This window comes from Cryptomeria japonica, chromosome 2, assembly GCF_030272615.1.
Source record: "Cryptomeria japonica chromosome 2, Sugi_1.0, whole genome shotgun sequence".
NCBI lineage: Eukaryota > Viridiplantae > Streptophyta > Pinopsida > Cupressales > Cupressaceae > Cryptomeria > Cryptomeria japonica.
In genome coordinates, this window is record NC_081406.1 from 205319033 (window position 1) to 205432196 (window position 113164).

At 35.6% G+C, this 113164-nt stretch overlaps 1 protein-coding gene across 1 annotated transcript; it reads right to left on the minus strand.

Annotated features, from left to right (window-relative positions):
* Positions 1–1588: 1588 nt before the first annotated feature.
* LOC131044345 (uncharacterized) lies at positions 1589–100817 on the minus strand. The gene is made up of 7 exons (XM_059216521.1): positions 100776–100817; positions 100533–100632; positions 3495–3572; positions 2982–3080; positions 2652–2844; positions 2039–2448; positions 1589–1944 (listed from the first exon to the last, which is right to left on the minus strand). Exons 3-7 carry the CDS (start codon positions 3543–3545, stop codon positions 1720–1722), a joined length of 978 nt encoding a protein of 325 aa, XP_059072504.1. The 5' UTR covers positions 3546–3572; positions 100533–100632; positions 100776–100817; the 3' UTR covers positions 1589–1719.
* Positions 100818–113164: the final 12347 nt, after the last annotated feature.

Here is a 113164-nt window from a genome sequence, read left to right on the forward strand (position 1 = left end):
AGCCCTGATGATTAACATCAAGGTACCAATCACCTTGCTAAACATAAAATAATGCAAATAGTCCATCATAATCAATATCACAATCTTGGATCACCTTAGGAAACTCAAACAACACAAACACAACCTTTGGATTGACGAAAGATCAAACTGAAAGTCAAGAATCTGACTCGGATAAAGACACACTCAGACCTGTGAAGCCAGGTGGAGTCGATGTTTGGTACCTACAAACCTGTCATCACCAAAACATGTATGACAACATGTACAATAATGTATATCATAAATGATCAAACAAGTGAAGAGAATCACAACATCGTATCATGCTCGCAATGAGTGATATGACATTGTCTCTATCATGAATACAATAGTAAATAGTCACAACAATCATAGCATCAACTCATCCAATATAATCATAAAGTGTGGTTAGCATCAACAAGATATTATAAACAATATATAATGATTGCATGAAAATTACCAAATGTAAGTTCAGCCATCATAATAATCTAGAAAGTATCAAGTGTCAATATAGAAATGTCTATCATCATCAATAAGCATCCAAACATAGATAGAGTCATAAGTATAAATCAAAACATCATCAAAGAGTCTAGGTAAGTCTATTGACGCATAAACAAAGGTGAAACGAGGAGGGGCACTACAACCATCTTGGTGCATATTTCATTGCATCTAAATAACTTTTTCCTAGGGTTGTAGTATTTGATGTGAATTTATCTTAATTTTGAATTTAAGCTTTTGGCTTTCAAAATATGTGTAAGAGGTGAAAATAATTCTAAAAATGTATACAAATCAATCAAAATTTAGTTGGGAGACTAGAAATCAAGGATAATTTCCTAAATCAACCCTATAGGCGTGGTCAAGAAAATGAGTGAAAAACATAAGGTGGAGATCACAATGTGGTTCATTTATGCCCTTTCAATTACCAATCAAAACTGATCTAATTCTTTCATGATTGGCCAAGTAGTTTTTATTTTCCTATTAGATTATTATTCAACCATCCCTTAACATCTATGATTTTACCATTAAAAATTTCAACCTCTAAATTGATTTCCACTCTATTGATAGAGGTCAAAGTTCCACTATCTATAATTTTTTAGTGTAGATAACATAAGATAATAATTTATTCTAACCTCTAGAGGGATGAACTTCACAATATTTTCTAATAAAAGCGAGAGATCTCTAGTAAAAGATCTAAATTCTTAAAAAATATTATCTTGTTCTAATCCCTTCCTTTTATTTGTAGTCAATTGTATTGCTACACTATGTTACCATCAAATTTACTACTTGTATAATATGCATTGCCATTTAAATTGTGAATTTGAATTGTTGTATGACTATAAATTATCATTCATCTAAATACACACATGTTCATAGAATTAAATTTAAAATAGCATTATAAAATAAAACTATATTTGAAATATTCTATATGATCACCTTATACCTCTCACAACCAATTAGAGTAATACATGTTAAATATATCATTTTTTTCAACAAAAATACAATATATAATGGATATGTACAAGCTTTCTATAAGATAGTTAAAACATATACATCTCTTTTTAATAAGAATTATTTATTAAAATATCTCTTTTACATAAATGATTTATCATAAAAGTATTAGTTGGCTTTTTAAAAAACCAAAATACATTTAGTAAACAAATCAAATAATTGTATGGATTTTAAATTTATTAAAAAACATTGCATATTTTATGTTTGAGAGTAACCTCTAGACCATGTTGGTATTGAGTATATCAAAATTCCAAAAATAAATGCTGGAAATAAAGACAATAATATATATACATAAGCCCTCCAGGAGTGATTGCTTTGATGCATGGCTCGAACTTCTACTACAAATGCAGAGACAGTACTCATGCACCCTAGAAAACCAAGTTGAAGGGATTCTATCACAATTTTTCCTGTACGATCCTTAACCTGTAATGAGGAAATACAATTTTAATTTACTAATATAAAAAATATGAAAATTATAAATTAGTGTAGGAAATAAATCTAAAAAATAATTTTGTACCACTTGGTGAATTGTTGATAATGCAGCCATAACAATGCTTGTCATGAGATTCGTAAGCAATGTTCCTATTGGCAGCCATTTTAAGTGTTTTTTTGCTCCAATTCCTTGTCCATTGAGGCGTGCCATATACCATCTTGCCCATACTCCAAATGGTCCAACCATACAAGCCATCCACAATTTTGCCTTATGTTGGGATGTAAAATTAAACACTAATAAAACAAGGCTTCCTCCCCATAATATTGCAAAGATGAACATAAACAAGATAAAACCATATAAACCACATTGATAGTGTTCACTAGATGGCATCCATGTCAAGGCAAGTTGTTTCTTCTTTATTTGAATATGAGCATACGTAATTAGCTTTGTAGATTCAATCCCTAGTTCAAGTGACATTTGGGCCAATTCCATACCTGTCATTTTCTAAACAAATTTTAATATATGACTAATTTAATCACTAATTTTTTTATGTTTGAAAAAAAAAACATTAGAAATCATAAGAGATGTATATATAGTGATGGAACAATACAAGACCTATAAAGTTACTTCTTAGTGATGATGAAAAAGTTTCTTCAAATCTATTTGAGGTAAAGCTTGTATTATTTCTACATCTTACCTAAAAGAAGACCAAAAATTCCAGTTATCCAATGTCCTTTAGTTGCTAGGTTTACCATTGCTTGGATCCAAGATGTAAATGTAGTAATGCTTCCCATCAATCCCGATGATAGTCCAATGGCCAATGCTTCAGAGAAAATAGAAATATTTCTTTTGAATGCAACTCCAACCCATCCCATGAAAAAGCTTCCAACCTTAGGACAAAAAAATAATGATCAATTAAAAGATTATCAATAATTATTAACCTTTAGCAAGTCTTAACAAAACCATCTACAAAACATAAGTTAATTATACAGTTTTAAAGGACGTAGAAAAAAAAGAAATCATTTACCATATTTGAAGGAAGATCAATATAAAGAGCAGTATTTTTATTTGTCACATTCGCTACATTTGGTCCAAATAATATTTGTAATCCATACCTTATAAGGACCTACACACAAAGATATTTCAATGTTTCAATAGAAAATTTAAAAATTTTAGTAAAAAGTAATTTTTAATCATATAATTTAATATCTTATATTAAAATAATTAAAATATTTGATTGTTGCATCTTGGATAGAGTTAAATAGATGTGAAAAGATTATTTATCATATATAGTTATCCACCTAGATTAAAGTTACATTAGCACATTCTTATTAAGTGGTGTTGTATAAGGCTATTGTAGATTACTATCAAGTCAACCATTACTCAACTATTAATAAACATTTGTAACATAGACTATTCTGTATTCCCCTTGTTATTGGTAGAATTTACATGAGAAATATACAAGAACATTATATGTGGTCACTAAAGAAAATGATCTTATTTGTTATATTGAAAATTTTAGATATGGATAAAATCTTACTCCAATAATTCCAAACACTCCAAGATAAGAAAGGATCATTATATATTCCATGACATGTGAACATTTCTTTCGATTAACCTGCCATTAATAAATTTAGAATTTGTTAGTAGTGCATATAAAGTATTTAAAAAAAAGACAAACTTTCCAATATTTGAAGTAAATAACCTATATAAATAGGTACTTTTACTTATAAACTCCAATAATAACCTTATTTATCTTCACCTATTATAACAGGTCAAATTTAAACACAAATAAATGTTGAACATGAGGAATTTATGGACATATAAAGAGGACCATTTTCAATATTTTAAACGTTCCTAATGAAAATTATTGTATATTTTATAGCTATCTTTTGAGAATACTATTAGTGTTTTATAGAAAAAACATTGTGCATAAATATTGTTATTTAATGCATAATCTCTCTGATCAATGGGTTTGGCTTTATTTACAAATATCATTATAATACACTAGTATCATTATAATATGCTAGTTTATAAGAAGGTTTAAACATAATATGATAGTAAATCTTGAAAAGGAAAATATTGAGAATGTCTTAGCTACACATGTAATGACCATCTTGCGCTATCTAATGATATATGGATATAAGTAGAAAACAAATGAACCTCAGAATTGAAACTCAAAACATGTTTTTAATAATTTGTTTTTTGATCGATAAAACTCAGCTTGAAGGGACTGCACCCTTGTATTATATTCAAAAGAATTTACAAAGTGAGATTTTGAATGACTTAAACCACACACACTAAGCTTTGACTTCTAGGCTTAAAAGTGTTAAACACTAAGAGCTGACTAATATTCTCTAGACTTAGTATGTTGCTTAGTGTGTGTGATTTAACACTAACCGTGGGATTTTGTCCATATCAACTTATCAAGATACTAAAATTTGGTACCTCATGCCACCTAATACAACTTACTATGCCACCTTTTGGCTGCTTACCCCTATCTTACTGATTACTTCTATCCACAAAATATATATACTTTATGCATTGCAGTGTATCTACAATTATCTTCTAAATATTCAAAAAGAACAAAAAAAAAAACCATCTGACCAAACCCAATTCACTTGATGCCAGCACCCAGGGCTCCACCCCCTATCCTCTCAACCCTGCACCTCTTACTTGACTTCCAAGGGCAATCCAACCCACATTCATTGTGGTCGACTACCACAAGGTCATCTATGCCATCATTTGCTTCAAGCTCCTCCTCCATCATTTGAAGATCTCCCACATCTGTATCCTCTAGTTCTCTTCTTTGATGAACACTTTCAACCACCACATCCCTCTGTTAGCATCATACCTAGAATGTGTTGGAAATTAACACTCATCTGGTGAATTTTGGTGCATGGATAACAGTTTAAGGTTGTCATTGATGGCACCTCTTCATGAGAATCCTATCCGGTAATCATGAATTTTGATATCCGGAAGTTATTATGGTCTGGTAACCAGTAATCTTGCTCCGGTATTTAGGTTGAGCAGAGTAGTTTTGATCCGGAAGCTTTTCGGTGATTGCGGTGGTGAGATTTGCATATGGAGTGATAAGGCCAACTTATAGAAGTCATTTTGACATCATTTGATGGATCCGCATACATTTTGGTGATCTGATTCAAGCCGACTCATGATTACACGTTACATCAACAGGCTGACTTGATAAATGTTTATTTTGTGATTGCGGATAGATAAGACTGATGCAGAAGATTTTTTTGGTGTGTGATATGAAGTAATATGAGTGAGTAGTGATCAAGAATTCCTTTTGGCCCAGTTTCACATGCACATTCTTGATCTGGTAGCTGACTGAGACAAAAAATAGAGTAGGGTTGCAAAAGAGATACGGTCAAAGTTTTGCATTTAACCGAAACTCATTAAGGCATTGTTAGATGCTATTATGGAGTTCATTCATTGTAATTGATCATTGTAATTGATTTGTAAGGCAGTGAGCCTTCCGGGGTTGTAGCCCTTATTGTAATTGAGTTGTAAGCTCTAGGCAGTGTACCTGAATGCTTGTGCATTCCCCTTCATGTAATATTGTTTTGCTATTGGCCATAGTAGAATAATATTGTAGGTTCAAATCCCACTATGCTTTTTCCCATTTGGGTTTCCACGTAAAAATCCTAGTGTTATGATTTTGTGGTTGATTGTTTTGTGTTTCTGCATTTTAGTTTCATTCTTATGCTTCCGGTGGATTAAGGTTAAGTCAAAAAAATTAATAATTAGTAGAAAACTGATTCACCCCCCCTTTCAGTGTTCCTTGATTCCAACAATTGGTATCAGAGCCTAGTTCCTCTAAGGAATCTTAACCGCTTGAGGAAGGTCCAAGAAATTGAATCAATGGACTCTGGTTTTCAGAGACAACTTTGTGTGGCACTTGAGGATCTTGATGTAGCAAGAAATGAGATCAGTTCCTTGAAGAGAAACCTGAATGTAGCTGAAGATTTCATTAATGATTTGAAAGATCAAGTCAACACTTCAAGAGACAAGAGGAAGGTGTTGATGGACAAGATGAAGGAAAAAGAAGATCAATGCATGGAAAATCAAGACAAAACTTATGAATGTGATAAGCTTGCTAGAGAGAATGTTGCCTTGAAGAATGAGATGCAATCTATTGCGATGAAGATAACTAAAGAGATTGAAGATCGGAAGAAGAATGGAGAGAAATTGACTCAATCATTGAAGGACATAGCAGATGAATGCTTCAGGCTTACCTATGAGAATGATCAATTGAAGCTTGAGTTAACACAATCAAGGAATAATGGTCAAGAAATTGAGAGAGATTATTTCCCTAAGAGATGAACTTGCTATTGCAAATGAATACAAAGACAAATTCAATGCTAGCTCAACAAGACTTGATGAGATGTTGGAAAGTTAGAGACATGGGAAAGGTATGACAAGACTTGGATTTGAGAAGGGATAATCCTCTGGATCTGGACAAAGAAATGCAAAGACAAATCATAAAAAGAGAAAGAATCCTCTGGTAAGACAACCTAATGCTCATAAATTCAATGGTAGATGCTTTACTTGCAATAAATTTGGTCATATAGCGAATCAATGCAGAAGGGGGATGATTAATGGAATGAATAATATGAACAATGGTGCTACCTTTAGGATCAGTGTTTCATATGCAATAATTCTAGTCGCAGTAATGAATAATTTTCAAAACAAGAGATGTTATTCTTGTGGGATGTTTGGACATATCTCTAACCAATGCAGAATGAGACCAAATCAGATGAACTTCAGACCTATGCAGAGAAATGTTGTTTGTCGTGCATGCAACAAATTTGGTCACACTCCAAAATTTTGCAAAAGCAAAAATGTGAACAAGAGTGCTCCGGTAGACAAGAACAAATTTAATGATAAAGGCAAGGCAAAGGTAGAGGATATCAAAGACAAGCATGCGAAGATGTGGGTTAGAAAAGATGAATCCAAGGTGGACAATGCATCTGCACTTGAATCTGGTGTAGGATCTTCATCCGGTAACTAAGGCATTTGGCCTTAGGGGGTTGATTGCAAATGCTTGGAGATGATTATCTAGATCTCTAGATCATCTGGTGAGTTGATTGATGTTGGACAGGGCATCCAGTTGAACCCTTATCAGTGCATTTATGTCAACTTGAAATCGGGTTTTGCGAGGTTAAAAAAGGCAAATGTGAATTATTTCTCACATTGAGAGCGAAGAGATTGTTGAGAAATATGAGAACACTATCCGCTTCATGGTAGACAAAGACCAATGTCACATGGAAGTTGTGGAGCCCAGGATAGTCTGGATTTCGCAGATGGGTTATGAGGTGGATGGTTAGACCCTTGAAGTTTATGTTCAACACCTTATGAGAAAACCGGTGGATCCGAATGAACCAAGCTTTGGCACCTATAAGGAGAAAGATATGGAATTGCACAAGAAGTTCACCAATCCTGCAAGAAAGAGAAAAGTATCTAAAATGGCTGAAGAAATGGCTGTGCAGATGGGATTCACCAAAGAGGCAGTGAAGCAAGCAAGGGAGAAGCATGCTCAAATGGAAGCTAAGAAGACCAAGGCTAAACTAGTTCCCTCCAAAGAAAAACCAAAGGAGACCAAGTCTGCCCCTACTCCGGCAATACCATCAACAAGATAGAGCTCATCTAGAAAGGGAGTTTTGAAGAAAAAGGAGAAACCCAAACGAACCTATGTTGTTGTATCTCCGATGGCATCTGAGACTAAATCAGATGAAGAAATAGGGAAGGCCAAAAGGAAAGGAGAATTTGTAAGGGTGGTGAGGAAACCACAATCCGGTGGTGTAGAGAAGAGTAAGACAGCTAAGTCAGAACCTACCCTTACTGGAAGGCCCAAGACTGGAAGGAAGCTCAGAACTCAACTTGATGATGATCTTGAAACCGGTAATTTGCAAGGTAAGTATACATTTGTTCCTCCAATGACAGTAGATCAATTGATTGATGAGATAATTGTAGATGGAAATTTGAAGAACATTGGAGCATACTATGAAAATCCAGTTGAGGAAGATCAAAGAAAAGTTGAGGAAGTTGTTGTTTTGTACTTAAAAAACTTTAGTAAAACCTTGATTGAACTGGAGCGTAGCATCCCTAAGGATCTGTATAATATTATTGATGCGAGGAGGTTGACAACTAGTAAAATAGAGAGAGAGAGAGAGAGAGAGAGAGAGAGAGAGAGAGAGAGAGAGAGAGAGAGAATTGATCAATGTCTACACCTGTATCTCCTAAGATGAAGCCAAAAGGCTCATTGAGGAAGAAAATAAAAAGGAATTCAGAAGCAGGACTAGGGTAAACAGATTAATGATTGGTAGGGTTGAAGAAGTAAGAAAAGAAATTGAAGAAATCTGGAGAAGTATCATAATGAACAACCCTTTATATAGTGTCGCAATTCAAACTTCCCATTCGGAAGTAAAGGAAGGTGTCTTCGGCGATCAGAAGGATGAAACTCAGACAGAGGGACATCTAGAAGATCAAGGGCATGTAACCCTTGATGCTGAGATCAATGCAAATCCTTCGGTGGTAGAGAATATTGAAGAAGTCCCTGAGATTCCAAAGGATGGCACTGCACAAGGTGGTAACACTGGTGCATGGGATAAAGGGAATGATGTTGAGGAAAAGGAACCCAAGAAGACAGAGGTGCAGGGTGCAGAGATAGATAAAGGGAAGAAAGTTGTTGATGCTCTAACAATTGACACTCCTCCAGTCAAAGGGACAAGGACCCTACCTCAAATCTCAATCAATCTTGATGACCCCCTTGATATTGGACAAATGTCACCAACTGAGAAACTGATGCTTGCAGTAGTAGTACAATCTCAGATCAGTCAAGATCGGTCAAATCAGAAAATGAAGACAAAAAGCTTATTCGATGTTTGTTGATGTTTTGCAAAAAATAGTGTCGGATACAACACTAGATCCTAACTCTAACCCCTTTGGAAAACTATTTTAGTTGATAAGTAATATAAACACCGATTCTGAATCCTTGGAGAAGACCACCACCAAGCGGGTACTGGACAGATTTAAAGAGGTTGGTATCCAAACATTCTGGAAAATGATAAGAGGATGAAAGAGCAAGATTGAATAAAGGTTTGCAGACTATCTCTGAAGCACTAACATAAGGTGGTAATATATATAAGTATTGTCTGATTTTGCCAAAGTTCACAGTAGACATAGACAAGCAAATAAGTATTTTCCAGGGTAAGTTAGCTGGTGTTTCATAGTCTTTTGATTCTAATGTTGCCCTAACCAGCAATATAGAAGAGTAGGTAATGGCTCTCAATGATCAGATCTCAAGCCTAAATGCAGAGAAGGATAGAATTTTGAGAAGATTTGGTGAACTTCAAAATCTAATTGCTCCTCTGATGGACACCATGTTCAGAAATAAGGTAGATTGTATGAAGGCTATGGCACAACCTATTCCATCTGAATTGAAGGATGTGGAGATTCATGCCTATGTTTTCAGTGCATTCATTACAGTTTTGGACAACTTGAACAATGGATGGGATACTTACCTAGGATTTTTGAAGACTATTTTTGCTTACATCTTTAAGTATGTGTAAAGTGTCCGCTAGATACCCTTGTACATAAATTTTAGGACAACACCCCTACTTTGGCATTGTTGTCAAAGGGGGAGAGTGGAGTGAAAAATGTACATACAATGTTATATGTTTTTGAGGTCTTGATCTAAGGGGGAACCTTAAAGATTATTTTGATCCGATGTATAGGTTTCAACACTTAGTCATTTTTCACGAGTGTTGCCATCAATGCCAAAGGGGGAGATTGTTGGCAATTGACACTCATCCGGTGAAATTTGGTGCATGGATAATAGTTTAGGGTTGTCATTGATGGAAACTCTTCATGAGAATCCTATCCGGTAATCAATAATTTTGATATCCGGAAGTTATTATGATCTAGTAACCAGTAATCTGGCTTTGGTAATTCAAGTTGAGCAGAGCAGTTTTGGTCTGGAAGCTTTCTGGTGATTGCGGTGGTGAGATTTGTGTATGGAGTGATAAGGCTGACTTATAGAAGTCATTTTGACATCATTTGATGGATCTGCATACGTTTTGGTGATCTAATTCAAGCTGACTCATGATTACACGTTACATAAATAGGGCGAATAAATAAATGTTTATTTTGTGATTGCGGATATATAAGACCAATGCAGAAGATCTTTTTGGTGTGTGATATGAAGTAATATGAGCGAGTAGTGATTGAAAATTTCTTTTGGCACAGTTTCACATGCGCATTCTTGATCAGGTAGCTGACTTAGACAGAAAACAGAGCAAGGTTGCAGAAGAGATACAGTCAGATTTTTGCATTTAATTGAAACTCATCCAGGCATTGTTAGATGCTACTATGGAGTTCATTCATTGTAATTCATCACTCTAATTGATTTGTAAGGCAGTGAGCCTTCTGGGGTTGTAGCCCTTATTGTAATTGAGTTGTAATCTCTAGGCAGTGTGCGTGAATGATTGTGCATTCCCCTTCAAGTAATATTGTTTTGCTACTGGCCATAGTAGAATAACATTATGGGTTCAAATCCCACCGTGGTTTTTCCCATTTGGGTTTCCAGGTACAAATCTTGTTGTTATGATTTTGTGGTTGATTGTTTTGTGTTTCTGCATTTCAGTTTCATGCTTATGCTTATGGTGGATTAAGGTTAAGTCAGAAAATTTAATAACTGGTAGAACATTGATTCACCCCCCCTCTCAATGTTCCTTGATTCCAACAGAATGCACTTGAGGAACTATACACCTTTCATCATTTTGGCGGTAAATATGGTCATCTCTATTGTATCCATTGCAAAAATGAGTGGGAGTCATTTAATAGCACAACCACCCCTTTGAACCATTTAGTAGTCCCTTGGCAAAGGGATACCCCACCAAATTCCACATTGTTGAGACCATCTTCCATTTATATGAGAATTTTTTTTTCAAATTATCTTGTTACAAAGAGCCATGACCATCTCCTTCTACTTGTTGGTGTTAAGAACAAATGCCAAAAACACAGCCAAAATATTAAAGTTAACTTTGTATCAATGGTTCGATTTTAGGAAGTGTTCTAAAATAATTTTAATCGTGTGGACTACCAACCCATAGCTTGTCTTAAAAAACCTTAGCATTCTTTGTTTTGTTACCTTACCTAATAATGTCATCTATTGCTTGTGTTACACCAACCTTATTGGAGTGTCCATCATGTCTTTTTCACTAGTTAATTCTTTGTGTTGTGGCAATTGCATGGAATGACTTAAATAACACACACTAAGATTACACTTCTAGGCTTTGAAGTGTTAAACACTCAAGGTCGATTGACATTTTTAGGTTTAATATGTTGCTTAAGGTATGTGATCACACTAAGAATACACTTCTAGGCTTAAAAGTGTTAAACACTCAGAGTTGACTAACATTCTCTAGGCTTAATATGTTGCTTATTGTGTGACATTTAAGGATGACCCAATTGCACATGAAGATAGAAATAGTTGGGCATATTCAATCCACATGCTTCTATATTGAACCACTCATCACTCCCTTTATCAAGACATAAATGCTTCTATCCTTTCACAACTCAATCAAAAAAATTCATGATTTTCATATCATCCTTTGATATTCGTCCTATGTCACTTGCTCTCCAAACAAACCTCAACATTACCTTGAAATCATTAAGATTTTATCACTCACACAACACCCACCTCCGCCACTTTCTTGGCTAACTCACCGGCCATACCATTCACTTTCTTATAAACATGGCTAATTTTTGACTTATCGAACTCCTCTAGCAACTTGCAAATAGGAAGCAACCATTTCCCTAATCACCAGCATGGTGTGGAACCTTTTCTTATAGCATTAATTGAGGATCGAATCACCCTCTAAATGAATTCTATTCACCTTCTACTCTTGAGCACATTGTAGAGCAATGGGAGCCACCTATAATTCAGCCTTATTGTTCATCCCCTTTCCTAGATGCTTATATTTTGGCATAATGATCTTTCCTTGATAATCCTTGAGCACAATTATTTTTCTATAAAAATAAAATTATTATAGAAATAATTTAAATACTATAATCATGTTCAATAAATGTAAAATATTGAAAATTAAGAACATAGGAAAGGTGTCACTATTCTATTCCCTTTAATTGTATTTTTTTAATATTTTTAAAATGAAAAAGAGAATATGACTAAATATTTAAATCTTTAGAACCAACATTGTAGAAAAGAGAGGAGTTTTAGAATTCATATGATATTCAAACTTGTAAATCATTTTACATGATTAAGTTATTTAAAAATAATTCCTCTCATACTTTAAAATATTTTTCTGGTTTATCATTTTCTTTCTTACTCATTTTCTTAATTTAGCGACTTTACATATTATTTTACTACATATTCTTTTATATTTATTCACTAATTTTATGAGTTTATATATATTTATTTTATACATTTTTTGTTAATTTTATGATAATTTTTGAACTGTTTGATGTGGATCAACAATTGAATGCCCTTAATGAGTGTCAATTGTTGCAGCTATAAAACACTATATTTCATTGAAAACCCCTTGTAAATTAGCTCCCAATATAAAAAGAAAATTAAAAAGAAAAAGAAGCAACTCTTGTAGACAAAAATATCATCATTTTATTGAAATGAACCACCATTAATGCACCTACAACTTGCAACAAGCTACGTGAAACAAGAAACTAGAAATGTTCTTCAAACAAAACAATGTCCTTTATGTAAATATACTTGCAAGAAAACTCAATGCAACTTTCAGCAATTTACTATCGAATTAGATCCTCATAACCAACATTAAGTATTGTTTTTTTAATATCTTTCATTTAGGTGTCATAAATATCCTTCTCACATTCTCATTTTTTTCTTCTACAAATCACCAATTCCAGCTCTCTCTTATTTTCCTTTTCCTCGGCATTGAATATTGCCTTCTCAAAAATGTTTCCTTTTTTTCCTAAAAGTTACCACCATCTAGGCCACACCTCTTGAGTGATAGGCATGATCTTGTATCTCCTCCCAAAAATTCGACCACCACTCCACTCTTGCAACTTCTAGGTGTCTAGGATAGAGTCTAGCTAGAATAGGGGCATTGAGGAATTCAAAATAGAGCACATGAAACATTTATTTTCCCACTAACTTCCCTAGGTGTTGGGTTTTATCCTCTTCATTTTGGTGAAGAAAAAATCATTAAATATGATATTTTTTAATATTGCCTTCAAATTGTTCAAACCAATAAATCTTTTAAGCTTAAAAATTTAATTTTAACTTTTTGGATATGTGCAAAGAGTGCCTAAAGCCATTCATAAAAGTGTACAAAAAAATTATTGAGCGACAAATTTTTGGTATTTAATTAGAATAAGTGAACATCTTTCAATTGATTTGGAAACATGAATATCAATAGTTCCCACTTTCATTCATAGTAATACAAGTGGATCAAAATTTATTTACTAGAAATAACATACTAAAAATCAAGTCAAAATCCTAGAAAGGTCATTTTGAACAATAGGTGCTTCCACTCTTCCACTCTTCAAATTTTCAACTTTTTGCAACCTAGATACTCATGCATCAAACACCTTGGGCAAGAAGAAATGTTTCATGAGATGAACTCTAAACATTTGAGAACTCATGCTTTTTATTCATCCATCTTTCTTTCTTATCCTCTAGCTTTGTCTTCTTCTTCACCTTACTCCACACATTTCTATCTCTTCATCTTTCCTCTCTTTTTACCTCTAATGCAATTCAATCTGTCATAGTCAAACTGTCATCAATATACTTCTTCCCGCACCATCTCATCATCTTCAACTTCTATATACAAATCAACACAGCCAAATTCATGAAAATCAAGAGTCTCTATCTTCTTTTCCTTACTTGTTGTACTTCACTCTCTTCTTCCTCCATTATCTCCTCTTTCTCTATTGCTATAACATCATTTTGAAGCTCCTCATATCCTTCCACTTTAACCATTCCATTTTTATGTTGAATAAAAGAAAAATCACAAAAATCAAGTTTAACCTTTTCATTTTATGTCATCACTTTTGATCCATATGTTGTTGATGCAAGTCATTCATGTTCAACTTCTACAAAATACATTAGCATGTCATCTTCTTCATCTTTCTCCTCTGACCCTTCACCCTTTTTATTTGTCATATTTTCCATGTACCCTTCTTCAAACTATTGGCCCAAATTTTTAAGTATTTGCATGCCCTTAATACAACCAAACTTTGTGACAACTTGACTATTCTTCATATCTATAACTTCACCATTATCTACTATAGCAATAGCACACTTTTCATTCACTTTCACATCGACAATTCCACTAATATCATTTGCATGTAATTTAACATTAAATTCACTTCTAAAATTATTAAAAAAATAACCTATTGTCTATGTAGTATCTTGCTTCCTTGTTGCTAACCCAACCTTCTCTTTACGAAAAATTGATCTATTTGCTTTTACATAATCTCTTTTCACATTTTATTTTAGCCATTTCAATTTCTTTACTCTATTCCATCAATACCACATCCAATCTAACCTTGATCTTTTTTTAATTTTTCAATAAGAAGTTTGGAAACCTCTTGTCTTGCCATTCTTCTCAAGGTAAATCCTTACAATTCTTCTAATGACCCATCTCATTCTCTTCTTTGAAGACATCTTTAGAGACTCACCAATCCCTCTACAATTACAAGTCCTCCTTGCAACAACCTCTCTAACTTCAAGGTATCAACCCTTTGTAGTTACAAGGCTACATTTCACACCTATAACAAAACTCACACTTAGCAATTATCCTCTACCCAACAAGATGTAGTCTCAAAGACCCCTCTACCCACTTTCAACTATAGAGGAAGTTTTCACACCTTCTACGTAGCTTTATCTTTGTTGGAGGATAAACCTCAAATTTGAAACTCTTATTCTCACACACATTCCACCATCAAACTTGCCCTAATAGCATTTGTTGTAGATCAACAATCGAGTTCCCTTAACGGGGGTCAATTGTTGCAGCTATAAAGCAATATTTTATTTTAAAACCCCTTGTAAATTAACTCCCAATAAAAAAAGGACATTAAAAAAGAGAATAAGCAACTCTTGCAGGTAAAAATCTCACCATTTTATTGAAATGAACCACCATTAATGCAACTACAACCTGCAAAGCTATAGGCAACAAGAAACTACAAATTGTTTCTTCAAACAAAAAAATGTGCTTTATGCAGCTACACTTACAGGACACTCAATGCAATTTTGAGCAATTTTCTATCGAACTAGCTCCTCACAACCAACATCAACCACTATTTTCTCTAATATCTTTGTACTTGGGTGCCACAAATCTCCTTATTATATTGTGTAGCATCTAAAATTGTACACCCTTATTCGTATGTCCAATTTCACACTCTTCTAGCACCTATTTTAGTATTATCCCTTTCGTCTATGCATTATAGGACCTTTATTGTAATTAATTAATATTTAATTCAATATTATGGGTGTTATTCCAATTTATTACATCATCACACTAACATTTGGGCCCTTAATTCTAGGTGTGCCCTTTATTTCTTCAATATCCTAATTTATCCCTTAATACTACCCCAATTCCAACTTCCAAGACACATCCCACACATATATACATTATGGTTTGAGCCATTGAGTTGGAATTAGCATTAGAACCTTGCTATCTCACGTTCCTTGAAAGACAGAAAAAAGTTGTCGCGACCAGGGCACCCTACCATCTCGGTCCTGTTATTTTTTCCCAAAATTTTGGGGTGATAATAAGATGATCCTACCCTATCCAAATCTAGCTCTGTCCAAAGATATATCAAATCTAAGTCGGCCTAAAGGTGATTTCAATTATGAAATCCCTACATAAGGCATCCCTCTCTGTTCATTTTGATTATCTTATCTTATGTTAACATTATCATCCAATTCAAGAGCAATTCTTGTTCCTAAAGAGTAGATTTGATTGTAGAAGCAACAAATTACATCAAGGCCTCTGTTCATTTTGGTAATCTTATCTTATGCTAACATTATCATCCAATTCAAGAGCAATTCTTCTTCCTCAAGACTAGATTTGATTGAAGAAGCAACAAATTACATCAAGGCATCTTCAAAATTATTTTTCGATTACGATTTCATGATGGATTTTATGTGGTTTATCATGTTATTGAATCAACACATGGAGGACTTATCCTAAGAGCATTGCATCACGTATTGAAGGTACAATCATCTACATTCAAGCATTTCAATTCGAAGTCTTTCCTCTACCCTCAAAAGGCACACTTTCAATTCCATTTCTATTTCAATTAGGGTTAATTCCAAACCCGAGGTTTGACATAAGGCAAACCCCTCTCCACAACACCATTTCCCTTCTTTTGGTGTGTAGGAGACAGATTCGAGATCTATGAAAGAAGAAATGGATAGAGGAGACAAAGACAAATTGAACTAGCTTTTGCGGAAGTTTCGAAGACCAGGGTGTTGTTGAGGGACTAGGGTGCTCATGGCCCGTGAATTGTTCGGGATATTTCACTAGTGGATCCAGTGTGTCTTGCCATTCTTAGAAAGACCCAACTTGCCTATGTTTGCATTTATAGGATCAAGGCACCCTACCATCCTGGTCCCAACAATTTCACCCAAATTTTCAAGTGCAGGTTCTGATCTTTTTCTACTTTCCAGATCTCAATTTATAGCTCTGCATGAAATTTGGAACATTTTGTTATTGTTGTTTTGTTTCAGTTTCTCATTGTTTGTCCTAGATCTAGCATTGCAATTCAAACCTAATCCAAACACAATTTCAACTCAAACAAAAGGGAACCGAATTCAATTAGTATTCAACCCTCTTCTAAATAGAATTGGGGTTGAATCTATTGACATCAATTTCTTTTTTATGTAATGTGTGAGAAATAGGTGAGTTTCCTAGTCTACATAGCTAAACTTGTGAAACTGTAATTTTCCATCTATTACATATTTTCATTTCTTTCTTTTTCAAATCACCAACTTTAACTCTTTCTTTTCTTCCTCATCCTAGGCATTAAAGATTTCCTTCCCAAAATGTTTCCTTTTTGTTGAAAGTCACCACCATTTAGGCATTGAAATCACCTAGGCCACACCTCTTGAGTAGTAGGTAAGATCTTGTAACTCCTCCCAAAAATTACAAATTTCAACACCACTATACTTTTATGACTTCTTGGTGCATGGGATAGAGTGTAGCCCAATATAAGGCATTAAGGAATTTAAAATAGAGCGCATGAAGCATTTATTTGCCCCGCTAACTTCCTTGGAACATTTTGTTTTATCCCCTTCGTTTTGGTGGAAAAAAATATGAAATGTGATATTTTAAAATATTGCCTTCAAAGTATTCAAATCAATAGCTTGTTGGATATGTGCAAAGAGTGTTTGAAGTCATTCACCAAAGTGCACAATTTTTTTTAACATAACACTTTTTGGTGTTTAATTGGAATATGTAAACATCTTCCAATTGCTCTAAAAACTTGGAACATCAGGAGTTTCCACCTTCATCTATAGAAATACAAATGGGTCAAAATTTATCTATTAACAACAATAGACTAAAAATCAAGCCAAAATCCTAGAAAAGTCATTTTTGAATACTAGATGCTTCAACATCCTTTTCAACAACTTTTAAAATTTTCAACTTTTTACAATCCAGATTCTCCCCCATCATTGGTTTACATAGATAAATAGTTTTGTTATATATTAATTTATTTATAATCAATTTAATTAAATATTTTCTTACACTAACACCTAATAACATAAGATAAGTCTAATGTATGATATACACAAATAATGAAAGAAAAATGGGTAACACTAATACTAGTCTAACATAAAATAGCAAAAAAAAAAAGGTGCGCTCAAAGGTGTAGATAAGTCTAAGCTCAAAGAAAATTCCTTGAAGTCAAAGGGGGTTTTAAATTTTCTAAGCTTGTTTATAATCTATTTATGATCAAATTCCATATGGATCACAAAAATGAACATGAAATGGATTGAAATGACAAAACAAATATATAATTAATTCAAACACTCTAGAAATTAAAAAAAAAACATATAAATGCAATGATATACACTTTGTTTATAAGATGGAATCCCAAAACTGACTATTGCAATCTACCAAAATATAAGAAATATTGGGGTTTGAAAAATTCAATTACTATAGAGCGTATAGAGCGTAATAAGGTGTGAATCCCAAAATTGACTTGCAATTCACCAAACTCTAATGAGACTCATTTATAGTTTGTTCTAACTTTTAATTTTCATGTCTTTAAGACTATTAAACCATATTATTTAACATTATTTTGAAAATGGTTGTTACCTTCTCACTATTGTATTTTTAAATATATCATAACATATTATTTTATAGATAAGTTTTAGGTAGGCAAAAAAAAATTACAAGATATATGATAAAGCCTTATGGGAATATATTACTTTATTATTTTATGATAAACATTTATATAATGAAATTTAAAATATGAAACAATTAAAGTGATTCAGAGAGGAGAGGGAGAGAGAGGAGACGAAGGAGAGCGGGATGAATGGTTTATTTTATGTTTTTGTTTAATTATTTAATTTATCTTTTTGAATTGAGTAATATCTCAATTGTGTTTATCAATTTAGCCTTGTTGTAATGGGATTACTAATAGTTATGTATAAGAGGTATTTCAATACATAAATAATTGTAAGTGTAACTTGGTTTGATAAGGTTGAAAATTATATAGACTAATTTGAAGTTAATATGAATGATAAGGAACCAATATTCTAATTCATGGATTAACAAAATAATTGACATTCTATTATACACAATGGTGAGTCGTGATGATGTTGGAAACTTGATGTCTATTGTCATTTATGTCAAACTTGTTAGGTGTTGTCTTTGATGACACAATTTGTTTTGTCTATGATTGTGTGTTGAGGTAAGAGAAGTAAAGAGGAAGTTGTGCGAATGCAGTATATGGTCTGGAAATGAGTGTTCAGGTGTGGTTATCTTGTTTGGCGGTGATGTTAAGTGAGTATGAGGTGTTTCTAGAAGGTTACAGTAGTGGAAGTTACAATATGCAGGAAAGAGTATTTAATATCCTTATGGAAGAACGCTTTGTGTTCCTCGAGTTCTTGATGATGATGTTCTATCTGTGGCCAACCTAATTGAGGTTTTCAATGAAAAACCTTATATAATTGGACATGCAAAAGTGTGAATTGGGGTGTGGATTGTTGTGAATGATATGCAAGCAACATAAGTGTGAATTTTAGTTTGTGATGAGCTTTGATGACCATATTAGTGTGACGATGTTTTGAGACAATAAATAAAGTGAGGTTTGTTTGCCATGATATTGTTCGCTTGACACAATGGTTCAAGGACAATTTCATGATCAAAAGATCTTGTTCATTTCAATTCATTATTTCCATGTACCTGCCAAAAGAAATTGAGTTCTTTTGGTAGTTTGTGCAGTCTTTGTATCTTGCCCTGAGATTGTGCATCTCAATAATACAAGTCCCTTATATCTTTTCCTAAGGTTGTGTAGCTTAGTCTTGCAAGTCCAATTAGGTGCAGTGAATTTCCTTGGCCTTAAGCCTAAAACATTATAATGAATTATCCATATTGTGACTAATATTCTCACAATTGGTTTTTCCTTCTTGGGTTTTCCACATAAATTTGGTGTTCTTGTGTGTATTGTGCTTTATGGTTTCATGTTTCATAATCACAAAAGTAATTTAATTGTGATTTGAATTTTAAAGAATTATAAATAAATTGTTTTTAAGGTCTAGACTAATTTAGCCCCGTCTCTTAGTCTTGTGGTGTGTTCAACAATTGGTATCATAGCGATGTTTCTATAATATGAGCTTAACCACTTAAGGAAGGTCTAGTATGGTGCAGGATGTCTATTCCAAGGCACCAAGGTTTGATGGCACACATTATTCTTCTTGGAAGTAGTGGATGGAATATCATTTGAATTCTCTACCACATGGAATATGAGACATTAACAAGTTTGACTATACTGCTCTAAATGGTGGTCCTACTACTCCGAATGAGATCAAAGATCATGAAAAAAGTGCCAAGGAAAGAAACATACTTGTTAGTAGTCTGAGTGACTTAGAGTTTCTAAAAATCAATGGATGCAAAAGTGCAAAGAAAATCTGGGACAAGTTGAGCAACATTTATGAAAAATGAGAAGACCAAGCAAGTCAAAATGTAGAATCTAAAGTATGGATTTGAAACACTGAGGATGTCTGAAGATGATAACATTGAAAGTTACTTGCATTGAGTGAATGGGATAGTAAATGCAATCAAAGGTATTCGTGAAAAAATAGAAGAATGTGAAGTTGTGATAAAAGTAATGAGAACATTGCCCAATTTCTATAAACCTAGATGTATGCCATTAAAGAAAGTCATGATATGGATAAATACACATTGGATCAGTTCTATGGATCGCTCTTTGCCTTTGAGATTTCAAAGCTTAATGATTAGTGCAGTGAGAAGAAAGAAGCAACATTCCAAGTTACCACAAAGATTGAAGATGTGTAGGGTCCCTCCTCAGTTTATCTTTTGATCTATGTGTCAATAACAATTATTTAGACATATTGATGATTCTCTGAAGATTGCTTATGAGTCTATTCATATCGTAGATGCTATTTTATGATGTTTAGATTGTGATCGTGACTATTTACATTGCAGATACTCATCATGATGTTAGGCATTATTGGATAATATGATATTCCAATGACTTATGTGGATATATGCTATTTTGGTTTATATGGATGATGGTACTAGCTCTATTGATCATGTGATTTGATGAAAATAGGTGTTGACGGATCTTATATGTGTTCATATGCTTGATGGATTTTACATGCCTTATTATATTGATGAATTATACTAATCATGCACTTGATGATGTTTTGATGTACTGACCATATTTAATGATTATCTATGATGGGTTGATATTATGGTGTGTTTGATCGTTGTATGGATGTCTTCAGGATAGAGACGATGTCACATCACTCATTGTGAGCGGGATGTGTCGTTGCAATTCTCTAACCCTTGTCTATATATATATATATATATATATATATATATATATATATATGCAAATGTTGTATCGTTGCTTTGTGGAAGCAGGATTTGCAGGTACCAGACACCGACTCCACTTGGCTCCACATGTCTGAGCATGTCTTTAAATCCCAATGGCATGTGGTTCGGAGTTGACACAAGTTTCCCCTCACATAATCTAGGTCTAAGTTGTTCACTGTGAGTCGTCAACGTCTTGGCATAAGTCGCCATGTTAGTTAGTAAGCTTGGTTTCTTCTGTGTGGTGAGTATGTTAGTATTGGTTGGTTAATTCTATTATGTCGAGATTGATTATTTGATTATTGATGCGAGATTAAATAGTTAATAATGTTTATTTTAATTATTTTGATTAATAGCAATTCAATTATTTGATTATCTAATGTTTAATTTAATTTATTGGATTATTAGTCTTTTGGGTATTTAATCACTTGATATTTAATGTTTATTTATTTTAATGACGATTTAATATTTATTTAATATTTATTGTTTAGCCTATGTTGTGGTTTTATATTTATTTGATATTTGTGATTTGACCTTTATTGGTATTTAATTGTTTATTTATTTATTTAATCATCTATGGTTTAATATTTTTTTGGTATTTAATGTTTATTTGATTCTTTAATTCATTTATGAGCCTTTGGTTTATTTAATTTAATTCCCCCAATTGATTTATTTAATTGTGTCTCATGTTTTATTTATTAGTTTGACTTTTATGTTTAGTGGAATGTATAAATACACTTTAAAATAAAATAATAAAATATTCCCACCTAGTTGTAAAAACATGATTTATATTTATCTTACCTACCCTCTTCTCTCATTGGTTGAATTCGAAAAGGGAGGTAAAATTATACTATATGGTGGAGTTGGTAAAATATATTATAGAATCAAATATTATGATTGGCCCATGTAGAGGCTACGGTTTTAGTTATTGTTTGGCTTTTTATTTTCATTCCTGTGATGTGTTTCGGGTTGGCTCCTTCTTTGTAAAAACATTTCTCTGCAAGATTTTTCCTTTGGTTTGGCTTGGATTGTTGCTGGAGCTTGTTGATTTGGCTTTTGGATTGGGGAGCTCTTCTTCAGCTTCTTCCCATCATATAGTTTGCAGGTTGGTGATGTTTTCTCCTTTTTCTATTTTGTTTTACAACTTTTTGTATGCACCGTATCTGCAGATTGTATGTGTGAGCTTGGGGAAGATAAATTTATAGTTTTGTATAGTTTGGGAAGAAATGTGTTAATGCATAAATTTATATGATATTTTTACTCTATAGTTGTGGTGAAATATTTATATTTCTGGGTTGTCTGTAAATGTCGTTCATGGCTCCGAGAATGCTCATTCTCTGTCGTCTTCCTTCCTTGATTCGATTTGTTTTGTTTGAGGGTGAATTTTTTTTTTCCTCATTTTGAGTATGAAGATTTGGTGTGTGCATTCTGGGATTTTTGAGAGTTTGTATTTGTTCTTCTGGTATTTTCTAAGTATTATGTCATGAAAGAAGTTTTGGATTAAATCTTGGTTTACAAATGTTTATTATTTATTCTGTTTGTGCCCATTTAATCTATTGTTTTGGGTGACTATGTATATATTTTTCGAAGCTTTATGTTTAAATTTTGATTTTTAATCTTTGTCAAAATTTCTGTTTTTTCTGTATATATTTATGTAAAAGTGCTAATTATGTATATGTGTTGTCCTTCATTGTATTTGCGTTGTCCTTAAGTGTATTTGCGTTGTCTTTTGTTACATTCGCATTGTCCTTCAGCATATTTGTGTCGCCTTTAACTGAGCAGGCACTAAATTGTAATGTAAGCACTAAACTGCAATTTTAAAACGCTAAACCGTAATGTGAAAGCATTGTACTGCGTGGTGTATGCGTTGTTTTGTCCTGTAAGAGTATTTTTATCGTTTTTGCTCTATCTGTCTTTCTTTTTGAATTTGATCTTGTACCAGAGGCTTTTTGGACAATTTGTAGACATTTTCCAGTATTGGCATTTATCTTATTTGAGAGTTTTATGTGATTTTTGCATCTTGGTAAGTGGATACGCCTTACTTATGTGTTCTTGAGATTACTCCTTTCATGTTGATGAGCCATGATTGTGAGGGTTGTTATATTGATTTTGGACGAGCAAGTTGATACGCCTTGCTGCTATTTTTATGTCTTGTTGATGAAGATTTGATTGCCTTATTATGGCTTGATGTTTATTCTGAGTATGAGGCTCAAGGTTGCTTACTTGTTAATATGGCTTTTTGGATGTTCAAGCTTATGAGTATGTTTATGACTGCATAATGATGATTTTGGTTTTAGATTTGTATTTGATTTAGATCCTCCTACTTTTCTATTGTTGTTTTGGAGCATGTTAGGGGGAGTGGGCTTTCATGTGATGATTGGAGTCACAAGAGATAGGCGGTTAAGTTGATAACCCTTCTGTCTAAACTGTTAGGGTACATGAGGTTTTTCCTATTGTTAAACAAGTGATAACTTTAATAATAAATTAGATGGGCTGGGTAGCTAGGGCTCACCTAACAAGATAATGAATTGTTTTGAGCCTCATGACTTGATCCTAGGGAGGATGTTTTAGGATAACCATGAGAAGATCATGAAGACGGTAAGTCAAATCTCCCTTGATTCTCTCATGGGTAGAAATAGCTCCACATGTCTATTGGGGTTATGCCTTGAAGAGTCGTGTTGGCAATATTATGGGGAGGATAGCATGGGATGACACTCCACTCCTACATGTGTCCTTGCTTGAGATGTATTGATGCCTTGTTGATTTGTGCACCTCTGGGAGTTTTGTATTTGTGCCTTCTTGTGTTTGGTGTTTGCTTGAGTGTCCTTGCAATGTTTAGTCTCTTTGGTTTTGAGTGTCAGCCTAGATGTAGAGTGTGTGTTGGGACCTTGTGTCGTCTCCTAGCACGGGGGGTGGTTCCTTTGGTTCCACATGGTCAGGTGGTTGGTGCTTTTAAACCATTGAGATATTCCTATCTTTGGATTCTTCTTGCGTGGATGAGGATATGCTTCTTGAGATAGCTCATGGATAATAATTGTAACAAGAATGTAAATGATGACATGATTTATGTAATGAAATTATCATGTAATGGTTGTAAAAGAAATCGTGTTGTTGAGAAATGATTATTTTGTTCTAGTTATAGTGATAGCTTTTGGTTATAGCATATGGACCTTGAGTTGCATTGTAACATGTTTATATATTAAATGAAAAGGATGCATGAGATGTGAATAAGTAATTTGGTTTGGAATAAAATTATGCAATTTGTATTCTTGATGAGCCATGTTAAAAGGAAATTGTGCAAATGTTATGATAATGGTAATAGCCTAGAAATGATGTCTTTAATTAATGCTTTAAGTAGAAGAAATGCTATGCCTTGGTAGGATGTATGAGTAGGAGTAATAATGGAAGATGTCTTAGGACATGTTTATGATTTGTGATTTAAGAATTTGAACTTATAGTATCATACCTCGTAGTTAGTAATCTAATGGTAGGGTTGAAATCTTATAATGCTCGGGTTGTAATTGAACGTTCCTTATGAAAATATTGTATGGATGTTCTTAATGAACGAATTACTAATCTTATTAATGGAAATTACTGATAAGTTTATGGGCACACAATAAATTTAGTGCGTGTCTATCAAGGATTGGATTATAGTATATGTTAAGGTTTAAGATTATAACTCCATTTGGTGGATGCTATTAGTTGTTATGAATATTAGGATTATCGTATTTTAAGTTGTGTTGAGTTGAACTCGTGTAGTTACTTAATTTGTAATAAGATGTTGTGGGTTAATTGATATAGTGTAGGAGATTTTATGAGTATTAAATGAGCTATGGATTAAATGTTTAGGAAGACTTTGTGATTGCTGCATTATGTACTTTAGGAATCATTATTAAGTGATGGACATTCTAGGAGCATAGAATCATAAATGAGTATGTAGAAGCTAATTGTGAATGGAAAAATTATGTTAACGTTAATGTAAGGGTTAATCGTAGTATGTGAATGAGGATCATAATAGTCAAGAATTGGTTAAGGGTACAGGAACATTTGGACTTGGTGTATAAAATTAACCTAAGGAAAAAGGGGAAATGGCTATGCATTGAAAGATAGAATCTCATATTATATGAATGGTTAAGTAGGCTGCATATCATGAGTGTTAGGAATTGCTAAGTTGCACCTATGCTTGAATAATGATTAAGATTATTAGGTATTGTTCTGGAAGAAAGTGAATGTTTATTTCTTATGTAAGTAGATTTAGTAATGGCGTTGAGATACCCTAGGGAGTTAGTAGTAATGATCTATTATATTCCGCTTGCATAGTTGATTAATAGTTTAAGTGAATTATTCTATGTTCGTATCTTTTATATGTTGATGTGTGCTCACTACATTGCTTAACTGATTGTTATATGTTGTATTGATAAAAAGAATTAAATTAATGTGTATTTAGCTATATTTATCTAGGGTAATTTGGCGGGCATTACAAGATGACTCTGAAACAAGAAATGACATGGATGAAGTTGAAGAAAACTTTGTGATAAGACTAAACAAAGGATCCAAAAAATACAAAGGTAAGATGCCCTTAAAATGTATTAATTGTGGAAGAATTGGTTATTATGCTTCTAGATGTACTTTTAGGGATGATAACCATATGAAATCAGATGACGATGACAAGAAAAAAGATAATTGTAGGAGAGATGACAGAAACAAAAGACTAGACGATAGGATAAGTCAAAAAAAAAGTTTATGTTCAATGGAGAACTATTCCTCTAAAGATGAAGATGGTGATGACTCAAATGAAGAATCATTATTTTTAGCCATAGAAGAAAAAAGACAGTGAAAGGTTTGGTACTCTGCATGATGAGAATAATAGTGAAATGACTATGAAGAATACATTGCATGCAAAAGTGAAACCTAAATCTTCCTAGATAACTGATTCTGGATCCTCAAATCATATGACAAGAGACAAAAGGAAGTTCATAGACTTTGAAAAATATGATGTTGGATCAATGAAGTTTGTTGGTGAGGAGGTTGTACCTATTTTTGGTAAAGTAACCATATCCATTGATCATAAACATAAGATAGATGATATTTATTATGTTACAGGTTTGAGACATAATATTTTGAGTGTGAGTCACATGTGCAATAAAGGCTACAAGCTTATATTTCATGGGTTCAGATGTGAGATCCAAAAAGGAGGTTCAAGAAGATTAGCTGCAGAAGACATACTTGAACAAATGGCAATGTCTACTATGTGAAGTAAAACAAAGGAAGTAGTTGTTTTCTATCCTTCTCATAGAGAAATGAATGTTGGTTATAGCACAAAAGGTTGGGACATGTTAACCTTAACAACATGGTGAATATCAGTTCCAATCATGTTGTGAGATATTTACCAGAGACTATAAAGATTTCTAATTCAATGTGCTAAAATAAAGTGTTTGAGATCTGATAGAGGAGGAGTTACATCAAATGAATTTGATAGATTTTTTGAAGAACATGGTATTATAAGGCAATTATCTACATCTAGGACTCCTCAGTAGAATGATGTGGTTGAAAGAAAGAATAGGACTATTGTAGAGATGTCTCGAACTATGTTGAAAGATGCCAACTTGCCTAATATATATCAGAAATATGTTGTGCATACTACTGTATATATTCTAAACAGGGTACAAATAAGAGTGGATCTCATAAAAACACCTTATGAGCTATGGCATGGAAGATCACCTACTACCAAGTATTTCATGATATTTGAAAGAAAGTGCTACATAAGAAGAGATAAAGAAGACTTGAGAAAGTTTGATGCAAGATCAAATGAAGGAATATTCTTGGGATAATCTACAGAGAGCAATGTATACTAGTGTTAAAATTAAAGGCTAAAGAAGATTGTAGAAAGTATGAATGTAAGAGTAAGTGAAGAATGGAATCATGTTGCACCTAACTCTGAGGTTGAGATAGAGGATGCTCCTGTTGCTACAAAAGAGAAGAAAGTTCCAAAAGACAAAGAAGATAAAAATGCAGAAAAAAAGGAATATGAACAAGCACCTAATAAACATGTGAAGTATGTGCGAAAGAACCATTCAAAAGATCAGATCATTGGAGACAAAGAGAAAGAAGTTTAGAGAAGAAGAAGACTCGCTAAGACTATTGAACAAGAAAAATTATATTTCTCGTCTCAAGCGCAACCAAAAACTTTTGCAAAAGCTAGCAAAGATGAAGGTTGGATGAAAGAAATGGTCTTTTGAGGAATTGAATACAAATAGAAAAGAATCGAACATGATAATTGGTACTTAGATCGGTGGACAAGAATATAGGAACAAAGTGGGTGTTTTGGAATAAGATGAATAAAGATGGAGAAGTAAAAACGAATAAGGAAAGACTAGTTTGTAAAGGTTATTCACAAGTTGAAGGTATAGATATTGAGGAGACTTTTGCTTTGGTAGCTAAGACGGAACCTATAAAGATATTTCTTGCATTTGTTGCATATAAGAACTTTAAGGTATATCAGATGGATGTTAAGTCAACATTCTTGAATGGATAACTCAAATAAGAAGTGTACATTGAACAACTAGATGGGTTTAAGTTGTCAAAAGATCCAAATATGGGACCTATAGACTCAAGAAGGACTTTATGGACTCAAGCAACCTCTGAGAGTTTAGTACACAAGGTTGGATAAGTATTTGTTGCAACAAAACTTTAACAAAAGTACAATAGATACAAATCTTTATTTAAAAGTTGAAGGTGATAAACTGTTAATAGTCCATGTGTATGTTGATGATATCATCTTTGAAGGAGATGATGGTGTTTGTAGGAGATTCGTAGAAGAAATGCAAAAACAATTCGAGATGTCAATGATTGGTGAGTTATCATTTTTTCTTGGTCTTCAAGTGACATGGTTAGACGATCGTATTTTCATTTGTCAAACCAAGTATATCAAGTATATGTTGAAGAAGTTTGGTATGGGGAATTGTAAACTAGTTGGAACTCCTATGACTATTGGTTGCAAGTTAAGGATGATGAATCTCTAGAAGTTGAGAAAAACTAATATAGGTCCATGTTTGGAGGATTGTTGTATTTGACTACTTCAAGACCAAAAATTATGTAGTGAGAAGGATGTTCAAACATTTGAAAGAGACTCTAGATTTTGGTTTGTGGTACAAGAAGAATGATGATTTCACTTTGAAAGATACATAAATGTTGATTGGGCTAGATGTACTGATGAAAGAAGTACAAGTGCTAGTACATTTTTCTTGGGAGACAGATTGGTCACTTGGTTGAGAAAAAAGTAGGATTCAATGTAATTATATACTACAGAGGCAGAATATATTGTAGCAACATCTTGTTGCACTCAATTCATGTGGACAAAGAAAACTCTCTGAGATATCAAGGTGATGTATGAAGCGGCAATTCCTATTATGTGTGGCAATACAAGTGCAATTAATATTTTAAAGAATCACGTAATGCATTCAAGGACTAAACACATTTCTATCATCATTTTTTAAGTGAGAAGGTTGTAGAGAAGGAAGTCAAATTGGAATATGTACCTCCAAAGGATTAGATTGCCAACATCTTTACCAAGGAACTAGCCAAGGATAATTTTGAGTATCTCTAGTAGAAATTAAGGGTAATTTCCCTTCCTTCAAACTAGATGCATAGAAATGGTGCATCTTTCTATGGGGAGATTCAAAGTTTATCTTTTGTCTCATGAATTGATGTGGTGGCTCCTCTTAGGGGGACCAATGAAGGTTACATTTTCCTAGTTGCAGAAGAGAGATATCCCTATCAAATGGAGTGTTGCGGTTATCAACACTATACTCAGAAGGGAGAGAGAGATTTACTCTTGTGGCGAGAGTTACAAAGGTCAGCTATTGTTTGTAGTTTTGTGGCCTATGTCCTTAATATCACAGGGGGAGAAAGTTCATAGAATGAGTTTATTGTTGGTAGGTGGTACAAGTGTTTCCATCAATGACAAAGTGGGAGATTGTTGACAACTTGAGGTGTGTTGTCATTGATGTCAAACTTCTCTGGTGTTGTCGTTGATGACACAGACTATGTTGTTTTTGATTGTGTGTTGAGGTAGTAGAAGCAAAGAGGAAGTTGTGCAGATGCAATATATGCTCTAGAAATGAGTGTTCATATGTTGTTATGTTGACTAATGGTGATGTTAGGTGAGTATAAGGTGTTTTTTTAAAGCTACAATAATGGAAATAACAATATGTAGGAAAGAGTATTTAATGTCCTTATGGAAGAATATTTTGCATCCATCTGGTTCTTAATGATGATGGCTTGTGGTTTTGGATATAATGTCTATGTTTTATGGATGTTCCACTATGATGTTTTTAGGTCTTCAGTTGCTCAAACTATGAGCTTGATTGTGACAGGTTGTTGACAGTGAGGTTGTCTCTCAAGCTTTAGTCTAGAGAATGCTTTGTATTGATTCAATTAGTGTGCCTTGGAGGATATGTTCATATGGTTGGTGTTGTGTTCTAATTCATACTTCTAGTGTTGGTTTGATTGGCAAGTGAAGCTATGTTGTTCTATGTTTGGAAGTATCAGTTGTGTTGGTCTCTGGTTGACTCAATTGATTTATCTTATTTGGATCATACTCTTTTAGTCCAAATATGCAACTATGGTTCATGGTTTGGTTCGTTGGACGCACTTTCTCCTTGGGCATTGATTCGAGTTGCACAGTGATCACCGTAGCTTGCAGTACATTTTCACGCTGCCAAATTTGAATGCTAGGTAGCATCATTGGATGTAGTTCTTATGTGAGTACGATTTTGAGGTGAGATACATCCAGGGTAAGTAGAATGTGGTAGTAGATGCCTTGAGTCGCCAGGAGGCACGAGGTTTCAGTGGTGTCTCTTAGTGTTGATTTGAGGAGCAGGATTCTTAGAGCCCTTCCTTTAGACAGTTGGTATCAGGAGGTCAGTGCGGAGATTACATCAGGGAGAGCTTTGGATGGAAAAAATGTAGGTTATTCCTTGGAGACCAATGGTCCTCTTTGACATTTGGGATGCATATATGTTCCACCTTTAGATGGTCTTCGAGCCCTGATCTTATCTGAGGCCCATCATGCACCTTACTCGACGCATCCAAGTGTCAAGAAGATGCACGCAGATTTGCAACAATTGTATCATTGGGCAGGTATGAGGAGAGATATAGCTAACTATGTGGCATGTTTCTTAGAGTGTTAGAGCGTGAAGGAAGAGCACCAACATCCAGCAAGATTGTTGCAGTAGAACCTGGTTCCAAAGTGGAAATGGGACATTATATCCATATATTTTATTGTTGGTTTGCCTATGTCTTCACGTCGGCATGATGATATTATGGTCACCGTTGATAGGTTGACCAAGCTGACACATTTCTTACCGATTAGATCATCCTATACAGCAACATCAATATCTCGTATTTTCTTGGAGAAGATTATGAGGTTGCATGGTATTCCTCGATGGATCATTTCAGATCGAGATCCAATTTTCACCTCAACATTGTGGATGACTCTTCAGCGTGATTTGGGAGCACAGCTAAACTTTAGTTTGCAATATCATCCAAAGGCAGATGGTCAGACAGAGAGGGTGAATCGGGTGTTGGAGGGTATGTTGAGGATGTACGTCATGGATCAACAGTCTAGATGGGAGGAGTATATTCATTTAGTGGAGTTTGCCTATAATAATGGGTATCATAGTTCGATTGGCATGTTTCCTTTCCAGGCATTGTATGGTAGGCCTTGTCATACACCCTTGAGTTGGGATAGATTGGAGGACAGAGTACTACTTGGTTCAAAGATGTTGCGGGATATGGAGCAACAGGTGATGCGTATCAGAGAGCATTTGGCAGTAGCACAAGATAGACAAAATAAATATGCAAATGCTCACCATTTGGATAGGCAGTTTGCAGTTGGAGATAAGGTGTTTTTAAGATAGCATCCACAAAAGAGTCCAATCCGTTATGGAAAAGGCTCTAAGGTGGCACTTCAATTTGTGGGACTTTTTAAGATTTTGGAGTGGATTGGTCCTGTAGCATATCACCTTGCCTTGCCGCCCAGCTTGTCCCATATCTATGATGTAATTCATTTGTCTATTTTGAGGCTTTATCATCCTAATATGTCGTATGTTTTGGATTTGCATGCATTGTAGGTCGAGGACGGGAAACTTTCCCTAGAGCACATGTGCATTCTTCAACGTCGAGAGCTAACCCTCAGGGGTCAGGTTGTGGAGCAGGTAAGGGTCCAATGGGACCCAAGTGATGATTCCTCGATGACATGGGAGGATGTTGCAATCTTGAGAGAGTTATATCCCTATTTGTTCTCAAGGTCCAGGAGTAAGCCTAGGCAAAGGGGGGGAGGATGTAGTGGTGCAGGGCACCTAGCACTCCAAGAATGAAAGCTTTAATTTCTTTTGAGTTTGTGTGTTAATTTGTGATGTAATAATGGACCAACCATTGAAGACTCAGTAGAGCCCAGGTTGAATTGTCCAAATTTTGGTTTGAGTCAATTGTGCTCAGGATGTTGTCAGCCTGAGAAGTGAGATGCTTAAGTAGTCCACAAGAAAAATACTCCAAATGAATGTATTCATGTTTTATGAGTCATTTGAGTTGTATTTAGGTCTTCTAGGGTGTTTGAGGACCTTTAAGAGTCTTAGAATGCAAAATTGCATCCTGAGGCAAAAGTTGTCAAAAGTTGCTAAGCAACATTTTGTAATTTCTTGTAAAAGTTGCATTTTTGGTTATGGGCGTTAGGAAGTTGGTTGAACCGACTGAAACAAGTGGGTATAAGCCAAATTTCACTTCATTGTATGGGTTAGAAGATTTTGAAATGCAAGAGCAAGTTTTTGGTTTGTGAAGCAACCTTGTTTCCATCGGTTTTTGACAATTTTGTCTTGTTTTCCTTGCTTGTACGGTCCAGTATGGACTAGATGGTGTAAACTCATTTCCATCTTTGTATGTTAATTGTATTTGCTTTCATTAAGGTTGATTTGCAGGTTTGGTTGTTCCAGGTTGTAGAGATTTTTTTCATTCTTTGCAACTAGGAGCAAAACCCTTGCAAGTAGGGTTTAAGAGCAAGAAATGGCTCTAACCTAAGCATTCTTTTATGGCACCTGTTGAAATCACTAAGAATTCTAGGTTAGGGTTTGTACATAGCTTAGGAATAGGGTGTGTGATGTTGCAGGTCCAGGAGGAGGAGAAACAATGAAGCCCTAGGCTCACCGTTGGGAGTAGGTGAGTTAGGACAACAAGAAAAGTGTGATTTGTGAGCACATGGAGATTGGTGCAGGACCATGTACCATATGAATGGAAAGCCCTCTGAGTCCCCTTGAATTTTCCCAAGGTGTTTGGAGTAGGAGATTTGACTAGTGAAGAGTTCTAGACCAATTTTGTCAATCCACCGGCTAGGCCTAAAACCCCTCAAAATAGTGCAGCATTGGAAACCCCACTTGTAGGGATAATCCAGATGCACTTTTCTAGTATTATCTGTAACTTACAAAAAGGTACTTAAATCCATGATTTATTCCTAGTATTGTTTGGTAATTTTTCAAATTAAACCCCTAAAACCGCCTAGGGAGGGCTAATGCAATTAGGCCTAATTAGGTGTCGGTAGAGACCTAGGAGGGTTAAGAAGCCAAGGAGATGGATTTGGTGAGTCTTAAACCTCAAAACACATTGAAGACACCTTGTTGTTGTATTAGGAAACCATAAGAAGAGATTGGGTGTTAAGATCCTTGCAGGAGTGGTTGGAGCCCAAGAGAGGAGAGTGTGGGTAACTGAGGTGACAACCTCAAATGGTGGAGTTGATTGTCCAAAAACCATTGGTTATACCTAGGAGGCAAGTCAAGAAGGTTCAGACCTTGGAGGTCTCATTATCATAACCCCTGCCAAGTGCCATAGGAAGGACTTGATTAGTTGTAGGGTTGAGTAGGACAAGTCACTCCAGAAGGTGAAACAAACAAGGCTCCAAGACATCTCTGCACCAAAGTGGTATCAGAGCCATTCTTTGAAATATTTGGTGTATGTCAGATTGTGAAGAATCAAAAGAAAATTCAATGCCTCGAAAGGCAATGACTCCAGAAGCCATCTGACAGACGGTGGCAGAGATGATAGAAGGACTGAAGGATGCAGAAGGAAGCAGAGGAACCAGAGAGGTAAAGAAGGAGAAGGGGAAGGTTAAGACAGAATGGGGTGATAAGACTGATGAAGAAGTGGAAGATGGAGAGGAACCAGCAGCAATAGCATGCCCCAAGACCAAAAGTTATTTCTGGATGCAGTCAAGTCCATTTCAAAAGACAACTTGGATGGATTACCCACATATGGAGGAAACCTCAATGGAGAAGAGTTGCTAGATTGGATAGAAGCTCTCAATAATAACTTTGATTACAAAGAGGTAACATAAGAGAAAAGAGTCAATGTGGCCAAATCAGGAATGAGAGGATCAGCATTGGTTTGGTGGAATATGATGCAAGAAGAAAAGATACAAGAAGGCAAAAAGAAGATAACTTCATGGGAGTGTATGAAGATCAGACTTAAGGCATAATTCCTTCCATGAGATTATGAAGTTCAAATCCATAAGAGATTGCAAAATTTGAAACAAAGGGAGTTAGATGCCAATGCATACACTAAAGAGTTCCATAAGCTTAGTTTGAGGGCTAGGAAGCATGAGAATGAGGTTGAGAAGTTGGCCAGGTACATGAATGGCCTTAGACAGAATATACAAGATGAGATAAGTATTCTCACACCAGAAACTATCCATAAGTCTTTTCAGTTGGCCCTAAGGGTAGAAAAGAAGATCAAAAGGAGGAGTGAACAAAATCAGAAACATAGGGGAGGAAAGAATTTCAGAGGTAGAGGAAACTTTGGTAGAGGGCGGAAATCACCGAGAAGTGAAGAGTAGAAAGGCCAAGAAGGTAGTGGAGACTCTCAGAGAGGAGCATTTAGAGGATCCTATAGAGGAAGGAGCAATTTTAGGGGCAGGTTTGGAAACTCAGGAAGAGGAAATACAGTCTTCACCGGTAAGTGTTATCATTGCAATCAAGTTGGCCATACCATGAGTAAATGCTCGGGGAAGGCCTCAAGCTCCACAAGCTCATACAATGGGGAAAGAAGAACTTAATTGTTGCAGGAGGAGGACACTCAGAGTGTAACTTCTTCAATCAGCAAGGCAGGGCCAGGGATCTTAAAATGCAGTTTTAGCCAAATTACTTATTCACTGAGTTGCAAACTCATTCTTGTGAGTTGTATTTGCTATGTAAACCATGTGTACACCCTCTTTTATGCTTTTCCAATCTCCTGATTATGTCCTTGAGGCCGTTTTTGTCTCCTCATTTGATATGGGTAGCCACTTCATCACTAGGTCCTCTTAAACCTATGATTTTGCAATCCTAACCCAAAACGCCATCAAAAATACCAGAAATGCCACCATATCAACCAAGAACGCCACCTTATCAACCAGGAACACAACTATGCATACCATGAATGCCATAGTTCAGACCTAGAGTGTTGGCAAATTGACTAAGAAAGCTAACCTATAGACTGAGAAAGTTAACCTAGGAGCCCAAAATGGTGACCAATGAACCCAAAACATTGTGCAATCATCCCAAAACTCTATGTTATGTTCTTAGAACGCTACCCTACATACCAGGGGCACTAACCTACATACCAAGAGAGCTGAATTGGTCCGGGAGACCTAGAAAGGTCAATTTTAGTGTTGTAAAGTTCTATGTTTGGATTGTGTGAATACCTAGAGGCATGTGAAGTCTGTCTTGAGTAATTTTAACTGGTTCATCATATTCCATTATGTCTCATGATGTATTTTATGCTCCGGTAAGTGGGTTCATGTCGTATTGTTGAGGAGTTTCCTTATGCAAAAGTTGCTCCAATAAGAGGTTGTTGCCTTGTTGTTTGACGATTGTTTGTATGACACCAGCGGGATGTTTTGTACCTCGCTATTGAGGATTTGTAGTAGTTTATTATGTGCTTGTGTTTCATGTTCTTGCATTGGTACTATGCCTATGAGGCATTGGTGAAGGCTTTATGCTTGTAATGGTTCATATGTATCCTCTATGTGCAGTATGTTCTCAGTGATGTTATGTGTACTTTGAAGTCTTTTGTGAGCATTCTTTATGTGTTGTTATGTCATTTTATGTGTTACCCTATGGCTTGGCATATGATTAGGGGAGTGGGATTCCTTGTGATGACCAGGGTCACGTGAGTTAGGTTGTTTGAGACCTAGACCACCAGGGCACATTGGGAGTTTTCCTTTTTGTAATTCAGTGATAATTTTTAATAATTGATTGGGCTTGGGTTTCACCTAATAAGATAATTCTATTTGGTTGACACCATATGAGATGGAAATCTAATCTCCCTTGTACTCACATAGGTTGAGATGGCTCCACATGTTTGTTAAGGGATTGTTTTTACCATTCTTATGTGAGGGTACCTTGTATGCCTATTAAGAGTATGGATTTCTCTTCTTTGTGAGGATAGCATACATGTCTACTATGGGTGCATATTTACCTTCTTTGTGAGGCTAGCACGTAGGAGCGTGACTAGTAAGGATGGCCATATTTCCTTCTATATGAGGACAACATGTGATGGCACTCCATTCTTGATGGTATGATGAAAGAATAAGTAATAGGTAGAATACTAAGAGGGGGGGTGAATTATTATATTGAAAAACTGATACAAAGTTCCCAAGCTCAAACTTAGTCAAACAAAATAAACATATCTCAGTCAAGATCAATATTCTTAGGAATACTTGACATTAACCGATTTAACTGTTACGACAACTTTTAATAGTAAACACCTTCAATCTTGTAAACAACAACAATGCTTAATCTGAACTCAACATAATCATCTCTCAACGCTTCTACTTAACATGCCTTATCAGAAATTAACCAAATCAACAAATAAGATCACAACCACAAAAGCATTCACCACTTGACACAAATGTTTATACGTGGAAAACCCAAATAGGTAATAACCACGGTGAGATGGGACTCACAAGGATATCTATCTCAACTCTTTCGAAGTTCGCCCTGTTAGGAGCCAAAGCCTGTTAGAGCTTTACAATAAGTCATGTTAATAACTAATTCCGGTTAGGAATCACCCGGTTAAGGGATTTAAAAATATGCCTTGTAAGAAGCACAATACCCTGTTAGGAGTAACCTCGCTAAAGGACTTAAGAATCCAAGCTAATGGACCACCTTGTTAGAGGATTTAATCAGTAATTAAGCTTGTTACAACTTACCCGATTAAGGGATTTTACTTCTGTTGTAATTGTTAGAAAACAACAGGTTTTCTTGATCTGTCTGAGTAGCACTATAGTTGCTTGATCTGATCCTTCTAAGCTTCAATCTGCCTTCACTCAAAAATACAAATCCATTCATTGGTTGGGCAACCACACACTCAATAGGTTTTCTACCAATCTTCCAACAACCTTTACAAACAACTTCATCGACCTTAAATACAAATCAATTAGGTCGATAACACAACAAAAACCTAATTCTCATCATTGAGATTACAAAAAAGTCGGTTCAATCTTGACCGTTAGAAATCATGACAATCTCTTCACATTTTTCAAAAAAATTCCAACCACTCCATGATCACCGCTCTATTGGACTTTGTAACTCATCACACGTTGTGCATTAAATGCAATCCACTTTGCTCCTTCCCTAGACAATAAGCAAACATGTCAAACCAATTTGAATTTATCCTCATACAATGATCACGCGTGTCTCCATCATTACCGCTCATCAGATAATAAACCAACAAACTTGATCGGTTAGGGTTCAACAGTTGATAGGGTTTACCAGCTACATTACATAGAAAGGTTTGACCCTTTCGGTTCAACTCACAAATTCTACATACCGGTTACAACATCATCTACAACTCTTTTCTTAATGGTTACTAGCCAATATCAAAAACAACAATATCAGCAATAACATGAATACCTTTTATCGGTTCAATTGACATCAATGATAACATATCATTAATGCAATCTCTATGCAAAATGCTAATAAACTCAAAATGCTAACAATCTCCTCCTTTGGCATTGATGGTAATACAAATATCAACACCTCTGATTGCTGCTGAGATTGGTGAATAGGAATCCTGGTTTACATTACCAAGTATTCACCTTGCTCTGTGTGTCTTCAACCTGCCACTGGTGAGTAGGAATCCTGGTTTACATTACCAAGTATTCACCTTATCAGACACATAATTCTTCTCCTCACATAATTCTTCTCCCCCTTTGACAACAATGCCAAACTAAAAGTAAAACATGTAATTTTGCTCTCACTGTGCATCAACATCATTTTGCAACTCGATGTTCCCCCTATAGAATACATCCACTCCTTCATCAATCCATATAAGATTCTACAAGTAATTTAGGGACTGATGCAATCAACATCATGTTCAACTGACTTCATGAAGAGGGGCAACCCCCAATTAACTTCTAAGATACTCAAAAGTGGTCTTAGGCAAAGGTTTGGTAAAGATATCTACAAGTTGCTCCTTGGTAGAAACATGCTCCAAGATAACATCTTTACATTGAACTTTTTCCCTCAAGAAGTGATATTTCAATTCAATGTGCTTAGCCCTTGAGTGCAAAACAGGTTTTTTTAGAAATGTTTATTGCACTTGTATTATCACACAAAATCTTTATAGGTTCTAAGATTTTCATCTTCAAACCTTCCAAAATGTGCCTCATCCACATAGCTTGTGTGTAATTCATATAAGCTACTACATATTCAGCTTCTGCAGTAGATTTTGAAGTGCAACTCTGCTTTTTACTACTCCATGAGACTAGACTTCCTCCTAGAAAGAATGCTCCACCAGTAGTACTCTTCTGGTCATCAATATTTCCTATCCAATCAACATTTGTGTATGCCTGCAAGTCAAAATGTCCACCGTATGGATACCATAATCCATAGTCAACAGTACCTTTTAGATATCTAAAGATTCTCTTAGTTGCCACCAGATGTGCCTCCTTTAGATTCTTCTAAAATCTAGCCACAATACCAACTGCATGGGCAATATCCGGTCGACTGTGAACAACATGTGTAGTTTGCCAATCATTGACCTGAATTCCTTTTCATCTACAGACTTAGATGCATCTTCCTTGGACAATTTACAACTTGTAACCATTGGGGTTCCAACAGGTTTATAGTCACTCATACCGAAAGTCTTCAAAACCCCCTTCACATACTTGGATTGAGTAATGAAAATACCATTCTTCATCTGATGTATCTGTAAGCCTATGAAATTTTTTATTTTCCCTACTAATGACATCTCAAATTCATTCTTCATTTCATCTACAAAATAATTACTCATGTCATCATTTCCTCCAAATATAATGCCATCTACAAATACTTCACTGACCAGTATATATCTCCTTTGGACTTGAGATAAATGTTGTTGTCATCACTGGTTCTAGCAAATCCTATCTTCATTAGATGAGTATGAAGTCGTTCATACTATGCTCTGGGTGCCTGCTTTAGTCCATACAAAGCTTTATGCAGTTTGCATACCATGTCTTCCTTATCTATCAATGCATAACCATCAGGCTGCTCTATATAAACCTCTTCTTCCAATATCTCATTCAAGAATGCAGACTTGACATCCATAAGGTATACTTTGAACTTCTTCTGAGCTGCAAATGCAAGTAGTGTTCTGACACCTTCCAGTCTTGCTACTAGTGCAAAAGTTTCTCCATAGTCTTCTCCTTCTTCTTGCGCATAACCTTTGCATACTAATCTTGCCTTATTGCGAACTACAACACCATCTTCATTTAACTTGTTTCTGAATACCCATTTAGTACCTATAAAATTCTTGTTTACCGGTCGGGGTACCAGGGTCCAAGTGTTGTTCTTCTCAATTTGTTCCAACTTCTCCTCCATAGCTTTCACCCAATGATCATCACCAAATGCCTCCTTAGCATTTATGGGTTCAAAGGTGGATATCATGCAAGAGTTCTCTCTTATTCTCCTTCTAGTTAGGAATCCAACATCCTTATCCCCAATTATCTATTCAGGACTGTGATTCAGTCTCGCATACCTAGGAATAACCTGATCATTCTCTCCAGGTTCAGCTTCTTCATTGTCATCTTCCTTCGAATTTATTTGTTCCGGTTGAACAAGTACATCAGGATTTGCTTTACCGGTTTTTTATTTAACAGTTTTAGGTTCTAAAAACAAAATGCAAGGATCTTCATCCTTCTTCTCAGAACTGGTTCCTTCTGATATTTCAGGACATTCATCTACACGAACATCATCATTCTCAACAATTTTTGATGTCCGGTTGTTGAAGCATTTATAGGCCTTACTCTTGGTGGAATAGCTAAGAAATATGCCTTCATCACCCTTAGCTTCAAACTTGCTTATGTAGTCACCTCTTTTAATAAAACATTTGCTACCAAATATTTTAAAATAGCTAACATCAGGTGATCTCCCATACTAGTACTCATATGGGGTCTTGTCCTTACCTCTTTTTACTAGAACTTGGTTCATTGTGTAAACAATTGTACTTACAGCTTCCTTCCAAAAGGTTTTTGATACTCCTTGTATCAACATAGTTCTAGCAGCTTCAACCACTGACTGGTTGTTCCTCTCTGCTACACCATTCTGTTGTGGTGTCCTTGGTGTAGAAAGCTACCACTTGAAACCATTATCATCACAATATTTAGTGAACTCTACAGAAATGAATTCATCACCTTGATTTGTTCTTAGACATTTTATCTTTTTGCCACTCTCTTTCTCAGCTAAGGCTCTAAATGCCTTGAATTTGCCAAAAGCTTCATTCTTATCCTTCAAGAATGTGACCGACATCATCCTTGAACAATCATCAGTGAAGATCATGAAGTATCTGTCACCTTGAATGCTTCTTGTTCTTATTGGTCCACATAGGTCTATATGAACCAAATCTAACAAGTTCTCTGCTGAGAAGGACTTGCTCTTGAAAGTTGAAGAAGTCATCTTTCCTAGTTGACATTCTTTACAAAGAGCATTAACCAGTTTGTCTAGCTGAGGCAGACCTCTTATTGTCTTAGACTTGATTACTTTAATAATATTGTCAAAATTTATATGACAAAATCTCCTATGCCAAAGCCAGCTATCATCTATTTTTGCAATCAAACAGTTGCTAACTTTAGGACTGAGATGAAATAGATTACCTCTGGTCTGTTTCACGGTTGCAATCATCAACAACATTGCTCTTCCCATTAAGAGAAATAACTCCCTTACCTTTTACCATACAGGATGAGTCATTGCCAAATCTGACAACACTGCCATCAAATTCCTTCAGGGAAAGAAATTTGCTGTGATCACCTGTCATGTGATGTGAACAACCATTATCAATGATCCAATCATCAGAGTTATCCATTATGGATACTAGTGCCTTCTGATCTGATACTTCTTCCTTTATTGCTACAAACACAATATCTTCACTGGCATCATCATTAGATTCATCATCAATAATACCACTATCAATAGCTACAAGACAATCTCTCTTGCCTTTACCCTTGTACTTCTTAAATTTGTCTCTCTTGTAATCATTTTCACCATTAGGGCAGTTTGTTGCTATATGACCGATCTTGTTGCATGCAAAATATTTTAAAGGTAGCTTACCTCTATATTTACCATTGCCTCTAGGCAGTCGTTGTTGGCAATATTGCATTATAATAGACAATGAAAGATTGTTGGCATTTCTTAAGGATATTGAGAAGGTTGTTGATGATTATGGATATAACTGATTAAAGATGTTTTACTGTCTTGATATTATTATTTTGTCATTGATGTCAAGAAATTGATTTTCTAATTCAGTATGATGTTGCCATATCTTGAGAAGTATGATATGAAGATTATAAAGATGTCGGTAAAAGACACAGAAAAGAATATGATGAATAAGGTATTCAATGAGCAAACACAATATCTTCACTGGCATCATCATTAGATTCATCATCAATAATACCACTATCAATAGCTACAAGACAATCTCTCTTGCCTTTACCCTTGTACTTCTTAAATGTGTCTCTCTTGTAATCATTTTCACCATTAGGGCAGTTTGTTGCTATATGACTGATCTTGTTGCATGCAAAATATTTTAAAGGTAGCTTACCTCTATATTTACCAGTGCCTCTAGGCAGTCGTTGTTGGCATTTCTTAAGGATATTGAGAAGGTTGTTGATGATTATGGATATAACTGATTAAAGATGTTTTACTTTCTTGATATTATTATTTTGTCATTGATGTCAAGAAATTGATTTTCTAATTCAGTATGATGTTGCCATATCTTGAGAAGTATGATATGAAGATTATAAAGATGTCGGTAAAAGACACAGGAAAGAATATGATGAATAAGGTATTCAATGGGCAACTACTATCGAGTAAGACAATGATGAGATCATGATGTTTTAGATTGTTTTAACATCATACATATGTTGTAAATTGTAAAGGTTAATACTATACTATGTTATCAAGCAAAGAACCTAGTCAGTAAACCCTAAGGAACCTAGTCGGTAAACCCTAAGGTTATCGCTATTGGTTAATGAAGGCGGAATGTCTACCGAGTGGAGTTTAGTATTCACCGAGTTGTTACCGAGTTGTAACCGAGCTATAGCAGAATGCATTAAATGTTTACATGCAGTATTTAATGAAGGAAGCTGATGAGCTGGAGAGGATTAAATGATTGGTAAGTCGTGGAAGAAGTTTGTTAACAAATCTAAGACAATGGAAAGTTAGCATGAAGATCTACAACTCAGATTGAACTGCAATACCCTGGCACAAGTTCCAAGACTATTATGCAAGTTCTAAGGTGGGGTAAAATGTTTTCAGATCGAAAGATGCATTGAACCTGGACAAGATTGAAGATCTGATGGTTATGATTGATCATGGGAAATGTGATCAAGGAGATTAAGCGGTTACCTAATTGTTTATAAATAGGAAACTGTTGATAAACAATGTATGCGGGCAAGTGTATGCACAGGGATGCTACATAGTGATTACCGAGCACAGAAGCTTGAAGATCTGTTAGAATAACAGAGTATAGAAGCCCAGAAGATAGACAAGATTAATTCTATGTCTAGATTGTATTGAACAAATAGGAATCTGCTTTAGCATTTTAGATGTGAAGTTGCAAGTAGATTTTTATTACTGTTATTTTGTGAAAGTGACAGAAAATCTCTTTTAACCGAGTGGACTTAACAGTCTTATATATAAATTATCTAGCAAGGTGACATTCTGATTGAGTGTTTGAAATCCTTTAACAAGGTCACTTCTAACAAAGTGAAGATCCTAACAGATCTGAGGGAAATCCCTTAACTGGGTCACATCTAGCAACGTGTTTGTAATCTTTAACAGGATTTGCTTTTAACCAAGCATACTCTAAAAGAGTATATTTCTTAGTGGGTCTGAAATCCCACAATGGTTTTTCCCTACTTGGGTTTCCACGTTAAATCTGGTGTTATAAGCTTTATATTATTCATATGCTTTTGAGTTTGCATGTTTAACACTTTTGGTTATATGACTGATATATATGTTACTGAGGTTGAATCTGATGTTTTTATGGATGATTAAGTTTGTATGATTCATCCGCCCCCCTCCCCCCACTCTCATCTTGTTAGCTATTGGATCTGTACTTATATTAAGTATCATAACTATCAATTGGTATCAGAGCTTTGGACTCCAGAAGGAAAGTTTAAACGCACTTGAGTTAAAGATCCAAAGATGTATAAGAGGGATGCATCGAAGCTGAACAAGTCAAGTTTCTCTACATGGCAGAAAAAGATGAAGCTACATCTATCAGGGGTTGGAGAATATGATGTATACTATCTGGAGAATGATTTTGTCACACCGAGCACCTATCCATTGACTATGGAAGAGATAAAGGCCAAGCAAGAACATATTCAAGCAATGATTGAAATAACATCTGCATTGACCGATTCAGAGTTTAATGATCTAGAAGGCTGCAATGATGCAAAGGCAATGTGGGATAAGCTCATATCAGTATATGGAGGAGATGGACATGTTCAAAGAGCAAAAGTAGACAGTCTGAGAGGACAACTTGAATCTATGAGGATGAATGAAGGTGAGAACATAACTCAGTACAGTACAAGACTAAAGGAGATTGTCAATCAAATCAAAGGAGCAGTTGGAACTATTGAAGAATAGGATATAACAAGTAAGTTGTTAAGAACCCTTCTACCAGCCTATGCAATCCGAGTCTCTACAATCAATGAATTGAGGTTTGTACCTAATATGCCAATTTCTTTGGATGCTACTGTTGGTAAGCTACATGCATTTGAGTTAAGAAATTTTGATAACAGTGGATCTTCGGTAAATAAAGTTGAATCTGCATTTAGTTCTTTTCATCTTGATGAATCTAATGATTACAATGAAAGAAAGTATAAGTACTCTGAAGGAGATCACAGTGAAGCAAGTGAAAGATTTCGGAAGAACATGGAAGAAGTACACAAACTGTATGAAGAAATCAGAAAGCAAGAAGAGTTTGAAGCACTATTAGCCAGAAGGTTACCGAGAGACAAAGGTAAGTATAAAGGAAAACTACCTTTGAAATGTTTCAATTGTGATAAGATAGAACATATGGCTTCTCACTGTCCTGACAAAGATTTTACTGAAAAGAGAGATTACCGAGATAACAGACAGAAAGATAACCATTACAAAGAACATCGAGACATTAGAAGAAGAGATAGAAAGACATGCTTAATAGCTGATGAGGAATCTAACGATGATAAATCAGATGAGACTGATAAAGAGGAAGTAGTTTATGTGGCTATCAAGGATGGCTCAGATGAAGAAAGGTATGAAGAAAAAGCCCTGATATCTCACATAAATACTAATGATTCTTGGATTATAGATAATGGATGCTCACATCATATGACAGGAAATAAACACAAGTTTGTTATGCTAGAAGATTATGATGGAGGCTATGTTAGATTTGGTAATGATGCACCATGTTCGGTAAGAGGTAAAGGATCTATAAAACTTCTTGATAATGCAAGATGCAATGATGTTTATTGGATTGAAGGTTTGAAATACAATTTATTGTGTAGCACAGCTAAACAACACAGGTTACCGAATAGAATTTCAGAAAGGAATTGTCAAAGTTCATGACAAGAATGGAAAGTTAGCTGCTACCAGGACACAAACAAAAGGTAATACATTTCACCTTGACTCAACTCGGAATAAGTGTTTGCATGCAAAGATTGATAATACCTGGTTATGGCATAAAAGGTTTTGTCATGTAAATTTTGATAATCTGATCAAAATAAGTAAGAAGCAAAGGGTAAGAGGTCTACCGAGTCTTGAAAAACCTGAGAATGCTATGTGTCGAGGATGCCAGATGGGTAAAATGACAAGATCAAGCTTTACAAGTAAGTCCTACACTTCTAAGGGAATTTTAGATCTTGTGCACACTGATCTTTGTGGTCCTATGAAAGTTCAAAGTTATTATGGTGATAAATATTTCATATTATTTGTGGATGATTACTTAAGGATGATGTCAGTTATGTTTTTAAAAGAAAAATCAGAAGCTTTTCAAATGTTTAAATGGTTCAAGGAAAGAGTTGAAAATGAAATAGGAAGACAACTGAAATGTCTTAGATCAGACAGAGGAGGAGAGTTCACATCTGATGAGTTCAACTTATTCTGCAATGATCATCGTATAAAAAGACAAGTCTTTGCACTGAGAACTCCACAACAAAATGGGATAGATGAGAGAAGAAAAAGATCTATTGTGGATTGTGCCAGAACCCTGATGATTGAAAAGAAAGTGCCACAAACATTTTGGAGAGAAGCAATAAGCACAACAGTTTACACCCTGAACTGAGTACAACTGAAGAAAGGAACTTTGAAGACACCATATGAGCTCTGATATGACAAGAAACCTAATGTAAGTTATTTTAAAATCTTTGGAAGTAGATGCTATGTACACAAAGATGATAGAAATGGCAAGTTTGATCAGAAAAGTGAAGAAGGAACATTTCTTGGTTATTCTTCTAGAAATAAATCATTTAAATGTCTGATCAAATCATCTAACAAAATAGTAGAAAGTGCAAATGTGAAAATTGATGAATTTGCAGAAAGAAATGATGAAGGAAATTCCAAGGAACCAGAAGACTATGATGAATTTGTCTATGTTCAACCGAGAAGTCTTACCGAGAAAACTATTGAAGAAAATGAAGAGAATATCCAATTACCGAGTGATGAAGAAGATCATACAGAGCCTACCAAGCCTATATTAGCCAAGTATGTCAGAAGACATCATGCACCAAGTCAGATTATAGGAGATAAGGATGATCCAGTGATGACGAGGAACAAACTAAGATAGAACACATGCTTGATATCTGAATTTGAACCGAGAATAGTAAAAGAGGCATTTAACAGTGAAGATTGGGTAAATGCTATGACAGAAGAGATTGATCAAATCAAGAAGAATGACACATGGACACTAATCCTAAGACCGAAGGACAAAAATGTAATCGGTACAAAGTGGATTTTCAGAAACAAGCTAAATGAAAAAGGAGAAGTCATTCGAAACAAAGTAAGATTAGTTTGCAAAGGTTATGCTCAAGAAGAAGGAATTGATTATGGTGAAACTTTTGTACCTGTTGCTAGACTTGAAAGAGTAAGAACATTGTTGGCCTATGCTACTTTCAAGAACCTCAAGGTATATCAAATGGATGTCAAATCTGCATTTCTGAATGGAATATTAGAAGAAGAAGTTTTCATTGGACAACCTGAAGGATTTGTTGAAGAAAATAATAAAGATCAAGTATGTAAATTGAACAAAGCTTTATATGGTTTGAAACAAGCACCAAGAGCATGGTATGAAAGATTGCACTCTTATTTGATTAAGATTGGTTTTAAAAGGACAAGTGAGAACAACAACATGTTCATGAAGAATGATGAAAATGGAATACTAATCTCCGTCATATTTGTTGATGATATTATATTTTGTGGAAATGGCTCTTTATGCAAGAACTTTGGAAATGAAATGAGCAAACAATTTGAGATGTCATTAATCGATGAGATAAAGTATTTTATAGGTTTACAGATACTGCAAATGAAAAATGAGATTTTCATTACTCAATCCAAGTACATAAAGGGAATCTTGAAGAAATTTGGAATGGATGATTCAAAACCAGTAAGTACTCCTATGACTACCAACTGTAAATTATCTAAGAATGACGAATTTGCATCTGTTGATGAGACACTCTAGCGATCCATGATTGTAAAACTACAATATGTTGTTCACAACAGACCAAACATAGCACATGCAGTAGGTACAGTTGCAAGATTCTCTGCAGATCCTAAGGAAACACACATGATAGCAATCAAAAGAATTCTTAGATACTTGAAAGGCACAGAGGATTATGGCTTAGTCTATCAGAAGGGAAATGATTTTGATTTAAAATTTTATACTGGTGCTGATTGGGCAGGCAACATTGATGATAGAAAAAGCACAAGTGGAGGAGATTTCTTTTTAGGAGAAAGACTAGTGAGTTGGCTTAGCAAGAAACAAGGATGTGTTTCACAGTCAACAGTAGAAGCTGAATACGTTGTTGCAGCATTGATTGTACCAACATTGCATGGATCAAACAACTGTTGGAAGGTATAAATGAGAAAGTTACCGAGCCAATTACTATATTCTGTGACAATACTAGTGCCATTAATATTTCAAAGAATCCTGTTATGCACTCTAAGACAAAGCACATATCTATCAAATATCATTATCTTAGAGAAGAAGCTCAAGAGAAGAAAGTGGTGTTGGAATATGTTAGCACAAAGGAGCAAATAGCAGATATCTTTATCAAGCCACTACCAAAGGACACTTTTGAATATCTCAGAAGCAAGTTAGGGGTCCTACCCCTATCTTCTACTCACTGACTGAGTTTGGTGAAAGCATCAATTTGATGACTCTAATGAATATCTTTTGGGAGTTGATGCTGAGTTATACACTTTAGAATGTTTTCTAAAAAGTGTACTGGAATTAATACAAGAAATATTACAGGGAACAAGAATTAAAGACAAATGCTCTGACCAAGACTCAGTTGATACACAACAGCAGGAAATAACTTCTTGCAGAAAGAAATTATGTTTTATTTTTTTTCTTTTTGGCATTGTTGTGAAAGGGGGAGAAGACCTATCAGACCAATATAAGGGAGAAGACCTATCAAGGGAGAAGACTAAGAGAAAATTGAGCAGACTACAGATTAGGAAGAAGACTGAAGAAATGAGGAGAAGTCTAATATATGGGGGACAACATTTCAGCATTTCAGAATCACAGCAATCCGAATCTATTAAGGTCAAATCAATTGGTTTTGCCATCAATGCCAAAGGGGGAGATTGTTGGCAATATTGCATTATAACAGACAATGAAAGATTGTTGGCATTTCTTAAGGATATTGAGAAGGTTGTTGATGATTATGGATATAACTGATTAAAGATATTTTATTGTCTTGATATTATTATTTTGTCATTGATGTCAAGAAATTGATTTTCTAATTCAGTATGATGTTGTCATATCTTGAGAAGTATGATATGAAGATTATAAAGATGTCGGTAAAAGACACAGGAAAGAATATGATGAATAAGGTATTCAATGGGCAACTACTACTGAGTCAGACAATGATGAGATCGTGATGTTTTAGATTGTTTTAACATCATACATATGTTGTAAATTGTAAAGGTTAATACTATACTATGTTATCAAGCAAAGAACCTAGTCGGTAAACCCTAAGGAACCTAGTTGGTAAACCCTAAGGTTATCGCTATCGGTTAATGAAGGCGGAATGTCTACCGAGTGGAGTTTAGTATTCACCAAGTTGTAACCAAGCTATAACAGAATGCATTAAATGTTTACATGCGGTATTTAATGAAGGAAGCTAATGAGCTGGAGCGGATTAAGTGATTGGTAAGCCGTGGAAGAAGTTTGTTAACGAATCTAAGGCAATGGGAAGTCGGCATGAAAATCTACAGCTCAGATTGAACCGCAATACCCTGGCACAAGTTCCAAAACTATTATGCAGGTTCCAATGCATGGTAAAACGTTTTTCAGATCGAAAAATGCATTGAACCTGGACAAGATTGAAGATCTGATGGTTATGATTGATCATGGGAAATGTGATCAAGGAGATTAAGCGGATACCTAATTGTTTATAAATAGGAAACTGTTGATAAACAATGTATGCGAGCAAGTGTATGCACAGGGATGCTACATAGTGATTACCGAGCACAGAAGCTTGAAGATCTGTTAGAATAACAAAGTATAGAAGCCCAGTAGATAGACAAGATTAGTTCTATGTCTAGATTGTATTGAACAAATAGGAATCTGCTTTAGCATTTTATATGTGAAGCTGTAGATAGATTTTTATTACTGTTATTTTGTGAAAGTGACAGAAAATCTCTTAACCGAGTGGACTTAACAGTCTTATATATAAATCCTCTAGCAAGGTGACATTCTAATTGAGTGTTTGAAATCCTTTAACAAGGTCACTTCTAACAAAGTAAAGATCCTAACAGATCTGAGGGAAATCCCTTAATCGGGTCACATCTAGCAATGTGTTTGTAATCTTTAACAAGATTTTCTTTTAACCGAGCATACTCTAGAAGAGCATATTTCTTAGTGGGTCCAAAATCCCACAGTGGTTTTTCCCTATTTGGGTTTCCACGTTAAATCTAGTGTTATGAGGTTTATATTGTTCATATGCTTTTGAGTTTGCATGTTTAACAGTTTTGGTTATATGACTAATATATATGTTTTTGATTAATTAAAAACAGGTTTTAAGGGACCCGAAACCCATATACATACGAAAGATATTCAATATAGCAACAAAATACAATAGCAGCAAAACACCAGCAAAAAGACTAGCAACAAAGGAAAGGAGAGCACAAGGCCAGCAAGAAATTGGCCTCAAGCCCAACAAAAGACAACAATTAGAAATTCTTCATGGTTTCTTTTGCATCCTGTACCAAAAGCATCATAGCTTTTGCCGCTTCCCTCAAATCAGTAATCTCCTGAGCAGTCCAGCTATCTTTCATCTTCATTTCCTTCTCTGTCGTAGTCTGCCTGGTTCTGCGCCTAGAGGTCTGGTGTTTTAGGCTGGAAGTAGGAGCATCTTCAATAACCATGAGGTCCTTCTCCTGGTTTTTCTTTTCCAGGTGGTTCACCAGCGCATTCATGTTCTGGGAGGAGACTTTTAGAACCTGGAGGCTATGATCCATAAGGCTCTTCAGGGCTTTCTCATTTCTAGCCATCCGGGCATTGACATTGTCCTTATCCTCCTCCACTTGTTCCTTCAGAATTTTGATGATGTCCTCCAGGTGTTTTAGGTCGCCTTTAATCAAGTCTTTCTCCTGCCAGTCTTCCATTTCCATTTCTTCCTCTGCTTCACTATTCTCCACCTCCTCATGCTGCTTCCCAGAATCAGACATGTTGATCAACTTGTTGATCTTAACTTCCAATTCTCTCTGTTTACCCTGCATGTTGGTAATGTTTTCCACTACCCACTTCTGAAAGTTGTAGAATTCAAGGGTGCAATTGCGGGCGATATTCAGTATGGTTTATGCAAAATCCTTGCTTTGTTCTGTCTCCTCCTCATTAGGGTTTTCACCCTTAGGCTTCAGAGCCTCTCTCTCAATTTCTGAGCCGACAATATTATGTTGACAATTCTCAGAATTGCGCCCTTCCTCTCCTTCCCCATACTCCTCCTCCTTATTGATCTCCTTTTCAGAAATTTCTTCATTATTTTTTCCTTCTTCTTCCTCACAAAGCACATCCGTTTCTTCCTGCACATTTATCTTCCTTTTTTTATGGGAAGGGTTTTTGGTCTCCTCAGTCGAACCAGAGTCTATGCTTTTCTCAGAGGTCTGAGCATTAAGAATTAAAGGGTCATCCTTTGTTGCCCTAGTCTTATTCTTCATATATTCATAAATCAGCATGATGAGACCCTGGTGCGCAAGAGCGTAGGAGCTGGGTTTTTTAATGTGGTCGGCCAAACTCTCATTCAGAGAAGAAGCAAGATAGAAAGGCAAAAAAAAATTCACCCCATGGCGAAAGTGGTTCAGGATGGCAAAGTGATAATTGTAAATTTTCGTAAACCTACCATCCACAGTTAAATATTCCATTAATGCCCTAAGAATTTTTTGCCAGAAAGGTTTTACCTATTGGGGGGTGAAGTAAGAGATATTATCCTTCTTCTCCAGGTTGCTCTTCTCGTCCTCCATCTTAGGGAAGTTTTTGATGGCCTCAGTGGCGTACTTTCTATCCCTATAAAATTTGGTCCCCTCCATCTTGAGCCCCGTTACCTCCGAGATCAAGCTTTCATCAATGTGCCAGATTTCCCCAAACAGGGTAGCCCTATTATTGCTCCAGCTTTTTGCGAACCCCTGAGAAACAGAGCTTCGACTACCATGGAGCTTCTCCATGTAATCCGTGAACCCGTGTCGGTGGAGCCTTCTCCACACCTTCCTTTCGCTCTTCCAGTGCTCACACTCGGACGGTTCATTCCTGTTAAGGCTGCCTCCCATTCTGCTTTTCAGGTCACAATCACCTCTATTATAGCTCTCGGCCCGCAAGTAAAACTCAGTGTTTCTGGTTTCTCCTTGATAAGAAACTTTCACAATTTTGAAATTATCTTTCATGTTCATACGAACCTGGCTATTATTACAATTACCTCTCACACACATGTGTTCTTGGTAATGATGCCTAGAAGCACTCATCGATTGGCAGTTCATCCGCCTCCATACTCTGTCATTGGTACTCGTTCCCCAGAATTCAATTAGAATATTTGCTTGCTCCATTAAGACGATCAAAAAATAATTGTTCCTTAATCTCCCACTTAATGTGATCTTCCCCTATATATTTGATCCCCTTATCCAAATTAACCCCTTCATTAGCAAGGATATCCGCTACCTTGTTACCCTCTCTAAAAGTGTGGGTTAAAATAATGCTAACATAGTTATTAAGGATAGTTTTAGCATTTTTAATAATATTAGCAATATTCCAGGAGACTGAACTAATCCCTTTGAGAGCTTGTATAATATTTAAGGAATCCCCTTCAAGCCAGATTTTTTTAAATTTGAATTCCTGTGCTAACTGGAGGCTCTTAAGCATGGCCATAGCTTCAGCCACATGGTTGTTTTGGATTCCAAAAGGGGAAGCAAAAGCAGCAATACACCTTCCTTGAGCATTTCTGATAACTCCACCTCCACCAGCCTTTCCAAGGTTCCCTTTAGCAGCCCCATCAAAATTAACCTTTATCCAGTCATAATCAGGGAACCTCCAAACAATGTTTTCTCTCTTCTTCTTGTTATCCACTCTGTAGACCTTATCAATCCGGTTCCATTCAGTAATAATGCCTTTTTCCATATCATTCAAATTTATAATAGCCCATTGTTGATTATTCTTGTGAGGGATGTTGATGTTCTCCTTTATAGCCCTGCATATTTTTTCAAAGACAACTTGAGTATTACACTTTTCTTCCCTAAATATCTTGTTATTCCTTTCTTTCCAAATGCCCCAGCATATCATGGGGAGGGTCAGGGGCCACAGGTTTTTAATAATTTGGCAATTGGTAGGAAAATTCCATTGCCATATTATATCCTTAATGTTTTTGTTCATGACCCAATTAATTTTCCATTTTCCCCATATTTTACACCAGATTTCCCAAGTGTAGGAGCAATGAAAAAATAGGTGATCAACTAATTCCTCCTCCTTCTGACAGAGCTCACATCTATTAGGGAAATTGAAGCCCGTTCGGATTAAATTATCAATAGTAAGGATACTATTATAGGAAGCAAGCCAAAAGAACATGTTGACTTTTGGGATCAGGATGTTGTTCCAAACTTTATTCCAGAAAGGATTGCGGATTTGAGAAAAAGTGTTTTTATAAGCAGAAGAAACTGTGAATTCACCTTTAGGGTCACTTTTCCAAAGGAAAACATCATCATAGTTGTTGTTAGGGGAAAAGGACAGCAACTCTTTCTGAATAGAGGAAAGACCAGGATGGATGTCCTCAAGATTGACCCATTTATTCTCCTTCCAATAGTCACAAACCATCAGCCCAAACCTCCTTTTACATTCTTCAATGACTTGATTGTTGTTTTGATCAAATAGGGCTTCATTCTTCATCCAGGGGTTTTCCCAAAACCTTATTCTGTCACCTTTTCCAAGGACCCATCTAGCTCCAGCTTTTGCAACTTTTATGGCTTTAGTTACACTATTCCAGATGAAAGATCCAACCAGGATATCTTCATCATTGAGGATCCCTTGGATAGCCTGAATCTTAATGTATTTATCAAACCAAATTTGGCTCCAATCTTTCTTAATGTCAAAAGCTCTCCATAATTGCTTGGCAAGAAGAGCTTTATTAAAAGTTTTAATAATTTTAATCCCCAACCCTCCTTTGTTCTTTGGTCTACACACCTTGTCCCAAGCAATCAAAGGTATTCTCTTATTTTCTTCAACTCCTGACCATAAGAATCTCTTCTGAATTCTTTCCATAGTTTCAGCAATTTTTGCCGGAATACCAAACAGAGTGAGGGCATAAACAAGGAGATTTTGAAGAGTAGCTTGGAGGAGCTACATTTTCCCAGCTTGAGATAACATTGAACCTTTCCATCCTGCAAGTCTCTTATTAATTTTATCAATGATCATATTCCAGAAAGAGTTTGGGGGAGCCATCCCTAAAGGAAGACCCAGGTAGGTAGAAGGAAGCAAGTCCACTTTACAACCAATTATATTGGCTATTCTCTGTTGTCTTATGACTGGAGTATTGAGAAAGTACATAGCTGATTTGTCCCAGTTAACTAGTTGACCAGTTGCCAAAGCATAGGAGTTGAGAGCAGTTTTGAAGGCTTTAGCCTCCTTGCCTGAAGAATATCCCATGATGATAGTATCATCAACAAACTGTTGATGAGTGCAAAACACATTGGCAGAAGAAGGTTGAAGACCTTTGATAATTTTGCTTTGTTTCAATTTATGAATCATTCTACTCATACTTTCAACCAGAATGGTAAAAAGGATAGGTGATATGGGGTCTCCTTGTCTTAGCCCTCTAGAGTTTTTAAAATTTTTTGTAGGAGATCCATTAACCAAAATAGAGAACATAGGAGTAGTGATTATTTCTCTGATTATTTTGATAACCTTACCATCAAAACCAAAAGCCCCCATGATTTTAAATAGAACATCCCATTCAACTCTATCATAAGCCTTAGCCAAATCCAACTTTATCAAGAAACCTTCTTTTTTTGTAGTGTTGGGAGAGTGAATGTTCTCATGAACAAGAATGATTGAATCAAGAATCTGTCTACCAGGAACAAATCCTTTTTTCTCTTCAGATATGATGAAGGGAAGCATCGCCAACATTCTTGTCATCATCACTTTGGATATTATTTTATAGAAAGAGTTGCATAGACTAATAGGCCTAAATTTTCCCATAGAATCTACCCCAACAACTTTGGGGATTAAGGCAATAAAAGTGGAGTTCAACTCCTTAAGGATTCTTTTGGACCCAAAAAATTCTTTTACCGCATTAACCGTATCCTTCCCCACAATATTCCAAAATTCTTGAAAGAAAAATATAGGGAATCCATCAGGGCCCGGAGCTTTATCCCCTTGAAAGGAGAAGACAGCTTTTTTGATTTCTTCAGCAGACAGGATAGTAGCAAGGGTCTTATTCTGAAAAGAGTTTATAATATTAAGAATATTGCTGACCAGATTGAGTTGATGGGTCTGATCAAGCTCCTCATTACTAGACAACAGCTGCTTGAAGAATCTAACAGCTTCTTCCATGATTTCATCCTTATTTGTCAGAGTGTTGTTCTCAACAGTTAACTTGGTGATTCTATTAGCTGCCTTATGTTTTAGGGAGGTCATGTGGAAAAACTTAGTGTTTGTGTCCCCTACCTTCAGCGATATAGCCCTGGATCTTTGTCTCCAATATATTTCTTCCCTTGAAATTATGGTATGAATGTTGTCAAGGACCTTATCTTCCATGGCTCTAGAATACTTAGTGTAGCCCTCTTTCTGAATGGATATTTGAATCTGGTTCAATTCCTCCTTTAGCTTTTTCTTTGAATCAAAAATATCACGAAAGACCTTTTTGTTCCAAGTCTTAATGTTGGTTTTGACATGTTTAAGTTTTTTGGCAACTTTATACATGGCAGTTCCATTAATATCAAGATTCCACCATTCAGCAATGCACTTTTCAAGATTGGGGTGGGATATCCACATCTTTTCAAAGCGAAAGGGGAATCTTTGATTTTGCTTAGAGTTCTCAGCAACAAAGGAAATGGGATATTGATCTGATCCAATTCTATCAATGACAGAAAGGGAACAACTATGAGAAAGAATCCAATCATTAGAGAGAAGAGCTCTATCAAGTCTTACCTGGATAAGATCTTCCCCATCTCTTCAGTTTGACCAAGTGTAGGAGGCTCCACTAAGATCTAGATCAATGAGATCATTGTCATTGATAAAGTCCATCAGGTTGGATCTACTTTCAGGTTGAGCTTGACTTCCTCCAAATTTTTCTCTATCTTGTAGAGGAGTATTGAAATCTCCCATAACAATCCAACTGTTCATAGAGAAATTTTTCCTTTTTTGCTAAACTTTTTCCCAAAATTTACTTCTAGCATGTTTGGAATTAGGGGCATAGATGTTAGTTATAACAAATTCCTTCTCATCAAAAATATTTCTAGCTTTTAAGGATAGAATATTGCCATCCTCTTATATCATGTCTCCAGAAGTTGTGCTTTTATTTCAGAATATAGCAACTCCACCAGAGGCGCCATTTGAGCTACTGCCATAGACTCCCCCATTTTTAAAACTTAATTTTCTCCTCTTTTTCTTTGCTCATTTTAGTTTCCTGAATCAGGATAATATCCGTATTTTGATCTCGAATAAGATTCCTTAATATATCCTATTTATTGAGACCATTTAGGCCTCTGATGTACCATGATATTACCTTCATTTTGAGACCTGGGGGCAGGACTCTTTGATAGTTCCTGCCTTCCATCAGCTATGCTTTGTTTACTCTCCTGGTCCCTGTGCCATTTCATGGTTTTGCGTCCTGGTGGGGATCTTGATGCCCCAAAATCTGCCCCAGATCTAGTTCTTGTTTTTACTCCATTAGGACCTCCTGTCTTCTTGGTCTTAATTTTCTTTTCATTTTCTATTGTGTTTTCTTCTTGTTGTTCTGCCCTGGATTCATCATTTGCCCTAGATTCATCTTGTATGTTACTCCAAAGCTTTTCTCTCTTCCGAGGTGAAGTGGTCATATTTACTTCTATGTTCTGGAATAAGGCATTTAAGTTTGCTTGTGGTGATCCAAACTTGTTGCTCCTTCTCATTTCTATTTCCTGTTCCTGAATCTCTTTCCCTAAACATGGTTCTTCTTTCTCTGACATGGGTTCATTTCGTTCTTCATGATGCGAGTCAGTGATATCCTCAATCTCACCATCCTCAAGGGTCTCTGTACTGATTTAATCCTCCTTTTCTTGCAACTGAAGGGCTTCAAAGGTATTACCTATTTTGATCTCAAACTCCTTAGTTTCATTCTTCTTGTTCCCCTTCAAAGTAGGGTCTTTAGTTAAGTCACTGGATTCATTTTCCTAATTTTCTATAAACAGATTTCCACTTTTTTCTTCTACCTTATTGTAGACTTTGTTGTTATTTTTTTCTTTCCATACCGGTTTATTAATATTTTTGTCTTTAATCATAGGTCTTTTAGGGTTGCTGGGACAAGCCTTAGCCCAGTGACCTGCTTTTTTGCAAGAGAAGCACACAAAAGGGAGAGATTCAAATTCAATGGTTTGTTCCCATACCCCAAGTTTGGAATTTATATCAATGGTACTCGGGAGATCCATATTCTATGAAATGTTGACGCAGATGCATGCATACACAAGTCTCTTGCGAGCTGCAGTCATTGGGTCTATCACAATAAGCTCCCCAAAGGAGTTAGTGATTCCTGAGAAGACATCCTCCACCCAGTATTCCAACGGTAGTCCAGGCAGTCTTACCCACACCGGGGCAGATTCAAAAAAGGAATCATTTAGTTCCATGTTAGGGATCCATTTTCTTAAAGAAAGAGATGATTTACCAAACATCCAGGGGCCTCCACTTAGAACTACTTCCAAATCTTCCCCGCATGAAAAAGAAAACACAAAAAAACCCCCTTGGCAGGGCAGAAACTTCAACCTGTCCTTTCATTCTCCATTTTCTTTTAACAAAGGATCTAACATCCTCTATATTAGGTCGGGGTTCGACAAATTTCCCACCAAAGAGAGAGTCATTAAAGAAATGCTATGATCAATAACCAAATCAGGAACCTCTATCGCAAGTTTACCTATTCTATTGTCTGATATATCCTTCACAAAGGGGAGAGAGGATTTACCAATCGGTTTACCAGAGGCATGTCTAGCGAAGAGGCTATTCCATGGTTTAGGTATTCGTCCCTCCTTAGTAGAACCTAAAACAGCCTGCACCGCCTTGGGACAAGAATCTTGCTTGTTTTTCAACTTTTCAGGATCGGGAGGAGGGTCCCATGTTCGTGGGTCCCCATCCTGTCTTCCATCCTCATCATCAGCTGTATGTCCTCAAGCTACAGTGGATATAGACCCAAAGGACCCAACATTGTTGTTCCCTCCATTTCTTGAATTCAAATTTCCCCCTGCAAACGTTGTTCCCTCCGCTGTTCCCTCCATTTCAATTCTTTTTTGGGGTGATATATATGTTACCGAGGTTGAATCTGATGTTTTTATGGATGATTAAGTTTGTATGATTCACCCCCCCCCCCTCTCATCTTGTTGGCTATTGGATCTGTACTTATATTAAGTATCAGAACTATCAGTCGTTTTGCCAACAATGCTTCAAGTTACCGGTATCTCTACTTCTTCTCACAAATGGGTTAGAGACAGAAGCTCTAAATGCAGATTTTGATTTCTGTACACTACCATCATAGACATTTAGTTCAAAAGTAGTAAGTTTGCCAATAATAGAGTAAAGAGTTACATTTGTCTTGTCAATGGATTTTAGCTCCTGAATAGCTGCAACTCGGATAGCATAGACCGATAGCAGGGTTCTCAGTACCTTATTGATTACTATGGCATCTTCCACTTTCTCTCTTGCACTCTTTATCTCTCCAACTAGTTCTTTGGTCCTTTGACCATACTGCTGGATGTTCTCACCTTAAGACATTCTTATGTCGTCAAACTTGACTCTTAAACTCTCTTCTTTAGCAATCTTGACATGCTCATCACCGCTATAGATATCATCAAGTTTCTTCCATACTTCATATGCAGTTTCAAGACCATGAACATCTACATATTCAGCATCAGACAGGGAACTGATATTAGCTTCTACCGCCTGGTGATTTTCTTGTTGTTCTTTCTTCTGATCATCAGTCAGGAGTCCAGTAGGTGTAGTATACTTATGTTCTATATAATCCCAATACTGACTACCAAGACTCTTAATGTAAATATTCATTCTGTCACTCCATATTCTATAGTTATCTTTGTTAAACTTTGGCCCTTCTTTCTTCATCATGATCTACAAGATATTTTCCTCAAGCTGTTAGGCTTTTAGATTAAGAGGACCTAGATTGCTCTGATACCGATTGATGGTATGATGAAAAATAAGTATCTGGTTGAATACTAAGAGGGGGGGGTGAATCAGTATATTGAAAAACAGATAGAAAGTTCCCAAGCTCAAACTCAGTCAATCAAAGTAAACATATCTCAGTCAAGATCAATATTCTTAGGAATACTCGACATTAACCGATTTAACTGTTATGACAACTTTTAACAATAAACACCTTCAATCTTGTAAACATCAACAATGCTTAATCATCTCTCAATGCTTCTACTTAACATGCCTTATCAGAAATTAACCAAATCAACAAATAAGATCACAACCACAAAAGCATTCACCACTTGACACAAATGTTTATACGTGGAAAACTCAAATAGGTAAAAACCACGGTGAGATGGGACTCACAAGGATAGCTATCTGAACTCTTTCGAAGTTCGCCCTGTTAGGAGCCAAAGTTTGTTAGAGCTTTACAATAAGTCCTGTTAAGAACTAATTCCAGTTAGGAATCACCTGGTTAAGGGATTTAAAAATATGCCTTGTTAGAAGCACAATACCAAGTTAGGAGTAACCTTTCTAGAGGATTTAAGAATCCAAGCTAATGGACCACCTTGTTAGAGCATTTAATGAGTAACCAAGCTTGTTAGAGCTTACCTGGTTAAGGGATTTTACTTTTGTTGTAATTGTTAGAAAACAACAGGTTTTCTTGATCTGTCTGAGTAGCACTAAATTTGCTTGACCAGATCCTTCTAAGCTTCAATCTGCCTTCACTCAAAAATGCAAATCCATTCACTGGTTGGGCAACCACACACTCAACAAGTTTTCTACCAATCTTCCAACAACCTTTACAAACAACTTCATTGACCTTAAATACAAATCAATTAGGTCGATAACACAACAAAAACCTAATTCTCATCATTGAGATTACAAACAAGTCGGTTCAATCTTGACCGCTAGAAATCATGACAATCTCTTCACATTCTTCAAGACAATTCCAACCTCTCCATGATCACCGCTCTATTGGACTTTGTAACTCATCACATGTTGTGCATTAATTGCAATCCACTTTGCTCCTTCCCTAGACAATAAGTAAACGCACCAAACCAATTTGAATTTATCCTCATACAATGATCACACGTGTCTCCATCATTACCGCTCATCAAATAATAAACCAACAAACTTGATCAGTTAGGGTTTAACAACTGATAGTGTTTACCGGTTACATTACATAGAAAGGTTTGACCCTTTACACCGGTTCAACTCACAAATTCTACATACTGGTTACAACATCATCTACAACTCTCTTCTTACTGGTTACTAGCCAATATCAAAAACAACAATATCAACAATAACATGAATACCTTTTACCGGTTCAATTGACATCAATGACAACATATCATTAATGCAATCTCTATGCAAAATGCCAATAAACTTAAAATGCCAACAATTCCTAAGTGTGAGCATGTCCATATGCCATGATTTATTCTACGCCTTTGGAAGAGTTTGTTGTTGATTTCAGCCTTGTGATGTTATGTGATTATTGTTATGTTGAGTTCATTGTGTGCTATGTTGAGTCCCATGATTATTAGGCATCAATCTAGGTCTTGAGTGAGTGTTGGTACCCCATGTCATCTCCTACCATGGGGGTGGTTCCTATTTGGTTCGACATGGTCGGGTGGTTTGATGCCTTCTCCCATTGGGATATTTTTCATTGGAGTTGTGTGCACGGATATGGATCCTATTGTTCTCCTTTGTGTGAGAAGACTTGCAGATGATTCTATGTATTGTATTACTCATGTATTCACAATGCTATTGTATTAAGGAAAGGATCATGTACCTTGTAAAAGTAAACCTATGTAATGTGACATTATAAGACTAGGAATTGTATGTAATAAAATGGTATTCTTGGAATATGGCACGAGTTGTCCTATTGTATGTTTAAAAAAATTAATGTATGATTCTTAGATGGAAATATGTTCCTTGATTAGATATCATAGATGTATGTTAATGTAATTGCATAAGAAAGTAATCTTGAGGTTACACATAAGATTCTGAGATCTAAGTTAGTCTTAATGGAAGTAATGGATTGGCTATGAGATTAGTATCATGATGTTAGGAAGGATATGTGTTAGCTTTATGATGTTAGAATGGATGTATTATATGGAATTAGGAACTTTTGGTATTGGTGCTTAAAATGAATCTAGTCTATAGGATGTTAATCTTAAGTAGTGATGTTGAGATACCCTAGGGAAAAGATAATATGATATATACTTCACTTGCATCAATTGTGCTAAGATGTCTTATGCAATGCAGTAATTAAGATTATGATGTGATTATAATTGATGCATTTAGTAGATGTTGTATTTGATATGCATTAGATGGATGATATAGTTGCATATGTTGTTCAAAAGATGTGCATTTTAAGAAAAGAATTGTCTCCATTGTAGATAGTTTAGGTGTATTGATCTATGGTATTTTGGCAGGCATTACATCTGGTATCAAAGCCCATGTTCATACACTCGATACTCTGGTTTCTCATGAGACCATTGTGCATGTTGGCACTCAGCATGGGGTAGCCCAGTGGTTTATCCCTTCTTGTTATTTTACTTGCATTAGTTGCTTTAGCATTAGCTTATGGTCCTTTTGTGCCTTTCTTAGGCGAGATGCCTGCTCGAAGTAGAGGTTCATAGTTTCATGGGTCTAGCAAGATACTATTGTAAATTTGTGCAGTATTTTTCGAGGGTTGCTCATCCCATTACTTCTCTTCAGAGGAAAGGGAAGAAGTTTGTATGGTTAGATCAGTGTGAGATGGCTATCAGGATCCTTAAGGAGAGTTTGACTAGTGCACCTATTCTTGTAGTACCAGATCTGTTAGGTGATTTTGTGGTGTGCATAGATGCATCCTTGGAGGGTCCTGGAGTGGTTCCTGTGCAGGATGATAGAGTGAAAGCATATAAGTCACACAAGCTTAAAGATCATGAGTAGAATCACCCTACTCACGATTTAGAGCTTGCAGCTATGGCTCATGCTTTGGTTCGTTAGAGGCACTTTCTCCTTGGGCATAGATTCGAGCTGCACACTAATCATCGTAGGTTGGAGTACCTTTTCACACAGTCAAATTTGAACCCTAGGAAACGACGTTGGACGAAGTTCTTATGTGAGTACGATTTTGAGGTGAGATACATCCAAGGTAACGAGAATGTGGTAGTAGATGCCTTGAGTCGCAGGAGGCACGAGGTTTTAGTGGTGTCTCTTAGTGTTGATTTGAGGAGCAGGATTCTTAGTGCCCTTCCTTTAGACAATTGGTATCAGGATGTTAGTGCAGAGATTACATCAGGGAGATCTTTATATGGATGATATGAAGGTTATTCCTTGGAGTCTAATGGTCTTCTTTGACATTTCAGATGCATATATGTTCCACCTTCAGATGATCTTTGAGCCTTGATCTTATCTGAGGCCCATTGTGCACCTTACTTGGAACATTCAGGTGTCAAGAAGATACATGCAGATTTGCAACAGTTGTATCATTGGGTAGGTATGAGGAGAGACATAGCTGACTATGTGGCATGTTGCTTAGAGTGTCAGCACGTGAAGGAAGAGCACCAGCATCCAGCAGGTTTGTTGCAATCGAATCTGGTTCCAGAGTGGAAACGGGACATTATATCCATATATTTTATTGTTGGTTTGCCTATGTCTTTGCATCGACATGATGCTATTATGGTCACCGTTGATAGGTTGACCAAGGTGGCACATTTCTTACCGATCAGATCATTGTATACAATAGCGTCAGTGTCTCGTATTTTCTTGGAGCAGATTATGAGGTTGCATGGTATTCCTCGTCAGATCATTTTGGATCGAGATCAAGTTTTCACCTCAGCATTGTGGACGACTCTTCAGCATGATTTGGGAGAATAGCTGAACTTTAGTTCGACATAGAATCCAGAGACAAATGGTCAGACAAAGAGGGTGAATCAGGTGTTGGAGGATATGTTGAGGATGTACGTCATGGATCAGCAGTCTAGATGGGAGGAGTATATTCATTTAGTGGAGTTTGCTTATAATAATGGGTATCATTGTTCGATTGGCATGTCTCCTTTCTAGGCATTGTATGGTAGGCCTTTTCGTACACCCTTGAGTTGGGACAAATTGGAGGACAAAGTACTACTTAGTTCAGATATGTTGCAGGACATGGAGCAGCAGGTGATGCGTATCAGAGAGCATTTGACAGCGGCACAAGATAGACAGAGTAAATATGCAGATGCTCACCATTTGGACAAGCGGTTTGTAGTTGGGAATAAGGTGTTTTTGAGAGTGCATCCATGAAAGAGTCCAATCCGTTATGAAAAGGGCTCTAAGTTGGTGCCTCGATTTGTGGGACCTTTTGAGGTTTTGGAGTGGATTGGTCCTATAGCATATCACCTTGCCTTGCCACCCAACGTGTCTTGTATCCATGATGTATTTCATTTGTCTGTTTTGAGGCTTTATCATCTTGATATATCACATGTTTTGGATTGGCATGCATTGCAGGTCGAGGATGGGAAACTTTCCCTAGAGTCCGTGCACATTCTTCAACATCGAGGGTTGACCCTCAGGGGTCGAGTCGTGGAGCAGATAAGGGTCCAATGAGACCCCAAGTGATGATTCCTCAACAACATAGGAGGATGTTGCATCCATGAGATAATTATAAACCTATTTGTTCTAAGGCTTGCAAGAGTAAGCCTAGGCAAAGGGGGGGAGGATATAGTATCCCTCCTAGAATCATATTTTGATTCATGCTTTGATAGACTTATCTAGACTTATGATGATATTTTGATGGTTATTTATGCCCTGTTTATGTTCATATTTTTATTTATGATTTGATTGGTTAGTCTACAACAAAATTAAAATCAAATTGATATGTTAGAATTTTTTTTCCTATCTTATTTAAAGACATTAATCTTTAACAAAAGTAAACAATTTTTAACCATGAAACAAAATTGTTTCAAATAATAGCTTGAATGATATTTTACACTTATATATAACTGATCTAATTTGTATAATATACACTTATTCCCTAATATTTTTTTATTCTATTAACTTATATAACATTATTAATCAGTAAAATTAAATAACTACATAAATTTCGCACATTACACATAGAGTTATAAAAACAAGGAATCTATCATGGCAACATTCCAGGTTGGAAGGACTGCCTAAAAGATATTTCAATAATTTAGTCATCCTAGAATCTCCAACTTGGGAGGACCATATCCAAAAGAGACATTTAGATATGCATAACATAGGATGTGGTGGAGTGAACTTATGATTTGAAATATGAGTAAATGTGAAATTATAAGGGATTATTCTTCTCTATTGAAGAGAGTGCAATTGGATCTTCATCTGACAGACTTCCCCCCTCTCGCAATAGGGGATGGCAAGTTTAGCAAATCAAAGAGGATTCCTTCAATTTTAGAACCATTGGAGTTTTTGCTTAAGGTGGAAACCAAAGCTAATGAGATGAAATTGACGATCCATAGTGGGAATGCATAGGTTGTGAAGTGAATTTCCTAGGATTTCCTCCTTGATTTCCCTAAGAAAAAGAGGTTAGTGAAGTGCCAAGTCTAATCAAGAATATGGAAATTTTCCCAAAGGAAAATAAACACTCTCAAATAGTGATTTTTGGTATGGTGATGACTCAAATGTAGTTGGTACTTCTAGAGGTATCTTAATTCTATGAAATCCAAGTGATGTGGTTTAATCTCTAAGAGGCAAGGGAGACAACTAGATTATGTGACTTCAAATAAATAAGGTAATTGCTAAGGTGGCTTCAAATATAGTGAAGCCCACTCTACCATCTATAATCTCTCTTCGAAATAAGGGAATTCTTATAGGGGCATCAAATTTTGGACGGCATTATTCTTGGCAATGAGTTAATGCACTTCCTTCAATCTAAGAAGGAACTTTATATAGTGAAAGCGTAATAGATTAAATTTCTCATTTGGTTATGATTAGGAGTAGATGAATAAGGTAATTAATTTGGTCATAGGAGCTCAATTATTATTTTTTATTAATGAGCGCCCTGCCGATTTCTTTTAGAAGTTCAATGAACTTAGTAGGGGGTTATTTGCCCCTTCTATTTATAATCTTAGCATGTGATTTAGGGAGATTTTCGACCAAGATGAAAAATCTACAAAATATCAATTAAGCATAGTATTAGTGCTTGGGGAGATCCAATCGCCTATTTACAATTTGTGGATAACAATATCTTTTTGGAATTGCCAGTGTTCAAAAAGCCCATCAATTCAAGCTCTATATACACTTATATCTTATAGCCTTGAGATAGAAAATCAATGGAAACTCAATTTTTTCCTCCAATAATTTTGGATGATAGAATGGTTGTTTTCAAAGGATTATTGGATTTTGTTTTAGCTGCCTTTCCACTAAATATTTAGTGAATTAGAAATAATGATTTGAAAGGAAATTATTGAAAGGTAAGTGTGAAGGTGGAAACCTAATTAGGGAAATGGTTAAGCTTGGTTGGTAAAATTCAATTGATAAAATCAAATTGCGTAGGCTATTCTTATATAGATGTTTTCCTTTTTACCAATCCCATAAAGAGTGTTTAACTAAATCAATTGCCTTTGTAAAAATCTTCACTTATTGGAATGTGAGGTCTATTCTACTAAAGAAAAAGGTGTATGGCCATCTAAGACGTGTCTCTTTAAAAAAAGCATTGGCTATCAAATTGGCCTATATAGTTACAAAGAGATATTTGGGTCTAGAAAACTTTGGAAAAATACTTCAATAATGTTTATGTGATTTGGTTAGTGGATGATAGCTCAAGAGGCTCCAATTTAGCCATCTAGAAGTTTGTAATGAGGAGTAAATGGTTGTTGAAGGATCATCTTTCTTGGGAGATTAGATATGCAGATAAGGCAAAGTTTTTGAAATTAATCATGGATGTGTTTTCTCCCACTTTCCATAGAAGTTAGGTTAGTAGGAGTGAGAAGTATCCTTGTTGAGAGATGGGCGCAAAGGTGAGTAGTTTTGGAGTTGACAAGAAAGGAAATGGAATTAAGAGTAGATGCTAGCATTTTGTCTAAATAATTAGAGGCAAGTTGAGAAGAAAAAGAAATTTTCTCCTATCTTCTAAAGAGATGGCTTCCTATAAGCTCAGAGAGAGACAAGCTTTCATAGATAAGAGATAGTTCAAGAAGCTATAAGGTTAGAGAAGGATATTGGACACCTGCTCCTTCACCTGATTGGATAGGTTCCTTTATTTGGAATAACCGTGCACTTCCAAAGAGTTGTACCTTTATTTGGTTAGTAGGTCTAGATAACAGTATTAAAAGGAATTTGTTCTTAAAAATGGATTCTAAGGCCCATCAAGATATGATCTTTTCTTTAGAATTATTACTTCCTCGATGTGCTTTCTCAAGTAGTGTTTTGACTAATTTGTTTAGCAAACTCAGCTTCCCTAGACTATGCTAACTATAGTGAGAGAAAACCTTTGGTGTTAATTATTTGGCCTATAGAGGTTGTGACCGTTATGGACTAATAATCTTTCTTTCAGTGCATATCCTTTTACTATGAAGGAATAGGTATACTCTTAAGGATTAAAATATTTTTGGGTAGAGGTGTTTGATTCAAATTGATTAAGTGATTGTACAAGTGGAAAAATAATAGATAAACATGGGTTCTCTAAGTCACTTGAATATAAAACAAGTGAGGAGATGGATGGGTCTTTCAAAAATATCTTTGTTAATGGTTAAAAAATAATATGGAGAAAAGAAATCAATAAAAAATAAAAGTAAAGTGGAAACCCCTGCTAGGTGATACTTATGAATTTGAATTGATCTTTTATGGAACTTCCCTTGGTAATTTGATTATTGCAAGTGGTGATCAAGTGTTAGTAGATACTATAGGGAAATTTCATTATGGGAGGTTCATATTTCCTCCATGCACAAATAATGGGGTTGAAGTGCAAGCTATTTTTGAAAGGATGAGGCTGATAGTGAAGCAATGGCCCAAGTATTTAGAGGTTGAAGGGGTCTCATTATTCATCATATAAAGATTAAACAAATGTGAAGGGAAGTGTTAGAGGATGTATTGTCTAATCAAATAAGCCCTTGGGCTTTTTGAAACTTCTTAAGCAATTATCTTTCTGTAGTATTTCAACAAGGTCAATTCAATGACAAATAGGTTGGCTAGTGTCAAGATTGATTAGCAATCTTTTTTAGCTAAACTATGTTTTATTCTTAAATGTCTTACAAAATATTGGAGGATTTGATGGCTACTAACTTTGGTTGTTAGCTTAGTGAAAAATAATGATTCGAAAATTCAAATAATATTTTTAAAATAAAAAGTTTTTTAATTTTATATTAAATGAAATTATAATTATTATCCTAAATTAATAGTTTTAAGTTTTTTAAAAGAAACAATAGTGTCAAGTTAGTGAATGCGAGATAAAGTGTGTTATATAGAATAAAATTATTGCTTAGTTAGAAGTTTGTATCACTAGTAATATCATTCATGGTAATGGAAAAGATGAAAAAATAAGGGCATACCATTTTTTATTAATTTTGTTAGGCTTGTTGTCTTTGTTAGGTCTCATAGATTTCCTTTTAAATTGGAAAAAATATTTAATAGGTGTTGGTGATGAAGATTTTCATAAAAGGAATTGAGCTATGGGATTCATCATATGGAAATGTAGTTTCAGATAAACAATTGATAAGTGTGCATATAATGAACTCAATTGTGACATTGAGAATGATTAAGATGTTAATGAGTATGGATAGAATTGGAAATATAGGTGCAATGAGGACTAGGGATTCCATTTCACAAGATTCTTAAGAAAAACCAACCAACATGGTCTAGAGTGATGAGGTTTATGAATGTAGATGTTGTTCCAAGAAGAGGTATATGTTTTATAAGAAACTATAAAAGACTCAATGGAGGGGTTTTTTCATACGAAGCTTAAACGATGGAGCTATGTGAACTATCTTCTAGGAAGATTCTATTAATGGGGGATATGTTTATAATGCATACTACACTACACATTCTATAGTGATCATTTAGGGGTAGTAAGTAATGTGACTATGATAGATATCCCTTGAGAAAGGTTTTAGAGGAGCCTGAAGGTAGTTGATGACCAAACCAAATGTGACAATTTATCCCTTTTAGAAAGATGAAGGGGTAGGTCAGATGGTGTATAAATATTGGTGCATATTGGAAGGAGGTTCAAGTGCAACTTTAGAAAATAGGAATGACCCTAGTTTGTAGATAAACTATGGGATTTATGATAGTTTAGGATATTGTATTAGCTATAAGAACATAACCAAAGTGACATGCATAACATAAATCCTATGTTTTAGGTTACGTAATTATTTGAAGGAAATAAAGTTCATATATTTTATTGTCATTGGTGGTTCTCCCTTTGAGGGCTTACTAGTTTTGATCTATTATTGACTATTAGTATTTTGAATTTTGTAGTTTTGTATGTTTTTGTGTTCTTTATTTTGTAAGGATTCATTCTTCAAAGTGGTTATAATAATTTTTTGTTTTATGGCTGATGGCCCTAATAGAACCCTAATTTTAAGAATAACATAATAAGGGGAAGGTATCATATGCACCCCATGAAAGTGTTGTTTTTAATATTGGGGGTCTAACAATACACTAAATTAATTGAGAATGATATTCTTCTAAACATAACTAACATAATAAAACATGTGACAATCACTATTTATATACGTTTATCACTACCCAAAAGAAGATTATATTCTTACATATACATGCATACATACATACATATGCATGCATATATTTATGTACATACATGTATGCGTACACACATATGCATATATATACATATGTAAATGTACACGTGTATGTGTGTGTGTGTACAAGTATATGTATATATAAATGTATAAATTTACATATATGTACATGTACATCTATATGTATTGCAGGTATACATGTATATGTATATGTGCATATGTATATATGCATGTAGATGCATAGATGCATGTGTATACATGTATTTATGTAGGTTTATTTAGCATAAAATATATGTATATATGCATGTAGATATATATATATATATAGATAGATATGCATTGATGCATATACATGTATGTGTTTATGTAACTTAGCATTTTCTATATAGCATTTTATGATTATATAGATAAAATAAGGTACACTCAAAAAATCAGCATGAAGTATATCACATTAGATGAGTACTTAGCAACTAACCTGTTTTTGTGGATGTTGATGTTGTTGATTTTTATTTACATCTCCTTTTGATACCAATAAAGGATTGTCTGATAAAGGTAATACAATAATATCAGAAGTCAATGGTGATACAGGTGAAGTTGTAGCCCATGTAGAATCTCCACGTTGATAAGAATAAATGAGAGCATCATTTGGAATCACTTCCATAGCCTTAAATCCCATCTCAATCATATTCCCATTAATTTCATGCCTTTCACTACCATGCAATGATCGTCTTCCACCATCATCACCTGCCTCTGCTATTCTCTCACTTTCATCAATTTCCTCCACCACCCTTGTTGCCACATCACATGAAAGGCTCATTGAACCAATCTCATGCCAGCTATTGTTCTCATGTTGGGAACTTGACCATAGTTTTGAATTTGTGTGTGTTGTAATTTCAAGGCTAGAAACATCTTTTGTCATTGGGAGGCTAGCCATCTAAATCTACACCAACCAAGAAGAACAAACATTAAATTATGTGTTTTAATGAGAAAAATTGTTATCAATACTAGGTGATTTACATTCAAATTATATATTTCTAATTTATTTATTTACCTCAACATTTAATATAAATGATCTACATTTTAGAGACATAAAGAAAATAAAATTAAAAACAACTAATACCTAGTTATTATTTCACCCAACATTCATTTTCATTTTTATTGAAATTTCAAACATAAAAAAATATAACCAAAGTCCAACAATAGACCCCATTTGTAAGGAGAAAACAAATCTTTCTTCTTTTTAAAGAAGAGGCTAAACATAATTTGTGAGCAAACATATAATTATTTATTTAATAATAAAATTAATTATTTTAATAGTCTTTTTTATGCCTACTAGGTAAATTCAAATTGTCTTGAAATGCTTTTCCAAAATTTAATGTAAATGTTCCAAAATGTAGAACCATAAAAAATATTATTAAAAACTAAATCCTAATTACTATTTAATGCCACATTTATATCCATCAAAATTTCAACATACAAAAATATAATTATAATTCAATAATAAAATTCATTAATAAATAAATAACAAATAAATATACTACTTTTTAATATTGTAATCAAATGTTCAATTAATTATTTAATAATATTATATTTTTAATTAATAGCATCAACTTATTTGTACTAGCCCTCTTGCATGTATGTTCAATAAGGTCAAAGTGAGAAATATTTTTGGAAAAAAATTATAGCAAAGATTAGAGAATATATAGATTATAGATATATGAGAATATGTCCATATTTATGTAGGTCAATTGCTACTAGTGATTTATGTCGAGATATGTTATCCCTTCCTAGTTAAGAATAATATTATATTTTTAATTGATAGCATCAACTTATTTGTATCGGCGCTCTTGCATGTATGTTCAATAAGTTTAAAGTGAGATAATTTTTTTAGAGAAAAAAAATTAGAGAATATATAGATTATAGATATATGATAACACGTCCATCTTTATGTAGGTCAATTACTACTAGTGATTCATATCAAGATATGTTGACCCCTCCTAATTTTCTACCAATTCTTTTTAGAACGTGTCGAAATTATTTTAAAAGTGTTGATAAAACAATGCAAATATGCTTGAAAATTATATGCATTGATCTTTACTTAACCATATAGGATCTTCCACGATGTTCAAGCCCCTGTTGAGGCAATTTTCAAGTCCTTCCTTAAACTCCTCTTGGAGAAAATTTCTGTTACAATTGTTAAAGCCCCCCCAAACTCCCCCCCCCCCCCCTCCCTCTTTTAGCGACACTAAGGTTGCTCTGCAATGGAACCTCAAGTGCTCCTTCACAGCCTTTGATAATTCCAAGCGCTTGATAAGAATGAACAATAAATGGACACCACCTCCCCCTGGTCTTTTCAAGCTAAACTTTGATGGTTCTACCAAACATTCATTTGGGTTGGCTATGGCTAGAGGGGTTTTAAGATCACATTCTAGGGAGTTAGTGATTGCTTACACTAACAATTTGAAGGGATGCACTAGTAATTAGGCTAAAGGCATGGCCCTTGCTTGGGGTCCTAGAATCGCCCTCTCTATTGGCTTTCATGTTATTATTATTTAAGGGGATTCTAAACCCATCATTGATGTTGTTAAAGGGCTGAACCGAATCAACTAGATGATTGATAGTATCATCAGAGACATTCTCAGACTCATTTTAGGATTTGACTCCTTTTTTATTAGTCGTTTATAGAGAAGGTAACAAGGTTGTTGATGCTTTAGTGGCGCTTGGCCTCCCTAGCCAGGGTCTAAGATGCTGGAGGAGTTTGAATTCCTTTCCATCAATGTCAGATTACTCCTTCAAGGAGAGTATACCACTAGGATCCCTCATGGATGGCCATCTCTTTGATTCTACTTACCCTCCTCAATTGGATCGTGGGCGTTCCTGGAGGTGGGAGTTTTAAAATTTGAAAAGACTCATCTTGGTGTTGATTGACGATAACGGTTACTTGGCATGGACTGCCAATTGGACTCGAGTTCGTGGTAACCACCTCACCATCATCACTTGGTATTTCTTCTCTATGTTTTTTTAATGATGTAGTTTACTTGTGCTAGAACACATCTGATACCTATGGGGAATCGTGTGCTCATAGAAAGGAACGAGCTTGAATGGACGCGTGGGCATTTAATTAATGATTAATCTTTAAGCCCCGATTACAAGGCGATGTCATTAAAATTTAATGTCATTCCGAAAGGTTGGATTTACCTTTCGCACAGACCTCTAGTTTGAAGGATAATCCGAACAATTATGTCACCGCTGGATTGTATGATTTCCATAATCTTAACATTTTTGTTAAGGCTAATTTCACTTGAACTCGACATTGTTCTTTGGCTATCTTTTTTGCTAAAAGGTTTATGTCGAGAGTTCATAAAAAATGCTTTAGCTTCTAAAATCTCTGAGTCCACCATGAGAGGAGATGGGGTGTGCTATGAGCCTGATAAGCCTAGCGAATTCAAGAAGGATCTGGTGGTTTGGAACTACTGTCTTGAAGGAGGGGTGGCAGATTATATAAAACCTATGAGGAGATGATGAACAACTCTCAATCTAGTTTGCTACTTCCTGGAGCAATCATAGGGTTGTTGTTGGGGGAATCTCCTTCGAAGTCTCTAAGGATATTATTTCCCAAGCGATTAGCCTTTCTCTGGAGGGAAGGAGATGGAAGCAGACAAGTCATATTGCAAACAATGATGACCTCAACAAATTCTTCAAGGGAAAGGAGGCCCTTGTCAAATTATAAGGGGGCTTTGCGAAAGAAGAACTCCAACACCTGTGGAATATGGTATGTTTAATGATCATGAAATATTTTACCCTCAAGGGCTATCACAAAATCTATTTTGATGGAGCTTTCTAAAGAATGCAGTAGATAAAAAGGAAGGTGTAAAGGCTCCATCATGGAGGCCCTTGATCCTAAAAATGAGGATAAGCAACCTATCCCTCTTCATCAGGGTCTGATTTATAGGCTTTTTCGTTATCACTTGGCCTTATATCCTCCTTGTAACATTATGTTAATTCAACCCACTTTGCATGCCTCTCACCCTTTGGTGGCATTTGCAGGTGGAATGGACCCTTCTAGATTCTTCCAACTCTCTGATGAAGCATTTTCTTCCTCTCCCCTCCCCTCCTCCTCTATAACCATTACAGAGCTTAGCTCCCCTACCTTTCCCTCTCCCTTTGCTGTTAAAGAGTGGAAATCCATTTTCCCAGAGGGCAACGAAAAATCTGCTAGAAAAAGGAAAAGATTGTTATTGATAACTCCATCTCTAAGGACATAGACGAAGAAGACCCAACTGTGGAAACTGAGGGAAGGAGAAGGTCCCAAAGAATTGCCTCTCGAGATGCTAGTGAGAAAAAAGATAAGAATCAGACTACTATTGATACTGAAGGGGGTAAGGGGGGTGGAAATTTAAATGAACTTGAGAGTGAGGAGGTTTATAATGAGGTTTTGGATGTTAGTAACGTCGGTGACCTTGGTCCCTCATTGGGCCCTCAAGATTGGGATAAAACAAATGTGCACCCTGTTGATAAGTTGGAAGATGTGGCCTCGAAGGAAATTCTACAAAAAGTGAACCCAATCATCAAGATGGCGTCTAATTTTGGCGAAGGGGTCAAGGGTAAGGAAGAAGTCATTGTGGAAGAAATTGACAAGGAAAATAAAGGTGGCAAGAAAAAAGGGAAGAAGAAAAAAGATAAAAGGTGCTCTCCTACGGAGGAGGACTATCAAGATATGAATACTGAACAAAACACAGAGCCCACTATACATCCTAGAGATGATGAGATTCAAGACCTTAAACTCAAGGTCTAAGAGTTGTGGAACCGTCTCTTGGGGTGGATAATGAAATTCAAAATTTGAAGGAGGAAATCAAGTAGATGAAATGTCGATGGGACATTAGGGATAAGCAACTTGTCAGTATCAACAAGTTTTGCATCAAATTCATTGACAACTCAACGATGACCCTTTGCCTTATATAGGACAAGACAACTGAAGAGGATGTAGATAAGCACGCCTACAAGGAACTTTACAAGTTCCTTACTGAATATTGGGACAATGTCCTTGGTATGGCTAGGCTCCATAAGCCAGCTCCCTAGGTCTAGATCTATTTTGTTGTTGCTTATGTTTTTGCTTATGGATCTCTGGACTTACGAGGTATGCCCCTATTGCTCTTTTGTTCACTACTATTACTCTAGCTTTTAGTTTTGATTATGTGTTGTTGATAGCCTCTTGGCTATGTCAAAGATCAATGCCCTAGCTAACACTGCTTTTATAATAAAAAGGCATATAAGTGGTGGTAGGGCTTTTAAGAGGAAGGGCAAGAAGAAACATATAAATATTTTGTTTCTCTCAAAATATTTTAAAAGAGTTAAGCTCTAAAGTCATATGTTTGTATATGAAATTCTTTTGTTATTAGTGTATTTTGTAGAACCTAATTTTGAGTATTATATTACGTTATCTACTTGCGTATTATATTACTTTATCTACTTAGAATAAATTTATCAAGTTTTCATTCATATTTAAAATATTGAATTTAAGTATATTATACTTCTTAAGAAAAATTTCAATAAGACAACCCATCTTGATTTTAAATTTAATCTTACTAGACAATATTTCAATATTATGATAGTCACCCAATGTGTAACATGTCAAATTTCATGTTTGACAATATTCATATTGATATTAAAAAGGTAAATTTGTGTCTTGTAATTAAGATTTTATTTATGGAAATTCTTCCTTTTTAGGATGTTCGGTAATTGTATGATAACCATCCCATTTGGGGCATGTCAAAGTTTGTACTTAAATAGAGAGCCAACATACTAAAAGATATTCAACTTGAACATTGAAGAGGTATTTTTAGGCCACGTTTCTATATGTTATTGTTAGAAATTCTCTAATTTGGGGGCATAATGAGACTCAAATTATTTAGACTACTAATATAGTGTGAGTAATTATTTTTCAAATTTCATAAACAGAAAAATTAATCAATTTGTTTGATGTGTTGTCTTGTCAAATCACATAATTGTTGAAAATATTGTTGTTATTTATGTCAAGGGTGAATTAATCTCAAGCCAATTTATTATTAATATCGAAGGAGATTAAATTAGAAAATATTAATTGAGTTTCAAAGATAATTACTTGAATTTTAAGGGTTGGTTGACCTATTTATTAATACTAAAAAAAATTTATTTATGTGTAAAATATGACCGACCTCCTTGGTAATAAAAATACTTGAAGAACTAAAATAGATTTATTTATGTACACAAGTTGGCAGACCTCCTTAGTGAAATTAAATTAAAACTATTATTTTCATTTAAGACCAACCTCTTGGGTAAAAAGGTATGATTGGGGTATAAATAGCAAATAAAGTTGAGGTAAAGATATCAAGCAATTTAATGAAATGTCTTTTAGATTTAGACAAAATTTGGAGTAGAGCTAAGATTAGTCTTATAGTATATATTTTGAGGTTATTTGTAGTAAATTTGAACCAAACCTGAGAGTATATTTTGGATTAGATTTTGGAAGTATATTGAAGAGAATATTTGAGCAAATTTAAGGAGAATAGAGCATATTTATGAAGGCTTTGTGAATACTCTATGAGCATATTTATGATAATCTTATGTGTAGATGCATGAAGATCTTAGGACAAATTTTTTATAGGATTTATAGTAGATTTTGAAGGTGATTTAAGGTAGAATTATAGTAAACCTTTCAATGTGATTTATATTAAATTTCAAGGAAGATTTGTGTGGATTGGTTAGAGGAGTATTTGAGGAAGACAAAGAATTTGTTGTGATTTGAGGTTGGTGCCTCATATTAGAGAGGTCGATACCTCCTATGAAAAGATATTTTTATCTCTTGATGAGTTGGTGCTTAGTGGTGCGGATTGGTGTCTCCAATGTGTTGGTGCCTATGAATCATCAAGAGAGGATTCGTGGTCTATATAAACATAAATTTTACATAAGCAATATTTTTTGTGGTTTCTTCTCATAAGGGCTTCCACATAAATTATGTGCACTCCTTGTATTCCTCTTATGTTTCATAATTGTTAGATCTTGTGTTGTTATTTTTGTGGTTGTTTAAGTTTTGAAAAAGTAAAAGATTGTATTACATTAATTCACCACCCCCTTCTCAATATAATCATGTGTTCATCAATTAATATCGGAGCTAGTTCCTTAAAAAAACAAGTTTAATCACTTGAAGGTTGGCCTCGGGGAGCACACATGGCAAGAAGAAAAGCAAATAAGGAAAAAGGAAATACCAAGCATATCATTGATCAACAAACAAAACCAAATGCGAGTGATGACAAAGAAGCAAGAGAAAGTGATGGGGTGACAAATGGAACACACGTGGCAATACAAACAAAATATGATATTCTCAAAAGAGAAGACGACTTTATGAGTGAAAGAAAAGAAGATATGGATGTAGAAGAAAAAGATTTAAAGAAAGTGCATAATGAAGACGAAGGGGAAGTGGATCTTGAAGAAGAGATCCATATGCCTACATAGAGATTGGGAAACTTAAGAAAAATAAATTGAAAACAAGGATTATAAATTCAAGAGGACAATAAAGCCAAAGAAAAAATATCTCAAAGTCTTGAAGAATCAAGAAAATTGATTGTAGGTCTAAAGTTCAAATAGAAGAGGCAAAAAGGTTTGAAGAGGAGATAAGAAACCAATCAAAAGAAAAGGAAGTATATTGTGAAGGGTTACAATCTAAGATTGTTTCCTTGAGAAAGAAATTAGAAAAGACATCCTTCAAGTTGAACAAGATCCTCAAGTTTGATAATATTACCGAATTTTTGGATGATATATTATATGAACATAGGTCACTATTTAATAAGACATGAAGTTATTATAAAGAAACTCAAATGACCAAAAAGGAAGACTCCAAAAAGACACCAAAGAAGTTAAATAAAGAAGAACCAAAGAGGTATGTTGAAGCCATAAAGAGGCACATAAAAAGGGAAGGTAACAAAATTTCAAGAATGTATGGATTGAGGGTGATTCTAAAAATATAATACATTATCTTAAAGGTATATCTAAGCCCTCTTGAAATCTGGAATTATGGATTAATAAAGAAAGGGATATTATTTGCTCTTTCGATAATTGTATCATATTCCATATCTATAGGGAGTCTAATGTTGTTGTTGACTACCTCGCTAACAAAGGGGTTGGTAGTGAACGCCAAGTCACGTGGACCAATGAGAACATGGTGGAGATTGAATTCTACATGCTAATTCTTCATGATAGAACTCGAGGCAGTAAGGATAGTGAGTAAGATTTCTTTTATTACTTGTAGAGATTCTAGAAAGATCGCCTTTGTTATCATTATGAGTTGTGTTGGTCATAGGCGATGTAATTACGGTGCTATTATTCTGCATGCTTTGTGGGTGGTTTTCCCTTCTTCCTGTTATTTTTCCTACAAGGTTATAGCAGGGTTTTATGTTTTGTCTTTGAGCATCATGGGGGGAGCTAGGAAGCGGGTTGAGCCTGCAAGCTGTGAGCAGTTGAAGAAGAACCATAAGATATGGAAGGTGTTGGTGAAAGGGAATGTCACCTCTTACATTAAGAAGTTGTAGGGAGTTAACAAGGATGTCACTGCTTATTTCAATAAGCACTGGAGGATGGCACCCTTATTTTACATGGGCGGAAAATCATTGTGGATGAGAATTTGATCGCTGAGGTCACTAGCCTTTCCTCTGATGGTATGAAATACTATAGAGACAAGACTTATATTGACATTGCAGTGCAGAATTTCCCAAAATCGGACAAGGAAAAGGGTGAGCTAGTGAATAAGACAGCCAATTATTATGACATCAGTGTTCTCAAGGACATCTAGGCCCAACTCCTTAAGGTAATTATGGATTACTTTACTCTTGATGGGCGTTTCACTAGGGTTTATGGCCACCATTTTGTACTATTAAATCACTTCTGCCATAATGTTAGGGTTTCTCTTCCATTTTCTTGATGTCTTCCCTTCGGGCTAGCTTCAAAGACCATAGGAAGAACCCTGTTAAATGCCCTATTCTTCATGAAGGGTTGTTGGTGTTAATTGATAAGTATGTTCGGGCCCTTCCTATATCCCTACTTTGTCTGATAATAATACTAGTGCTAGGGAGTCTGACTATGGGGACTCCTCCTCAAAGTCAGAGGAGGAGACCTTCTCTCCTCCCAAAAAAGCTAAGACTAAGATTCCCCCTAAAGCTAAATATATTAAGGGAAAGGGAAAGAAGGGTTTGAAACAGGTTATTTCCTCCTCCTCTACCTTTGTGGGTAATGATGCCTCTACTTCGGATGGTCATAGAGGGAATTCTGAGGATAATAATGTAAAACAGAGAGTTATCCCGGAGTTGGGTAGCCAGAACTTTGAAATTCCCCCCTCGTTTCATAAATTGGAGGCTAATACTACAAGGGATGTTGCTCAGAAGGACCTTCATCCTAAAAGTGGCGAGCTGAATGATAAGAGGGAGGACTATGAGAATATCTTGGGCTTGGCTAGAGACCATGCTATTGACTCTTTTAGCCTTTTCAAGTGGCTCTTCCATGAACTCAAAGAGGTCAAACTTAACCAAAGGGATTTGGGGAGCAAGGTGGAAGCTATGCCTATTCTTGCCTATCAAGATAAATAGCATGGTGGTGGTCAGTGGACTGAAGAAGAGAAGAAATATGTGGTGGACTGTGTTAACAGAGTTGTTGCTGGCATTGATCACATGAAAAAAGGGATTGAGGATCGATTCTCCATTGTTGAGGAGAATTACAAGAAAATCCAAGTTACTCTCCTTCCAAGTCCTCATGGTTCCAGGTGATGACCTTATCATATTTACTACAAAAAGATATCATATGCCCTCCTCTTTGGCTACTTGTTTTGGTCCCCTTTGCAAAAGGACTAGGGTGTGGAATGGTCTGGTCTCGACTAGGGCGCCTCAAAATGCCCTAGTTCCTCTCAAAGGGGCCCCAATTTGAAATGGGGCAAGTGTTATATCCCCCCTGATAGAATTTGATCCCTAGGGCTACACATGACCATTGGAGGTCAGCCTAATCCGTAAATTACATAGGGAACCCTATATAAAGACATCCTATCAATTCATTTTGACATCCATTATTTATCCCAAGTATTTGTGCATCCATGAAGCATTCATTATCAAGCATATTTAGTGATTCAATGTTGCATATTCATCATTCAAGCATTGTGGAGCACAGTTACATCAATGATCATGCAAGCATGTGTGTGTGATTAGGGTTTTTCATGTTCATGTGTTTGTCATGCCATTACATTCAACATTTGTGATTACATTAAAAGTGCATTGCATCATCATCAACACTTACAAATCTGAGGTATATATCCTTAATATTTATTTCACATTATTTCATTAATGGTTAATTCCAAAACTGAGGTTTGACCTAAGGAAAACCCTTATTCCCAACATCTTTCCCATTCTTTCTATGTGCAAGAAACAGGTGTCGAGCTATACTTGGGAAATCTAGCAGAGTCAATGACTAAACAGTGACGAATAGTTCATGTTTTGATGACAGAAAATTCAGAGGACAAAGGCAGATCTATTTTACCTCGTCCTGAAAAATTAGGCCAAACTTCAGAGGATAGGCTTTAAACATCTCATTTTTCCTAGATCCAAGTTTGTGGCTTCGTGGGACATCTGTAGCTTACTATTTCTATCATATTACTTTAATAATCCCTCATTTTGCCCTAATTTGATAGATTACCTTACAATTCAGCTTAGGAAGAAGGGAGCTCCCACATACATAATTGGGTGAATCTAATTAGCATTCTCAATGCTTTTTCTAATCAAATTGAGGCTAGATCTATAATATTTAACCCATTTTTAATGTATGTGTGTTAATTGGGTGAGTTAGTGGTTTTACATGTTGAAACCCTAATTCCTAATTTTCACCACATTACATTTTGGTGAACCCGACTCCTTGCATGCTTATTTATGATTTGTGGTCTCATAATTGATTTTTAGGTATTTGAAAAATAAATTTTGCACTCATAGATCATAATTACTTAAATTTAGTGGTTAATTTTATTGTATATTCGGGCAGCTGAGAGGGGGGTTGAATCAGTTGACAATACAAATCTTCTTTAAACTTTATTCATAGATCTGGAACAACTAGCAGAAATAATCAAAACAGATAAAGCATGAAAGCATAAGCACATAATAGATCAGACACAAAGAACACCAGAATTTACGTGAAAACCCCAAGAAGGAAAAACCATAAAGAATGCTAATTCTCAATATAGAAACATCGGTTAAGGTGACACTGGTTAAAGTGATTTTTACAAAGGATGGCTCATTGCAGGAGGGTTCATTGCCCAAAGAAAGGCTCATTGTTAGAGAGCTCACTACCCAGAGAAAGGCTCACTAGTGGAGGCCTCACTGCCTAGAAAGAGGCTCACTATCGAAGAGAGAAAGATAAAAGAGAATCCACTACTGAAACATAGTCTGCATTGTCGAAACTGCTTCCGGTAACAATCTACAACGCAACTCTTACACATCAATTGGATTCTTTCAATCTCTCATATCTTCAACACAAAAAGCCACACTAACTCATCTAGATCATACACCTACATATACTATCTCTGGAAAAAATATAATCCTCTAAGTAGGCCAAGATAGAGATCTAAAATAGGTCACCAATAAGTATTCCAGTGTTAGGAAGGAATTGGAAGTGGACCACATCACAACGTTCCTCATCTAACATACATTGCCAAAGCTAGACCCAAAAACATTATCCACACGCTATATAACTGTCATTACACAACCTTGACATCTGGACCAACACACTCAGCTTCTGGATCAATCCGGACCCAAAAATAGCACTGAACACATCTTCTGAAAAGCCAAGACAACCAAGAAATCTCCAAACGTCCAACAACATCTCATACATACACTGCTTCTCTACATACCTCATCTGGACCTAATCCGAACCATAGAATTTGACATCAATGACAACATATCATATAATTCTAACAAATTTCATAAAAACCCTAATTTATTTTGCTATTATTGGCTTGTAGCTTGCATAATTTTTCACTTATATTTTTAGATATGATTTTAAGCACTCATAATGAAAATTACTAAATTTGATTTGTTTGATATTTCACATATGATTACATTGTTTTTAAGCTACCTTTATCATAATCATGTGTTGGATAATGGCTTCTTTCATTTTGCATTACTTCTTTTCATTCATAGTACTTTTGCATATTGCATTTTTTAGGGTTTCTAAAATATTTCCTACTTGCAAATCATATCTCAAAGCTTTTATACTTGTTATATGTTGTTTTATGATAACATTTTAAGTACATGCATTACATGTCTAGATCACATAAAGACTTTTATAGACAATGATAATCCTTAAGATGACATCAACAAAGCCAATGCTTGTACCTCTCCTAGGGTATCAAATGTGAATAAGGAAAAATTCAATACTCCTATCAATGATCTCTCTACTAGAGAGAAAACATTGAAGAGCAACATGACACCATCCTCTTCTCATACGCATACTTTAGTGCAAGAGGGGCAAGATCAACATGTTGGTTTACCATGTTGGCATTTAGAGTTTGTTGGTATTTTGCATCAAGATTGCATTAATGATATGTTGTCATTGATGTCAATTGAACCGGTAAATGGTATTCATGTTATTGATGATATTATTGTTTTTGATATTGGCTAGTAACCTGTAAGAAGAGATTTGTGGAAGATGTTGTAAACCTGTATGTTAAGTTTGTGAGTTGAACCGGTGTAAAGGGTTAAACCTTTCTATGTAATATAATTAGTAAACCCTATCAGTTGTTAAACCCTAACCGACCAAGTTTGATGGTTTATTATCTGATAAGCGGTAATGATGGAGACACGTGTGATCATTTGATTAAGGAGATATTCAAATTGTTTTGGCACATTTGTTCTTGTCTAGGGAAGGAGCAAAGTGGATTGCATCTAATACACAGCACGTGATGAGTTACAAAGTCCAATAGAGCGGTGATCATGGAGTGGTTGAAATTGTCTTGAAGAATTTGAAGAGATTGTCATGATTTCTAACGGTCAAGATTGTACCGACTTGTTTGTAATCTCGATGATGAGAATTAGGTTTTTGTTGTGTTACCGACCTAATTGATTTCTATTTAAGGCCGATGAAGTTGTTTGTTAAGGTTGTTGGCAAGGTTGGTAGAAAACCTGTTGAGTGTGTAGATGCCAAACTGGTGAATGGATCTGTACTTTGAGTGAAGGCAGACTGAAGGTTATAGAAGGATCTGATCAAGCAAACGTAGAGTTATTCAGACAGATCAACAAAACTGTTGTTTTCTAACAATTATAGCAAAAGTTAAATCCCTTAACCGGGTAAGCTCTAACAAGCTTGGTTACTCATTAAATCCTCTAACAAGGTGGTCCATTAGCTTGGATTCTTAAATCCTCCAGCGAGGTTACTCCTAACAGGGCATTGTGCTTCTGACAAGGCATATTTGTAAAATCCCTTAACCGGGTGATTCCTAACCGGAATTAGTTTTTAACAGGACTTATTGTAAAGCTCTAATAGGCTTTGGCTCCTAACAGGGCGAACTTCGAAAGAGTTCAGATAGCTATCCTTGTGAGTCTCATCTCACCGTGGTTTTACCTATTTGGGTTTTCCACGTATAAACATTTGTGTCAAGTGGTGAATGCTTTTGTGGTTGTGATCTCATTTGTTGATTTGGTTAATCTCTGATAAGGCATGTTAAGTAGAAGCATTGAGAGATGAATATGTTGAATTATGATTAAGCATTGTTGATATTCACAAGATTGAAGTTGTTTACTATTAAAGTTGTCATAACAGTTATATCGGTTGATGTCAAGTATTCTTATGAATATTGATCTTGACTGAGATATGATTACTTTGTTTGACTGAGGTTGAGTTTGGGAACTTTGTATCAGTTTTTCAGTATACTGATTCACCCCCCCTCTCAGTATTCTACCAGATACTTATTCTTTCATCATGCCATCAATTGGTATCAGAGCATCTCAGGCCCTCTTAATCTAAAAGCCTAATAGCTTGAGGAAAAGATCTTGTAGATCATGATGAAGAAAGAAGGTCTGAAGTTCAACAAAGATAACTATAGAATATGGAGTGACAGAATGAAGATTTACATTAAGAGTCTTGGTAGTCAGTATTGGGAGCATATAGAAAATAAGTATACTACACCTATTGGACCCCTGACTGATGATCAGAAGAAAGAATAGCAAGAAAATCACCAGGCACTAGAAGCTATTATCAGTTCCATGTCTGATGTTGAATATGTAGATGTTCTTAGTCTTCAAACTGCATATGAAGTATGGAAGAAACTAGAAGAGATTTATAGCGGTGACGAACATGTTAAGATTGCCAAAAGAGGAGAATTTAAGAAGCAAGTTTGACAACATGAGAATGTCCGAAGGTGAGGATATCCAGAAGTATGGTCAAAGGATTAAAGAGATAGTTGGTGAGATAAAGAGTGCAGAAGGGAAAGTGGAAGATGCCACAGTAATTAGTCAGGTACTGAGAACCCTGCTACTGATCTATGCTATCCGAGTTGTAGCTATTCAGGAGCTGAAATCCATTGATAAGACAAAGGTAACTCTTGACTCTATTATTGGCAAGCTTACTGCTTTTGAACTAAATGACTATGATGGTAGTGTACAGAAATCAAAATCTGCATTTAGAGCTTGTCTCTAACCCATCTCTGAGAAGAAGTAGAGATACTTGCCATAACTATGAATCTAGACCCAGCAGAGATGTTGAAGATGAAGACAAATTAGTGGAACTTGAAGCATTGTTGGCAAAATGACTACCTAGAGGCACTGGTAAATATAGAGGTAAGCTACCTTTAAAATATTTTGCATGAAACAAGATTGGTCATATAGAAGCAAATTGCCCTAATGATGAAAATGAATACAAGAGAGACAAATTTAAGAAATACAAGGGTAAAGGCAAGAGAGATTGTCTTGTAGTTATTCACAGTGGTGTTACTGATGAAGAATCTGATGATGATGCTAGTGAAGGTATTGTGTTTGTAGAAATTAAGGAAGAAATATCAGATCAGAAGGCACTAGTATCCAGAATGGATAACTCTGATGATTGGATCATTGATAGTGGTTGCTCACATCACATGACCAGTGATCGGAGCAAATTTCTTTCCCTGAAGGAATTTGATGGCGGTGTTGTCAAATTTGGCAATGACTCACCCTGTATGGTTAAAGGTAAGGGAGTTATCTCTCTTAATGGGAAAAGAAGTGTTGACGATGTCTATTGGGTTGAAGGCCTAAAGCACAATCTTATTAGTGTGTCACAACTTAATGACGGAGGATACCCACTAGAATTCAGAAATAGTATATGCAAAATCTTTGACAACAAAGGTGAATTGATTGCAATCGGTAAATAGACCAAAGGTAATCTGTTTCATCTCAATCCTAAAATTAGCAACTGTTTGATTACAAAAGTGGATGATAGCTGGCTCTGGCATAAGAGATTTTGTCATATTAATTTTGAAAATATTATTAAAGTAAGCAAGGCTAAGACAGTAAGAGGTATGCCTCAGCTAGACAAACCAGTTAATGCTCTTTGTAAAGAATGCCAACTAGGAAAGATGACTTCTTCAACTTTCAAGAGAAAGTCCTTCTCAACGGAGAACTTGTTAGATTTGGTTCATACAGATCTATGTCGACCAATTAAAACAAGAAGCATTCAAGGTGATAGATACTTTATGATCTTCACTGATGATTGTTCAAGGATGATGTGGGTCACATTCTTGAAGGATAAAAATGAAGCTTTTGATAAATTCAAGGCATTCAGAGCCTTAGCTAAGAAAGAGAGTGGCAGAAAGATAAAATGTCTAAGAACATATCAAGGCGGTGAATTCACTTCTGCAGAGTTCACTAAATATTGTGATGATAATGGTATCAAGTGGCATCTTTCTGCACCAAGGACACCACAGCAGAATGGTATATCAAAAAGAAACAACCGGTCAGTGGTTGAAGCTGTTGGGACTATGTTGATACAAGGAGGTGTATCAAAAACATTTTGGAAAGAAGTTGTAAGTACAACTGTGTACACAATGAACCTAGTTTTGGTGAAAAGAGGTAAGGACAAGACCCCATATAAGTATTGGTATGGGAGATCACTTCATGTTAGCTATTTTAAAATATTTGGTAGAAAATGTTTTATTAAAAGAGGTGATTACATAAGCAAATTTGAAGCTAAGAGCGATGAAAACATATTTCTTGGCTATTCCACCAAGAGTAAGGCCTATAAATGCTTCAATAATCGGACACAGAAAATTATTGAAAGTGTTAATGTTCGTGTAGATGAATGTCCTGAAATTGCAGAAGGAACCATTTCTGAGAAGAAGGATGAAGATCCTTGCATTTTGCTTTTGGAACCTAAAATTGTTAAATCAAAAACCGGTAAAGCAAATCCTGATGAACTTGTTCAACCGGAACAAATAAATTCAGAGAAAGATGACAATGATGAAGTTGAACTTGAAGAGAATGATCATGTTATTCCTAGGTATGTGAGACTGAATCACAGTCCTGAACAGATAATTGGCGATAAGGATGTTGGAGTACTAACTAGAAGGAGAATAAGAGAGAACTCTTGCATGATATCCACCTTTGAACCTAGAAGTGCTAAAGAGGCATTTGGTGATGATCATTGGATGAAAGCTATAGAGGAGTTAGATCAAATTAAGAAGAACAACACTTGGACCCTGGTACCCTGACCGGTAAACAAGAATGTTATAGGTACCAAATGGGTGTTCAGAAATAAGTTAAATGAAGATGGTGTTGTAGTTCGGAATAAGACAAGATTGGTATGCAAAGGTTATGCACAAGAAGGAGAAGACTATGGAGAAAAATTTTCACCAGTAGCAAGACTGGAAGGTGTCATAACATTGCTTGCATTTGCAGCTCATAAGAAGTTCAAGGTATACCAGAAGGATGTTAAGTCTGCATTTTTGAATGCGATACTAGAAGAAGAGGTTTATATAGAGCAGCCTGACGGTTATGCATTGACAGATAAGGAAGACATGGTATGCAAATTGCATAAAGCCTTGTATGGATTAAAGCACTCACCTAGAGCATGGTATGAACGACTTCATACTCATTTGATGAAGATAGGCTTTACTAGAACCAGTGATGACAATAACATTTATCTCAAGTCTGAAGGAGATGAAGTACTGGTCAATGAAGTATTTGTAGATGACATGAGTAATTGTTTTGCAGATGTAATGAAGAATGAATTTGAGATGTCATTAGTAGGGGAAATAAAACATTTCATAGGCTTATAGATACAGCAGATGAAGAATGTTATTTTCATTACTCAATCCAAGTATGTGAAAGAGGTTTTGAAGACTTTCGATATGAGTGACTGTAAACCAGTTGGAACCCCAATGGTTATAGGTTGTAAATTGTCCAAGGAAGATGCATCTAAGTCTGTAGATAAAAAGGAATATAGGTCAATGATTGGCAAACTACACTATGTTGTTCACAGTCGACCGGATATTGCCCATGCAGTTGGTATTGTTGCTAGATTTCAAAAGAATCCAAAGGAGGCACATTTGATGTCAACCAAGAGAATATTTAGATATCTGAAAGGTACTATTGACTATGGGTTATGGTATCCATATGGTGGAAATTTTGATATGAAAGCATACACAGATGTTGATTGGGCAGGAAACATTGATGATCGGAAGAGTACTACAGGTAGAGCATTGTTTTTAGGAGGAAGGCTAGTCTCTTGGAGTAGTGTTGGTAAACAGATTTGTCTTTCTTATCTAATTAAATTATAGCAGTGTGAAACACAAGAAAGCAAACAAAATCTTCTACCAATCAGTTGGAAAATCATTTAATTGATTAACCTCTTAATATAGGTACAGCTCCCTCTAGTAAATATTCATTCGGCTCCAAATTACATACAATCAATGGAATGCTTTTCACCAGAAAGCACTTAAAGGCAATTGCATACACCAGTCAATACATAATGAATGCAAGTACTGATTCATATATAATCTTTTATATAAAGCTGACAGACTTCATACGATCACTAAAACAAAATAAAAAAGCCTTCAGAGATGAACTTAGCCAATAGTTTTTTGCACATATAGAAAGTATAACAGCCTCTTCCTCAAAATAGACTTACACAGAAATCAAATTTTGAAATCAAACACAGATTTGAGACTGAAAATAGTTGTTAAATAGATTCACATTCACAGATGATCCTCAACTTCCTTCATACACAAAATGTATTTAGCTAGCTTTAAAGATAGTCTTTTTCAAAAACTTAGCGAACCCATTCAAAGTTATTACATCATATACTTATAGGTCACCAGACCGAATAGTCTTTTTAACCAAAGTAAAATTAACTCCTAAGAGTTAATGAAAATCAACCCTAACTGCAATAACCAAATTTTAAAGAAAATAACTAGGCTTGCTGGCAAACAACTGCCAGCAGCGCCAGTCATGCAGTCTGCTCTACTTCGATGTAATCACTCGGGTTAGTGTCTTGAATAGACACCATCACCGCCTTGGCTGCACTCCACTCTCGGTGTACTTTTGAAAACTCCTGAATTACCATTACGTGTGGCAAACTGATATGAATAACCCTATGTTTCCAGAGCTCCTTCTTCCTCTTCACCATTTGCACTTTATCTTTGTGGGAGTCCAGATGATCGAGGCAAATGGTGAGCATTGATTCCACCTTAGAGATCCCTGTGAAATCTTCCACAGACAAAGATTTCTCCGTCTTGATCTGTCTGATGTGGCTACTGAACTGGTTAATCATCTTTGTGGTGTCCTCCAAAGTTTCATCGTCTTCCTTAAGTAGTTGAACATCCACACAGCATAAGTCCTTCTGCATGGTCGCTCTCAAGGCTGTTAATTCTCCACGCATGCTGGCTGACTCATTATAACCCTGCTCAATAATCTGATTGCACCACTCAATACTCTCCTTGCAAATGAACATGACATCTTCATTCAAACCTGACACTTGGTTTTCAGGTAGAAAGTTCATTAGCCCATAACGTTGAATATCCTGCATCTGCTTTGAAATCACAACCCATTTAGATTTCTCCTTCTGCCATGAGACCAAGTCAAAATCTAAGGCTTTAGTAACCTCATTTGCATCCTTAAAAATCTAGACCAAGTCGGTTATGTAATTGGTTTCTTGGCACATGATTGTGGTGAGCCATTCTGAGAAGACTTTTTGATTGCTAGGGGACTTTGGACTAAAAGGACTTGAATGTTGGGATAATGGCAACGGGTTGTTCTGCAAAGCATGGATATATTGAGCCATTTGTGTTAAACTTTGTTTCAACTCAGCCTTGTCCCTCTCATCCTTCCAGGTACGGGAGATGATTCGTTTGGTGGAAGTCTCCAAGTGCTTAACATCCACGGCTCTGGTTCCAATTCCCAAATCTATTCGTTCAACAGCATAATCTGCCTCTGAAGCCGTAGCAGCATCTTTGTTAGGCTCGGGTCTAGCAATATCTGCAGTCCAATGCTTCATATTTTCATCAAAGTCAATCATTGCCTCTATTTTTAACTTTTTGGGCTTTGTAGACCTTCCTAGATATTTACTTACGATGTCCTCCATTGATACTGAAATCGAAACTACATTCCTTTTCCTGGTGATGGAATCATTTAGCCATTTTGGTGCTAGGGTTAGCTCTTTTGAAGGCATGGATTGAAGCCCTGCTGAGGAGGGAGACGTGGTATGGTCAATATGAGACTGAATCTCAAGAGTTCTTGAGTCCTGAAAAATAGTGTCTATGTCAACTGAAAGCTTGTCCACTTCAGAAACAAGGGATGTCATCTTGCTCGATGTTTCCTTTGGGTCCAGATCGAGAATGAAGTGAGAAACCGGCAGTTTGAAACCCTTCTTAGATCTAGATCTGGTAACTCGACCAGCAATAGAAAGCTCAACCCCGATATTAAGTTTCTCCTCCTTAATCCTTCCCTGTGCTTTTCCTTCCTCTGCTCTTTGTAACCCTCTATCGCTGCCTAATTTTCCCGCTCCGTGAACTCCTCCTCAAAATCTTCTCACGAAAATAATAATTCTGATGAGACAACTACTCAGTTTTAAAGCGGAGAAAATCTTACCCATCATTACTAAAGCTGCCTTTATTACTCCTTGTTCATGTGAAGTTACTTTGAAATGATTACGCTAAGATACGCCTTAACCATTAAGTCACTTCTCTTCTGACATAGCCGATCTTCACACATACTTGCCATAAATGGCAGATTTCAAATTATTAGAAAAAGAATATTCCTTCCTTCGGCGGTCGTCTATCATGTTCTAAAAGTCTGGGCCAACACCACGTGGCAAGTCACACGCCTTCCAAAAAACCTAAACATAAAACTCAGAGCCTTGCGCAACCATCACAAAAAGACATTGACAAGACGAATGTTGAACTTGAACCTTGAACCAAAAAAGTTCAAGTTCAAGGTTCAAAGAATGTGAAATGCCAACAAGACTAACAAAGCTTAAAGTTGCGCGGATAAGAAAGACACTTGAAACAACGCTCGTTGAACTTTGAACCTTGAACCAAAAAGGTTCAAGTTCAAGGTTCAAGTTCAACGCAGTGAAACTTAACAAGGACCGAATGACAAGAGCAAAATTTAAGCAAGTTCTTGACCGATGAACAAACAAGCATGACTTCTTACAGGGACGCATATGGAATGAAAATTGTATATGGGCCCAACAAGTAGTAAAAAGTAGAGTTGCACTTCACAATCTATTGTTGAAGCTGAGTATGTAGCAGTTTATATAAATTGCACACAAGCTATGTGGATGAGGCATATTTTGGAAGGTTTGAAGATAGAAATCTCGAAACCTATAGATTTTGTGTGATAATACAAGTGCAATAAACATGTCAAAAATTCATGTTTTGCATGCAAGGACTAAGCACATTGAATTTAAATATCACTTCTTCAGGGAAAAATTTCAAAGTAAAGATGTTATCTTGGAGCATGTTTCTACCAAGGAGCAGCTTGCAGATATATTTACCAAACCTCTACCTAAGACCACTTTCGAGTATCTTAGAAGTCAATTGGGGGTTGTCCCTCTTCATGAAGTTAGTTAAGCATGATGTTGATTGCATCATTCCCTGAACCACTTGTAGAATTTAATATGGATTGATGAAGGAGTGGATGTATTCCATAGGGGGAACATCAACATTATAGTGAGAGTAGAATTACATGTTTTACTTTCACTTTGGCATTGTTGTCAAAGGGGGAGAAGAATTATGTGTCTGATTAAGTGAACCCTGAAGACAGACAGAGAAAGGTGAATACTTGGTAATGTAAACCAGGATTCATATTCACCAATCTCAATAGCAATCAGAGGCATTGATATTTGTATTGCCATCAATGCCAAAGGGGGAGATTATTGGCATTTTGAGTTTGTTGGTATTTTGCATCAAGATTGCATTAATGATATGTTGTCATTGATGTCAATTGAACTAGTAAATGGTATTCATGTTATTGTTGATATTGTTGTTTTTGATATTGGCTAGTAACCGGTAAGAAGAGATTTGTGGAAGATGTTGTAAACCTATATGTTAATTTTGTGAGTTGAACCGGTGTAAAGGGTTAAACCTTTCTATGTAATATAATCGGTAAACCCTATCGGTTGTTAAACCCTAACCGACCAAGTTTGATGGTTTATTATCTTATAAGCGGTAACGATGGAGACACGTGTGATCATTTGATTAAGGAGATATTCAAATTGTTTTGGAGCGTTTGTTCTTGTCTAGGGAAGGAGCAAAGTGGACTACATCTAATGCATAGCGCGTGATGAGTTACAAAGTCCAAATGAGCGGTGATCATAGAGTGGTTGAAATTGTCTTGAAGAATGTGAAGAGATTGTCATGATTTCTAACAGTCAAGATTGTACCGACTTTTTTGTAATCTCGATGATGAGAATTAGGTTTTTGCTGTGTTACCGACCTAATTGATTTCTATTTAAGGTCGATGAAGTTGTTTGTTAATGTTGTTGGCAAGGTTGGTAGAAAACCTGTTGAGTGTGTAGTTGTCAAACCGGTGAATGGATCTGCACTTTGAGTGAAGGCAGACTAAAGGTTATAGAAGGATCTAATCAAGCAAAAGTAGTGCTATTCAGACAGATCAACAAAACTGTTGTTTTCTAACATTTACAGCAAAAGTTAAATCCCTTAACCGGGTAAGCTCTAAAAAGCTTGGTTACTCATTAAATCCTCTAACAAGGTGGTCCATTAGCTTGGATTCTTAAATCCTCCAGTGAGGTTACTCCTAATAGGGCATTGTGCTTCTGACAAAGCATATTTGTAAAACCCCTTAACCGGGTGATTCCTAACCGGAATTAGTTCTTAACAGGACTTATTGTAAATCTCTAATAGGCTTTGGCTCCTAATAGGGCGAACTTCGAAAGAGTTCAAAAAACTATCCTTGTGAGTCTCATCTCACCGTGGTTTTTACCTATTTGGGTTTTCCACGTATAAACATTTGTGTCAAGTGGTGAATGCTTTTGTGGTTGTGATCTTATTTGTTGATTTGGTTAATCTCTGATAAGGCATGTTAAGTAGAAGCATTGAGAGATGAATATGTTGAGTTATGATTAAGCATTGTTGATATTCACAAGATTGAAGTTGTTTATTGTTAAAGTTGTCATAACAGTTATACCGGTTGATGTCAAGTATTCTTATTAATATTGATCTTGACTGAGATATGATTACTTTGTTTGATTGAGGTTGAGTTTGGGAACTTTGTATCAGTTTTTCAGTATACTAATTCACCCCCCCTCTCAGTATTCTACCGGATACTTATTCTTTCATTATACCATCATACCAATCACTTAGATCCTCCTTATTCTCTTAAAACTTATCTTAGTTATCAAAACATTTGTAGGGAAGATGATGTTATGCTTTTTATTCATGACCTATCTCCTCATATAACATTAAGCAAAACTGAAGCCTTAGATGATAAGGATCTTCTCTCCCAACCTATCAAAGAGGATATGAATAATGATGATAGAAAGGAGAAATTCCCTACAAATGATTTTCCTTCTTCATTTAATTCTCTCTTTGATCCTTCCATGTGTCCTTACACTCGAAATTTTAAATATATTCATGATAATGGTCCTTCTTCTTCACAATTAAAAATCTCTCATAGGAGTGGTTATAACATAATCTCGAAACAAGGTTATAGAGGACAAGGACTTGGAAAATATGAACAAGGAATAAAAGTCCCTATAAACCCTCCTTCCCAAGCTAATACTGAAGGTCTATGGCATCCTCATCATTCACCTATGGGTGATCTTCTTAAAATTCAAAACTTTAAGGAGTATCTTGCAAGACATATATCATCCATATAAAGGTGCTTCTTCCTCAAACAATCCTTTTTGTTCCTATCATCAAACTAATGACCATGATGCCAATGATTGTTTGAATTTTCAGCAAGAAATACAAGAACTCATTGATAATGTAACCAACAAAATCACAGAAGACAATCCTCCTCCTAGCAACCCTTGTCCTATGTCTCAAAATACAAGACCTACCCCTATTGAGGATCAAGATAAATTAGCTACTATAATCTTTTGGAGATTAAAGTATGATAAGAATGTTGCCTTTCCTTTCATTAGAATTAATCACAATTATAAGCATAAGGAAGGTGATAAACATTGTCTTTTTCATTGTAGTTATCCTCATTCTTGTGGAAATTGTAAAGCCTTAAAACATTTGTTTCAGACCAATATGATAGAGCTCGCATAGCTCTTACAATCGATCTTGCACTTTTTCTTGGTGAAGAGGTAGTGCCTTAGAACTTTGTTCACCCTATCATGTTGCTCCTCTCCCTATGACACTAGCAATTAGCTTCATTGGGGGCTCTTTGTCATGAGTGGTGATTCTATTTCAATAACAAACATCTTGGGGCAGCAACATACTTCTTCTTTATTTCCTTGCTTGGGAGGGTAAGGGAATCATATATTCAATTCTCTTATAAGATTACCTCTTCTTTATAGTTGAATTTCACATAACATGACATCCTTTATTGCATAGAATTATCCTTCATTTGAGTGCATGTGTGATCCTTGGATAGGACCTATTATTTGCTTGAAACAATACCTCTTATGAATAAATCTCTTCTTAAAGGTTGTGTAAATCCTTCTCATTGTCCCTACACTTAGGGGGCATTTATCTTTCCTATCCTTTCTAAGGATCCACTTTTCCTTTGTTGAGTGGTGTTTTCTTATGATACGATGTCATTCTTTGTGTGAATTTGTTGTTTGCTCAAGGATTCTCTCTTATGCAAGAGGTGTGTATCCTCAAGACTACAATCTCTTCTTTGCTTGGAAATGTATGTCTATTATAAATAAACCCTTCACTTTGGGTTAAAAGTGTGTCATCCTTCATCAAGAATCACTTTTGCCTTTCTTGTTCTCCTTCCCCTCTTTTAGCTGATGATGTTATTTTTTTTCGAGAGCTCCTCTTGGAGGTAGAAGTCTTTTTGAGCAAAGATCTTTTCCCCTCCAACGATTCCCTTTACACTTGTTTCGAGATATCACTTTTTCAACTATCTCATCCTTGCTTGTAAGAGTATTGCCTCTTTAGCTTGGATTTATGAACATTGTTGCCTAAAGGATATCCCTTTGGTGTTGAAGGTGTGTATCTTTGTTTCTAGCTTCCTTAAGACATCAACATAAGGCTATGTTGACATCTTAAGGGGGGGCATACATATCGCCCTCTTTGTACTATATTGTACTATATTTTGCATGTCTTACACAGGGTGTTCATTCTTGAAACAAAACAAAACAAAGTCTTACATGAGATGCTTCATGCCCAAAACCAGACGCAACATTTTTATATATGTCTTATATAGGCTAAACAATTTCAAAATTAAACAAAACAAAGTTTTACACGAGATGTTCCCAAAACCAGACATATATTTGTCTTACACAGGGTGTTCATTCTTGAAACCAAACAAAACAAAGTATTACATGAGATGATTCATGCTTGAAACCAGACACACATTTTCATTTTCATTCCATGTCTTATACAAACTGGTGCATGCTCAAAACCAAACAAAACAAAGTCTTATATGATAAGCTTAACTCTCGAAACCAGACAGTTGCATATGCAGGATGAGTGGAACTAGCAAAGCACAACTAGACTATTTCGACTCTCCTTCCCAACATGGATCATCTAGCAAAATACAACTAGCTTGTGGTATCCATGTCCTCTCTTGCTCTTCCTCTCATGGATCACTCAGCATAACACAGCTTGCTAGCTCGTGGCATCCATGTTTTCCCTTTCTTCTCCACGTGGTCGCATAGATTTGCTATTTGTGATTCATGGTTTGATGCATTGTATTAATATTTTTACGTGATCGTTTGTGTCCTTCTGATGCCATTTCAAGAATGATATTAGTAGTTGAGACATTTTGATTATCAAGGTCTCTTTAACTAGTTAATTTGAGGTCTTGTTTTGGTTTCTAGCTTTTGTGTTGTGTCTTTTGTCTTTTGTCTTTGATTCTTTAGCTTTATTTTTTGTCTTTGTATTTGTTTTGTGTTTCTTTGCATGAGATTGTGTTATTTAAGATCTTAATATTGGGGGCTTGGTTCCTTGAAATTAGTGATGTCTTATCTCCTTGTGATCTCGCTCCTAATTGCTCCTCTCTCTCTCTCTCTCATCTTTCTACTTTACTAAGAGTATTTGCATAGGCCCATACTCTCGTTAAAGTGGGGGCTAAATGTAGTGTCATAAATTGTCACCAGTCCAATTTACACCCCATATTTGTACTCCCACTTTAGCGTGTCTGATGTAGAGGTATGGTTCCAACAACTTGAAAATGCTCCAAGTTGCTCACTTGCTCAACTAGCAACCCAATCCCTTTCAATTGGGATTTTCCCAACCAAACCTCACACCTTAACAAAAAACAAATCGATGTCTCATTTCAATTTTTTTCATCCCCATAATTCTCCACTAAGACATTTTACAAAGGTTATCAACTTTGGTTTGTCAACCCCACAGGCAAAGTGCTCAAAAGTTGCTCAAATGGCTCACACCCCTCCAAAATGGTTCTACAAGTCCACAAAGACTCAAATCAAGTTTATTAGGATCCAAAAACCTCCAATGATGGTAAACAACCCTCATATTGGGTTGATCAAGTCTCAAAGGGGTCAAAGTGCAAAATGGCTATTCTAGCCAACTAGCCCTCAAAAGTGACTTTTTGGTTTCTCTCCCAAAAACTACAAAGGACCAAGAAATTTTATTTTATATTCACCATTAACAACCTAAGACGGCACTTTTTACAAAAGGGTTTGATCTGGAACCTTCTACAAATACCATTTCTAGTAAACCCTCAACTAGGCTAAATGGGGCTAAATGAGCACTTTAACAAAGGAACTACCCTTAAAATTGGATATTTCTCAAGGGCAGCAATTGGAACACCTTGGGGAACTAAAAAAAAACACCAAATCCAAAGTTACAAGTCTTGGTTTGCATCTGATAAAAAATTATGGGGAAATGTCAAAGTCTTCTTCACCACCGTATGCTAGTCACATGGGGATGCCTGGCTTCAAACTTGAAGAAAATAATCTCTAACTGCATTCTCCTGGTATGAAACCTCTTGAATATCATAGTACACTCCCAGATCTTCCATCCAACCAAGTTTTAGACTTTTGCCATGATTAGATTGGAAGAAAAGGGAAAGAAAAGATGAAACCCTTGGTTTATGCCCTTTTCACAGGCTATTTTGGACTGTTACACAATAACTTGCTCAAAACTCCACTTCAAAACCTCTGGTTGGACTCAAAAGAAAGGTATTTCACCCCTCTAACTCCCCATGAAATAATTTTTCAGTTTGGAGGTCAATAAATTCCGTACCAACCAAAAGAACAGCAAATTTTCTGGAAAATACAGTTTTTTTATTGATTTCAAATGTCAAGTTTCACAAATTTCGCCCACACCAACCCCCAAACGAGTTTGTTGAGAAATTTTATAGTTTTCCCAACATGTTCAAACTGATTTTAGATGGTTATGAACATTGGGAAACTAATTACAACTTTTTTTTGAAAAGTTGCTTTACAAATTGACAACTTTGTCAATTTTTGACAATTTTTGACAATTTTTGCATTTTGCCATTCAAACTAATTTTATCATCAACCTAGGGACCTAAACACATTGAAATGGATATAAATAGACCAAAGCAACCTTGACTCCCTAAATCTACTCATCCTAAGTCCCTTTGACCATAGTTGACCATAGGGTTTATAATGCACCCTAGGCCACTAGGCCTTACAAAATGGACAATTAGGACCTTATTACAAAACAAAATATAAACAAAGGATTCTTTGATCCTTCCCAACACCTTGCTATCAAAAAAATTAAGTTTTCAATCAATAAATTATGAAATTGAGGCTTGTGCCCCTGCACCAGTGTCCTATCCTCATCTTCTCTCTAGGTCTATTTAGACCCAATTATCCAACTTTGATGTCATGTACACCCTTTGGTGGGTCCCATTGTGAGATGCCCTCCTTTTTGGCTGCTTGTTTTGGTCCTCTTTGCTGAAAGACCAGGGCGTGGAATGCCATGGTTTGGACCAAGGCGCCCCAAAATGCCCTAGTCCCTCTCAAAGGGGCCCCAATTTGAAATGTGATAGGTGTTATATCTCCTCGACAAAATTTGATCCCCAAGACTACACATGATTGTTGGAGGTTGGCCTAATCAATAAATTACCTAGGGAACCCTATATAAAGGCATCCTATCAATTCATTTTGACATCCATTATCTATCCCAAGTATTTGTGCATCAGTAAAGCAATCATCATCAAGCATATTCAGAAATTCAAGGTTGCATATTCATCATTCAAGCATTATGGAGCAAAGTTACATCAATGATCATGCAAGCATGTGTGTGTGATAAGGGTTTTTCATGTTCATATGTTTGTCATGCCATTACATTCAACATTTGTGATTACATTAAAAGAGCATTGCGTCATCATCAACACTTACAGATCTAAGGTATATCTCCTTAATATTTATTTCAATATTTGCATTATTTCATTCATGGTTAATTCTAAAACCGGGGTTTGACTTAAGGCAAGCCCCTATTCCCAACATCTTCCCCTCTCCTTCTATGTGCAGGAAACAAGTGTACAGTTGTACTCAGGAAATCTGGTAGAGTCAATAGTGACGAATAGGTCAGCTTTTGATGGTGGAAAATTCAAAGGACCAGGGTGGATCTATGCTACCTCGTCCCAAAAAATCAGGCTGAACTTCTAAGGACAAGTTGTAAACATCTAATTTTTCCCAAATCTAAGTTGGTGGCCCCAAGGGAACATCTATAGCTTACTATTTCTATCAGATTACTTCAATAAACCCTCATTTTGGCCTAATTTCATAAATTACCTTACAATTCAACTTAGGAAGAAGAGGGCTCCCACACACACAATCAGGTAAATTTGATCAACATTCTCTACCATTTTTCTAATCAAATTGAGACTAGATCTATTGGATTTTCCCCCTTCTTTCAATGTGTGTGTCTTAATTGGGCTAGTTAGTGGTTTTACTTGTTGAAACCCTAATTCCCAATTTTCATCACATTACAAGATGTATGACTAGCAGTGGAGTTATGCCTAGAGAAAGACTAGAGAAAACTTTATTGAGGGTATGGATGCTTAGCTAGCAACATAACAATATCTAGGAATTTGGTAACATGTTTACTTGTAGATTGCATATCATTCATAGACCTTTGTTCACTAATGATTAAATATAACAATCTAGATTACTTGGTCCTTAGAGTAGATATTTGCAAACTTGAAATGGTAAATGAATACACATGCACACATTTTTTTATTAAATGATTTAGTGGTGTACCTTGCGACAATGTTTGCATTTGGTTAGGTTTGTTTAGAATTTATTAAAGATTTCTTTTAGCTGTTTTGTCGAAGTGTTTCTTTAGCGAATATTCAAGATTTTAAATATCCTAGAAAACTTTACTTGGTAGTTGCTTTGGTTCTAATTTTTTTACACAAATTATTTTGAGGGGGTATTTGTTGTAACCTCCACAACATGCTCCAATCATTCCAAGATTGGAGACCCTCTTTTTAAAATTTGATGTCATGTTGTACTTGATTTTGGTCATTTGTGTGCATTCTTGTGGTACTTTTATATTCTATATGGAAGGAATCACTCTCTTTGCTAGGGTAATTGAAAATTATAAATAACATTGAGGTATGATAAATATTTTCTAGAATATGGCCAATTGTGATTTCATGTTTCACCTTGAGTCTTAATTAATAAAAACAAATTCTTCTCTAATAGGGGCTTTTGTTTATATAGGATCAAGAACTCTCTTTTTTAGCTCAAATGGACTCCTGTGTGGTGCTCTTTATGATCCTTTAAATTCCTATACATTAATGAATTTTATGTGATTATTGATCTCATCTTAAAATCTTTTTTATATACATACATAGACATGTTGAGGTTTCATGCCCATGTGTCATCACAGCTTCAAACTCTATATTTGCAAATGCCATGGATCAACCTTGGACTTCATGACTATAAACACCTAAATATCTCGATTTCTAATCGACAAAATACATCACTCATAAAGACCCCTTCACTGGAGGTCTTCCAATTAATTAAATAATACTATCGTTTAATTACCCTCTTTCCATCTCACCTCATAATAGCTAAATAAATTTTGTCTATTTTCCACCTCACACGTGGATAAAATAATTACATATTATTATTATTTAATAACATCTATATTCTCTACTTATCTTTACAGTTTTAATATTCTCTTTGCCAAACCCAAGGATATACAATTCCTAGATACACATGTCCCTTATGTCTCTCATGGTTGCAACTACTTGCCAAGTGCATCATAACCCTTCATATTCTAACAACCTCCATCATCTCCTTAATATTAGGAAATTTTCTCAATCATCCTCCATCATTAATCTCACCATCAGATCTCAACAATCCATTGATTCTTCCAAAATTCTATGATTTCAAACACTTTTTCATTCGTTTCATATCCATCAACTTCGAGCTAAGTAAATGCTATCAAAATAGGCAATTTAAAGCAAAGGAGCATCCACATACTAATAATCACTTTGAGTAAATCATTCAATAATGGATTTGATGGTAACATTTGTGTTAATTTTTTATGTTAGTGTTATTTTCACTCTTTTGTTGGGTCTTGAGGTTTGTAGTATTTTGGAATATGAACCTTGTTCTTTGCATTTGTTTCCATTTGCATTTCAATATTTCATTTGATACAATGACCATATTATATTGACAAACCTATATTTTTTATGTGTTTGGGGCTTAGTCTAGACAAGCTATTTCATAATATCCATTTAATCATGGAAATCCCTTATATCTATCCTCAATGACTCATGGAATTCACTTGAAGCCCCTTTATTGTACATTCAAGGTTACTATATTTATGATTATTCTTGTGTAATCAAAATCATTGTGAATTAATATTTTTTTCCCACATTTTTATTTTATCACTTATATTTGCTTCACACACATTCAAACCACACTAAAATAGAAGTGATTTGCATTGAAATTAATATGACAAATAAATAAAATAGTCGTCGAACAAAATAATTGTAAGCATTGAGATATCAATTAAATCCTTAGAACAAAAGTAATAATGTGGAATATTGAAAAATGGAGTCCATTTTGAAGTGTGGCACAAATCTTAGCTCAACAAACCAGTTCTAGAACTTGTATGGTCCTTATTTAAGGACATGGATAAATCAATAAGCATATTCCAAAACCCATTGTAGCCACTACTTTTGAAATAAATACCTAAATTGACACATGGGTGAATGAGATGGTTGAATATTGAAAAACCAATTGCAAAATCATATAAAAATATTATAATTATATTAATTTCACATTTCATTATTTGAGTTACATGACAAACTTACTAATGACAGGACCATTTTTTTTATTAAAATTATATTACTTTCATGGTTCCATATATGAAGTACATGAATAACCATCTTTCTAATTTAAGATCATCATACATATCTTGGAAAGATGACACTCCAAAGTTATTATTCATTATAGCTAAAGGCCAAATAAATTAAAAAAGGCTCCCCTCACAAAGTATAAATAGTGCCTTCTATTTTTTATGGGTAAAACATGGCCACCACTAGTTCATGCCACTCAATAAAAAGTCGTAACACATCAAGAAATTAGGGGAGCAAATAAAAATTATTTATTCTAATGCCACCTAAGCATAACATACTAAAAAGAAAAGGACATAATAGAGATATAATATGCCACAAAACATCTAAATTTCCATAGTATGAAAGCCCCTTAGGAGCCCAAAGCTAAATAGAATATCATTTGATAAGTTCCATACACATATAGTATTATCAACTTTGTAGTCTTAAAAAATATGAAAATGCTTCTAACTTTTATACAATAGACAAATTGTATAATCAACTTGAGAAAAAATTAACATATTAACAAATTATCTTCGAAGAATGGAAGCAAAAGGTTACGAAAGTTACAATTCCATGGGGGCTAACTAAAGTTTGTTTAAATATATAGTTTAAAAAAGCTTTTTTAGAATAAGACATCTCATAAATTTATACATTTTTAAGTACTATTAAAAGGTAATAAAAAAATTTATAAATAAAAAAAATCATGCAAACTACTATATATAATGCTTCTATTTTAGATGTTTTTTTTTGGTTTATTTTAATCATTTTAACTACAATTTCAAAACTATCTTTTGAAATTAAAACAGGGTTCTAAACACCCTCAATGGATTGCTATGAGGACCCATATTCCATGAGTAAACAGAATATTAACTTGTTTTTTTTAATTGTGCGCGTCAGTGTAAGATCAGGCAGGGATAGTGTGTAAGTCGGCAGTTGATTTGATAAGCTTAGTCAACATTAAAAGCGAATAACCCCAATCTCAATATAACAGATTGTACAACGTTGTATCACCTTACACGACATGGACAGTCGCCTTTATCACATTCGTAATCATTTTAAAACCCAGAAACCCCCAAAATATTGCACAGGCGAAAACGAGCGCTAGCCCCTTTTCCTGGGTCCACAACTGGCCATAACTATCTAGTAATCCTCTGCTACAGAAGGGAATCGTTTATGCAGCATCAAAAGAAAGCTGACATGACAGTTATTTTCATTTAATAATTAAATTAAAAATCAGATTACAGTTACATTCTGATTTTTAATTTAATTATTAAATGGGAAAAACTATCTTGTCAGAGACTCCTTTTGATGCTGCATAGAAGCAAAAAGAAGAATAAAATAAAATTTCAAATTTCAGAAGCATGCAAATACAAGATTTTCCACTAGCCGACAAATGGCGGTGCCCACTCATACCAGTGAAAATTAGTACAGGGTAATCAAGCCTCTTATCATGAGCTAACTTTTTCTTTCGAATCATCACAATTTTTTCAACTTTCTAAAGGACTTTTCTGTTCAGATAAGAGATGTCTCCATGGATATTTAATAATCCGATTGACTTTACCACGTATTGACAATCTATCAAATTTAATTTCAGGCCATGCATCTCCTGGCTCTTAACATTCACAATTTCCAATTTCCTCCGTGATTTGCGTGGCTTTAGCGTGATGGCCATATTACTCTATTTACATTCATATAACACACAGAAAACTGCTAGAAAATATTTCAAATTTTTGAAGACTCACTCTGTAAGTGGAAATTTTGGCTAGCTACGGATTTTTTAAGCAGACTTCAAGTAAATTTATCAAATATGAGTAATTTTATCGTTTCTTGATCTCAATTTCCCAAACAGACGCCGGAATTCAAATTTTAGGGAAGATCGATTATAAAATTTAGTCCGTACACCAAATTATAGGGTGACTATCTGTTACAAAGCATGCATGTGTGGTATACGCGAGTATTTACCTGTCTATTTCTTATCTAAAGTCCACTATTTCGGATTTGTTTTACTCCTGTCAAGGAAAACGTTTTTATTCTAATAATGCAAAGATGCAGAGAGTATTTTACATTTAGGAACCACAGATTTTGCTGAAATTTATCCGATCCAGACAAAAGAGAAACCAAAACGACTTCCTAAAACACCAGCACGGAAATGGAATTTAAGGTTTTTAAAAGGCAAGGAACACACCTCTTGTTTTGAAAGCAAAGATGCAGCCGGCCTCGAATATTGCCTAAAGGAATCTCCAGATCTGTCCAAGTCCAACTCTGTCGCACCGCCGGAAATTAATCTGCAAAAGGGATGAAAAATGTAAAACCGCACAGGTTACCCTCCCTCAGATAAGACCTTCCTCACATAAAAACTTAATAATAATGAAATCAAATTCCAGGCAGAGCAAAAATACAGAAAATATAACCCTCCGTAGTTCCTAACCTTACACGCTTCTTTCGTTTTTCAGATAACACCTCCCTAAGATAAGCTCACAAATCCAGACCTCCGCGAGTAAAGCAGGGGAAGACCAGATTACCTTACACATGTGGAGGAAATAGAAGGCCCTGGAACACGGCACTTAAAGCTTTCCTCATAATTTTTACTGCACTCGTACTACGGTTCGAACCCACTCTGGTGGAGTCGGAACACCTGTACAATGTATATTTGCTCGTACCGGAGAAACGGGTTACCCATGCGCCGCCTGTGGGTACGGGTGGCGGCCTCTGATTGACACGTAGACAGTTGACCTAGGTTTTGTGTGGTTATGGGAGGCTTAACCACAGTTGGGCCCGGGAGCTAAGGAAAAATAGAATGAGAAATTTAATCATCTTTGGGAGAACGTTGAAAAAAGCTTCAATGAACTATTGAATTTGAGAGTAATTAGTTCTACCTGTTAGAAAGAGGTCTCAAGGGTATAAAGTAGGTAGGGGAAGAGCACCAATAGATAACATAGTTCTAATAACCGTCACTTTATTGTCATGTTGACCCCCCAATAGCCGTCATAGTGAAAACGCCATTAATAAATTTGTTTTGTACTAATAGCCGATCATTTTTTGTAATTAATTGGCCCATTTGTGCACAACTATTGGAACATTTGTCTCATTTGTGTACCACTATTGGAACATTTGTGCACCACTATTGGGACATTTGTCAACAAGTACTAGCGATTTTGAGTTGACGGTTACTGGAACATCTTTAGTTAGGTATCAGGCGACACTTTGAAATGTGTACTTTTTTACCTTTGTGCGTATAACTGATTTCACAATGTGCATCGTTACTACCCAGAAGCCAGATCAATAGCTATAAGCAGTTAAGTCGCATACGAAGACAACTAAAAAAAGAAATTTAAAATCCGATGTACCGTTTAAGATTTGTGGGTGCGCGAAGTTAGCTATGATGGCTACTGGTGCTCTTCCCCTAGGTACATCTCATTTTAATTTTTTTCACGATCTTTATGCATTCCAACAAAGTGGGATCACAAAAACATGGGAAATTTTCTTATCGATCAAAGATTTCGAGATTTACGATGTTCCCTAATTGTTCTTTGGCATCTCCCTACCCTACCTCTATAGTTTGGGGGAAATGATGATGCGGACCGTGAAACAAACTGTAGCTCCATATTAGCATCATCTCGACCCGTGCAATGAGCCATGATTACCCCATATCGATTATGCCCAACACTACAAACGAGATCAGATAGAAAATTAGGAGATTTAAGCCAAAATAAATAATGAGTTTTAGCGAGAGAAGAACGAGTGCCAAAACACGAGTAGAAACTTCCAAGTAAAAGTATTGCCAGGATCCAAAAGTAGTAAACAAAACATATAAACGTAACTATTAATATGAGTAGGACCATATGTACCACAATTAGGTGCCTTCCCCAAGGAGTAACGAGGAGTCCCATATATTATTATAAACCATCTGCAAACCCAAAAACAGATCATCCATTTCGTAGACTATAAAATGATTCATTTCCATTTCCATTTCCAAACTTTTAGGTGGGTTTAACTTTTCAAAGTTTTTATGGATATATTGAAATTAAATTAAAAATATATAGTTAATTTTTTTAAATATATAGGTGGTAAGGAGATTATGTTGTAAAATCAAAATGGTAAAGTTGAGAATAAAACAAATATATGGTCTCACAAGGCAAACAACTTAATAGAATAAAAAAGAAATCACAACAATTATGTGAAAAAGACAACACCAATGTTTTGGGGGAGGGTTTTGCCCCATCAAGGTTATCCCACCCTACACCTAACAAATCCCTACCATCTTTGATGGGCTCCTAGCCAATAAGAGCAACATTATCACTCTCTTCTAGATCTTTTCATGAGTAGTTTTTTTTGCATATTTCTTGGCAGGGATTTGGTAAAAGCCAAGGGAGGGAATTTTCCCTATTTAGAAGGGGCACACCGATTTTGTTGAGATGAGATAGAAGAATGATGTGGAGGTGGAGATCACCCACCTAGTAGTCAGAATGCAAAGGTGGCAATAGGGTCCAACCAAAGTGTTATCTAGCCAATAGTGGTGGTCGAAGAGTGGTGGATCTCTAATAGTTGCAAAGGCAATATTGAGAAGGATCAAGTGATTTGTTATTCATCCCAATAGGAGTATTTGGCATAGGAAGGCAAAGAATGTAGAACCCTAGCGACATGGGCATAACCATTCCCCCAATTTGATTAAGTGAGGTTTATAGATATTGGACTTCTAATGCCAGCAATGATCAAGTAAGCCTTCCAAATACTTTTTTGCTATAATGGTGTCATTGAATTCATTAGGCATAGGAGAAATTACAAAAGAATAGAAATCAAAGTTCATACATCAAACCAAAAGCAATGCAATCTCATAGCAATTTTTTCTAGGTTTTTTTGCCACTGCAAGCTTTAACTATCCACTTATTGTATTTAAAATAGCCACTACAAGCTTTAACTATTTACTTATTGTATTTAAAATAGCCTCATATGAGAAATGAAGAATTGAATTTTGTGTTGGCATTATGTGTGTCATATGTTAGATTTCTTGAGTTGTTGTAAGAGTAATTAAATAGAATATCTTGATAAGAGATGGGATGTCCCATCTTTGTGGGATCTTATGACAAATTTTATGCCATATCTTTATGATGCATAAGGGAGGATAGTTAGAGGAGTTACATTAGAATTTTATGATGGATTATGATGCATGTCATGAGCATTGATTTGAGGAGATTATAGAGAATAAAATAGAGCACATAATTTAGGGAATGAGTCACGATTTATGAGAATTTATGATAGGTGTAATAAATCTACTATTTCTGGTGGAATTTGTGACTCAAATTGGTTGTCATATTTGTGGGTGGTTTGTATGCATGTTTTTTTGGTTTTCATTTGGTGGTTTGTTATATTGAATCTTCACAAATTGGTGTTTGGGAATTGTAGTTTTTTTTATATTATGATAGGTGTAATTGACAATCCAAAATGTTACCCAAATCACTCTAGAACTAACTATTGATTATAATCCTATAAAAAACTTCTCTATAAGTATATTGTAACATATTTTATTACTGAATAATGCACTGGACTACTTTGGAGCATAAATTACTTTATTGGTGTAAATCATTGCATGTAATAGTTTGCATTGTTTATACTTTTGTACCTATATGTTTCAATTTTTTATAATTGCTTTTTTTATTTCATCAACTGTCTCAAGGTTTAGTATATGAATTCAATTTTGGTACATTTCCTTTCTTATAATTAGTATCAAACATTGATCACCATTGGCTCTAATAGTTGTGTTTTTTAAACCAATCTAGATTTGAGTGGGGGCTTGCAAATAGCATAAATTTGTGATCAAATTATAGGGAAAATGATAACAAGCACATCAAGGAGAATTGAGGTAAAGAAATATTTTGGCCTAAGTTTTGAGCTATGGAAGATGAAGATGGAAGATTTATTGGTAGATATAAATTTATGGGGTGCAATAGATGAAAAGGCTTCTAGATCTTATAATGCAATCGGAACTACACAATATGATATAATGGATAGTAAAGAAAAAGGTCTTATTATATTATTCCTAATAGATTACATTTTGATAAATGTCTCTAAGGATCGCACTATTAATAATTTATGGAAAATTTTGAGTGAAATTTATCAAGAAAATTTTCCGATTGATAAGATTTTTCTAGGAAATAAGTTATATTCTTTGATAATAGAAGAAGATGGAAAAATTACAAACCATCTAAATACATTTTATATGGTGGTGGTGTAGATGAATTTAATGGGTCTTAAAATGGATGAAGAGTTTCAAAATTAGACTTTACTGTGTTCCTTTCTTGATTTATTAGACCACATAGTAATGACCATTGGGATTATTTCTATAAATTTTAATGTTAATGGTGTTTTTGGTAGCTGACTTTTAGAGGAAATGAGGAAATCTTTCATCAATGCCTAGGAGACCCTGCATACTTTTTAGACAAAGGAAAGAGGCAATAAGGATGACAAAAAAATACAAGTGGAGATATATGTTTCCTACAACTTGTCCATGGTGAGATGTTGGAATTGAGGGCTTCTTGGACTCTTCAAAAAATAATGTAAAGAAGAGAAGAAATGTCGAAGAAAAATATGGTTTTATTTATAAATCTCAAAAGGAAGATGGTGATGCTTTTATTGTAGCTTTGACAACACATGCAAATATTCATCCATTTTGTTGAAAAAGACTTGTAGCTTCTTTAGTGGATGCCTATTCTTTATGGGTACCTAAGGGTACTTTTTACATGGATAAAAAAATTACCAACTAAATATATAATGTTATGGCAGAAAAAATAGCCCACATGGTTGAGAAGGGTCTATGGATGTTACAAAATAAAAATTTGGTTGTGCAATCTTAATTTTCTTTTCTTTTAAAATTACATATATGGGAAGCAAAATTGCATTCAAATTTATTCTACTTCTCACATCTTTTGGGTTGTTGGATCTTATCTATTTGGATGCTTTTTACCCAATCGATGTTCATTTAATTGCTACATATGTTTATTATTTTAAGGATTTGATACAAGTATAAATTGGTAGGAAAATTAAGATTTTGATAACTAATAATGGGAATGAATATTTTTCTATAGAGTTTGATAAGGTTTATAAAGATTGTGGTATTCAAAGAGATAGTATATTTTTAATCTTCTCAATGGAATGGAGTTGTAGAGCATAAGAAAATGATATTGATGAAGAAGGCTAGGAGTAAGCTAAGTGTGTTGGGATAAGGTGTTGTACACTTTGCATAATGTTTATAATGTATAATTTATTATTATTTATGTGGTGCACCTATAAGAACCTAGATGAATGTGTATCGCTAGGAGTTAACATTATTGGGCCCATTTTATGTGTCGTATTATAACTTTGGGAATTATATTTAATGTGGGTGTCATATTGGGATAATTATTTAATATTAAGGAAAGATATTTAATAAAGTGAAAAATTAGTGCCCAATATTAAATCAGAGGTCAATTGTTTTTTCAACTCATGGTTTTGAGTTGCGTGGTTTTACTTTACCACTAGTTGTATTTGTGTGAGCTTGGTTCTATAAAAGCAAGTACATGTTAGTGGTTTAGGTTGGTTGGTTGAGTGGTTTGTCATTATTGAGTCTTTTGGAGGAGTGCATATGTGAATCACGACATGGGATGTGTAGATTCATGCTTGAACACATGGAGGATGCATGCGAGAGGCTTGATGTTTTAGATGTATTCATTGTAACTATGTAAGTTATTTGTATTTATTTATGGTTGAATAATATGGAGTATGGATGCTTTTGGAGGTTGGGTTTTCCCATCATGAGGGTTTTACTAGGGTATATCTTGTGTTAGATATCTTGTGCTTTATCTATTTGATCTATTCATAATGGTTATTTTGTAATCTTGTATGCATGCTTTTCTCTCATGGGTTATGTAGGAAATAGGTTAATCGAAACTAAAATTGGGTTTAAAGAATTATTTCCTAACAAAGTGAAGCTAGCTTGGAACAAAACTTTAGGCTAGGGATTTTGCCACTATTTGTTATTAAATTAGCAATTCTCCTATAGTATATTATGTTGAAAAAACACCTATGGAGGCGTGGATAAGAAGAAATCCTCCATTTAGGCATTTCATATATTTAGTTATGAGACATTTGCACATGTGCTAAGGAAAGAAGCATACAAAATTAGAGAACAAGGTGTGATAAAATGTACATCTCCATCAATTATAGTCATTACGTGAAGGGATACAAGATTTGGGTGTTGGAGATGATTCCTCAACCACACAAATCCAAAAGATTTCCTACAATCAAATACCTATTACGAAAAGAGAGAAAAAGAGAAGGAATTGTTATGGAGGCCAAAGATATTATTGATCCAAAAAAATCATGAATCATAATGAATGTGCATTGTTAAATAACAATGAATTGTTAGAATTCGTGAAATGTGAATCCCACAAGCCCAGTTATCTTTTGCAAGAATACCTATCACACATAAAGAGAGAATTGAACAACAAAATAATTCAAGACAACAACAATGAATTTGATTGAATTGCTTATTGCTTGAGTTACAATGAAGGCTATGACATCCTTATAAAGAAATCTAACTCTAAAGATAGAAACCATAAATGGTGGAGTTTACAAGATAGATTGAGAGTTAAAAGCAAAATGCATCAATCAGTCATGTATGCACAAATAGCATTATAGACTAATTAAATGCATGAAACTCTTGAAATCTAAACATATTTTGCTTTTCCTAGTTTTCATTATGCATGGAGATAAATATTAATTAATTATCTCTAATTAATTAATTAACTAAATAATAAATGCCAATAATTAATTACTAATTATCGCATAGATTATTTAGTGAATTAATGCAATTAAGTGAATAATTAATGTATGCATTATTTACTCCAACACCCCCCCTGAATGCACAATTGGGGAGAGAGGCAAAAACTGATAACTCAATGATGAACCACTAGTACCAAATCAGTACTGAGAGGGGGGGGTGAATCAGAACAAACACAAATACAGTCCAAAACCGGTTTGACAGCAAATACTCCAAATGACTCACAAACAATGATACTGGTAAAATAGAGTGCAACCGGTAACATCCAGTACAACTCAATCAGTCATGAACCAGTCACTCAATAAGCTTCCCTCCTAGCTCAATACTACAGTATCATTATATTCTCATGCATAAACAGGTAAACTTAATCATCAGATCTTCACAACAGTGAGTTCAATATGTTTTATAGACAGGCATAAAACATAGAACCTTCATATGCTTAACAAGTAAAACAAAACATCACAAGACAAAAGCATTTCACATGACACACATATTTTTCACGTGGAAACCCAACTAGGAAAAACCACAGTGGGGATGAATACCCACAAGCTGCTTTTTGAACTCTTTAGAAGTCTACTTTGTTAGGAGCCTTGTCCGGTTAAAGACATTACAGTAGGTTCTGCTAGGAACCGATCCTGTTAGGGATCACCCGGTTAAGGGTTAAACCCGGTAGGGTCACCTTGTTAGAGGATTTCAAGAACTCAATAGCTGAAAGGATCTCCTAAGCTCTATAACTTCTCAGAACTCATTAGCCTTGAGTTACCCGGTTAAGGGATTTGAATCAAGCCTGTTAAGACCACCCGGTTAAGGGATTTTGAATCAAGCCAGTTAAGGCTACCCTGTTAGGGGATTTTACAACATTTGAAGTGGTTAGAGATCAATAGGAATTACAATGATCTGTTAACAGCACTCAATGCTAATGCAGATCCGTTTAGGCTCCTCTTTACCTTCTGCACATTCACTTTGCAGGTATCACTTCTCTCCTTTGGTCTGGCAAGAATCACGTATCACTTCCCTTGGATACACATTCACAACTTTTGCCAACAACCTCAGAAAGAAACACAACATCGACCTTATAGGAAACATACAGGTCGGTAGCAAAAACTTCAAACCCTAAACCTGTTAGGTTAAGCAATTCAAACGGTTCAATCCTGATCGTTGAATCATACTGCATTAAATGCAACAATCTTGAATCGATCTCAAGACATTCTCCATCGTCCATTATCCATCGATTTCATGGTGGCTAATAACCCATCACGCGTTATCACCGTTTGACAGACTTCGCTCATTCCCGAGGTAGATAGGAATAGTCTTCTTCATGCTAGATCCTTCACGCGCACAGAGCTTATGTGGCAACACGGTCTGTTTTCCATTATACTGCTAACTCATCAAACGAAGATCACCGATTGAGTCACTTGAGGTACTCCAACCGGAAACCCTGAAGTGGAAGCTACCTACCAACCGATAGTCATACAATGCTTCCATGTGTCGGTTCCCATAACTACATGCCGGTTCATCTTGAACAAATATGCCGCTTCACTTTGGCATATAAACCGGTTCATACATATGTTGGTTCCTCTCTCTCTTCACCTATCACATGTGCCGGTTCACACCATGTCTCATATTGACATCAATGACAACATACAATATCATTATGTCTTCATGCCGGTTCGCATAATGCCAACAATCTCCCCCTTTGGCATTGATGGCAATATACAAAAGATATCTTCTCTGCTTCACATCTTCTCCCCATTTGCTGCAGATATCTTTTTGCTTCACTCCTTCTCCCCCTTTGACAACAATGCCAAAGTGGAGGTACAATCATCTTTGTTTCATCATGTTGCTCCCCCTGAGGAGTAGCATCCTTCAACACACCAATCAACCAAAAATTTGTCTTTCCAGTACCTGACTGATGTGGAACAATTACTTTTAGTTCACCTCCTGAAGGGCCAATACCCCTAATTCACCTCTCAAATGCACAAATGTTGTCTTTGGGAGAGGCTTGGTGAATATGTCTGCTAACTGCTCCTTACTGGACACATGCTCCAGTGCAATCTCTTTATTCTGAACCTTTTCCCTCAAGAAATGATACTTAAGCTCAAAATGCTTGGTTCTAGAATGTAAAACCGGATTCTTTGATATATTGATAGCACTTGTGTTATCACAGAATATACTTACCGGTTTAGATACAGGGATCTTGAAGCCTTCCAGTACATGCTTCATCCAAATTGTCTTAGTGCAGTTCATGAAAGTTGCAACATACTCTGCTTCCGATGTAGACTGAGAGATACAACTTTGCTTTTTACTCATCCATAAGACCAGTCTACCACCAAGAAAGAATGCACCACCGGTTGTGCTCTTTCGGTCATCCACATTACCTGCCCAATCAGCATCCATGAACACTTTCAGATTGAAATTATTGTTGTATGGGTACCACAATCCATAGTCAACTGTTCCCTTCAGATACCTAAGAATCCGCTTGACTGCAATCAAGTGAGATTCTCTTGGACTCTTTGGAACCTTGCAGTAATGCCAACTACATGTGCAATATCCGGTCTGCTATGCACTACATAATGCAACTTACCAATCATTGATCGGTATTCCTTCTCATCAATTAGTGCGGAATCATCCTCTTTTGTCAATTTGCAATTGGTCACCTTCGGTGTACCAACCGGTTTTCTATCTTCCATGTCAAAAGTCTTCAACACCTCTTTGACATATTTGGACTGAGTGATGAAGATTCCATCTTTCATCTGCTGGATCTGCAGTCCAATGAAGAACTTAATCTCCCCTATGAGTGACATCTCAAACTCTTTCTTCATCTCATCAGCAAACTTATGACTCATCTTGTCATCTCCTCCAAAGATAATGTCATCAACAAAAACCTCATAGATCAGGATCTGATCTCCTTCAGACTTCAAGTAGATATTGCTATCTTCACTTGTTCTCTCAAATCCAATCTTCACAAGATGGGAATGTAGGTGCTCATACCATGCCCTAGGTGCTTGCTTTAGACCATATAAAGCTTTATGTAGTCTACATACCATGTCATTGTCTTCAGATAGGGCAAACCCATCTGGTTGCTCAATATACAACTCCTCTTCAAGTACACCATTTAGAAATGCAGATTTTACATCCATTTGATATACCTTGAACCTCTTAAAAGCTGCATATGCAAGAAGCATATGAACTCCTTCCAATCTGGCTATAGGAGCAAAGGTTTCCCCATAGTCTTCTCCTTCTTCTTGAGCATATCCTTTGCATACCAATCTGGCTTTATTCCTAATCATTGTGCCATCCTCATTCAACTTATTTATGAACACCCATTTGGTGCCAATGACATTTTTATGCTCAGGTCTGGGTACCAAGGACCATGTACCATTTTTCTCTATCTGATCAAGTTCCTCTTCCATTGCCTTGATCCAGTCTTCATCTTTATGAACCTCTTTGAATGACTTAGGCTCAAATTCAGAGATCATACATGAGTTTTCTCTGATCTTTCTTCTAGTAAGGATTCCTACATCCTTATCACCTATGATCTGCTTGGGATCATGATTCAACTTGACATACCGAGGAATGGTCTTAACTAGTTCTTCTTGCTTTTCTTCTTCATCCTCATCTTCATCAGTAACAACATTCACCGGTTCAGGGACACTGTTACTGGTACTTGGTTGGCTAACAACCGGTTCCCAGAAGGTTGCAACCGGTTCATTTATAGCTTGCTCACTGCCGGTTTCCTTAGTCTTCTCAGAGGATTCGTCAACTCTTACATTGATGCTTTCCATAATTCTCTGAGTCCTATTGTTGTAGCACTTGAAAGCTTTAATCTTGGTGGAATATCCTAGAAATATTCCCTCATCACATTTAGCTTCAAATTTTCCTTGATGTTCACTCCTCTTGATGTAACATTTGCTACCAAATACCTTAAATTATTTAACCACAGGTGTCTTACCGGTCCAATACTCATAAGGAGTTTTGTCCTTACCCTTTTTGATGAGTACCCAGTTCATAGTGTAGACTGCAGTGCTCACTGCTTCTCTCCAAAAGGTGTGAGCTACCTTTCCTTGAATCAACATGGTTCTAGCTGCTTCAACCACGGTCCGTTATTCCTCTCTGCTAGGCCATTCTGTTGTGGAGTCCGAGGGGCAGACAACTGTCTCTTGATGCCAAATTCTTCACAATACTTGTTGAATTCACTGGAAGTGAATTCCCCTCCTCGATCAATTCTGAGACACTTGATCCTTTTACCGCTTTCCTTCTCCACTAATGCTTTGAAAGCTTTGAATTTCCCGAAAGCTTCAGACTTGTCTTTCAAGAATGTGACCCACATCATTCTTGAGCAGTCATCAGTGAGGATGATGAAGTACCTATCACCCTGCACACTTCTAGTTTTCATAGGACCACACAAATCAGTATGTACAAGATCAAGCAAGTTGTCAGCAGTGAAGGATTTACCTTTAAAGGTTGAGGAAGACATTTTCCCCAATTGACACTCTCTGCATAAGGTATTATCTGGTTTGCTCAGTACCGGCAACCCTCTAACTGCCTTGATCTTACTAGCCTTTACAATGTTATCAAAGTTTACATGGCAGAGTCTCCTATGCCATATCCAGCTATCATCAAGCTTAGCCATAAGACATGTACTTATATTTGCATTCAGATGAAATAAGTTACCTTTAGTCTGCATGCCGGTGGCCTCCAATTTACCATCTTTTCCTTTGATTCTGCAAACTCCATTCTTGAATTGCAGAGTGAGGCCACTGTCATTTAGCTAGGCAACACTTAGAAGGTTGTGTCTGAGACCATCAACCCAGTACACATTGTCAGCACTACTCTTTCCATTCAAAGAGATGGACCCTCTGTCTTTGACCATGCATGGTGCATCATTGCCAAAGCGAAGCACACCACCATCATACTCCTCTAAGGATAAAAACTTGCTCCAGTCACTAGTCATGTGGTGAGAATAGCCACTGTCAATGATCCACTCATTGGAATCATCAAACTGGGAGACAAGAGCCTTCTTATCTGCCACATCTTCCTTTACAGCAATAAACACAATGTCTTCATTCTCTTCATCTTCTGATTCCTCATCTGTGACACCTTCATCAACTGCCACAAAATAGTTTCTCCGGTTTCCTCCTTTGAATTTCTTGAACCTTTCCGGTTTATCCTTGTTGTCACTATTAGGACAGTTCATAGCAATATGTCCTATCCGGTTACAGGAGAAACATTTCAAAGGGAGCTTACCTTTGTATTTACCGGTTCCTTTTGGAAATCTCCTGACAAGAAGAGCTTCAAATTCCATCAGAAACTCTTCATCATTCATTTCTCTATTCTGATTAGGTTCCCCACTAGTGCTAGCCTCTTTTCCTTTTCTGGATGGTATAGTAGAGGCTTTAAAAACTGATTCTGTCTTTTGAACACTGCCACCAAAACTATTCAGCTCATAGGCTGTCAACTTGGCTATGATGGAGTCCAAGGACACCTTAGACTTGTCTATTGATCTCAGCTCCTGAATAGCAGCAACCCTTATTGCATAGACCAGCAACAGGGATCTCAGGACTTTACTTACCACAGTGGAATCTTCTTTTTTGCCACCTGCACTCTTTATTTCTCCAACAACTGTTTTGATTCTTATTCCATACTACTGAATGGTCTCTCCTTCAACCATCCGCATGTCTTCAAACTTCCCTCTTAGGCTTTCTTCCTTAGCCTGTTTTACATGCTCATCACCACCATAGATATTTTCAAGAGCATCCCATACCTCTTTGGGATTTGCCTTGTCCTGAACATCAATAAACTCAATGTCAGATAGATTACTGATGAGGGCTTCCATGACTTGCCCATTTTCTTGTATCTCTCTCTTTTGGTCATCGGTGAGAGTACCGGTAGGAACAACATATACATTTTCAACATAACTCCAGTGTTGAACACCCATGCTTTTGATGAATATCTTCATCCTGTCTTTCCATATACCAAAATTTTCACTGTTAAACTTTGGA

Excerpts from the sequence above, each read along its gene's own strand:
- LOC131044345 (XM_059216521.1), bottom strand. The coding sequence starts at position 3,545 with ATGGAATATATAATGATCCTTTCTTATCTTGGAGTGTTTGGAATTATT. Across the intron at positions 3,081-3,494 it reads GAGTGTTTGGAATTATTGGA|GTCCTTATAAGGTATGGATT; the intron begins GTAAGATTTTAT and ends CTTTGTGTGTAG. Across the intron at positions 1,945-2,038 it reads TATCAACAATTCACCAAGTG|GTTAAGGATCGTACAGGAAA; the intron begins GTACAAAATTAT and ends TCCTCATTACAG.